Source organism: Saccoglossus kowalevskii, chromosome 21, assembly GCF_978046115.1.
Source record: "Saccoglossus kowalevskii chromosome 21, keSacKowa6.1, whole genome shotgun sequence".
In the NCBI taxonomy this organism is placed as follows: Eukaryota; Metazoa; Hemichordata; class Enteropneusta; family Harrimaniidae; genus Saccoglossus; species Saccoglossus kowalevskii.
This window is the reverse complement of record NC_140661.1, coordinates 25,480,715-25,610,119: the sequence shown is the minus strand read 5'-3', so window position 1 is coordinate 25,610,119 and position 129,405 is coordinate 25,480,715. Positions and strand designations below refer to the sequence as shown.

At 37.0% G+C, this 129,405-nt stretch overlaps 6 protein-coding genes and 1 long non-coding RNA gene across 7 annotated transcripts; all 7 read left to right on the top strand.

Annotated features, from left to right (window-relative positions):
• Positions 1-1,345: 1,345 nt before the first annotated feature.
• Positions 1,346-4,606, top strand: LOC146729823 (CD209 antigen-like protein C). The gene is made up of 6 exons (XM_085495104.1): positions 1,346-1,355; positions 1,538-1,692; positions 2,138-2,250; positions 3,626-3,765; positions 3,922-3,942; positions 4,284-4,606. Exons 1-6 carry the CDS (start codon positions 1,346-1,348, stop codon positions 4,427-4,429), a joined length of 585 nt encoding a protein of 194 aa, XP_085351230.1. The 3' UTR covers positions 4,430-4,606.
• A 3,135-nt stretch (positions 4,607-7,741) lies between these two features.
• On the top strand, positions 7,742-10,804 carry LOC144343730 (CD209 antigen-like protein C). The gene is made up of 5 exons (XM_078006145.2): positions 7,742-7,939; positions 8,033-8,145; positions 8,938-9,077; positions 9,312-9,329; positions 9,934-10,804. Exons 1-5 carry the CDS (start codon positions 7,742-7,744, stop codon positions 10,176-10,178), a joined length of 714 nt encoding a protein of 237 aa, XP_077862271.1. The 3' UTR covers positions 10,179-10,804.
• A 9,013-nt stretch (positions 10,805-19,817) lies between these two features.
• On the top strand, positions 19,818-22,771 carry LOC144343731 (low affinity immunoglobulin epsilon Fc receptor-like). Its single transcript, XM_078006146.1, has 6 exons — positions 19,818-19,895; positions 20,118-20,230; positions 20,315-20,451; positions 20,779-20,835; positions 21,861-21,893; positions 22,008-22,771. Exons 1-6 carry the CDS (start codon positions 19,818-19,820, stop codon positions 22,235-22,237), a joined length of 648 nt encoding a protein of 215 aa, XP_077862272.1. The 3' UTR covers positions 22,238-22,771.
• A 9,898-nt stretch (positions 22,772-32,669) lies between these two features.
• Positions 32,670-33,412, top strand: LOC144343719 (uncharacterized). Its single transcript, XR_013419038.1, has 2 exons — positions 32,670-32,758; positions 33,338-33,412. It is a non-coding gene; the product is annotated as an uncharacterized LOC144343719 (long non-coding RNA).
• A 97-nt stretch (positions 33,413-33,509) lies between these two features.
• LOC100372748 (macrophage mannose receptor 1-like) lies at positions 33,510-62,050 on the top strand. The gene is made up of 32 exons (XM_085495103.1): positions 33,510-33,696; positions 33,991-34,214; positions 34,466-34,545; positions 34,742-34,842; positions 35,876-35,995; positions 36,353-36,541; positions 37,402-37,467; positions 37,624-37,815; positions 37,971-38,059; positions 38,388-38,538; positions 39,152-39,190; positions 39,437-39,616; positions 40,226-40,342; positions 40,549-40,662; positions 40,766-41,014; positions 41,569-41,781; positions 43,841-44,269; positions 44,710-44,861; positions 44,982-45,098; positions 45,240-45,358; positions 45,485-45,636; positions 45,730-45,884; positions 45,999-46,111; positions 46,277-46,422; positions 46,658-46,806; positions 47,493-47,605; positions 48,185-48,333; positions 60,381-60,532; positions 60,667-60,779; positions 60,902-61,047; positions 61,542-61,750; positions 61,910-62,050. The coding sequence occupies exons 1-32, from the start codon at positions 33,510-33,512 to the stop codon at positions 62,048-62,050; spliced, it is 4,866 nt and encodes a 1,621-aa protein (XP_085351229.1).
• A 233-nt stretch (positions 62,051-62,283) lies between these two features.
• On the top strand, positions 62,284-72,405 carry LOC144343734 (macrophage mannose receptor 1-like). The gene is made up of 15 exons (XM_085495102.1): positions 62,284-62,392; positions 63,143-63,316; positions 63,990-64,034; positions 64,858-65,042; positions 65,138-65,193; positions 65,654-65,751; positions 66,011-66,274; positions 66,805-66,953; positions 67,301-67,403; positions 68,342-68,580; positions 69,151-69,322; positions 69,887-70,153; positions 70,776-70,946; positions 71,645-71,677; positions 72,164-72,405. The coding sequence occupies exons 1-15, from the start codon at positions 62,284-62,286 to the stop codon at positions 72,403-72,405; spliced, it is 2,307 nt and encodes a 768-aa protein (XP_085351228.1).
• Positions 72,406-79,753: 7,348 nt separating this feature from the next.
• Positions 79,754-87,873, top strand: LOC102806198 (uncharacterized). The gene is made up of 3 exons (XM_006825485.3): positions 79,754-80,162; positions 84,234-84,314; positions 85,308-87,873. Exons 1-3 carry the CDS (start codon positions 79,868-79,870, stop codon positions 85,796-85,798), a joined length of 867 nt encoding a protein of 288 aa, XP_006825548.1. The 5' UTR covers positions 79,754-79,867; the 3' UTR covers positions 85,799-87,873.
• Positions 87,874-129,405: the final 41,532 nt, after the last annotated feature.

The window sequence follows — 129,405 nt, the reverse complement described above, 5'->3', positions numbered from 1 at the left end:
TCACGGACGTTCTACGTTGCTAAGACGCGCACCACTGTACCACGTATTTCTATGGGCTTTGTGCGCGCTGCTGTGGAACGCCGGTGGAGCCGGAGAAAACAACACAAACTCAACTTTGAAGTAATCCTGAACAACCAAATTCATATATGTTACACACGTAGGGATAATCTTGTTACACTGTTCAGGGGACTCTCAACAACCATCGCAAAGTACCGTTTTCTGTGAGTTTTTGGTCTTTGTTTTCACCGCGAGGGTTGCCAGGCTGTGGTAAATGCCCGGATGTCCGCCCCCGAGGATAAAATCGCAGAGTCGGGTAGAGAGGGCGCACAATTACAAGACCGTTATAGTCAATGTGTTATATAGGTAATAGGTAATAATGCATTAGGTACCTCCCCTCTAAATCAATATGAATATATGTATCGCAGTAGTATTAATAGCTTACGCTCAGCCGATACTGTGCGCTCTCTATAACTATTTTGCTACCTTGCCTATTGAACACAGCGACGGTATCAAGGCCAGACATTGTACGTTAATTGGTTTGGTTGAAGCATGCATTAAAACATCAACGTAAACGCTGTCAGCCGTCCGACGTGCTTGGACACATGCGTCTACTGAGGTACGGAAAACCATTCTGACAAAAAAAGCTGCGAAGCGCACATTAATATTAAAGCAGGGAGTCGTCACCTACGTATGTGTCAGATGGCCATAGCGTGTCATTGTTTACAAACAAGCGTCTACCCATTGCGTTTTTAGCATGTGATGTTATCGTCGCTTGGGACTCAATTCCCGCGCGTGCGCAGGTGACGACCCTCCCGCTTTAATTTTCTGAAACTAATCTGCATGGTCATTGTTTATCTTTTCCTAACTAAGACTCCACGATGAGGGCGCAATACGTTTGACATCAGCAGACAATTTGAATGACGAACGAGGTCATATGTGAATTATTAGTAATATTAGGTGTACATGTCACGGTGGTCACGTGGTTTTAACACTCGACTTAATCAATGATCGATGTTTTCAATAAATAAATCAAGAGGTGGCCAATTTATCAGATTACATGTTAAATATGTCACCAACAAAGTTATCGTTGTTACGTAGAAATGAATTTGCCGCCCAGCTGAGATACGCCCCCTTAAGTCGGTAAATTACGACGACGCTTTGGTCCCGTTACTGGAGTGAGCAATATCATTTCAAGGTGTTACAAGGGATATCTACGAGAGATCACTTATTATGAAACAATATCAACTTAGCATTCTTTTGTGTGTGTCATCACATTTTCTTATAGGTGAGTAAAGGTATAGATGGGTAAGGCTACAGTGTTTTCACAGTAGTATATGACGTCACCATGGCGCCATGTAAGAGAATCCCCTTGTTGAGTGAATTGTGTTAGTATTTCTCAAATCACCTTAAGAATTTGTTTCTGCTAACACACGCCGTCTACGTGTAGTGGTCTTTCGTTGAATACATCATTCGTTTTGCCCGGTTTCTCTTAAATTTGTACATATCAGACTAACGGTGGTATATATATTATTTTTAGTTACATCTCAGCGATGTCCCGATGGATGGTTCGCGTTTCAAGAAAGATGCTTTTGGACTGACCAAACACCAGAATCAAACACGTGGTACGAAGCTAGTGATGAGTGTGTTGCTAAAGGCGGTACACTAGCCATTGTTGATAACATAGACGTTCAAGTAAGCAATTGTCTATATCTTGACTAGTTCCTCACACTTTACCAGAACACTGGTCTGCAATGGCTGTTCACCACTTTTCCGGAGAATTGTAACTACCGTATATTTTCAACAATATTACAGTGCCCTAAATACAAACTAGAACTTGAAGTTGTTCTATCGGAAAAAAGCTACTTCATTCACAAATGAAATAGACGAAGAAGTATAATGTTACAGTAAAGAAAATTCATTGAAACTGTGTTGCACCGCCAGTGTCCTCAATGGGTTAGAATAAATCTACATAACACATGGGAATGCTATAAATCCAGAATGTATTGTCAATATCTACAAACTACCAGAAGAAATACTAATGATGTATGTAAATGCAATGAATTGCGATAAATTATATAATTTTCCTCGCTATATCGAGATCGCTAGTTAATGCAAATTCACCGTGTTTATTTTATAGAACTTCCTTAATCAATTTACAAAAGAGAAGTGCTGGATTGGGTTGCACGATTTGGACGAGGAGGGAAAGTTTTATTGGATTGACGGTTCTCCGCTGTCAAAGGCCGGTTTTACGTAAGTCCAAATTCACTTCAATATATATTAGACATTTGTTGTTTGCCATAGCACGGACTATATCTGTTATGAAGATACATTTGGAAGTATGTTGTAGGACGGTATATCGACGTTTACAACTCGCTATGTAAAACTCAATACTTAGTATTTGTTTGCATGAAACAAGCATTACGCGACGACGACCGGTATTATTAAATCGGAGGGGTCGTCATCTGCACACGCGCAGGAATTGAGTTCCAAGCGACGATAACAACACATGCTAAAAACGCAAAGGCTCATGGGTAGACGTTTGTTTATAAACAATTACACGCTATGGCCATCTGACGCAGCGCAGGTGACGACTCCCCACTTAACAGCAAGCGAATTCTCGCTACCATTAGTACAACATAACGCACATGGATACTCTGTGTTTAACAGTTGAGCAGGCTATTGTGAATTTTATTGTCGTATGTGTTTCATCTTATATACTACCAATATAATACCACATTCCCTGTTTCATTCAATCATTTAATTGATAATAATATTGCATCTTGATAAAAGTATTATGGTATGACAAAACACATTGCATCTTGGGGGATTTGAAAATATATACAATATTGTCGCTGTTGAAGATGAATCACTGGACTCACAAGCAAGAAAAACAAGCATGATTTTGAATTTCTGGAATACCTGGTTCTTTTTTTTTTCTCACTGTTTACATTAGCTACGAAAATGTTAAATGATTGATTGAATTGAGCATAAGACAGTAACCTAACAGGATCTAAAACACCACTTTGCGATGGCTATGCAATAACAACTTCCGGGGTCATTCGAGTTCAGAAACCGACAATTTGCATATGCGTATATAGAATGTTACAGTTACTGTAGACTAATGTTTCATTGTACAAATACGTTTAAAGTGCTGGCTATGGTAATTATTAAATTTCATATTTAGTTGTACTATTTTGACCGCACTGTAGAAAACCTACAAAATAAAACGCAAAATATAGTACACATGTATAAGAAGCTGGAGGTCCTAATTATGTGAAAGAATCACTCAGAGCCGTCGCTATAATATGTCCTCTGCTATCTCCTGAAATATGTTCTCATAAACTAATCAATCATTATTTATTTACAGCTCGGTGCTTATTGACTATATACTAGTTTTATTTCTAAAATATATAATTTTGTTTATTTAACTTGAACATCGAAAGACCTTTTATTTGACGAGAATATCATTGTTCCGTTCACGCGGTGATTTCATATTTCCGCTACAACTCGGGTTTATCTGCGTTTTTGATTGTGAGAAAAAAAGAAATGCTTATACACTGGCGAATTCTACGCAATGCGATTTGTGTTTTCTCGTTACTGACCAATGCTGCGTACTCCCATGTAGATATTGGGGAGTTGATGAACCCAACGAACAAGAGGAAAATTATGCTGATTGCGCTGAAATGACGAAAGAAGGATTTTGGAATGATAAAAAGTGTGATGATTTAGAATGGACAAAGGGATATATGTGTCAGAAAGATATCGGTAAGTTTAATAAACAGTGATGTATACTTTTTAACCTTCAAATATTTGTCCAAACAATGTTTAATACTATCTGTAATCTCTTGGTATGTAAGATTTTTTTGTCGGTGTTTTTACAACTTTTTAATTATATATAATTCTCCTGTCTGTTTTCTATAGGTCCAGAACCAACGGATTCTAGTGAGTATAGTTTGTCTAATACCAATGTATAGTCCAATTGGTTACTAAATAGGCCGTATTCATTAGTATGTTGGACTCACTTCTTCGCTGCCTATTGTAAAATACCACCTTGTTTGTGTGTGTTCTGCGGACTATTCTGCATCTAGAAAGTTATAATAACCTCGTTCGGTGGGAGACGAAGTGCAATACACACACATACAATAAATTGGCAATTATTAGCGAATTGGAAGTATTTCCGATAACATCTCGCCGGTTAATTCCCTTCAATCATAATATTCACCTGTCCTTTCCTACAAATCTGTATACCCATACTAATATCGAAATTCTGTTTTATCTTGAAGGTCTTAGTGGAGGTACTGTTGCAGGAATCGTCCTCCTTGTCACAAGTTGTTTTTTACTATGCCTTGTAATAGTATTTGCCTGCCTACTACAACGCGAGGACCGTTTACATATTCCCTTCTTCAAAGGTGAAAAAGAAGTGGCATAGAAAATTACATTTCTTGCCTTATTTTTTATTTGATAGGGTTTATTTCAAGTAATACTCAATATGTGTTCCTTTCAACACAGTAATCACACTGTAGAAAAGGTTTTCACTTTGTACCATGAATCTCATTGTATCTTATTTGCTTTCAATACAATCATATACAATAAATCGGTAAAACAATTTCTCACTGTTTTGGTTGATTGTTTCACTGAATGAAATAAAAATATTTTCCCTAACAATACAATGTCTTTATAATAATATTAGGCCATTTATTTGAGGTTCGACTTTTGTTTGTTCTACGTGAAACTAATTCGTTTGCTGAATGTGCATCTGTACACGAAAACACAACCTACATTGTGCGAAAATTAAAAAATTAAATAAATATCACATTGACCAACTTAATAACGTAAACGAAGATAATTTAATCGTTATCGGGTACACGTACAAAATAAAGTAACAGTGATTGGGTTAGTGCATTTTATATCAAATAATTTATTCATCAGTAGCAAATCAGTACATTGTCCAACTGGGCATGTCTCGAACCATCTCAACAAGACATTCCCTAGCGAATTATTAACGGATTGTTTACACTGTTGAATACGTTCATAAAATCGCAATAAAACATGGAAATCCTGTTTTGATTCCATAAGGAGACTTATTTGTGGTGTTGGATCGCAGCAACAAACATCGATACATTTCTGGCATGTGTCTGTCGAGTCACGGTGGTTATATGTGGCTATTGAAAATAAAACTTCAAAATTATGAATATAGTCATACACTCTTTATATCTATTTGTTCGAAATTAGTTGAGACTGTTCGTGGATGTCATCAATGTCATCATGTCATCAATCACTGAAATTCACAGGTGATGGCTAACCTATTTACCAATTTATATTGTCTTGCCTTGGAATTTACATTCATTGTGGAAGTAAAGTCTGTTCTTTTTGGTATAGGCGTTAAGTTGCGTTGGCAATTTCACCGGGAACTCTTCGACTAGGCGCTAGACCAGCAGCACTGGAAATGAATTGATTCGCTAATTGCAACTGATTTGATGACTTATATTTTTAAACAGTAGAGCAAATCCAGTTCTCATTATCTAAATATATACAGTTCTGAATCCTGTATTCAATTCGCCATTGACAATGTCGTGTTATGGGTAGCGACCTCTAAGTGTTAATTTGCTGCAATTTGCGGGCGTCATCCAGTCGCTACAGTCTACAAGCGTTCTCGGTTGATCCAATAATGGAAAGGTTCCAGTAATATGTCTGCGGTAGTAATGCAACTTACGAATTCATACTAGGGCTGATATCTCAATAGCTGTGCAAACATATGCAACATAAGAAGCGCGTCGTGATATAACTTCAATAGTTGAAGATAAACAAGTGAATACCAGTGTTCGGCCCTCCATAGTGCGTTAACCCAATCAGGGACATTCGACAATACATCGGAATCATCGAACCTCGCCTTGAAATATTAAATGCATTAATATAGCAGTTTATATAAAAAAAATGTTTCCAGACATTCTCTACAGTCTCAATATCCCATTTTTAATTTCCAATGACCCTGGACAGTATTTATTTGAAAAAAAATAACATAAGTGTACAAAATGACGAAATATGTCTTTGTATTATGGTGAAAAACTGTTACAGTATGTAACCACGTGTTTTTTCACGTGTTTTCCGGGTATTGTGTAATTGCGTACCCATATTGTTAGCTGATTGCTGCTAAAACATTACGTTATGAATATCAGTGTTAAACAATATGAAAAAGCAATGCGTCCACAGCAATGACCTTGGTATCTCGACACCACGCAACATAAAATCCGAACTTACTTCCCAGGGTAGCAAACCGCATACTAAAAAGGGACACCTGTTAAGCCACATGAGAATATTAGTTTTAATTTTCGCGAGTATCAAAATAATAGCAAATATCAAAACAGTGGCTTGACAGACGCTAACACCATTGCCAAAAAAAGATTAATTGTGTTCGTCTGAGCCGTTCAGCCGACCTTCATTGCCGTCGGAATAGCGCAGTAATCTGATACAGTATCATAACAATGGGACGATGGTCACGCAGCCCTGTCGCATAGTCCAATCATCATGGCTTAGGTGTCAAAATACACTACTACCCCCCCCCCCGCTAACAGTTGTTGAGCATAGTGGAAATGCTTAATATTATCCATCTCGCCAGTCTCACATTCTGCTAACAACAAACTGATATAGTCTCCTCTCCCGGTGTCACCGTGATACATGGGTGTATTTGGAGTCACAAGAACTATTCATCATCGTCCTTCAAAATGTGAACTGAGTGATTTTGCTGAATGACAACGATCTAAATCAACAAGGTGTGTAAATATACATGACTGACTGATATATTAGTGTAGGGTCTACGCCTCCTAACGCCTGCGTACTTGAGTTAGAACGACAACAACACACGAAGAGCGTTGGAAACTATTATTTAAGCCTCTCCGGCGATATTCACTGATGAAGACATCATGAAATATTTCTACACGTGCTTTCTCTTCTTTTTAACATACTTAGGTTTAGGTACGTAGTTGAACTTTATTAATCATTACCATATAAAATTATATGCTTCGTGCATCTGAATTTTCGGTTACATACCAAAATAACACGTTGAATGTGTCATCGATCATTTGTAAATATGAACAGTGGTGCTCGTGTAGTAAATGAACGCTTTGTTTTACTACTGAAAGCTCAGATTTCGCCATTTCTGTTATTGTTTATAACGAAGAACATTGAGGTGAACAAAGTCCACTGCAGATGTACATCTTGCTAGACGATAGTATATTTCGGCATTTGCCATTTTCTTGAAGGTCATTCTCGTAATTAGTGTGTTTACATAATATAGTTAGTAGGCCTATTTCTGCATGTGATAAGTATACGGTCATGATTAAGTCTCAATAATCTAGCTGGCATTGTACCTGTAAAATCGATATAACCCTGACGTGTACTACATTCAGACAAAACAAACATGTGACGGTCCTTTATTTCAAATTGGGATCAGAGTTCCCCATTCGTCGTCAGAAAGTAACCAATCAAGCAACAGTCTGAAACGTGTTGAAGAGGATTTGTCTGAATTAATTAGATCAGTGATTTACATATATTTACTGTCAGTATGGTTAACAAGATGCAAAATTAGTTTTTGAATTATTAAATTTGAAAAACAAATAATAAGGTAAACAACACTCGGTATAACTGCAAGCTCACTCGCAAAACATTGACAGTAGACTCCGTGAGGGTCATCCTCTAATATGCCTTGATGCCGCAAACGTCCGTAAACAAATTGCCATGGACCATGTTATTCAACATCTTTGATATTCAACAACTTTTTCCTTTCAAAGTTTCAACCCAATGTTCAGAAGGGTGGTTGCCGTTTGCTGGCAGGTGTTTTTGGATAGAAAACAATGCTGCGCCGAGAACGTGGTATGATGGCAGAGATGCCTGTAATCGTGCGGGTGGCACATTGGCAATTATTGAGAGCCAAGAGGTTCAGGTAAGAAAGAGCGTTATCACGGTTTTTCGATAGTGTCTTGTCAACGTAAGCGTCATACACATCAACATTGCATGTTATATTATCCGTCCATAGGATTTTCTGTATCAATTCACAAAAGAAAGATGCTGGTTTGGTTTACATGATTTAGACAGTGAAGGTGAATTCTATTGGGTCGACGGGAATACTCTGACTTCAACAGGCTATACGTAAGTTTATACTTCTATGTCATCTAACAATGGATGCATGAATAGAGGAAAGAAGGGTGAATGAACATACCTGTGCATGGTATTTCTGTTCAGATACACATCTTCTAAAACGATTAAGCTGTCGATTGCTTTCGTTTTTAGTAGAACATCTAAAATAAGTGATGGGCGATTTTTTTACGAACCTTTTAACCGTCCTTTTGCCATGATTAAAATTAAATGAAATAAAAGCGCATGTATAGATAGATGAATGATTGCATGTATGACAGAGTGGACCGTGACGTATGGATGGATCGTTGGATGGTTACATGAGTGGAAATGAGTGAAATCATGTCATAATTATGAATGCATGTATTTATTGATTGTTTTATTGATTGATGGATGGATGGGTGGATGGATGTTGAGACGGATGGATCGATTGATTGATTGAAAGGATGAGGAAAATCATGCAAGAATTATGGATGGGTTGATGTATGGATTGATGAATGAATGGATGGGCGAATGAATGTATAGATGAATTGATTGATGGATGGGTGAATAGATGAACAGATATATTATTCTTAATATATTTCAGAATTGTGCTGTCAAAATCAGTTTTCAGCTCCCACCCCACCACACCCGAAAAAACAGAATGTCTTTATCCGTAACGTTATTCATGCATTTTTTTTCATTACAATAGTCAAACAACCCACATTAGAAACTATGTTTGCTTGTATGATTATATGGTATATGCGAATAGTGTATGATATCGCTACTTATGGCAACATTGTACATTAAATGCATACACTGTTATAGAAATTGGTTACCAGGCGAGCCTAACGAGCAGGAAACTAATAACAATGACTGCGTTGAGATGCAAAAAGATGGGGGATGGAATGACAAGAACTGTGAAGACCTCGACTTTACTGACGGGTTCATGTGCCAAAAAGCAATGGGTAGGTGAATACTAGATTGATAAATAAATTATGGTAGATAAATAATGCAACAGGGGAACAATGAAAAATATGAAAATGTTTCCTCTTCTGTCAATTTTACGAGTAACTGTTTAAAGTGAACGCGATTGTCTCGATGAAAATAAAATTAATTACGATTGAGGCTTGTCACTAGTATTTGAGACTAACGGCGGACATAAATAACTACTATTTAATCTTTTTTTTATTCTCATACAGAACCAATGACAGAGGACGGTAAGTAGGATGTTGCTTCTGAAATGGGCGTCGGGTTTTAATTTAACACTATTTTAAATTATATTTGACTAGATTTTTACAATACTATTCATTTATATAAAATAATTTTGACGTTAAGTAATTCTTAGACAATGATCTAATTGACAACCTCCGAGTAGCACGATACAATATTAATTTAAGTATGTTTCCAGTGGCATTGTACAACATATATATATACATAGGTGACAAGAAATATTGACATCAATTATTTCCCCAACGAAGTGCAGTTGCAAAACAGTTTATTCCAATGCTAGTTGTTTATCTTTAACACAACTTTGTATTTGTTCTGCTAATGTGGGTAGAATAATATATTTCCGGTAGCAGTATATTCAAATATGAATATCAACACTATGACAAAACCCGTCTTATAAATAATGTTTCATTCATTCATGCGATAAAGTTTGATCACTGTGTATTCTGCGTTCAAAATGAGCACCTAGGCCAGGCGATGGGGATACAGAATTTTCATAACCTTTAACAATAATGTAAGCCTTGATGAAACAAAGTTCAAACACTCTCTAATAATTACCTATGCACTTAAATCCCGTCACATTGTTCTTTTCAGGTTTGAGTACTGGTGACGTAATTGGTATTATCATCGGTACTCTCATCTGTCTACTTCTACTGGCTGTGTTGATTTACCTTGTCCTTATTTACATGCGAATCTTAGATGGGAGTTCGGCTTCCCCCACCCGAACTTGGTCATCAAGCGGAGGTGCTGCATCCAGATTCGAAAATGAGTCTTCCACGACGGAAAAAGTAACTGTCCCGGACAATGTTAATTTAGGAATTGGTAGCACAAGCACGTGATTCTAACGACATTACAGGGTCGCAGTATCTTAGTGTGTGTTATTTAAGTTTATCGGTACAAATAGTGAATACAATTGTGAAGAATTAGTCATTGTGTGTGGGTGGGTAGGGGACGTTAAAACCAGTATTAAAATATACGGATATCCCATGCCAACGTATAGACAATAATGGAATCACTGGAAATGTATTAATCTATCTCATTTTCGCTGCCCTTGAATGGTGATTTTATTTAACTTCATGGCAATAAGTGGTTCGTACATAACACATAGTTAAGGTATATCAAGTGTATTCGAACTAATTAATAGAAGCATAAATTATTGAAATATTTTATTAGAGAAAAACTGCAGAGAAAAATGCAAAAACATTTTTGAAATACTTCTTGTCGGGGGGATCTGATAATTTAACAACCTTATGTGTAAACCGTGAATATCGCCACGCAAGTCGATCGGCAAGTTTACGCCTTTTCTCTCTATGTAAACAAACTAAGATTCACTTTAAGAACATTTTCATAAACTACCTTTGATTTTGCTTACAAGCTTCATAATGATATGTAATTGTTCCCATAGTAAAAATATATTACTTATCGATGAGAAAATATGATATAAAAATGATATGATAATAACGAAAACAAAGAATCATGGTGTGAGTTCATTTTCATTCCCCTCGATGGAAGTGCCATAGCAGCCTCATTCTTGGGGAAGCTTTATAGGTCAATCTACTTGCTTCAACAAAACAACGGTAGTGATATGTTAAAGAGCGGTGTTGGTCGCGCTGCGCATGTGCGACATTTGTTCTGATAAACATTGATTTTCCAACAATTCAATGCTCTCTTCTAATGGAAATCACAAGTATATGGTTAGACCTTGGCGCGACTTGCACTAATTATCGCCGGTGACTTCTTCGATACCTCCAATCAATTTAAAAAATCATCTGCATCGTACCATAAACGAGTTGTCTTTCCTACCTGCGATGTGGTTGTATTAGCACTATGAATGGTCATAAGCAACACAAGTGTATTACTCAATATCATCAACAGTGACTGTGCCAGTAATAAAATGGTTATTTGAACTAGGCACATAATAAACATCACTAATAGCATAGGAATCTTGTTTATTTTCCGTCATCTCTATGTTTTATTATACAGGGGCTTCCAACAGCTTTGTATTTTAATCGGGATCTCAATGCTCAATTCGAAGAATTAATAATTAATCAATAATTACTGCGAACTCCAAAACATTCTGTAATAGGTGAGAGTGATGAATTCTAGTTTGTTTGTCGTCCTATTCGTCATATGCGTGTCGTCATATGTTTATTCTAGTGCAATCATAGATAAATCTGCGTATTCTATCGACAGTAAAACAATATAATCACATCACGTTTTTATCAAGATAAAATATTCAAATAATGTATACAACTTATTATTATCTCTTAAATCTTTCTGTATACAAAATATGTTTTGAAATGTATGTCTTCACGCATTTCCTTAATATTAAGGAATATTGTACTTCTGGCGTTTCTAAAAATGTTGAACCACTTAAGTAAAGTATGAAAGATATCACGAAATCCGATTGTTTTTTTACCTACACGTTAGAAACAATACTTCGATGGCAGAATAGTATAAATGTGGTGTCCCGTTTCCGAACGTTATTGACAGGGGCAATAATTACGTAATTGATTGGACCTGACATCAATTACATGCAAAGAATAATATATAATAAAAGTGGATGAAGAACACTATCATTTTATACCTTAGGAAACTGAAAAGGACATTAAACTACGTACCATACTTATCAGTGGAAACACAAACGTGTGTATGTTACAAGCACTTTTCAATATTGTTTTGCGTGAAGACAATTTTCAAAGTGTTGCGATAGTAAACACTTCATGTGTCCAGTTAGGACGTATCGTAATCATAAACACTGTACAAAATGTGTGTCTAGTGAAGACACTTTAGAAAGCATTCTTGTAAAAATATTATTATTTACAAACAAATAGTACAAAAGTAACGTACATTTTTTCAGTGATGTTTTAAACAATTATAAAAGTGTAATCTAAAATCTATATATTAGGTTCAAGAACACAGATAAACATACTTTTGGATTTTCTCATCGCTAATTTTATCTATTGTGTAAGTACACGAACGCAGATTTGTTTCCTTCGACCTTGAATAATTGCGCAAAAAAAAAGAAAATATCAGAATAAAACAAAAACATGATTTAGAATACAGTACCGTGCACCTTTTGTTACATTATTTATGTTCTGTCACCAGGTTTGATAAACAAAGTGGAATGCCCGAGCAAACGAACCATCGCAGTGACCTCTAGCGAAGAAACGCCCCGTTTTATATACCGTGCTACCTCGGAGGAAGCAGTGCACACGAAGTGTTATCCACAACTGCGTCTGAGTTAGCGTCTCTGGGAAACATGTTCGGGCTGAGGCTACTTGACTTTCGAATCACTCTGTTGTTTTCGTGCTTTGCTATAGGTGGGTAGGAGTTGATGGCAGGGTTCAAAACACGAAGACGTTTTACCACTGTGAACTCAGTATATATTAGAACTACTGATCTTTTACTAGGGGAGCTAACCATTCAAATACATTCGATGCAATGTTATATATATATATATATATATTATATATATATATATTATATTCTGCTCCTGTTATTACTACGTATGACTGGCTAACGTACATTCATACGTACATTGTCAACCACCTGTATTATATGATATGAGTTATCCTCCCTGTGCGCAATATAGATAAGGTATAATTTTAATAAACAGTGTAACAATTTGTTTTTCAATTGCATGTTTGTATACATACTGAAGTATGATTTATCGTAAATCAATAAATGTTTTTTCTATTTTGTTGATTTGAAGAAATGCGCAGTGACATTACACCAGTGTGTCAGTGTAATGCATTAATGTGATTGGGCAGTACCCTTGTTTTAAATTATGTAAGCTATGTTTAAAAAGAGCATAATGCACTCTGGGTTATTGTTTTCGAATATTCCAAAAAAATAATTGCAAATATTGATATTAATTCATTATCGTCCGTAAATCGCATAGCATAATCTGAGTATGTAAAGGTGATAGAAACTGACAGATTTTGCTTAATCTCTTTTTTTTAGTTTCAACCCAAAAATGTAGTTATGGATGGTTCGAATTTGATGACAGGTGTTTCTGGGTTGACCAGGCAGAAGCGAACAGAACATGGTACAGTTCTAGGGATGAGTGTGTAGCTATGGGTGGAATACTAGCGGTTATAGATAGCGAGGAAGTCCAGGTGAGATATCTTGTACCCCGTGCATCATGTTAATCAATCAACACTTTGGGTGGTAAACTCATGTACGCCAACGTGATAGTTATATTTCCATCTTTATATTGTTTCCGTATCTTAAACTAACACAGTAATACTTGATAAAGCTCTTTTCATATTAATCTTAAAACTGCTATGTAAAAATCTGAATAATTTTAATAAACCGAGCGACCATACATAACCGTATGGAATAAATACGTAGACATGCTTATGTTTATTAGACATTCTTAAAGCAATCGACCTTTTTTCTGCGATATTTATTTCCAATAAAACATTCTCTGCCTAATCACTGTCAATTTGTAACGGCCATTTCTTAAATGTAAACACAGAAAGCACAGCATATACGCTCTATACCGACCTTGCACATTAAATCACTTGCAAATAAAAAGAAAGATGGTCCCGGTCTAAAGAGGGCGCCATTTTTTTTAAAATCCAATTTTGTTCAGGAAACCTTGGGGGTTACGGTACAAGATAACAGCTTAGGCTGTGGTCTCGGCAAATGTCAAATACGCTGAGCACTTTCTCTGATGATTTTATGCATCATTTCCCTTCCATAAAAGTGTGCTTTGTGCGTCATAATTGTCTACGGTTCACACTATACGTACCAGATTTCAACACAATGCCGATTATTCGACCTTTAGTTTTCACATTGCATCACATCATATTTTATGTGATATTAGCATTGTGTGCTGTCAAATAATATTTCGTTAAGATTTGGTCAACTATACTTGAATATATAAAACAACACATCTTTAAAATCACAGCTATTACCGCTTTAAATTTAGTCTCAGTATTTTTTACAAAGGTTTTCCTTGAACATTTTACCACTGAAGATTGTTGGATTGGTTTACACGATTTAGACGACGAGGGACAATTCTATTGGGTCGATGGAAGGTCATTGATTTCAACCAAATACACGTATGTCACGTAAACTATGATATTTATATTTTCTTTAAAATGAACACAATATAATTTATATGATATTTTCAAGGTTTTCCCTAGGCTTGCTTCCAGTCTGTTGCGATTCCGATGGAAATTTTTTGAAAAATAAATATAAATTGCGTGAACGTGGGGTGAACGCGAAAGTCATGTGACCGCGAAATTCCAACAGACTTGTCATCAGTGTAAGCGCCCTCACATTACCGGCCAGATTCGGGCTTGTAAATTTGCATATACGTCTTATGATGGGTGGAGCAGCCGTGCCAATTTTCGCCTGTCGTCTGCCTTTACGATGTCAAGACCGCACATAATTTCTTACGTTCTCGGAGAAATGATGGTTGTTTTACTCAATTTTGCTGGCGCCAACAACATGGTAACATAGCGCGAGACAAGTAAACACAGGCACGTGCGAAGTCCGGTTTATTGTTATGAACCGTGGCTCGGCTACCGTATGACATATATGCAAATTTACAAGCCCGAATCTGGCCGGTAATGTGAGGGCGCTTACACTGATGGCAAGTCTGTTGGGATTTCGCGGTCACATGACTTTCGCGTTCACCCCCACGTTTACGCAATGTATATTTATTTTTCAAGAATTTTCCATCGGAATCGCAACAGACTGCAAGCAAGTTTAGGTTTTCCCTAATATTGTATTCTCCAAAAACATGGGGACCTGAAACAAACGATAACGATAATATTTGATATTAGTTTAAAATTCGATAAATATGTACATACAACTATTGCAAATATGCAAAAATAATTATACATCATCGTCATATTGAAATCGAATCATATCCTTCATCCTGTTGTTAACATTCACGTTACATTTTCTAATAATTTCGTGTAACAGGAACTGGAAGGAAGGTGACCCTAATATGGAGGACGATAATACTAATGACTGCGCTGAGATTCAAAAAGACGGCAAATGGAATGATAAGCGTTGTGACCAAATTGCGTGGACCGTCGGTGTCATGTGTCAGAAAAGTGAGAACAGAAAACACTTGTTGTAACTCTTGCCAATATTTTATCATTGTTATAATATTTGTTTGTGCCAGAAAACAGATTTTAACGTGAAACTAAGTGTAAATTTCGTGTTGTCGACAAGTAGAGTAGATTAATAAATATACAAGTCATATATGATATTACGTTTGTACCTAGTATTAATTAGTGTGTTGAAAGCTCGTTTTCATATTTAGTATTATTTTTTTGTAGATCAACTACCAGACAACAATCAAGATAGTAAGTGACATTTTTCATGTATTAAAATTATGATTGTTGTATTTTCACTTCTGGTCGGGGAAGTGTAGAAACACACGAGTGTGGCATTTTCAACCTATCTGTTCGACAAAGTTATTATTATAGCCCAAAACGCGTACGTTTATGTTCACGAAAATACCAATTGCGAGCTTGAGTATGATGTTTAAACTTGAATTGCAATAATCAGAACATTTTGTATATTCTTAACCTTAATTTTTATTTCAACTTTACATGGATATATTTTACTAAACGTATCTTCTATTACAGGTTTAAGTGGAGGAGACATCGTCGGCATCATTATTGGAGTTCTGATATGCTGGGCTCTGTTACTTTTACTTGTATACCTTGTCCTGACGTATCTACACATTATTGACAATAACTCAAAACCCAGTCATTGGGGATTGCATAAAACTGAAGATGATACAAGTAAACTCGATAACGATTATCCACCCGAATCAACAAGTCCGGCACCGGAAACAGGCAATGCTGCAATTTCGAGTTCGGTTGCGTAGTACACGTTTGCTAGAATTTAAAAAGTTTATGTTTTACTTTTAACATGTATGTTAAGTTTGTTAACAAAATAGATGATTATATACTATACTATGCAATATAATATTCAACCTAATACAAGATTGCCCTATTTGGTTCATACATATGTGAACATTACAATAATTATTGTAGTTGGTACAAATATATGTATATTCGAATTCGAACGTTCGATGATGTACTTGAATAAAAATATGCAGTCTTTGTGCAGAATGAAACTTTGAAAATGTGGTGTTCAAAGTGGTAAAGAACCTGTAAACATCGCAAAAAGTAGTAGTTTCCCATAGGAATTTACTTCTGACTTTCAACAGGTCAGTTATTGTAAGAACTATGGCCTCTGTATATATATTTGGGTTGATCTAGGCAATACATAAAAACATTTCAAAGTTTCTTGAATTCGGTGATTCGCAAATTTGTACTGTCCATACGACGGTGGTATAACCTTCTCAATAATATGGTCGTTTGAGATTTGAATCAGGATATTTAATTTTCCGTAGAAAAAAAACATATGTGCAATTCAATCAAATCTTCAGATATGTTGCCAAAACGAGTCAAGGGCAGTTATTGAGGTCAAGGTCTTTTCTGTTTTTTTACCACGATCTCTTCGGTGTAGAAAGTATAATAAATCCGTTCACTGTTTCAAATTGAATCACCGTACTATGTTTGGTATTATCGAACACTCACGCATCACGGCAGTAAAATAAGGATTATATATATTCATTAACTTGTAGAATGTCAGTAATTTCTTAGTGCCTATGTCAACAATACCATTAACTTGGCAGTTTGCAATAGCATGCATGAAGTATTGAGTTCATTGTATCTATTTTGCCTTTTATTCTGACAGTGTGTATATATTTAAAGATTGGAAGTTCTTGTTGAGGTATTGTGTTTTGTGACCCTCTGTGGAACATCGTTTCTTGACCGTAACTGATTTGTGGAAACATAGCCAGCCCATGTGTACTTTGCCTACAGATCTAGTGTTGTATTTCTAGTACCAGATTGTACATGGACAACCTGTATGTACCTTATTAATGCTTTCGTAATCCTACATTAGCAGGTTTGTGTAATTGTTGTGCATCTTTACCGTGTATTTCAAATTGTATTGTTAAATATTATCACCCGTGCTGCGTACCCATAGCAGTGCAAGCACAATGATTACAATACAGGTTTATCGGGGTACAATCATTGTGACATTGAGCTGGGGTAGTTGTTATACTGTACATTTATTTGTGAAGTGTAGATGACGTCACCAACATAGGTGTTATTGACTGCTGCATTGTAGTTAGATATGAGCTGATTTTTGTTGTGCATTCCTTTTATACAACGTTTGTGTACTATTGTGTATGAAACTTTGCATAATGTGTTCGATATATTGCCTGATTTATTAAATCTTTATCTGATTCGCAACGGAGATTATGTTGTCAGCCTATTGTTTCCTGCGCTGTTCTGTATCTGTTTTGTGTCGCCATTACAATCCGTCAAGGCATTCCAGAACACCGACTCGTGACACCACGAATAGCCCCTGAAGATAAAAATTCATTTGGGCCTCAGAGCTAGCTGGCCCTACACCGACAGCAGAGGGAAGAAACAAGAGGTGCGACACACAGAAATCCGGGATTTGCTATTTTGTGCAAATTATATTCAGAGAACTCATATCTTGCGAAATGACTGTAGTCATCACCAAGTTTAAGATTATGAATCGTTTTCTTTCAATTCATATGTACTCTACCCTTTGCTACGCATCGATTTCAGCACTTGTTGACCTCTGACAATGAAATAATGATAATCACACCACATCGATTCTAGTGGAAAAAATCATTCAATTAGGTAAAACATTTTTAGATCAATAGATAATTGGTGTCAACAGAAGTTGAAATATCAAAATGCATCTCTTTGTTAACATGATGAGAACCGCTCCAATCTTATCGAAAGTATAAACAAAAAATTGTTGATTAGTATAAGTTTTATTTGTTGCATTTACAAGACACGGCGTATCATTGGCTCACATATTGCAAATAATTTGAAACAATCATTAATCGAACAACAATTACCAGTAACATTGTGTATTTACGAAACTCATCATAAGACCAAGCTTAGATTAGCTTAGTCTTAGATTCATACTGTGAAATGTCGAGATTAAAATGTTTATTAGTGTACCCAGGTTTGCAGTGATTTGTCAAAGTTTAAGATATGAAATACATCACAACAAGTTACTGCTATCACTACTGACAATTACTTTTATTAAATATGCACAAACGATGATAATATATGATACTAAAACAAAAACAAAAATGTGAATCTGTAATATTTAACGTTAAAGTAGAGATTTTCCATAGAACACTGTTTCATGGCTATATTACACATAGTGCAATAAGTACATGGTGTGCATACGCCATAAGAAACTCGTTGCCTTAACGTTCACTTTTGGTAACCCTGGTGTCGTAAGGCATTGTTCCAAAAGTTGACATGTCTCTTCGAGGGGAATATGTGACACGCACGCTACTCCGTATACTGACGTATGATAAAAACATTCATCGGCGAGGATTGGTGGACACCCCGCGTGAAAATTTAAATATTCATAACTTTGACATGAGTGCATAAACTAGGTTGACATTGAAATGTATAACGCCTAAGTGTTGGATTGAGATAACGTTGAAAATGACTATAATTCTGAAACTTTATTTCAGCATTATGCTCCTCTCGTCTTATTTGTTGCTAGGTATGTAAATATCTTGTTTTTAATATTAACTTTTGAATGTATGTTTGTATGTTTTATCATGAGTCTATACAAGTATTTACTGTTTGTACTTTGACTGCGGCAACTACTCATAAATTACATTTTCAATGTAAGACAGCTCTACTGACTTCGTCGGTGTTGGAGCACTGCATCCGAATATACCAGTCTATGCCGCGAGTAGCGTTGACCTTGCAATTGAAATAAATTTGTCACATCATGATCTGTTACGAGCCCACATCGCATGAACAAAACAAATAAGTTGGACAAAAATATGTTTAAAATCTTTGCGAAATAATATCAAAAGTAAACAATATACTGGATTAAACTTGATACAATTATATTTACGTCAGTGAAAAAAGCAGTCTGCTACAGGGGGACACTTAGCTTTGTAATTGTGTCTTACGTGACAGACTCCGGTGAGTTTATATTTCATATATCATGAAACAAATTTACTATAGCAGTGGCGGTGAAAAATATGTTGGGGGCGTCGCCCCTTCAAAGTTAAGCTGAAGCCCTTTGTATCATCAAAATTTTCCCCTCACAATTGCAGGAAAAAGCGTTTCAGGGAGTCTATATTTCAAAATTGTTTAGGGGGAACACGCCCCGGACCCCTTACTAAGGTCGCGCTTTCGGTTGGTGAGCAGATCTTTTCGCCGCCTCAGTATAGTTTGAACAGCTACGTGCCTGACAGTAAAACATACAGACCTCAAACCTGCACATTAAATACTGTTTACTACGTCGAATGAATAAGTGAAATGTTATGTTCTGTTTTAGCGTATAGCTGTGACGACAATTGGCATAAATATAATGACAAGTGTTATTATATTGGTTCAGTAGAAGCAAATATGACATGGTATCTAGCTAAAGATGAGTGTGATGACAGAAATAGCATACTGGCAATTATTGAAAACGAGGAAGTTCAAGTAAGAATGACAAATATTAGAAAGCGGTGCAGGAGTTGGTCTGGTAGAATTGTTTATCTGTGACACATGCTTAAAGATTACTTTTGTGTCTGCAAGTCTAAGCCAGCACAGTAAATTGTGTAAAAAAGTTTCGTGTATAATACAATACGTACAACGAATATGTTTTACGTCATATGACTATTTTTGTTAGTTATCATCACATGATATTTGTTTTTCTCATAGAATTTCTTAACTCCACTGGTAAATATTAGACATTGGATTGGGTTGCACGATTTAGATGAAGAGGGGCAATTTTACTGGGTGGATGGAAGGTCTTTGGACAGTACCGGGTTTAGGTAAGTTACACTAAATAAACAATTTAGATCAGCTTTTTTTAATTTATTAAAACTAAACAAAACAGATCATTAAATATTCTCTAGTAATTGGCAAGACGGTGAGCCTAATGAGCAAGGTAATGGCCAAGACTGCGTTGAAATGCGGAATGATGGTACATGGAACGATAAAAATTGTGTTGACATCAAATGGACGGATGGTTATATATGCCAATACGATCTGGGTAAGTTTAATTTGCATAGATAATTGCGTGAAGTTATTGATTTTATTACTTTAATCTTTAACTTGCAATCGCCGTGTACGTGTTGTAAGAGTGTGAAAGATGCAATGCAATTGGTGAAGCCATTTGAATGGTTGCCGTACTGTTGTTTCAAAACTTCAAAATAAAGTTATTCTAATAAAAAGTTGTATTCCAATGTATTTAAATAAAAGTAAAAAAAATACTTGAGTGGAAATTTGTAAAATAAATATTCAGCAATTGAAGCAATGCTCGTTCTGGATGCTGTTTGTACCATTAAAATCAAAATAGCTTATATATGCATTTTTTCAGAACCTGACATGTCATCTTCACTGGAACCAACAACTATCTCCAGACTCCAAACAACTGGTATGTACAGTTTAGATTCTTATAAAACGTCCCGAACCAAATTAACAACAATCGACTAAATTACGTGTGCATTGGATGCCCAGTGCGATTCTACATAATTCTGAAATACTATTTGGAAGTTTCTTCTAAATTATTCACACATGTAAATGCCTTGAGTGATAACCTCATATTCTAACCTTGCTAACATGTTATGTGTTTTTTCAAGGGCAAATCATCTTATAATTTATCATGGTGATCACAGCAATCAGTCGGAATTGCTTGTAATTTTCGAACCTGAAACGGCATTCTCCTTGGAACCATTCATTCATCCAGTTCCAATGCATAAATAAATGGACATAGGCCATACTGGCTTATGTATTGCATGTAAGCATTGTAGCCCGTAGCTAATTGTACAATTTATGAGAAAATATTAATTTAACCTATTCATTTAACTCTTAATTGAACTGACATTATGATGAGCGAACACATGTGTGTCTTGATCACGTAGTCATTACCCGTGACAATAAGGAACTTGAATATTACGAAGATCATGTATGTAATCACATTGTATGAATTATACACAAATATCAACAATTTGTATGGTTTATTGTAAGTGAGTTATTTATAGATCTGGAAAGTTAGTTATTCATATATCTGGAGTGTGTTCAATAACCATGATAGACGTTTAATTAAACATTACAAATTACACTTATGGCGAAATGCCACCACAATAACTCAGTGGTGGCGTACAAGAAAGAACACGTGGAGTGTAACATACCGGTAAGGGAGTCTATTCAATGACATCCCTATATATATATATATAAGTTCACCATAAACTATTCAGTGCCTGTATGCATTACACGGCAGCTTTCGGTGTCTAGGTATACTACATTTTATGGCCGAATGAATGGCATACGAGCAGTGATGGCTAAATCAACGCGGCGATGGTCTTTGAGAAAGAATGGTGTTTTGGGTGCGCTGTTACACAAAGCGTATTTGTACAAGAGTGTCTAATAATGTTATATTGTATGTTTATCTCTTCATAGTACAACATATAGATGATACTGGTGATATTTGTAGTAAGTGCTTTCATACATATATTTTACTAATTTTGAAAACTAGAAATCACTTTTTAAAAATTACGTATTATTTGGTTTACTTCATTTTTAGATTTTCTGATATATTTCTTTCAGCTTGTGACTGGAATGATGGTGTGACAGTTGTTATTGTTATCTGTTGTATAAATTCTCTATTGTTGTTGGCAATATTGGTCTATGTTGCTCTGCTGCATCGTGGTCGCCGGCGTGATAGACACACCTACTCAACGAATGATTACTCAAAAGACAACCTTAATCAAGTTAAGCTTGACAACGTCCATGTAAATGCAGTTTATGATAACGTCTTAGACAACAAGCTACAGTAGTTGTATTTTTATATAATCCCAATGTATTTTCTCATAGCTTGATGTCAGTAGACACGAGCAATTATTTCCAAAAAGATGTTTAAATCAGTATTGTATTTGATGACGCGCACATTGCACACCAATGAGAAAAATAACTGATTCTATGCACAATATTGATCTTTATTCATTTTTATTGAACATTCAATGAATCTTAAAATGCAGGCGGCACTAGCACGTTTGCCAATTTGTCGACATGCCTAAAAGCATAATTTACAGGAATATCATTAGCATATAAACACGCAACAAGTTATTCGAACTCGTGACTTGCCCCCGTAAACAGACACGTAACTCGTTGCTCGATTACCGTGTAATGTATGTAGCCTTTCAGAGGCAAAATGGTCAATATACCAAATGTTTGTCATACAAGCCTGTTGCTGGAGCAATTTACATATATTTGCCAATCATATGCACAGACGTAATCAGAATATACAGACTTGTGGAATCATTTCCAATGGAATTGACAGAAATGATTAAAGGTGAAAATTATAATAAAAACCGCTCAAAGAGGATTTATTCACATCTGCCAGAGAGTTGACGGGCTAAACTGTAAAAAAAAAGTATACACTAAAATTGAAATGTTTTGAATATCGCCTTACGTGTAGGTGGAAACAATTCTGGCCGATAAAAGACTGTATCGTTTGACCCAGCCATTAGTGACTCTAAATTCTAATTTTAATTAATTTCTTGTTCCTCAATAATGATACATGAACTTTATTAATCCCCAGGTCTCGTATAGAATAATAAACATAAATTGTATGAATGTCCCAAAACAGTATTTTACATAACAAAACAAAATTTAGTTCACACACTTTGTAAGCGACCATGTTGGGCTACGTGTTAAAGTGATCAGTTTTTTTTAATTTAAATTCTTACAAATCAGATTCATATTCTGTTTTGCATTTGTACCAGCATATGTATCGCCTTGGAATTGCATATTTTTTAATAGAGTGCCATGAATAACACACGCCAATAATGAAATCAAATCTTTACTATAATGTTTGTTTTCATTGCACCCAACAATGAACATACATTGAGTTTGTCAGGACAACACCGTTCACTACACGTACAACTACTAGTAGTTGGACAGAGTAGACATTTCATAAAGACGGAGAACAGTATGAAGCTGTTTAAATGTCGTTCAATGACAAATTATAAATTCAAATCTAAACAAGGGAAATCTGCTATTCCTATTGTCATTATTAATGTTACTATGACGATTAATTCTTGCTTATGCATCGTATTTGCACATAGTTCTGTGACATATTCAATAAGTTTATTGATATAGTATGCAGGGATTACTTATAAAAACTCGTGTGACATTATTCGATGTGCCAGACAAAGGTGGACGTAAAAATCAATACCTATGAGGTATTGAATACATAAATATTACTATTATTATGTGGGCTAAGGGGCGTATCTGGGACAAACCTTTTGAACTGTGTTTGGTCCTATGGCGTCTGACAAAGTAAATAATATAAGCGAGATAAAAAATATTTTTTTTGGTTATTAATGACATTCTGTAGTGTTCTGTTTTCAACGTTCTGGCATTCTATTTCAATTCGCCTTTTAAAAAACGGCACCAAGGTCGAAACGTCTAATTATGTTGCGTAATTACCAAAGACTACAAATGCCTACGAATATGTTCTATGTTGTCGTGTGTAGAGGAGAAAAAAACAGAACACGCGTAACGACCAGTACAACAGGACGTTACTTTTATCATATGTTTATTTATTTGTTTAGATTCCATTACCTCAAGCTGCAAAACAACTTGCCCTACGCGTATATGTTGATCTTCGTTGCTTTGACAACACGCATCGGTGAAATGAATACATTTGAAACGTAATGACTTCGAATAAAGTTGGCTTTCTTGTCAAGTATATCACAGACGTTCAGCAGAGTGAAGCCACAGCCGACGTATCATAGTACCACTGTAATATTTTCCTGGTTTACTATGACCAACATTAGTGATTCCAAACACAAGTAGGATCCACAATAAATTACAATTACCATATTGTTTTCATCATGGTGAATTATCAAATAAGATTAAATATAACAGCGAGAGAGTGTGTGTGTTACCCTTGCAGATCCCTTCAACAATTTAACTCAGTCTGAATTATTCCATACCTTTGTAAAATACCCTTGATTTTTCGTATCCTCACTGCGAGTAAGAATTATATCATTTGATTGCAAAGTTCGTCGTTGAGGGCGTGTCCTGGTTCTTAAGATGATAATATTTCCACAATGTCTGTTGGTAGAATCAAAGTGAAGATAGCGTTGGTTGTCATATTAAAATAATGTAATTTTATAACTGTCCAACGACGAGGAAGAACAACATTTGACTAGGAAGAATATACACACTCGTTTTGTAAATATGTATTGACCAAAGTCCTGTTTTCAGTTGAAAACTGGTAGCAAATTTCTAAAATGCAGAATCTGGCAAATAATATGTGGTTCTCTTGAATAATAGTTGTCATTTTACCAAGTCAAGATTAGCAACGGAAACTTGGGGGGGGGGTGATTACTAAGCGAACATGACCAATCTTAATCTGAGTTATGTTCTTGTTTTTAGATATTGAATAATCTAGATTTAATGTTATATAGATTTTATACAAGAATAGTTTATCTAGTTGGTTGCTATGCTCAAATGGCACTAACAAAATCAACACTTATATAAATAAGTATTAGATAAATAAACGTTACTATTATCCGTTCATCGGGGTTAGAGGGAGTAACTGGGGCAATTCTGACAACGCCTGCACTAGACATCGTCCGCCCCCCGAATCCATCAACTGCCGATTTGACTTTATTAGAGATTCTGTGAAGATGCAGTCCTTCAGAGCATGTTACAGCAATGAATCACATATATTATAAATAATAGTAATTAGCATAAATATGAGAGGTCTTCTTCGTTTTTCGTGTACGTTAGTGCCAGTTACTCAGCTCACGATCAAGGAGGTGGAACATGTCGTAGATGTGATTGTATCGAATGCATTCCATTTCTCAGCTACATAATCCTGGAATACCCACCATGACGAGATATACTGCCGTTCTAACTGTGTTATTTACTTTGATTTCCATAGGTAATTATGATTTTTTTTAATATTAAGTTTTGTCCATAAAAATAACTCTGGGACAAATGCCATTCTCGAGATTTGTCGTATCTTATGTGCATTTTTTTTCCTAATAAAACACGAATTTTATGAACAAAGAACAATATGTATCCCAACTACTTTTTTATACCACGTTTTTGTAATACTCTCAAAGGATAATACTCTATGATCTAGGATGTATTTTAGAGTATAAAAACACTTGACTCGGAAAGTAGTGTACTAGTATTTGGTGTATTGATGTTCGGAAACAATACGTTTTTTTTTGTATTCGCCAGTTTTATATGTCTGACAATAATACAAAAAATACACATAATATTTGTGTGAACACTATAGGGATTTACAACTACGAACTATTTTCCTGCTTTTCAGTCAATTAATATTATCCGCAATTAGTTAATTAAGCGATATGATATAAACACTAAATACAACGCCCTCAACGTTAATCCAGTGAAAAAGATATTGGAGGGCACGCATGACAGATAAGGTCGGCAGTTGTTTATTGACCTAATGGCACACGCTATGTTGACATATTGATTTGAACAAAGTTGATATATAAACATTTATCAATTGTAGAAAGAATACAAACTACACTTGGCATAGTTGATATAAAAATAGCTTTGAAAATACGCACTGTGTAACTAGAAGTTCGGCAAATAATGTGGTATTCTGTAACAATTACGTCACGTACCAAACACTAACAAAAGTTTAAATTAGTGGTTTATTTCTAGTTTTTATTAAAGTTCACTAGTCAACAGTATTAGCGCAGTACGTATATCCAACAAATGAGGCTGAATTAACCAAATGTTTTTGCAACATTGGGTAAGATCGATCAGTAGGACAGTCAGTGTAGACGGGTTGGTCAAAACCGCTTAGTTTTTCGTCAAACCTAACTCATCTAAAACTTAGTTATTATAACATTTATGTAAACAACCCAGTTTGAAATACAAATATGGCATCACCTGCAATGCATTATTTGAAAAAGATGAGAATAACTTGTGTCCCTGGATGCATTATTGTATGGTCCCTGGGTGCATCAATATGGTCCCTGGGTGCATCAATATGTTCCCTGGGTGCATCAATATGGTCCCTGGGTGCATCAATATGGTTCCTGAGTGCATCAATATGGTCCCTGAGTGCATCAATATGGTCTCTGGGTGCATCAATATATGGTTCTTGGTACATTTTAGGTACATCATTTTATGGTTCATGTGTACATCATTGTATAATCACTGCATGCATCATTGTATGGTCTTTGGGTACGTCATTGTATAATCACAGCGTGCATCATTGTATGGTCTTTGGATATATCATTGTATAATCACTGTGCGCATCATTGTATGGTCTCTGGGTAAATCATTGTATAATCACTGCGTGCATCATTGTATAATCACTGCGTGCATCATTGTAAAAACCACTGCGTGCATCATTGTGTTGTCTCTGGGTACATCATTGTATAATCACTGCGTGCATCATTGTATAATCACTGCGTGATTTATTGTATAATCACTGCGTGCATCATTGTGTTGTCTCTAGGTACATCATTGTATAATCCGCACTGCGTGCATCATTGTATAATCACTGCGTGCATCATTGTATGGTCTATGGGTACATCATTGTATAATCACTGCGTGCATCATTGTATAATCACTGTGTGCATCATTGTGTGGTCTCTGGGTGCATCATTGTATAATCACTGTGTGCATCATTATATAGTCTGTGGGTACATCATAGTATAATCTCTGCGAGCATCATTGTTTGGTCCCTGGGTACATCATTGTATAATCTCTGCGTGCATCATTTTTTGGTCCCTGGGTACATCATTGTATAATCACTGCGTGCATCATTGTATGGTCTCTGGATACATCATTGTATAATCTCTGCGTGCATCATCGTTTGGTCCCTGGGTACATCATTGTATAATCACTGTGTGCATCATTGTATGGTCTCTGGATACATCATTGTATAATCACTGCATGCATCATTGTTTGGTCCCTGTGTGCATCATTGTATAATCACTGTGTGCATCATTGTATGGTCCCTAGGTACATCATTGTATAATCACTGTGTGCACCATTGCATGGTCTCTGGGTTCATCTTTGTATAATCACTGTGTGCATCATTGTATGGTCCCTTGGTACATCATTGTATAATCACTGTGTGCATCATTGTATGGTCTCTGGGTACACCATTGTATAATCACTGTGTGCACCATTGTATGGTCTCTGGATACATCATTGTATAATCACTACGTGCATCATTGTATGGTCTCTGGGTACATTATTGTATAATCACTGTGTGCATCATTGTATGGTCTCTGGGTACACCATTGTATAATAACTGCGTGCATCATTGTATGGTCGCTGGGTACATCATTGTATAATGACTTCCAGCATCATTGTATGGTCCCTGAGTGCATCATTGTATAATCAATGTGTGCATCATTATATGGTCCCTGGGTACATCTTTGTATAATCACTGCGAGCATCATTGTATGGTCTCTGGGTACATCATTGTATAATCACTGCATGCATCATTGTATGGTCTCTGGGTACATCATTGTATAATGACTTCCAGCATCATTGTATGGTCCCTGGGTGCATCATTGTATAATCAATGTGTGCATCATTGTATGGTCCCTGGGTACATCTTTGTATAATCACTGCGAGTATCATTGTATGGTCTCTGGGTACATCATTGTATAATCACTGCATGCATCATTGTATGGTCACTGGGTACATCATTGTATTATCACTGTGTGCATCATTGTATGGTTTCTGGGTACATCATTGTATAATCACTGCGTGCATCATTGTATGGTCTCTGGGTACATCATTGTATAATCGTTGCATTCATCATTTTATGGTCTATGGGTACATCATTGTATTATCGCTGTGTGCATCATTGTATGGTCTCTGGGTACATCATTGTATAATGACTTGCTGTATCATTGTATGGTTTCTGGGTACATCATTGAATAATCAATGTGTACATCATTGTATGGTCTCTGGGTACATCATTGTATAATCACTGCATGCATCATTGTATGGTCTCTGGTTACATCATTGTATTATCACTGTGTGCATCATTGTATGGTCTCTGGGTACATCATTGTATAATCACTGCGTGCATCATTGTATTATCACTGCGTGCTCATTGTATAATCACTGCGTGCATCATTGTATGGTCCCAGGGTACATCATTGTGTAATCACTGCGTGCATCATTGTATGGTTTCTGGGTACATCATTGAATAATCAATGTGTACATCATTGTATGGTCTCTGGGTACATCATTGTATAATCACTGCATGCATCATTGTATGGTCTCTGGTTACATCATTGTATTATCACTGTGTGCATCATTGTATGGTCTCTGGGTACATCATTGTATAATCACTGCGTGCATCATTGTATGGTCTCTGGGTACATCATTGTATAATCGTTGCATTCATCATTTTATGGTCTATGGGTACATCATTGTATTATCGCTGTGTGCATAATTGTATGGTCTCTGGGTACATCATTGTATAATGACTTCCTGCATCATTGTATGGTCCCTGGGCACATCAATGTATAATCACTGCGTGCATCATTGTATGGTCTCTGGGTACATCATTGTATAATCACTGTGTGCATCATTGTATGGTCTCTGGGTACATCATTGTATAATCACTGCGTACATCATTGTATGGTCTCTGGGTACATCATTGTATTATCACTGTGTGCATCATTGTATGGTCTCTGGGTACATCATTGTATAATCACTGTGTACATCATTGCATGGTCTCTGGGTACATCATTGTATAATCACTGCGTGCATCATTGTATGGTCTCTTGGTCCATCATTGTATAATCACTGCGTGCATCATTGTATGGTCTCTGGGTACATCATTGTATAATCACTGCGTACATCATTGTATGGTCTCTGGGTGCATCATTGTATAAACACTGCGTGCATCATTGTATTGTCCCTGAGTATATCATTGTATAATCACTGCGTGCATCATTGTATGGTCTCTGGGCACATCATAGAATAATCACTGCGTGCATCATTGTATGGTCTCTGGGTCCATCATTGTATAATCACTGAGTGCATCATTGTTTGGTCCCTGGGTACATCATTGTATAATCACTGCGTGCATCATTGTTTGGTCTCTGGGTGCATGATTGTATAGTCACTTCGTGCATCATTGTATGGTCTGTGGGTACATCATTGTATAATCACTGCGTGCATCATTGTATTATCACTGCGTGCTCATTGTATAATCACTGCGTGCATCATTGTATGGTCTCTGGGTACATCTTTGTGTAATCACTGCGTGCATCTCTGTATGGTTTTTGGGTACATCATTGAATAATCAATGTGTGCATCATTGTATGGTCCCTGGGTGCATCATTGTATAATCACTGTGTGCACCATTGTATGGTCTCTGGGTACACCATTGTATAATCTCTGCGTGCATCATTGTATGGTCTCTGGGTCCATCATTGTATAATCACAGCGTGCATCATTGTATGGTCTTTTAGTCCATCATTGTATGGTTCATGGTTATGTCAGTGTCTGGTCCATGGGCATTGTATGATTTCTGGGTAAATCAATGTACATTCCCTGATTACGTAAATGTATGAATCTGATCCCCGGACACATCATTGTACGGTCCCTGGAAACATCATTTTACGGTTCTTGTAAACATCATTGTATGATCCCAGATACATCAATGTATGATCCCGGGGTGCAACATTTCATGGTTCATGGTTACATCATTGTATGGTCTCTGGGTGCATCATTTTACGATCCCTGGGTACGTCATTGTTTGGGTCCTAGGTACATAAATATATGATCCCTGAGTGTATCAATGTATGGTTCATGATTAAATCAATATTATGGTCCCTGGATACATTATTGTTTGGTCCCTTGGTGCATACATAAATGTATTGTCCCTGGGTGGATCAGTGTATGGTTCCTGTGAACATCATTGTACGGTCCCTAGGTATATCATCATATTGTTTACATGTATATCGTTGTATGGTTTCTGGGTGCAACATTAAGTGTACTCTGGATTCATCTTTGCGAGGTCCTTTGGTAACCTTCTGTGGTATCCTTGAGTACACCATTCCATAGACTCTGTTTACACGGTTGTATTGTTCCTGTGTACTTCAATTCATGAATAATGGATTCAAGTTATGTTTCTTATCCAGTGTAATCCTTTATTTCAGCGGATAATTAATTTTAATTCGGTTAAAATGTATGATAACTAGGATTGTAGACGAAAGTGTGGGTTTTTTTTATACGGGTGTTTAAATTAATACCATAACTTGGAGTGCTTGAACGCGATGAAGGGGCGTATGTGGGACAAGTATGATCAATATTTGAACATTTGCCAATGCAGATAAACATGCCTGGACAAATTGTTATCATTCAGCAAATAAGAAGTCATGTATATTCCATGTATGATATATTGATATTAACACAAGCGATGACAGAGAGCGTAGTACCTGTATGAAAGCTTTTCATGCACGTATGCCAAGTATGGTGTTTTCATGTAGTGAATGATTTCTACGTGTGCTGACTGTAGAAAAGGATGGCTTACATTGTTCGTGCGACTGTATTAACTTGTGGCTTTCGGTATCCATAGTAATTTATATCTAACGCATGAAATTAGACAGAGGAGCCAAATGGAAATGGCGGCAAATAATAAAACACAAGTACTATATAAATAACTTCTTTATAGACTTGTCATGTGGATGATGGTTTATGTCCATTTTCCACCAACGAATTATGAGCCTCGCGTGATTTTATATGACGGTCCGAGAAGAAAATTCGGCATTTCAAAATAAGGGATGTGACACCAGCGTGCGCTAGATGAACACATCATTGGGTATTCTAAATTAAACATTTATTTTGAAATATACACAACGCAACACCCGTTTGCAACATGCCATAATATGAGGTTATTACGAGGATAGCTTAAAGTATGCATGAAGACAGTAAAGAGTATCGACCGACGCGCAGCGTCTCAGTGCATACTTTGAGGTATTCTCGTAATAACCTCATTATTATACATCTTTTCTTTCCAATGATATATCATGGGAATGCCGAAATCCAAAACAGTTTAGAACGGAATCAGCGAAGTGTTTTGTGTCGGGTCGGTCAAACCCTGGTGGCAGCCATGTTTGTTTTTATTTCCATATTTGGACGAAAATACTCCGTAAAATACCGCAAAATTATGGCACGCTGTAACTTATGGCGTTACGGTGACAAATGTATAATAATATTATTAATGTACATTTAATACAACTTTCCATCAAATTTTGAAATTTTTTTGAACATCGTCTATCATCGTTTTTTCAGCTTAGTAAAATATTATTTATTTTTCACTGTACCGTTACTATCAGTCTACTATTTTTTCTTTAATAACATTATAGTGAATACTTCATTTTCTGAGGCAAAACTATCGATATTTACAATTTATATGTCGACCATTTTTAAAAAGTCACGTTGTAGCCCGTACCGTACGGTTAAAGACGACTTGCTTGAATTGGTTCAATTGGTGTAATCGAAACGTGCCTGAAAAGGTGCATCTCATATGGAAATCTGTGTTTTGTGCTTCCAGCCTCAGCGCAAAGATGTGCTGCCGGATGGAAAACATTCCACCAAGGTTGTTATTATGTGAAGGAAGCAGATGCACCGAAGACATGGTACGAAGCAAGACAACTATGCGAAGACATTGGTGGACACTTAGCCAGCATACATAGCGCAGAACTCAACGTACGTATCCAGCAGATCGGTTAATACAGTCCGGACTAGATTGGCCTTGAGAGTGAGAGATCCAAAAGACTTATTTCCTCCCCGTCTCCGTTTTGGAGCAGGCTAAAACCAGCCGCGATTTTTTTTTTTTTTTTTTTTTTGTATTTGGCGAGGGCTCAGTGGCTATTTGCAAATAGTGTCTATTGTCAAGATTAGTTGCGAATTCCTTAGTTATTTGCGTGAGTGATTGTGACTGAAATATATGGTCAATCAATGCTCAGAGCCAGATAGTCTGGGTCCATTGCATATGAACACAGGAATAACAATACTAAATTTGAAGGGGGAAGCAAGGAAACACATTCTCGAAACATGCCATGGCTATCACATAACTTGAATTTCTTTTACAACTACGCAATGACACACAATAAAAATCTGTATTCGAAATAGAAATAAAACGCACGTCACAACTTGAAAATAGTTTTATAAAGAATATTCATACCTATATTTTTCTAGCAATTTCTAGCCGGGCTGCTCAACCGTAACGCCTGGATTGGTTTGCACGACATTGGTGTGGAGGATAAGTTTATGTGGGTAGATCAAACGCCACTGGAAAGCGGTGACTATGAGTGAGCAATAGTTTACTTTTCTTTATTTCTTATAGCATTAATTTTCTTATAGCATTGTTACGAATGTACCCACAGACTGTCACGTGAGAGTTACTGTTGACGTCTTCATTTCACATGACCGTGAAATATTCCCACCTGCGAAACGAAACGTTCGGTATTCGTAGTTCACTATGCAAGAGGAATAAAATAGGCATCCATAGGCAATCTGAATTTCTATACTTGTTTCTGTACGCTTGTTGCTTTGTGATATCTCTGATTTGAGAACCTTAATTTGGCGACTTGATGGCCATAAACGTTTTCAAACATAAACCTATCAAAATAAGCGCTACTTTTCGGTTTTAGCAAGAAAATTCTGACCTGGATATGTGGATGTGTTTATCGTATGACGTAGATTACTTGGTATGTCAATGGTTAAATACAAACTATAGTCGACAATACAGATTCAGTATGTTCTGATCAGTAACATATGGAATTTAATATTTATAGAAATGCTTTCCCGATCACTGCCACGTGTTGAAAGCGTCCCCCTTATTCATTTGTCACAATACTGATATATAACTAGTCTCTGGATTCTTACAGAAATTGGGATGATAATCAGCCCGATGATTGGCCGGAAATCGGAGGGGAAGACTGCGTTGAAATTAGAAAATCAAATGCCAAATGGAATGACAAATCCTGCATTAATGAGACAACAATACTAGATTCCTACATTTGTGAATCTGTGATGAGTACGTATTGACCTTAGACGCAAATGGACGCCCAAGTCTCGTTGAGAGCGAGAGAACTACGAGACTTATTATTTTTTCCCCTCAAATATTCTTCTACTCTCTCCTGGCATCATGCTTACTGTTCCCCTGGTCTATATAACCACGATATTTTGAAAATTGCCCGCAGTGACAAGCGGAAATGGAACATCATTTTATGGCAAAACAAGTCTTGTGAGTTTCTCGCCATCAACGAGATGTCGGCGGCCATTTGAGTCTACTTAAGATTTTTTGTAGATTCAACATGCAATATGGAGGAAAACATGTATCTTAAATATTGTTGATTGGTACTACATTTCGAGGAGCCAAGTGGATTATAATTATTCGTAAATTAAAATTGTTGCTTTTTCATCACACTGTATTCGCTCGATGACAAACACTATCGAATATGTAGTTAGTATACGTACCAAAAATTACAGTCTTATGCCAAAGTGAGTGTTCTCACTACTTTATATGTTTAATTTTAAGACGTACCAATTAAATGTGACGAGGACGATGATTGGATGTCCGTGAACGATAAGTGTTATAAGTATTACAGCGCCGCCGCGTCGATGGCAAGAACGTGGGATGAAGCGAAATCGTACTGTGAGGGCGTCAGTGCGAAACTCGTAAAAGTTCATAATCAGATAATTCAGGACTACGTCACTGAGTTGTCGAAAATATCGGCATTATGGATCGGGCTATCTGATAAGGTGATGTGTATTTATGTACTGGTCCTCATAAATAGTAAAAATATGTTGACTGCTTGATCGATATTATCAAAGGAATTGGTGGAAAAAGTAACGGCAATACTATTATACAATACTATATACTAACATATGTAACAAAATCTACGGCTTCAACAAACTACTAAATCTAAAAAAACTCGCAAATGATTGTATATTCCCCCCCCCCACTTTATGTTGCATACATATTTGAATTTTCACTTATGATGTTTCTCTAGGAAAATGGTGAAAGCTATACGTGGGTCGATGGTTCAATGTTGAATTATGAAAACTGGGCCGAAGGAGAACCAATAGGCGGGTAAGAGCGCTATATGGTAGAATACATAAAATATATCACATATTTTGCGTATTTGTTGTTTTGTCTTTCATCTCCTTCGAAAGTTTAATACAGGAAGAGGAGTCGGTGAATACACTGTGTTACGATAAAAATTGCCATGGTAACATTTCTCTATGATGTCATTGTTACTCTATTATGTTTGTGTATTTTATTTCAGACATTCTGAAAATTGCGTCGAAGTGAAAACTTTCAACGACGGAAGATGGAGTACCACACAATGTACAATAACAAATGCATTTTTATGCGAAAAAAACGAAGGTATTTTTATTATTGTTTTTAAACATTCACCTATAAATAGCATGAAGTAAATGTCATAACTCTGGTCAAAGTTTATTATTAAAAAATAGAGAAAGTTCTTGCCAAATTTAGACTGTTTATTGTGACGTATGTTTGCTTGTAAATTGTTTTCTACAGTCATACGAGTATTGTTAATTACAGGGAAGTGCGCTCCGGGATGGTACATATTCAAAGGACAGTGTTACCAATTTAATACATATTTTCCATCCACGTGGCCAGACGCAGACCACACATGTGATGCACAGGGAGGGCACTTAATAAAAATTGACAAGTAAGTGCAATACATGGATATAACTTTAAAACGTGCACATGTGGTAATGTTCTTCACGCTCATGAGAGATGCAGTAGTGAGTATTGAGTATTCGTATAAAACGTAGTGCGTTACACTATGTTTGGCCACACCACATTGGCCATAAGCACAACACATATAATATAATAATGTGAGTTCTTATTAGTATTCGTATTACGTATCTGAATGAAGAAACAAAACACCAATCAGCAGCAATCGCGGTATACCAAAGCGTAATTATTTTTATTTTATTTAAATAAAATTCACAAAGATTCGTGGGTCACTGTACTGTGTTTCTCATTGTCTTCTTTTCGTTCAAAGTCAAGCCGAGCAGGATTATCTTGTCAGCCAGTTCGAACTTCTTCGCTCTGCGCATGTCCACAATATATGGATCGGTATTTCAGGTATGCACGAGTCTTATTCTTACTCAGGGTCAAAAATTACACGTACATCTACTCACGGACACGTCTGTAATTCGCTAAAACAAGGATATTACATTCGATAAATGTACAATAACCCAAGTTATTCCTTTACCCATATCAATGGGGGAAATATTCACTAAACAAATGAAAAATACAGTATCACTGAATGAAAACAATAAACACTCGCATATTGAGAGGGCGCAGCTCCATCTAATACATGTTTAGCTGAATCCCAGAAGAAAATTAGGAAGTTACCGATGTAATTTTTCAATTGTGTTCACAGATGAAGAACGCGATAATTACTTTATTTGGTCCGATGGAACGCCTGTTGTTTTTACAAAGTGGAACGATAATCAACCCGCGAACACAGAAGGACAAAGCGACTGTGGGACAATTTACACAGGTAAATTACACAGGCCGTTTTTGACATCGGGAGTAAAATAAAATAATAACAATGTCAGACATGTTATTATCAGTCTGATTTTGGATATAATTTACAAGGTAGTGTTATCTCTATTGATGTTTTCGTGAACACATTGGACTATGATTGTTTTTTGTAGCTAGTATGTATGCGTTGATAGTTTTCAATTTGCGTTCATGGTTATAAGTTGTCATTTGCGTTCGAATACAAATAATAAACATTAAGATGAAGATTTAGCAGCATAACATTAATGTGTACCTAAGTACACCAGTAATGTATATATCTGTGTACTTTGTTACATGTTTTACGATTACAATGTTTGTTCTGTGTTTCCAACAGCTGGCTATTCGGGACCCACAACGTGGCGGGAAGATGGGCGATGCGGCTCGAATTACCATAATGCTGACGGTGACCCTGCGGAATGTGATCCTAACAACGGACATCCGTGTTGTTCTCCGTATGGGTGGTGTGGACAGACCGATGCCCATTGTACATGTCCATCATGTATAGACTATACAGAATTCTATGGTAGATATTTAGAATTGCCTATTTGATGTGATAGAAATACATTTATAACATGCGCCACGATTACGATTTTAGTTAAGTGAGACACGTCATGCAATCAGCAGCTCAATCTAGTGGGGATTATTTTCACTAGTATGTCATGCTTTAACTGTGTTGATATTGCCATAGTATATACAGCGTTTTTTTTTTTTTTTTTTTACACACGTTGTATATATATTTTGAGTATATATATACTCCTTATATGTTTCATATAATTTCACTTTGATTTGCAATGTAACCGACTTCAAACACCTGTTCTAACTTGTTCGGATGAATATGAAAATGTTCGTGTTTCGACCTGGTATAGAGATACATGGAAGTCTAAATTGTCGGGTGATTTTATTTCATATTTGCAAAGTAATAATGCTCAGATTTTAAAAGGAGAATTTGAAGTGATGTTAGCTAATTTAAACATCAATGGGGAATATTTTTGACAATAATATTTTTGCTGCGACGCATATGAATGAAGTCATTTTAATTTCTGAAGTAGCACACACAATAAATAACCTACTGTGAACAAATCGCCGAGCTCCAACATATATGTGTTATATACTTTGCTGTCTATTGCATTGTAAAAAGTTTGTGTACCATAGGCTTGGGCCTGTAATGAAAATAATAAACTTGTACACTTTACAATATACCCATATCGAATGTGATTTTTAATTCCTACAACGCTGGCACCTGAATATACTGTTGTCAGCACAGTCAGCTAGCGGGGCTTTATATGCGTGAAAAAAGATCACTTTTAAAGTGGACATAGCATCGACACCTGACTGGTGTTGCCAGAAACTAAACAAATATATGTATGTTTTTCTTTATTTCAGAACTTGGTGATTGGGACACGTACAACTGTTACGTTCTTCAAGCATTTGTATGTGAAATACAAGTAGGTGAGTGTATCTGCTTGGCACTGGTATATGTATTGTATATTAACATTTTCCGAAATTATACCAGCGATTTTTTATGAAAAGGATGGCGATGTACTGACGTTGTCATACTGTGATAACTCTGCAAACTATTTACGTGTAGCATGTTGTTTTATATAGGACGAGACCCAGTACCACTCGAGCCAGGTGTTGGAATTGGACACTGTGATCCGGGGTGGAATCTCCATGGCGATTATTGTTATCTGCTGGAGACGAATCAGCTCGCTTTCCATGACGCCGAGGACGCATGCGTCGAGTTGGATGCAATGCTGACAAGTATAGTGGATGGCCAGGAACAAAGTTTTCTCAGTGGTGAATTTGTGTTTTCTTAGTAACCAAATTAAACATAATAATTTTACGATTTTCGCAAACGGTTTGACTCTTGGTTTACGCGTAAAATGTATTCATTAATACCAACGATATAGTGCAGTTTTTCATTTCTCTGATTTTTATTTATTCATTCGTAGGTCGAATTGACAACTATCGCACAGCTATGTGGATTGGTTTACACGATAGAAATGGTGAACTGGATTGGGAATGGTTAGATGGGGAACCGGTAATTATTAAGCTGTGTACCAAATATTTGTAAACACCACACTTTACTTGCAGTTACACTATAGTATATGAACACTAACCAAGGATGAATGTTTGAGACGATAAGAGATTTTCGAAAACAAATAACACGTACAGAAAATGTGTAAAACAAAACTGCTCATACACAGTGCATTAATGTTACTCACCAATGTTTGCATAGTGTTTTATGCAAGGTTAAAACAACGTTATTTGTCAAGTCAACTCACTGGCGCAGTATCGAAACTATTTAAAAACAAACTAATCTAAATAATCTTTAATATAATTCTATATATTGTATTTGTCTTTTATAGTACAGTTTTACAAACTGGGACACCAATGAACCGAACGACGCTGGGACCGGGGAAGACTGTGTGCATATGGTGCACGATGAAACGAACGTTGGACAGTGGAACGATAGACCATGTGATCAAACACTGGGTTATGTCTGCAAGAAACAAAAATGTGAGTTGCCTAATTTACGTAATGCCAATATTCTTATCTCTATGATCCCATTGTCTAATAATAATTTATTTACTTCTATTGCTAATGACATCTTTCTCCAACAAATAAATTTCTAAAAGAATTATTACATGGTTTGACAGGACAGTCCAAGTTAGTGGTCCGCGTACAGCAAATGTCCTATCACCACGTGGTATTAAACGCGTAATTAAAAAATATATATATTAGAACATTCAGATGCTATCTTAACACAGTTTCCTTTGGAAATTGTTTCAAAAATGTATCATTCTAGACAGTTTCATTCCAATGTTTCGTGAGGAAAAAAGCGAAAACATGTGACATTCGTTCAAATCAATAATTATGTGAAACCTTTTGAAACAAAATTTATGATAATTTGTTCAACCGTTTTTTAAGTCAAATACCTTAACATTTTCAGATGGGATCTTTGATCCTTGATCGAAACACTCGTATCTACTCGTTAAATATGATCTGAACCAAGCAAAGACCCTCTCTCTGAAATACTCAAATATTGGACTGGCTGTCTCATTTCCAATTACTATAAAACTTAATGGTGTTTATTAAAAAGTAATTTATAGCATGATGTATTATTTTACAGACGGTGGTGGCATAGTAACAGTAGCCCCGAGACCAACGCGTAAGTTGAAGTTTCAATTGTTTTGATCTTACTTATTAAATAAAGTGTGGATCATAAACAGTAATATAGGCGACGCCATGATAATAAAACATCGACATCTAATAAGGGTTTATCGATACAGTACGATACGCAATGTTGTTGCTAAAATTCCATATTACATTTTAAACGCGTTTTCACTAGGTTGTTGCCACAATACAGATAAAATGACCGAAATTTCTTTCCAATGTTATCTTCATTACTTTGTAGCGATTTTTAATCCACGGTGTGGGAGTGGTTATGAATACAACCCTGACACGGCAACTTGCTACAAGTTCGTTCCTGATTGGGTGGAAGCGGTAACCCAACATGACGCTGAAGATATTTGCAACAAAGGTGGTGGTCATTTAATAAGCATTGAAAATAGCGAAGAGCAGACGTTTATAGATGGTAGGTAAAAACTAAAGAATCGAATATGCGTGTAAACAACACGAGTATGAGTGAGTTAAATCTACATTTTTAAAACAGCATAGCAACTTCAAAATTAAACCACTAAATTATTTCACAATATAATTTAGTGGCAAGCAACGGTAATGCTCAACAGTCGCTATTGACAACACATACATATTATTAAATAAATCATATCCAAAACCAAATATACAAGTGTATTTTACGTAAAATAAAAGCAAGTGACAGCAAAGCAGTGGTTAATTTGTGTGGGTGAAAAGTTGTTAGCTGAACTATATTGTTTGAGGCATTATGTATCATGGTTTGTCTTGGTGAGATTGATGTACAGATACAGTATAACGCATTATACATAGTTTGTATCTTACTTGCCTTTAATTAGAAAGACATTGACTATTTTCGGAGGGTATGTGAGGAATTGAATTAACATTTTACAAATACAAGTTTAAAACAAACCTAACAAACTAGATCAATATTTGCAACTAATTGCCTTTTTTTATTTTTTGTTTTGTTTTATAGAGTAAATCTGGCACAGCGCCCTAGCCAATGCATGTATGTAAAATCGTAATCCCATAGCCTTGTGTTTTATTACAGCTCGTCTTTACGGATTGAACGTACATGTTCTTTGGATTGGTGCCCACGATTTGGGTACTGAGGGTGGATGGGAATGGACTGACGGAAAGCCATTTTCATATCTTAACTGGGGAGAAAGTATGCCATTTTTACGTTTTATATCATTATACTTGATCTAAGTCATATTAAACTCTATCACTCGGAAAATATTGTTGTATCGTGCGTCGTGATTACAATCATGTTTCGACTGTCATCCCTGCGTGTACCTTCAACTGTACCGTAAACAAATGACAACGAAACAATGAAGAACTATTCTTTTTTATGTTTTTATTTTTCTTCGCCAGACGAACCAAATAATGCAGGGGAAGGTGAAGACTGCACTGAGTTAATCGTAGGCATGAAAAACTGGAATGACATGTCTTGTGATCAAGAGATCGGATATATATGCAAAAATAAAGGTAACAGAGAATAAAATACAATTTATTTGTGTTAAATAGATTGTATACTCAAGATCTAAATATCAACTCTTACCTGTCCATTTGGATAATCAATATATTACAGGTCCATTGGTAGACTATTTCAACGTCTATCATAACGCTGCGTTAGATGGCTACGATACAAAGATTATTGAGGGCCCAGTCTATCCACAGGATTGTGCAACTCTATGTCTGGAAGAATTGACCTTCACTTGTAATTCATTCGACTATGATAAAGTTAATCTACAGTGTGTTCTGAGTAATTCCAATCAACACTCAGGTGGTGGGTTACGGACTGATTATCCAGACAATGTTTATGATTATTATGAAGTCGGTAAGTTATCGATGGTTTGCCGAATATGATTCAATGCACAGTAGAATCACTTTGCATGTAGACAAGCCAGCAGAAGGTAGAAAATTGCTTAAAACTTTTTTTCGGCATTTTTTTTGTTACGAGTAGGCATCCATGCTATTTCAAGTCCTTATATAGAAAGTGTTCACGTCAGGGGCGATGCAAAATTAAAAATCATTTTTGGGCCAAAAACCCCCATTTTTGGGTTAAAATTTTAAAATAGTCCAATCCATTTGAGATGCGAATCAATTTACTGGTCTTGACGAGTAGAGATCAAAAATATATAATTTGACCTATTTTTGACCTTGCGTAACGTCACAATGACCGAAAATGTGAAAAGGTCAACATACTTTGCTACTCGTAGTTTACTGTTTTGTTTCCACGAAATATAAATTGATAATACAAGCTTCGATTTCATCACAGTGAATGAATATAAATCAATATTCATTTTCGCTTACTAGTGTTTTGGCATTATAATATCAATGAAATGTGATAAATAAATGAAGTCATTATTAATTTGAGAACTATTTTTGCAGTGGATCGTCCTAATCCTGTCGTCATAACACCGTTGCCAAGTGGTTCTCGCTGCAGATCTGGATGGTCTAGTTTTGGTAACAATTGCTACATGGTAATAACCACAGGTCAAAGTTGGAATGATGCAAAAGATACCTGTAGACGAGAAGGCGGTGATCTTGTTTCCATAGCGGACAAAAACGAAAATGACTACGTTCTCACACTTAGTCGTGCATGTAAGTAAACTCTCGGAATATTATCAGTTAGAATGTTATCACGTGTCATTCCGGATGCATAGTTCGTGATGGACGCCGCAAGGTAAAACATATACAATCTGATTGCTACCAAGTTGACTTAAATTTGCATATAATTAGAACGTTATTTTTAGTGACCACATTTCGGCTACCGTAAATACCCTTAGAAAGGTGTAACATTGCAATCATCAAATACTTTAACAACACAACTAGTGCCATTATCACCACTAGGAACGTCTTTATAATCGTTCCATTGGCCATAGAAATTGAGAAAATAATTATAGCAAAGTTAGTATTTTACTAGTTACTTTAGTAGTAACTAATCGCTGTAATACTTACCAAAATCAATACACATACTTGTCTTAGGGACGACGTCAAAAGATCGATGTCGGATAAAAAAACTTAATTCCTTTAGTTTTTTCCAAACCCCCTCACCCCCCATTAAAACTTAATATATAAATATTGGTCATGGCGTCAGACTACATTCACCATTAAATACAAATTGATAATCGGACAGTAGTATTGCATAGCAGTTGGTTGTCGGGTGGGTGTAAAAAGACTTTACAAATGCACCTCATTTGACGCACATATTTACACTCGAACCAAGCCATTTTCTCGTCTTGGATGTTTTTTTTTCCTTTTCGGTTATTTCTGTCCATGATTGAAATACTCCAAGATTTTTTTGACTTCATTAAAAATTAAAATCGTTTTTGTAGGATGGAAACTTTTTGAGGTCAAAACCCCCCACCCCCAAACTAAAGCAAATAAGTTTTTTATCCGACATCGATCTTTTGACGTCGTCCCTTACTAACTTATTTTATATGGTGAATAGTCACGTGACACTGAACGCAATGTAACGCATGAACACAAAATCGTGCAGGATATTAATGACTCCAAAACACGTTGTTGATTGTCACATGCCACCACCCATAATTCTTTGTCGGAAATATTTGGGTATCGCATGAGTTAATGTTAAAGTGGACAATGAAACTTATTTGTGTGCAACCAACCAGATGTGAAAATACGTCTGTATTGCTTCTCATTATCTTAATTAATTTTCATGAACCTGTGAGAAATGCTATGATGACAGCGTATTGCCAATTTGATATTTCATGAATAATATATCCCCCATTTTGAGGGACTTTTGTCATGGCATTGTTGGGACAATTGTGCGTACAAAAACATCAGTACAGTGATGGTTGTGTTATTCTAATCGCGTATTTTACCTGCATATCAGTGATAGATATATTGCGGTCAACCTTTACTATTCAGAAGCATCTTTTCTCGGCTAAAAAGCAAAAGTAAATATCATAACACATCTCATTATATGATCTCATTAGTCAATCTGCGTTCACCTAATGTTATACTTTTACTCCGAAACGAGGATAACAGTCAACAGTTTAAAACCTGTTCTCGAAATGAAGATATGAAAGAAAAAGTACGTAAAAACACTGTGATAAGCATTCTTGTGTGTTACCTAAGATACTTTTTTAAACATTACGTTCACTTTCAACTCGGCGTCCAACGACACAATGAAGCCATCCCATACGTTATGCGGCCTTTCTTACTTTTATAGTCAAACAAACTATTAAGCACATATGTTTTATAACACATCACACGCAGAATTGCCGAAGGAACGTGCATAGATCGTCTGCCGTCTTCTTCCCGACGTCTGCTAGCGGTGTCCCGATTTCTTCACAAAACGATGTAAAGACGCTTCTAGAAAACGTCCTTCGTCTTTGGTGCATCTTTATTTGCTACTAGTGTGTCAAGTTCTTCTTCTGAACTAAAGCTAAATCGTCCAGTCTTTCGAGGCGGGCCATAGATATTAGCGACCGAACTAGCAGACGACATATTGGAAATCACACGATCAGGTGACGAGTGACGTCATCCCCGGGCACTAGTTGACGTACTCTCCCTAGGGAACTAGAAATTTGCCTGGCGCTACTATGGTAATTTAGCAGATAACACGTGATCCTGTTTTGGCCAATTACAGTACAGTATTAACAAGTGATGTGTTATAAATGTTATTATTTCCCAGCTTGTGATGCCTGGTATAGCGATTCGACACCTGATTTTCTCGATTACCATTGGATAGCTGCACCTGGGGAGCATGTTGTTTTTGAAGTCATGGCAACTAACGATGCACATGTTGCTCTATCTGAAGACCAAAATGATGCTGGTGCTTTTTATGAGATAGTGATAGGCGGCTGGGACAACACACAGTCCGTTATCAGACGGTGCGCTCAGTGTGCCAATTTAGTAGAGGTCAGCACTCCTGGGATATTGGTTGCCAACAAGTGGAGAGGATTCTGGATAACTTGGCGTGATGGCATCATCAAAGTGGGAAAGGAAGACGAAAATGCGTTTATGGAATGGACCGACCCTTCTCCGTTGCCAGTAAACTATGCTGGTTATAGCACAGGACGGGGTAGCGAGGGGGAGTTCAAATTTTGCACCGTTAATACGCGTATGTATTCTATTTAATTGTATTGTATTTTTAGTCCACTTTCGGATTGACCTCTGTACGTGCATCTGTGCATCTGGGCATGCGTCCGGCTCTATATGTTAGACAGGCTTGGACTGATTACGTTAAAACTTCACACGTACATCATACATAGTAGTATACATATGCACATCAATGTGTTTCACGATCTGATTCAAGATGGGCAAATGGCGGCCATCAAAATCAAGCAACCCGGAACCGGATCTCGGCTGTTTTCATATGTTCAAACTTGGTACATTGTGTGACATTGACGCACGTGAATCTGTTTTTCAAATCAGATTCAAAATGGCTGACTGCCTGCTATAATGTTTTAATGAGTGCGGTTCTAGAGCCATATCGTTTCTGTTTGTTTTTTCCTCTCTTCTTCTCTCTATAATGATGTTATATTTATTCATTTAATGCAGTTGACAAACTTTGGATTGGTTTGCATGATCAATTGCAGCAGATGACATTTCAGTGGAGTGACATGTCCCCCGTTACATACACATTATGGTCTGCGAGCGAACCAAACAATTATCTTGGTCGATCAGAAGACTGCGTTCTTATGTATACTAATGTATGTTAAATATAACCTATTTATTATAAAAATTTTAGCATAATTTCCTCAAATATTTAAAATTTAATGCTTAAGATTTAATGAGTTTATTCTATATCATATATTGCTTCACATATTCAGGGTGACATGGTTGGTCGCTGGAACGATGAAGATTGTTTTGCATTAGTACCATCGGTTTGCAAAACTGCTAAAGAAGTGCTGCCACCAACTACACCTTCCACGGGTGATTGCTCGTCAGTAAGTTACCTCTAATCTCTAGTCTTTTTATTTTCGCAATTTTATTACACAGGATTTATTTTTCATTTCGCTCTGAGTTAATGATCGTGTTTCGCTAAATGGGTTAGTGTTCACTCGTTTGACGGTGCATTCTCTCGACAGGGGTGGGTAGGCTACCACACGTCATGCTATAAGTTCGAGTCCAATTCTAAAACAAATTGGAATTCTGCACAAGATATCTGTCAACAGTCCGGGTCAAGTCTGGTAACAGTTAATGATAAGTAAGTATATCTAAATTTAGCCATGGTCTGTGTTCATTATTTCGTAAGACTTCAACTTAAGTTGTTACGCTCTATTAAGAATGACAGTGGGTTAACCCGTTTGTTTTATATTGTCCTATTTTTTAGCTGGGAGCAAGCCTTCCTGTCATCTAGGTTGAGCTCAGATAGAAACAGTGGATTGTATTGGATTGGTTTATCAGATACTTACGAAGTCGGTACTTATACATGGGTTAGCAATGAGCCTGTTGAGTATACTAACTGGGCCCGTGGATATCCAGGTGGGTACTCAGTATGTATTGCGTCCGCGAGGTCAAAGATAATAATGAGGTTCTAAGAAAGTTGAAAATAATTTGTCTTTAATCGTATTTCAGAGGGTTCTCAGAATTGTGCCCCAGGATGGACGATGTTCCAAGACAGTTGTTTCTATTTGGGAGGTGCACAGGGGTCACAGTCGTGGTACGAGGCTAGCGATGAGTGCGCAGGTTTGGGTGGCCATCTTGCAGTCATTGACAGCAAGGCACTCAATGTAAGTATTAAAGAGTTTGGTTATCAATATTCAAGCTTATTTAAAAAAACACAGCCTATATAAGCATGCTGTAAGTGATGTGTACTAATGCTGCTTTGTTTTATCCCGATCCAGGATTTTTTACAGAATTTCGGTCTAACGTACTCGTGGATTGGCCTACACGATGTCAATAACGAAGGGAATTTCGAATGGGTCGATGGAACACAACTCAAAGGCGGAGCTTATAAGTGAGTCAAAAGCAAATAGCATGTTCACTTTTTAATACATTCATTTGTGTTAGTTCACTAGCACTTTATCCCATGCCATGCCAAATGGGTACTACAACAATATATGAATTTGTATTAAATACTTACCGATAATTATTATGATTGTGTGGAATCCTACTTTTGTAGAAACTGGGACAATGATCAACCTGACGACTGGCAAGAACCAATCTCTAATGAGGACTGTGTTGAAATGAGATCTTCTGGTAAATGGAATGATAAACATTGTTCTGAGGCGACTGTGTTGGATGGCTTCATTTGTCAGCTGGAAAATCGTAAGCCCAAATTTATCATTGCATTGCGCTTTTCAATGATTATTGTGACTGCATAAATATACGATTCGTACCAGTATGGTGAATATTGGAAGAATATAACACAGGATTGAATAGTAATCTAAATGCATATCAAATGTATTGGGTTCATATATGCATATTCAACTTAAATATGCTATTGTCGACTATGTACAGTAATTGACAATTGGTGTGGGTTTTTTTTTTGATTGACTATCAGAGGCTTCCTGTACATCTGGGTGGTGGCCGCATGGAGGAGACTGTTTTCGTCTAGAAACTACAAAGGGACCTAAGAGCTGGTATCAATCAAGTGACGAATGCACTGGTTTGGGTGGACATTTAGCAGTAATAGATAGTCAGGAACTCAATGTAAATATACTTTATAATTATATGTATATGTAAATACGCGGGGTTGCGCCCAGGACTTAAGAGGGCGCCACCAATTAAAATACAGTTTTGTCAATCGAACCTCAGAGATTACGGTACACGAGTACAACTTACCGATCAGCGGGCAAAACCCCGGGGGCAGTTGATACATAGCTGGCTAGGGAGGTGCACCGGAGTGCTCAAAAGAGTGTGACCATTTTTATAACTGGATAGTGGCAAAAGCCATACCAATATTTATACCGAAGTACCATTTCTGTCATCACTGTTTATTCCACAAAAAGGTACCGTATTTGCTCTATTAGAAGAACATCTCAAATAGAAGCACATGTTAGCCAACAGTTGCATTGTATATTGATTTATTAAAATATGTATTTTGACCATAGAAACGCTTCTGTCACTTATATAAGAGCATATTATTAACACAATATTCAGGTTATTTAGCGTTGTGTAGGACCACTTTGCTCATGCAATTGTGTCTAAAACAATAGTTGGGGTTAATAGTATGTATTAATAATTCACCGTGCATTTTTAGAGAACGAATAAGATTTCTCAACTTGAAGCATAGAACATATAGCCTTGTCAACGTATGCCATATTTTCGCACCAAACTTTTTTATAACAGGTCAATTACAATATGGTTACACTTTCTAGTTGCTTTTTCGTTTTTAGGATTTCCTCGCAGGATTGGCTAGCTCGAGTTTCTGGATCGGATTACATGACATCGATAACGAAGGGAATTTCCAGTGGGTAGATGGAACAGCACTTGATGGCGATGCGTATCAGTGAGTGAATATATCCATTAATTATTTGACAATGTAATTCATTTGATTAAATTAATTTCATTATATGTTCTAATTTTGTGTATACTAAAATGGATCTATCAGTACTACGAATAGTGTGTCATATAATTAATAGGAAGAACAATTAATTCACTAAATTATAGTTAAGGTACGTAATGGTTCCTCTTCGACAAATTCTGCTTGATGCCGGGATATTGCATTAAATTATTATTACACTGACTCCTACCAAGTAATCCTAAACGTAGAATATAGCCTATATGGCAGCACGCTATGCATTGGCGGATCCAGAAAATCGATAAGGTGGGCGCGCCTCCCCCTAAATCCGCGCGTGCAATGTGCATACATTCACGAATTAGAGTTGTATGTCAAACGTTTCGTATGTGCTTATTTTTTGTATTTATTGCGTGTTTACTTTCTAAAGATTATATGACAATGGGGGCATAATGTCAATGGTTAATATTTCGAGGGTAAACGATATTCATGTGTGTATGTGTTTACCCTTTGGTCATTAGCCTTGATTCAAACTCATTCAATCATACATATTTAATTTGTTTTTCAAAGAAACTGGGACGACAATCAACCTGACGATTGGGGAGGAAACCACGGTGGTGAGGACTGCACCGAGATGAGACCGAATGGAAAATGGAATGACAAATCATGCTCAGATATTGAGTACTTGGATGGTTTTATTTGCCAACGACCACAGTCACGTATGACATTTCTTTATTCTGCTAACAGGGTTCATCATAACAATGTTCTATGTATTGTTTTGAACACATTTCAGCCATGTGTTAGAGGAAAAACCCACAGCGATCATGCAAAGAGAAACGTTACAAGAGTTTCCTTGTTAGCATCATATATTTGAACTGTGGTGTTCAGGAATGCTAAAGCCAAATACTAACTTACAATGTTTGTATATAGTCTAAATGTGGCATACAACCACGGGATTCAAACAGACAAACAGCGTGGATTGTGTATTCCCGTGGATATCCATGTAGAGGTGTGTCTAAATACAAATCAAATTTCTGCGACTGTATGAACTTTTATTTATTGATACATTAGAAGATGGTTATGTGCCAGGCGCTTATTTCATACATTGAATACTTGAAATAAGTAATAAGTAATAATAAGTAATCAATATGTCTGTGTTACCAATATTTACGAGAGTTTAGATTCCAAATAAATTTATCTCAGGGTAGGGAACGAGGGGATACTGTTGACTTCCGATTTCATACAAGTGTGCACATAGTAACGACATAAAATAGAACACCAAGCGAGACACAGGTCAAATAGGTTTAAATCTATATATATTCGTGGTAACAAGTAAACATTAACAACAACAAAGTTGTACATAAATAAACAAAATAATGTTACTATATCACAAATAGTCAACAATAATAATGCCTTAATCTACACAGCAATACTGTCTGTTATGACCCTTAACCTAACGTATCTATGCCAATACTGTCGCTACGTCGGTAGTGCTAAACGATGGGTAGTCTGTCACGTCGCGTTTAGTCAGCGGTACTATCACACTCAACTACAACGCCTATGTTATATTGCAAGAGCCCTGCTCGGCAACTATAACCCCTAGACTAATCTATTCTCAAAGTATCTCCAAATACTCAAATAAAAACCCAACAACCAATACACTAACACTATGCTTCAGGTATTACTATTAACACCACATAGAACCAATCACTAGCCTAAGTATTAACAACCCGTAATTCTCATTGGTCAATCCCTGACTGAACCAAACACATTACAACCATAGGTATCACAATACAGTTTGCATCAATATTGTCAACACTCTGACAATCATCTGAATAATAATAATAAAATACAGTGCAATCAAACAACTACTTAACTATGCATGTACTTAACACAACAATAATATAACTTGCAACGCAGTTGCACAAGAGTCACGCATTAAACCAAACCAGTTCATATGTCTCAGACTGTCACAGTCAAGAACACAGTTCTCTGTTGGATACTGGACGGAATGTCTCTATCACTACACAGCGGTATCATACAACAAACTCTGTATACCCGTGGACGGTTTGCAGTTCAATGTTCTCTTCATATACAGCACACACTCTCAGGCGATAAAGGTTCTTCGACACAGCGTTGAAAATCTCAAAGTGTTTCTGCCAAATGGAAAATCGGCCATAGCTTCCGCTGTATCTTATGGTTTTGCAGTTTCACAAATCAATGCACAATATTCACAGACCTGTAACACGTCTGTGCAATAAATCAAGTTCATCACAATAATTCGAATGTCACGATAATCAGATGACATGGAATAACACAGCAACCATGTTTATATTCGAATCGATGAAAGGAATGAGTCGCCAGTTGACTCACATACATAAATACGGCAGTACAATGATGTATAGTCGATCGTCACACTCTACATGTGCGCAGCCATCTTTGTTATAATGTTGTTATCTCACAAATCGCGTGATCGAGGTTTGTATTCACGCGCGTATGCGTACGCGTAGTGTTAACTCACGATTTCTGAAAAGGAGCTGCAGAAATGTCAATTCTGGTCGGATTAACTCGACATTTGCATCGGCAGAGTCTCTGGTCTCTTTTCTCATCAGAATGTAGCTCTGAGATCAAATCCGGGCACAATACGTCCAACACCAGCCAAATCTTTCAGCAGCCCATCTCCGGCATGTCCCAGTACGCCGCCATCATGAAGTAAAAGGGACGACTCCCTAAGATAACGCAGAATATTTTCCCGCGCTCACAGTACCCATCAAATTACATTAGCATTTAGCAAAACAGAACAAATCAAGACCACGCTAGGCAGTCATAGAAAGGGAAAATCCCCAGATATATGCCAATGCATGTATCAATTGGGTATCGCCCTCTAGGCACAATTCCTAACACATGGTATTATGATTTCATAAGATCTATAAATATCCCACACAAAGTGTAATCTCTGGTACATGTTCTGACACGTCCGCTTTCAATCAAGGGCTGAACCAACAGCGTTCTAACGGAGGGTTCTCCAACTAGCTAAATCACCAAAATAAGATCACCAAATCCTACGGTAAATTCGACATGGTTACACACTCCCCCAAGTTAGTAAAGGGGTGGAAATCGCAAAGCACTCATGCGATGCGATAGACACACCAACCAACTTCTCTAACTACTAAAAACAACAACTATATACAATATCTACGGCATCATCGATCTTCAACAATTCCTAGGAGACTTTACTCCCGTGAGGTATATCATACTTACTAACACTACATTCAGGTAGAGGTGAACACACAAAAAAAAACATCACACTTCTACGGAGATTACTCCAATCCAAAAGATCGTCATTCCATCACAGTGACTGCGCCATCGGGTCTGTCCATAGCTGCATCGGTGTGTCAACGATCTGCTTCGGTCACGTGGCGAATAGGCCAATCCAAAACAAAAATCAACACCAATGACTATAGAATTTATCAGAGTTACCCCATCCCAGTGGTCAGAGCCCTGGCGAGATCGGGACTCCCCCATACCTCTTAAGATCGCTGTGCATTGCACACTAAGGGACAAGGCTAGCCTCCCCCAAATCTACCAGACTACTCTAGCTGCTCCCAGAGTGCCCCCACTATCCGCGCACCGCACCGCACACCCGAGTCTACAGACTTGAACGGCACAAGTCAGCGCTGGTAACCTCATCTCTTCATCAAACCATCAGTCACTGCCACCTCATGTGTGTCTCGGCTGAATAATCACGCACACACCACCTCACACCAATAACTATAGGAACGCTGATCACATCATTTCTGCACCAGTACCATCGAAGTAGGGTTGAAGCGTCAACGCAGTCGTGAGCCCGCTCCTATCGCGAAACACGACAATTAATCGCGCATACCCGGAACATATAAGTGGGCGATACTCGGTTACACACAGCAACACCTCCTCCAACAGCACTGAGCACTGCCCAATAATGGGCTCTGCCTCACTTACTTACCGTGCGGCAAACGTATTATCCATCAGCTTCCTCGATACTACTCTACGCTCACTCATTAACGCAGAACCACTTACCTTCCACAACAACGTGGGGCTGTTCCCTTCTCCAGAACTATAGGACTACACTCACCGACCCCATACCCTACGAGTGGCAACCCTCCCCTGCCGCGTGACCCTATTCCGCGGACGGGGATGGCTCAGCCCGGTGACTGGCGATTTAATGTGGGCAGGGGCGTCACTAGTCTCCCTGTGACATGGATGCTACCCATGTTCGCCTACCCACTGCCTCCGTCGCCCTTACATCTTTCTTTCGTACAACTTCGAAATAACCCCAAGCAGTGTCTTCACTAATGTATCATCATCCCCTGGATGGTGTTTCTGTTTGTGATCTGTTTGCTGGCTACACCCCTGGCTCCAACCATATCTCTGAGGTGCTCTCCTTACTCTCTTCGACTTCCGCACGAACAGTGGGCGTGGTTCTTCTCTAGTGTCAAAGAACTCGTCTGCCTCACTCTCTGCAGGTCCTTCAGAATCATCTGTTTCATCTTTCGCAGACTCTTCCGAACTCTCTGCCTCTCGCGGTGATGTCGGCATCACAGTTGCCTCTGCCTCAACATGGGGAACTTCATTCACTTCGGATGCGCTTGTTCTCTCTCTTGTAGACTCAATCTCTACTACTGATGACTCCGGTTGCTCAGATTGCGAAACCACTCTGACTTCGTCAGTATTGTCATCCATTACTTCTATCACCTCTGGCTCCGGTTGTCTCTCAACCTTCGGGGAGCATATACGCGGACTAAAGGGGTCGACCTTCGGGTCAAGGGCCCCCATCATATATTCTCCATCACTGTCTGAGCTCCATTCCTCTGGAGTTGCAGCACGTGGCACCTCCCTCTTCACCCTAAGCTTACGGCTGGGTCTCGGCTTTGGTTCTGCCACACTCACAGGAGTCGGTCGAGGGGAATCGTAGCAATGCTTGAGCAGATTCCTGTGCAACGTCCTCTCCTTGCCGCTATGTTCCTGTTTCACTACGTAAACAGGCAAGTCAGGGTTTGGTATACTCAGGACTCTATAGGGTTCTTGCTCCCATCTGTCCGCTATCTTGGTCTTGCCACGCAAGTTCACGTTCTTGACCAGTACTCGGTCACCGATGCTCAACACAGCATCTCGTACTCGCCGGTCATACCGTTGCTTGCTACTTGACGCAGTCTTCCCAATGGCCTTAGACGCCTGGTCATATGCGTAACGTAGACGCTCACGCATGTCTTCCACGTACTTTGTCATGGAGCTCGGGATTTCTTCAGTCGGTCTCAATCCCATGCACACGTCCATTGCCAACCGTGGTTCCTGCCCGAACATCAGATAGTGTGGGGAGAATCCCGTTGCGTCATTCCTCGTAGAATTGTACGCATGAACAAGGGGTGCCACGTACGTCTTCCAATCATGCTTCTTCTCGTTATCCAACGTGCCAAGCATGTTCAGCAGAGTGCGGTTGAACCGTTCGCAAGTCCCATTCCCCTGGGGGTGGTAGGGCGTGGTGTGTGACTTCTCGATACTCGCGAGCTGGCACAGCTCCCTAATGACCTTCGACTCAAAGTTGCGCCCTTGGTCGGAGTGCAACCTTTGAGGGAAACCAAACGTCATCAAAAGGCTGTCATGCAAATGTTTAGCCGTTGTCCTCGCTGTCTGATTTCTGGTCGGTATCGCGATCGCGAATCTCGTAAAGTGATCAGTAATCACAAGGACGTCCTTAATCCCGCCTTTGGATTCCTCCAGGGACAAGAAGTCCATACACACCAGTTCCATCGGTTGTTTCGTCACAATGTTCACCATCGCAGCTCTAGTCTTGGCACCAGCCGGGTCCTTCCTTCTGGTACATCGCTCACAAGTGCGTAGTCTCTCCCTCACATCCTGGATCATCAAGGGCCAGTAGAAACGCACGCGAAGCAAGTCAAGTGTTCGATCCAGGCCCAGATGACCGACATCATCATGTGCTCCCCTCATTGCCATCTCCCGGTAATTACGGGGCAACACCAACTGGCACTGTTTCTTTCCATTAGGTCCCACTCGCGTCCGGTGTAAGACTCCGTCTCTGAAACACAGACGTTCCCACTCGCGCAGTCCAAGCTGCACGCCAATGGGTTCACATCTTTTCTCCTGTTTAGTCAGGCGCTTCCCAGCATACTTGAGGCAACGTAGTCTTTCCACCACTGGGTCTTGTTTCTGTAGGCGCTCCCAGTCCTTAAAAGTCAACGTCGGAAGCGTCGACCCCTCAGGACACGCAGGAGGCTCAGTCAGTGTCTCTGGCACTGCTCTCACCGTCACAGCTATCGCTTCGACCCAGGGTATCTGTTCACCCAAGTGCGGTTGACCTACCGCTCTGATCTCTTCTAGTCCCATCTTGACGCTCCCGTTGAATCTGTCATCGGTTTCTTTAAGTGCTGAAGTCTGTGAGTGAGGCCTCCTGGATAGCCCGTCAGCATCACCATTCCTCTTGCCAGGCCGGTAACTAATAGTCATTTCATAGTTAGCCAAGGCAGCCCACCACCTGTGTCCAGCCGCATCTAGTTTCGCGGTCGTGGCCACATACGTGAGTGGGTTGTTATCAGTCAGCACATCTACGTGGTTACCATACAGATACTCGTGGAACTTCTCTGTTACTGCCCATTTCAAGGCCAAGAACTCTAACTTGTGTGCGGGGTAGTTCTTTTCGCTCTTTGATAGTCCTCTGCTCGCATAGGCAATCGGTCTCAGCACGCTCTTACCATCGACCTCCTGCATCTGATATAGTGCAGCACCAAGTCCAGACGTACTGGCATCAGTGTGCAACTCGAACGACTTACTGTAGTCTGCATATGCCAACACTGGCGGGCTGGTTAGTTTGGCAATTATCGTCTCGAATGCCTGCTGAGTCTTATGTGTCCACTCGAATGGCGGCGGCCTCTTCGAAGCACCATTCTTGTTACGCTTCGTAGGGAACCCTGCCGTCAACTCATTCAATGGCTTCGCTATCGACGAATACCCGGGCACGTACCTTCGGTAGTATCCAGCAAAACCCAGAAATGTCCTTAGCTCGTGAACATTCGATGGCACGGGCCAGGTCCTTAACGTACTCGTCTTGCCTGGATCGGTCTCCACTCCATCTTCTGACACCACGTGACCTAGGTAGCTAACCTTGTCACGGAAAAATTGACACTTGGTGTGCTTGATCTTCAGGTCGTACTCATTCAGTCTCTGGAACACTCTTTCCAACCGTTCTAGGTGTTCTTCGAACGTTTTGGAGAAAACGATAATATCGTCCAAGTACGCCAAACATATGTTCATGTTCAAGTCGCCCATGCATTTCTCTATCGTGCGTTGAAACGTAGCCCCGGCGTTTTTCAAACCAAACGGCATGGCTAAGCTCTCATAGAAGCCAAGCGGCGTAGTGAACGCAGTCTTCGGTATGTCTTCTTCAGCCATGGCAATCTGCCAATAGCCGCTCTTCAAGTCAATAGACGAAAACCATTTCGCCCCATGCAGTGCATCCAGAGTCTCTTCTATGCGTGGAATAGCATAGGCGTCTCCAATGGTGGCGCTGTTCAGCTTGCGATAATCGACGCACATCCGCACCGCACCATCTTTCTTCTTAACCAAGACGATAGGCGATGCCCAAGGGCTGTGGGATTCTCGAATAATACCACTGTCCATCATGCCTTGGAGCAGTCGGCGTACCTCATCGTACAACATTGGAGGTATGCGTCTATGTGGCTGACGTATCGGAGTCTCGTTGTCCAAGTTGATCTTGTGTCTCTCTACTGTGCACCTACCCAAGTCGTTATCGTCCTTGGAGAACGTTCGCTGATTGCGGTCGAACATCTCCTTCACCAATCGCATCTGACTTCCAGTGGTACGTGACAAAGCCATGTCAAACTCCAATCCTCCACTGACGAACGCTCGCTTCTCTGACTCTGGGGTAGTCTCCGAGTCTGCCACAGCATGGCCTGGGTCAACGTACTGTATCGCGCATGCCGTGCCAATAATATCACCAGACCTCACAGTAATTGGCCTTAGCGTCTCGTTCCAGATGACCACGGGCACTTTAGAACTCTTCCTGCCGCATTCTACGGTCACCACCATAGGTTCTACTTTCCATCCGCGCCGTGCACTCTGGCGTTCATCTGGCTCTATTTCCACAGTGATCCTATCACCAATAGGTCCAGCTCGCAACCTTCCAGTAACGGTAGTCACTTTACACGGTGGTACTACCACGGGTCGTTCAAGGTGCGCTCTCACCAGTCCCACATGCCCTGTCTTACCAAGAAACTTGGCACGCGCGTGCAACATATTCATAATAAAACGTCCTGTTTCGTTCCGAGGGGATTCACCCTGGTAGGATTCCAACCAGTTCATGCCGGCTACCACCGGTGTCTCGGATGTGAAAGAATTGTCCTGCATCACCAGTGCTTCCACCAGTTTCTTACCACAACCCCTGAAGGCCTCTGGCATTGACACTTCAACTTCAACCATTCCAAGGTATGGCAACACAGTGTCAGTCACTCCATATATCTGTAAGAAATCAAGATTCGTCAGAGGGATCTTACCCAACTTGTTCTCCCAGAAACTTTTACCTATCAAGGTAACCTGAGATCCAGTGTCTAACATACATACACAGGGTTCTCCATTCACTAACGTACGTGCCTTCACGAGGGTACCCAAGACTCTGTTGCCAACTGGTTGACAGCGTTCATTACCATAGCGAGTCTGGGTATGTCGCACGTATGTTTTCCTACGGGGGCGGGCTTTTATACCATTGGACTTACCTCTGTCTGCGCTGGGAGCGGGTGGTCGGGCACCTGGGCTACGTACCTTGGGATTAGGGCAACCCCTAGCAAAATGACCAACCTCTCCGCAGTTGTAACATTCAAGATCTCTGCGACCACGACCCGCTCTTTCATCTCGCGAGGGATTCAAGTACCTACCAGAATTCTGTCCTCTTCTTCCAGACTGTCCATTGGTCACCTCAAGCTCTCTGACCTTCCTCTCTAATATTCTGATCGCATCCACATGCGGTCCACTGGCCTGAGCACTTGACAGGGGTTGCGCTGTGGCAACAGGGGTCTGACCAAGTGTACTTACCTGATCCTGCAACCCTCTGATCAGCGTCCTATTCTCTTCATTGCTCTTGACCAGCTCCTCATTCTGTCTTGTCATCATATGTATGGCTTCAGTCATCATTGTGATCTGCTTATCAGCTTTCGAGAGGGCTTCGTGCCCACCACCATTACTCGTTTCTGCACCTATCGTAGAGGTAGGGTGTGCTCTGGCTTTCCTGGTAGGAGCTTGTGGGCTAGTTTCCATTTGGCCGAGGTCAATCTCTGCAGTCCTGGCTGCAACCAACAGCTCCGCAAATGATACAGTCTCGTTGTATGCGTGCCTCACCTCAGCACGTACACCACCACCTCGCAACCCATTGAAAAATCTGTGCGCCAGCAGGCCATCTATCTCTGACTCGCCGACCGACCCTGCACTACTGGCGGCACGCATCAGTCCCTGCAGCCTCACCCCATACCTAGCGGCACTCTCATCTTCATGCTGATGAGCACTGTAGAAATTTCTCATGGCCACATCCCTTGATTCTATCTTACCGTATACGACTTCTAATGCTGCTAAAATCGCGGTCAGCGTGTCAGCCCGAGCATCGTACACCAACTTGGCCGCATGGCTCTTCAGAGATTTCTTCACCTGTTGTACCAAAACCAAATCAGAATACATCTTGGTCTTGGCGAGCCCACTTACCTCTTGTTTCCAAAGTTCATAAGTGATGTCTTCTGTACCGCTGCCTTCACCGGCGAAGGGGGATATACGCGGCAACGCATACGAGTTCAACGGCAAGCGAGTCGGACTGCGGTCTCTAGGACGCACCAACGGGGTGCTTGCGCTCACGGGGTCACCGAATCGGGTTTCGCGCTCAGTCGCCGCTAGCTTTTCTTCGAGTAGTTCTACTTTACGCAGCAATTCCATCTGCTCAGCGTTTCTCACCTGCAAGCGATCTAACTCAGAGCGTAACCTGTGCTGCTCGCGTAGCGCCTCACGCACTTCCGCCTTATTGTCTTCATGTTTCGCCTCACCGCGGAAACTCATCTCGTCGCCGGCAACTTTGTCTTTCGGCCTAACAGCGTCGCCACCAATCCCACCATACACGGGTAAACCTCCCCCTAACCCAGCACTGGGGACACCGAAAGGGGTATGCATAGATCCATTAATGCCCGTCCGTCTCCCTCGGCCACGCCCCGGGGAAATACCTCTAGGGGTCTCAGCATTCACCCCAAGACCCCCCAACAGTCCCTTTGGGTCAGGCGTTACCTTTTCTATCGGGGTAACTGGAGTGTTTTCTCTTCCCTCTGCCATGTTCGTTCTGTATTGTCGCTGACACACCACAGCCAGTGAGGAACAATCTTGTAGCGATCACCAGTCACTGCGACTTCACAACGGTCGCCCTGAAAGACACAAAGTTTTCTAAAAAAATATTTAAAACAATGTCCAATTATAATTCGATACCTCTAAGCTGCCGAAAAAAAAACTTGAAGATCGATATCACCTATATCACTATGAATTGACATACAACGATGTCTCCAAAAAAAATATATCCAAACGTCTGTGGTCAAGCCTGTGTTCCACAGTCTGTTACGGCACTACTTGCATGAACGTCAACAAACGCGCAGTTTCGAATATTCCCTAGCCCCACGTTGGGCGCCAATTTGTTACCAATATTTACGAGAGTTTAGATTCCAAATAAATTTATCTCAGGGTAGGGAACGAGGGGATACTGTTGACTTCCGATTTCATACAAGTGTGCACATAGTAACGACATAAAATAGAACACCAAGCGAGACACAGGTCAAATAGGTTTAAATCTATATATATTCGTGGTAACAAGTAAACATTAACAACAACAAAGTTGTACATAAATAAACAAAATAATGTTACTATATCACAAATAGTCAACAATAATAATGCCTTAATCTACACAGCAATACTGTCTGTTATGACCCTTAACCTAACGTATCTATGCCAATACTGTCGCTACGTCGGTAGTGCTAAACGATGGGTAGTCTGTCACGTCGCGTTTAGTCAGCGGTACTATCACACTCAACTACAACGCCTATGTTATATTGCAAGAGCCCTGCTCGGCAACTATAACCCCTAGACTAATCTATTCTCAAAGTATCTCCAAATACTCAAATAAAAACCCAACAACCAATACACTAACACTATGCTTCAGGTATTACTATTAACACCACATAGAACCAATCACTAGCCTAAGTATTAACAACCCGTAATTCTCATTGGTCAATCCCTGACTGAACCAAACACATTACAACCATAGGTATCACAATACAGTTTGCATCAATATTGTCAACACTCTGACAATCATCTGAATAATAATAATAAAATACAGTGCAATCAAACAACTACTTAACTATGCATGTACTTAACACAACAATAATATAACTTGCAACGCAGTTGCACAAGAGTCACGCATTAAACCAAACCAGTTCATATGTCTCAGACTGTCACAGTCAAGAACACAGTTCTCTGTTGGATACTGGACGGAATGTCTCTATCACTACACAGCGGTATCATACAACAAACTCTGTATACCCGTGGACGGTTTGCAGTTCAATGTTCTCTTCATATACAGCACACACTCTCAGGCGATAAAGGTTCTTCGACACAGCGTTGAAAATCTCAAAGTGTTTCTGCCAAATGGAAAATCGGCCATAGCTTCCGCTGTATCTTATGGTTTTGCAGTTTCACAAATCAATGCACAATATTCACAGACCTGTAACACGTCTGTGCAATAAATCAAGTTCATCACAATAATTCGAATGTCACGATAATCAGATGACATGGAATAACACAGCAACCATGTTTATATTCGAATCGATGAAAGGAATGAGTCGCCAGTTGACTCACATACATAAATACGGCAGTACAATGATGTATAGTCGATCGTCACACTCTACATGTGCGCAGCCATCTTTGTTATAATGTTGTTATCTCACAAATCGCGTGATCGAGGTTTGTATTCACGCGCGTATGCGTACGCGTAGTGTTAACTCACGATTTCTGAAAAGGAGCTGCAGAAATGTCAATTCTGGTCGGATTAACTCGACATTTGCATCGGCAGAGTCTCTGGTCTCTTTTCTCATCAGAATGTAGCTCTGAGATCAAATCCGGGCACAATACGTCCAACACCAGCCAAATCTTTCAGCAGCCCATCTCCGGCATGTCCCAGTACGCCGCCATCATGAAGTAAAAGGGACGACTCCCTAAGATAACGCAGAATATTTTCCCGCGCTCACAGTACCCATCAAATTACATTAGCATTTAGCAAAACAGAACAAATCAAGACCACGCTAGGCAGTCATAGAAAGGGAAAATCCCCAGATATATGCCAATGCATGTATCAATTGGGTATCGCCCTCTAGGCACAATTCCTAACACATGGTATTATGATTTCATAAGATCTATAAATATCCCACACAAAGTGTAATCTCTGGTACATGTTCTGACACGTCCGCTTTCAATCAAGGGCTGAACCAACAGCGTTCTAACGGAGGGTTCTCCAACTAGCTAAATCACCAAAATAAGATCACCAAATCCTACGGTAAATTCGACATGGTTACATCTGCATGTTAAAAATTTCGTATACATATGTGATATGTCACGTGTGTATGTTTTAAGATCGAACTTTATGAAAAGATTTTAAATCGGTATAACTGTTTGGTATTTTCAGAGGGTTCATGTTCACACGGATGGAACAAATATCAAGACGGAAACTGTTACAAACTAGAAGCAGCACAGGGACCAAAGACCTGGTTCCAGGCCAGTGATGAATGCACTGGTTTGGGTGGACACCTCGTTGTTATTAGCAACAAAGCCATCAATGTAAGAGACTAATGTAGATTCATTCAAACTGACGTTTTTCAATATTATTTTGGTTTAATTTTCATTCCAATAAAATACTGCTTTCAAAGTAATGGAATGTAATATATCCATTCCTCCCGTTTAATCCGATTCAGGATTTCCTCCAAAGCTATGCCAGCACGTACTACTGGATTGGTCTACATGACGTCGATCACGAAGGGACTTTTCAGTGGGTTGATGGAACACCGCTCGATGATAATGCTTACAAGTGAGTAATAACATGTAATCGCATTTATGACAAACGCACAGAAAACCATTGGCTGGAACAGATGGTAACAAAAATATAATGTAGTAAGTGTTGATGAAATACGATGTTCTGTGTTTTCTTAGAAACTGGGATGATGGGCAACCTGACGACTGGCAACTTTTTAATGGCGAAGATTGTGTTGAAATAAGACATAATAATGGAAAATGGAATGATAAAAAGTGTACGGAAACTATAACTTTGGAAAACTATATTTGTCAACGGGAAATGTGTGAGTTCACTAGATTTGTTTTTTGATAACGTGTGTGCATATCTCGGTGCTTTACGTTGCATGACAGGCAAATTATGATCTTTTCTATTGACAACTCATCTGAATAATGGTCATTACGGTGGTTAAAGAGAAAGCATGCACAACTCGACGCTGAGGGATCTCACGCCATGCGTGGTACCGAACGTAAACATTGACAGTGAATTTCCGGGACTTGTTTAGTGACTCGTTGTAAACTACGTAAATAAAAATGTCACCGTCCTCCCACCAATCAACTATGTGCACAGAAATGAAACTGCCCTCTTCAAGTTCAATGCAGAAAACCTCCCCGCCCACTAACCTAAAAAATATTTCCCCGCCCGCCCGCAAAACCTCACTCGCACAGCTTTTTAAAGGAACAGCTTCATTGAATTCTTCCGACCTCTTATTGATTCTTGATAAAATGGCGAATAACTGCTCAACCTGACATACACATGTGAACACATTTACATTTATAGACGCAGTTGTCGGCGATTGTGTTGCCATGGCATCTGGTAGCGTCGCTACTGGTCTCTGGAGCGGAAATGGCTGCGGAGATCAGAATTCTTACATATGTGAGAAACTGAAAGACGGATACACACATCCACCGGGCCAAGGACACCATACTATTCCATCTAATAGAGATTGTGGTACCGGGTGGATAGGTTATGGATACAACTGCTTTATGGTAATCTAAAAATATCTTGTTCAATTTAATTTGAGCTAGTCAGTCAGTATATATTGTATTTTTGTCCACAGACTAGCGCATGCAAATCGCGCACTGACTTCGTTTATTACTTTGTAATGAAGCTAAGAATTCTGATTATAAGTTGTTATCTAATTTCAGCCGTATCGTAAACTTGGTGGTTATGACCAAAAGACTTGGAATGATGCCTTGCAGTATTGCCGTGATCAGGGTGGTGATCTGGCGAGTTTCCATAGTCAAGAGGAAATGGATTACCTCATACAGAACTCGTTGTTGGCGTGAGTAAAAGTGCGGTTGTCGTCGCGCAGTGCGTGTTCGAATTTCATGTAAATAAACAATGAATTTTACACGCGTTGTATACGTCGCTATGAGTCCCATATCGAACAGGATGCGGCACGACGACTGTCGCCATTTAAACAACGAGTCTATATTATGAATCATCTGCGACTAATCGGTATATTGTTATAGCTATATAATTGTGGTTGATTTTTACTTATTATTCGTACATTTCACAAATGTCATGTTGGCAGTCATTAGCTTTACTGACGCCATATTGTATCTCTTTTCCCAGCGACGTATTTGATTCGTACTGGATTGGGTTGAATGACCTTGACATGGAGACAGGTAACATTCTACTACATTCTTTTTTCGCTTTGTTTGTTTTCGATTACAAATTTGCGAGTAACCTGTCAACGAACGGTGCATATTTGCTGATGATAAAAATAAATTAATTTAGAATTTCTTTAAAAAAACATCTGTCGGTCAACTGCAGATTATAACATTATCAACGCTGTAAACGACATTACTTTCCCCCAGTTATGTCGCACAATTGCTGTGTTATTAGAGAGCGCTATATACTAGTAGTTTTGGGATTGATTTCATTTAAAAGTTGACAACACATTGATAAAATGATATCGGCGAATATTATGAGGTTATTACGAGGATACAGCAAAGTATGCACGAAGATAATACAGTGGGAGTATCGAACCACGCCCAGCGGTCGATTTACATATTTTTCTCCTAGAAATACATTATGGGAATGGCGAAATCCAAAACGTTTAGAACCGTGACCGATTTAACGAACTTCTTTGTGTGGGGTTCGGTCAAACCCTTGGGTCAGTCATATGTTTTATTATTAGAGGACACTTACGCGCGTAATCGTTCCATAATTGGAACTCGCGTTTCCTAATATGGTAGGATAAAAGGACTCAGTACAACACCACACAACTACGGCACGCTCTAACATATGGCGTTACGGTGACAGATGTATAATAATGTCATGTATGTATATCTATACTGTAAATTCTTTCTAATCAAATGCCAAAAAAAAATCCTGTAAAAATGAAGTATAGCTTATTACCAATAAACTTCTAGGCTTCAAATGGAGTGATGGTACGGCTGTTAGCTATACGAATTGGGGAAATTCAGAACCAAATGATCAGGGAAACGAAGACTGTGTTGAAATGTTTGCTGATGGATTATTAAACGATTGGTGGAATGATCTTGATTGCGACAGAGCCAGAAATTGGATATGCAAGAACCCGAAAAGTACGTTCTTAAAAGTTACCGAATTATTTGACAATGACACAGTTTGTCTAGTGTACAGTGAGTGGCATGTCCGTATAAGCACTTACACCATATATAAGCACTTTCCCATCAAAACATCGCATGACTTGGAAACCCACCAAGCATAAACGATTCGACTGTGATGCTCTCCGTCCGTCTCTACTAGGCTAGAAAGTATATACTTTCTGAAGTTTTTTTAAATGTACCCGCCAGCGCTCGATTGTCTATTACAAGGACTTATTATGTATAATATTTATATATGTGATATATCAACTAGCTATTCTAAAAAAATCAAGCAAAAATGGGCGCCAAAATCTCGTTGTAAGTGATCGAGCTACGAGAGTTTTAGTTACCATGTAACAATGATACTTTGACCCGATGATTGGGTAAAATGCATCAATATTTGAGGGGTAAAAGCAAATCTCGTAGCTCTATCGCTCACAACGAGATCCCAATTATGTCTAGGAATACTCGGTCAAGGATATAAATTAACTTTAAAATTAACAAATACTTTATGTTGTTAGCCTTAATTGGAAGTAAATTGCCAACTTCCGGTTTTCCTAATTTATTATGTTTCTTGGAGGTATATTTATACTGAGTATACGTAACAATGCTGGAAGCAATCTCATTTTTTGTTTGTTTGTTTTTTTCCCAGAGGTTATACCGCATACAACTCCACCCCCACCAACCCCAACAAAATGTAAGTTCATCACATTCTTTGTCGCTTAAAGTATAGCTCCTTACCGCGGTCTAAGAGGTCAAATGCCTGAGCCCGTGCTAGGAAATGTTAGGTACGGATTGAATCTGGCCTAACGAAGTATGCGTGAACGCTTAGCTTGGACCATGTGCTTGGACTAAGCACCCAAAATGCCATCATTGCATTGAATGTCCATTTGGACGATTTACTATATTTATAACGGCAAACCATTTCCGATATGATAATGAACGCGAGCACATCTACAGACATTTTTCCTGAGAAAAAAAAAACTATGAGGCACTGTGCTACTTTCTGTTATTCAGCAATCTGCACTGGAACTTGCTTTGGTATGTATAGTTTTATAACCGTATGTGCTACCGTCGTTTATTTCATTGGTTATAAACAATGGTAGTTACGTAAGGAAAACAAGACTGGAAATTGAATAATCCAGAATGACAGCAGAGTTAACCTTTAGTGGTTATCGTTAGTGTTATCATGCAACATGTTCTTTCAGTTTTCTCCTAATATCACACGTTTTACGAAACAATGTCAACATAGTTACATTGTCCATATTTTTTTATGAATACGACTATGTTTACTTTGCTTCAGTACCCGTATAAACAAGAATTCGGGAAAAAGATAGATCCTCAATAGAAGCTAATCAACAAGAACAGTTGGTGGATTAATTAAACAAGATCTATATCCCACATAATTCAATAACGTGTCGTAGATTCAAGTTTTCATTCAATGTGTTTATTTCCTCGCCTCGTATTTTTTTATTAATTTTTTTGAGTTGCCAATTAAATGACTATTGCTCTGTTTCAAGCTGCCAGGTGCCATGACTCATTGGATTGGTATTTATACATGGAATCGTGTTATTACTTCAGTGATATAAGTGATAGCATAAACGGGAGGAAGTCTTGGTCAGAAGCCAGACAGTACTGCTATCGTAACGGTGGTGACTTAGTCTCCATTCACAGTAACGAAGAGCAAAGATTCGTTCACAGTAATGTTAGTAACTAATTTGTAATAAGTTCTTACGTGACTTATCTCGTTTTACAAGTCTAATCGTTGTTTAATTGTTTAATCATTGAACATATCAACAGATGCCAAACTCATTTTGGATTGGGATTCGAGAATATGGTGCAGGAAATAAAGAAGTGTAGGTAGACATACATTTTTTTAAGCCAATGAAGCATATCGGGTTAAGGTTATATGTGAAACGCAAATCTCGCACACAGTATTTGCGTGAAGTTCGTGTGGTAGTATGTTTAAATAGTTACGTTAAATTTGAATAATGCACGAGAATAATTAGGGACGATTACGAAAATTAAAGTGGCCATGAGACTAAGTATACATTTTCATTTATTTATAACTATTTCGTGTACGCGGTAATGTATTTATTCGGTAAAATACCTGGCAACGAGCATGTGCTTTGCTTTTTTTCTTTCCATTACGTCCTATTAATTTCACGAGTAGCTCCGAAGAAATGATGTTGTGTGTAGTATGTAGAGAAAATGTAGTATCCCAAGAACCCCCATACTACAAGGAATGTATCTAAACTGAACAAAATGTTTTCCTTTTTAATTTATATGTAATTATATTTATTTTCGTTCTGCTAGGTGGTCTGATGGAACTCCCGTTGATTATGTTTTCTGGGGGCCGGGCGAACCGAACGATAGTAATGGAGAGGAAGAGTGTGCTGAGTTGCGTTACTACGGTGTGTTGTGTAGAATAATCATCCGCATGTTTCTTGAATCGGGAGGGTCGTCACCTGCGCACGCGTTGGAATTGAATCCCAAGCGACGATAACAACACACGCTAGAAACGCAAAGGCTCATGGGTAGATGACACGCTATGGCCATCCGACGCATGCGCAGGTGCCGACTCCTCGCTTTAAACATCCTTACATATCGTGTCTGTACTGTTGTAATAAGCATGCACAAATGATATTGAAACTGTTATTATTTTGCTAATAGACGGTACCTGGAACGACATGAATTGTGGTGATCGTATGACGTATGTCTGTAAGAAATTCATAGGAGTGGCACCACCAACCCATGACCCCACGGTGCCACCTGATGGCAACTGCCCTGCTAATTTCACGTTGTCTCACGGTGGGAAATGTTATGCGTTTCGTGGCGTGGATGGTGAAGTGAGCGCTGATTGGTTTGAAGCGAGAAAACAATGTCAATTCACACCAGGCGGTAATCTGGCTACTATACACAGCCAGGAGGTTCAAGGTAAATTCTTTATCATTTTGGTCACCGTGACTATTTATATTGTTTCGATATTCTAAATCGCTAAATGGTCACAATGTGTATCTTTCAAATTTGTTGAAACTTCCTTTTAAAAATGAACACCCCCATGTCGTTGAGATCGATAGAGTGACAAGACTTGAATCCTCCCTCAAATAATGCTTCATTCTCTCCCGTCATCACGTCACCTGTTTTAGATATCATGGTACACAGGTCCACGAATTAGTGAACGTGACATTCAAAGAATTCGAGGGCAAATACATATTCTTGGCTATCTAGCTTTCAGCGAAGTTTGCGTCTGCCTGTTCGCATCTATGTTTTTTTTTTCATTAACTCTTAGATATATTCTGATTATTTAATATCGCGATCATAAAACCGTTTATTTGATTTATATATATATATATGTTTGCATGTGTGTCACGTTTACCACTGAAACTTCAAATCAGAACTGTGGCCTGTACCAGTGTAAAATTACCCCTTCAATGCAATGAGAAAACGTTCTTTTCTTCTGTCAGCGTATCTAACAAGCAACCTGCGTGACGTCAAATCTGAATTGTGGATTGGACTGAGCGACACCGTCAATAATCACGTATATCGTTGGACTGACAATTCGCCTGTTGATTATTATAATTGGGCGCCAGGGGAACCGAATGGCGATTTCAATGTAAGTATCTGGTTTGTACATCGTAGTAAACCACAGTCTCGTCTCGCACGTGATGGTTACCACTAGAATGCTACGGGGAAAAAAACATGCGTTCTATGCGTCGCGTGGGACCCATGTTGACGCGATGCTTATGGTCACCCTTGATTTGTTATTTTGTCAGGAAATTTCACTTATAAATAAAAAAAATAAAAGGCTAGGTCTTTTATCTTTATTAATTTACGTTCACATTGATGAAACTATGCGGTCAAGAATGAGCTTGTTCACATCATGTCCTTATGCGATATACTACTGGGCACGCGTTGGTCACATTTCGCCCAAACATCGTATTGTATGTCTTTCAATTCCAGGAAAACTGCGTTGAAATGAATTTCCGACAATATGGAGGTATTTGGAACGACGTAGCCTGTACCATTCACGAACAAATGGGATATGTTTGCCAGGTTGACAAGAGTAAGTACTGGCCTTTTATCAAATGTCATGTAATAAGGCCACATGGCGCAACTGTAAACTATACGGCCACGAAGATTAACCACGCTTGCGCAGAAGTTGATATCTTATTGCGCCCTCGCCAGATGACGTTCAAAAATGATACGGATATTAACTTGAGTGTTCAACTATAATACAACTTGCGGTTAATGAACACTCTGTTCGAACTCTACGCACGTACGGTGTTCGGGGTTATTGAAATAAACAAAACAAAACAAAATAAGGGTATATTCTACCAAAATGATTAGATAAACGCAAAACAATTTCCATGTCCTAATTTCATTTGTGAATCTCCCCCGGCGAACCCTTCACCAGCGAAATTCCGGGGCGAATTTGCATGTCATGATGGAACATAGCGTTCAGAATCACTTTGCGAAAGTTTGTAGGCAGCTTCAAAAAAAGCATAATTCAGCATGGGTACCTTCGCCCAAATACGAGTAGCCCTCTCCCGGCGGCGAAGGCTGTTCAACGCGTCCGATAACGTTTTGATCTTCAGTCGACCATCAATAAAGATATTGGTGAGAGGTTTTACCATATTTTAGACAATCGTCTATACAACCAAGAACAGTAGCCGATTTGAAAGACATTGCCTTAACCCAAATTAATCGTCATTTCGATTTCACAGAATGGTGTTTTTACTCTTCTACACAATCATTGAATCAACCGTAATCTACGGCTGTGACGTATAGAGTGACGAAAGTTCAATTTTCTATACTAGTATATTGTAATTTCTACAAATGTTCTCAATGTTTTACCACACGTTATTAGTTTGTTTGAACAGGTTTCAAGTTTGCAAGTTTTACATCAAATAAACAGTGTTTGCATCTATGTTAAAAACATTTCCTGCATCTGTGACTGTAAATCTGTATCTTATAAAGTGCCTACGTGTGTTATAATTTCAGACCCAGCACTTCCGCCCTTAGAATCACCGCCGAATCCCTGCAAAGCTGGATACGAATTTTACTGGAAGGGTTGTTATAAGGTCCTCGCTGAACCGTACAGTTTCAGTGATGCCCTTTCGCAATGTCACAGTGATGGTGCAAATCTGGTCAGTGTTGAAGATATTTATGAACAGGCATACATTGAGATGTTAGCGCTACAGACGAAACAAGACGTTTGGATTGGTCTCTCAGATCAAAAGGTACGTTTTTTCTATTTTTCTAGGTTAAAAAATGATGTTTCTGGTCCTAAAGTTTGAAAAAAAATTATGCGATAGGCGCCTGATACGCGCACTGACTAGAAACAAGTCATGGCCTTATTGATGGGGTGTACATTAGATGTTATTTTGGAGCTAGTCCAATACATTAAACATGTCAAATACATATCTGAAACATTACATATTTTTATATAGGTGGCGCATTCTATCGTAGGTATAAGTTTTATTCCTAATGACGAATAACCCCCTAACTAAACGCAGTTCTCGATTTAAGTATATTGCTTACACACCTTGACGTCACGGGGTTCTTCGTCGCTAGAAGGCTCGTGAATTGGAAGGATATACAGTATTTTGGGTCGACATGTACAATGTCACAAATTATATCCCACATTCAAAAGGAAGGTGATATATAATATCCATGAACACGAGTTCGATGGCTCATTCTCTTTTCTGTTTTTCAAACAGATTTCATACATGAGTAGGAATTGTATCTGTATGCCATCGACTATATATGCAATACACATCCATGCGTTCATAATAATACATGTATTACAGGTTTCCGGAGAGTATGATTGGACTGACGGTAGCCCTGTACTTTACACCAACTGGGGCGATGCTGAACCTAGTAAAGCTGATGGTGAGGGATGTGTAATGCTGACCTTATCTGGTGGATGGGATGATACAAACTGCGACACTCAAACAGCAGCTGTATGTAAATATTGGATAGGTGAGTGGATACAGTATGGAAAACTGAAACTTAAAATTAGACATATCCGCCATTAAAATCTCCAATGAAGAACTAAGTTTGCTATGCTAGTACACCAATGCCGAGACGCACATTGTGTGAGACACATGGCAAAGATAAGGGATTTTTAAACCGATCGACTCCGGTACAAATCGGTGATAGAACTCGATTTCTTGTCACATCTTGTTGAAATAATTGTCGGTACACACTATAAATTATCTAACTTTTAAAATATATTGATTTGTTTCGCCCAGATTTGACACACATTTGTCGTGTAAATATCATATATCATGTGGTTACGTCATATCTGTTTATTTTCGATTTTACGGAACCCACGACTCCAAGTTTCCACATGTATGTTTCCGTGCAGTATCTCGTTATTCAGTTTAAATTAGATATCTGGCCTGTAATTTACAAATTTATAAATCATATAAATTGCTGATAGATGTAAACCACAGTTTATCATTTGTATACATATATATATTTTCTCGTGCCATTTTTGTTTCGGTTCAATATCTTAGATAATGTTATACTTGTTCGCTGCAGGTGATCGCCCGACAACCCCCAAACCTTCTGTTGGAACTTGCCCGACGGGAAACAGCAGTATTTGGGTTGAGCGCGGAGATTATTGTTATAGCTTCACGAGTCTCGAAGATGGCAAGAACTGGCCCGAGGCATCATTTGAGTGTCAGAAAATTGGAGGGTATATTGTCACCATTTCCGGACAAGACGAAAATGATTTTATTGAAAGAAGTATTGTGAGCAGCTGGACCGTGTCGTCAATTTGGATTGGTCTAGTCCGCAACTCATTTGGTAAGGGCGATATGTTAGAATATGACCAAGTCCCCGCCAGTGTGAGAGAAATGTAATATTATTCCACATAAGAGGCTTCCCAATTCCATTCAAAATGCAATCCGATCGATTTGTACAAATCGCCTAAATCTGAACTTCAATGAAAGTTGATGAAAAACAAAAATGATTCAGTGTATGCGTATATTTTCACTTTCGAACAAAATGAAATAGTGAGCGGACGTTGACCCCGGGGACGTTGACGTCAATTTGCGCATACATATTTAACCTACTCTAGCCAAACAGAGTAAATGGTTCATCCATTACATTTGTAGGTCGGAAATTCAAATTCAATGTTGTCTTGATGTTTGCGTGTTTGACATATAATATGATATGTTATTGCCATGTTCGGAGCAATTTCTATGTTTCATTCTGTTATTATTTTTTTCTTGCTGAAAAGTGGGCATTGTCGCAATTCGTCACGGTAAATTACAGCGATGACCTTCATTAACAATTGTATTAAAAATATCATCCATCATATTCAAAAGAGAAGAGGCATATTCATTTTGGCCAACTTCCACATTTGATTAAATGTACTAGGTTATTCAGTATTCGTAATAATGCTGTTTTTCATCCTCAACTAAAGGTGGCTTTGAATGGGAGGGCGGTGGAGCGCTGTCATTCACTAATTGGGTTCTTGGTGAACCGAACAACCACGAAAGCTCCGAAGACTGCGTTGAGATGTATGTGGCTTCTGGAGAATGGAACGACAACAATTGTTACGAAGAACGAGGAGTAGTGTGCAAGGCAGATAAAGGTAAACATTGCCATGTAATCGTCAACCGGAATAAATCAAGATTGATCTATTATTATTCGTGTTAGACGAGTCTTTCGGTTCCATCCTTCCGTGTATATGTGCGTCTGTGCGCCCGGAGTAATTACCCGGGCATTCTTCGGCGATTTTCTTTCCGGACTTTTTACCAGGATCATGCACTTCATATTTTGTACATGTGCTACTCATAGGTAAAACCATAGATTATGTTATTTTGTAGGACTTTGCCGAATTGACGCTAATTTTGTCTTAAGCTCTGAAATCGCACAGTCTGTAACTTGAAATGTTTTCCGAATCATTTCTCGCAGACGCACTTTCAGTCATAGTGCATTGGAATTGACATACATACAATGATGTATGGAGGAGACATTTGAACACAGAGATCGACTACCGGTGAAAATAACATGGGGACGACTATGCAATATCAATGCTTGATTTAGATATTAGTTTATTCGCAATATTTTCTGTCACATAATATTCTATTCACTAACCGTCACACTCACATGACGTGAGTCATGATGTTTTAGCATTTTTGTAATTTTGGCTCAAAATAGTAGTAATGTTGGTTTATTTATATAAGGTACCGTAATTTGCGCATGCGTTTCGAATTCTTGGTAAACACTAATAATTCAAATTCCATGCGCGTATATTTGATTTTAAAATTCTATATTTTTTTTTTGTAGTTGGTGGTCCAAGTTATTCCATACAATCTGAAGGTAAGCGGTACTATTGACCAATCAGTGACGGAAGACAATGTAAAGCAAAATACTGTTAAAGCAAACCTAACGCACAACGATTTTGGTTTGTCTAGCATTGTATTGTATTTTTAAAATTCAAAACGTTCAAAGGGAAGAAGTAAGAGACACATTGCCCGTTATTTATGAACAAAATAGATCGATGAATGTGATTGGATAATATGTTTACAGCAAAACCTCATAGTCGATATGAGCCTAACGGGCCAACTCATGTTGTCACGACAGGCCGAATTCCAAATCACAAAAAATACTAATTTATATGCATTATGAGTTTTGAGTTTTATTTTAGATGGATTAAAATTATTATATGAAACATATTATTGGGTTTTCCAGATTTCCAACGGATGTTGATGATTTGTTGTCAAGTTCATGTCGATGGCGGTCGTGATATTCAGTTCGCTGCATTAGCATAAACTTTACAACCATGCTGGACTATTTATTTTACAGGTATGAGTGGTGGCGCTGTTGCTGCTATCGTCATCTTTGTGGCTATTGGGGTCGTCGTAATCATCATTGCCGTGTACACCACCATGCTCCGACGGCAGGGGAACCTGAAAGTGCCCACACCGAGCGTGGCTTGGAGATGGTCCTCAAAAACCAAAGATACTAGTGGATTCGACAACAATCTGTACTCTTCAGACCCGACAGTGCAAGTCAATGATAAGATTTCATTCGGCTCCACTGCATAGTCTAGTGTACGTCGGATTATTACTCACAGATACTGTTGTGTATTAAACTGCTATCTAAAAAATCTTCGACATAATTATTATTCGTGAGCAGGGGGAATCACACCTAAACAAGTAACCTGATGTAAAAAGGCTTTTAATACTTTGGGCAACAGAATTTTTCCCGTGAAACAATTTTGGGTGATCATTTTGACTGTTTTATGTACATATTTGTTTATAATTTTTCAAACATTTTGGATCAAATGAACATAATTTTCTATTAGATGCGGGTCTTATCAAAACAATTTAGAAAAACATTATGTGGATTTTATGTTGTTAACAAAAGGTGATTCCTGTGTTTAATGGCATTCTCCACTCCATGTACATGTAGATTTATACCAACTATATGCAAATTAATTGTAAATGAAATACATTATTTTAGGAATAAATATGTAAATCACATTGTACGTGCGTTGATGTCATAACAATTTGTAATCATGGTTGTAGTTTCTTTTATGAATACGCCAAACACTGTAAACAAATGTCATATTATCCAGAAACAAATATGACTGTTGTGATGATACCCTAGCTCTTTCGTCGCACACGCACTAGACTGATTTGGCGGGTAGCTCGTGTGTTATTTGGAATAATTGATATGTGCATAAAGCGTCGTGTTACAACGACACTCGTCTTTACTGTATATATATGTCGTCAAATTTGAACCTTACTGCGCCACCGTTGCGTGGTTGAACGCAGTCAATGAACCTCACAGTACCAATGTTGCATATGTTTGAACACGTACAGTCCATAACCTTCGCTGTTCCACCGTTGCTTGGTGGAACACATACAGTCCATGGAATTCGCTATGCCACCGTTGCTTGGTGGAACACATACAGTCCATGAACTTCGCTGTGCCACCGTTGCTTGGTTGAACACATACAGTCCATGAACTTCGCTGTGCCACCGTTGCTTGGTTGAACACATACAGTCCATGAATTTCGCTGTGCCACCGTTGCATGGTTGAACACATACAGTCCATAACCTTCGCTGTTCCACCGTTGCTTGGTGGAACACATACAGTCCATGGAATTCGCTATGCCACCGTTGCTTGGTTGAACACATACAGTCCATGAACTTCGCTGTTCCACAGTTGCTTGGTGGAACACATACAGTCCATGAACTTCGCTGTGCCACCGTTGCTTGGTTGAACACATACAGTCCATGAACTTCGCTGTGCCACCGTTGCATGGTTGAACACATACAGACCATGAACTTCGCTTCCCACCGTTGCTTGGTTGAACACATACAGTCATGAACTACTGTGTCCCACCGTTGCGTGGTTGAACACGTACAGTCCATGAACTTCGCTGTACCACCGTTGCATGGTTGAACACATACAGTTCATGAACTTCGCTGTACCACCATTGCGTGGTTGAACACAGTCCATGAACTTTGCTGTGCCACCGTTGCTTGGTTGAACACGTACAGTCCATGAACTTTGCTGTACCACCGTTGCATGGTTGAACACATACAGTTCATGAACTTCGCTGTACCACCATTGCGTGGTTGAACACAGTCCATGAACTTTGCTGTGCCACCGTTGCTTGGTTGAACACGTACAGTCCATGAACTTTTCTGTACCACCGTTGCATGGTTGAACACATACAGTCCATGAACTTTGCTGTGCCACCGTTGCATGGTTGAACACATACAGACCATGAACTTCGCTTCCCACCGTTGCTTGGTTGAACACATACAGACCATGAACTTCGCTTCCCACCGTTGCTTGGTTGAACACATACAGACCATGAACTTCGCTGTGCCACTGTTGCTTGGTTGAACACATACAGTCATGAACTACTGTGTCCCACCGTTGCGTGGTTGAACACGTACAGTCCATGAACTTCGCTGTACCACTGTTGCATGGTTGAACACATACAGACCATGAACTTCGCTGTACCACCGTTGCTTGATTGAACACGTACAGTCCATAAACTTCGCTGTACCACCGTTGCATGGTTGAACACATACAGTTCATGAACTTCGCTGTACCACCATTGCGTGGTTGAACACAGTCCATGAACTTTGCTGTGCCACCGTTGCTTGGTTGAACACGTACAGTCCATGAACTTTGCTGTACCACCGTTGCATGGTTGAACACATACAGTCCATGAACTTTGCTGTGCCACCGTTGCTTGGTTGAACACGTACAGTCCATGAACTTCGCTGTACCACCTTGCATGGTTGAACTCATACAGACCATGAACTTCGCTGTACCACCTTGCATGGTTGAACTCATACAGACCATGAACTTCGCTGTACCACCGTTGCTTGATTGAACACGTACAGTCCATGAACTTCGCTGTACCACCGTTGCATGGTTGAACACATACAGTTCATGAACTTCGCTGTACCACCATTGCGTGGTTGAACACAGTCCATGAACTTTGCTGTGCCACTGTTGCTTGGTTGAACACATACAGACCATGAACTTCGCTGTGCCACCGTTGCACGGTTGAACACAGTCCATGAACTTCACTGTACCACCGATGCTTAGATGAACACAGTCCATAAACTTCGCTGTACCACCGTTGCTTGGTTGAACACGTACAGCCATGAACTTCGCTGTGCCACCGTTGCTTGGTTGAACACATACAGTCATGAACTTCGCTGTGCCACCGTTGCATGGTTGAACACATACAGACCATGAACTTCGCTGTGCCACCGTTGCATGGTTGAACACAGTCCATGAACTTCGCTGTACCACCATTGCTTGGTTGAACACAGTTCATGAACTTCGCTGTACCACCGTTGCTTGGTTGAACACATACAGTCCATGAACTTCGCTGTACCACCGTTGCGTGGTTGAACACATACAGACCATGAACTTCGCTGTACCACCGTTGCATGGTTGAACACAGTCCATGAACTTCACTGTACCACCATTGCTTGGTTGAACACAGTCCATGAACTTCGCTGTACCACCGTTGCTTGGTTGAACACAGTCCATGAACTTCGCTGTACCACCGTTGCTTGGTTGAACACAGTCCATGAACTTCGCTGTACCACCGTTGCTTGGTTGAACACAGTCCATGAACTTCGCTATACCACCGTTGCGTGGTTGAACACATACAGACCATGAACTTCGTAGTGCCACCGTTGCATGGTTGAACACATAAAGTCCATGAACTTCACTGTACCACCGTTGCATGGTTGAACACATACAGTCCATGAACTTCGCTGTACCACAGTTGCGTGGTTGAACACATACAGTCCATGAACTTCGCTGTACCACAGTTGCGTGGTTGAACACATACAGACCATGAACTTCGCTGTACCACCGTTGCATGGTTGAACACAGTCCATGAACTTCACTGTACCACCATTGCTTGGTTGAACACAGTCCATGAACTTCGCTGTACCACCGTTGCTTGGTTGAACACAGTCCATGAACTTCGCTGTACCACCGTTGCTTGGTTGAACACAGTCCATGAACTTCGCTGTACCACCGTTGCTTGGTTGAACACAGTCCATGAACTTCGCTATACCACCGTTGCGTGGTTGAACACATACAGACCATGAACTTCGTAGTGCCACCGTTGCATGGTTGAACACATAAAGTCCATGAACTTCACTGTACCACCGTTGCATGGTTGAACACATACAGTCCATGAACTTCGCTGTGCCACCGTTGCATGGTTGAACACATACAGTCCATGAACTTCACTGTACCACCGTTGCATTTTTGAACACATACAGTCCATGAACTTCGCTGTGCCATCGTTGCATGGTTGAACACATACAGTCCATGAACTTCACTGTACCACCGTTGCTTGGTTGAACACATACAGTCCATGAACTTCGCTGTATCACAGTTGCATGGTTGAACACATACAGTCCATGAACTTCGCTGTACCACCGTTGCTTGGTTGAACACAGTCCATGAACTTCGCTGTACCACCGTTGCTTGGTTGAACACATACAGACCATGAACTTCGCTGTACCACCGTTGCATGGTTGAACACATACAGTCCATGAACTTCACTGTACCACCGTTGCTTGGTTGAACACATACAGTCCATGAACTTCGCTGTACCACAGTTGCATGGTTGAACACATACAGTCCATGAACTTCGCTGTACCACTGTTGCTTGGTTGAACACAGTCCATGAACTTCGCTGTACCACCGTTGCTTGGTTGAACACATACAGTTCATGAACTTCGCTGTACCACCGTTGCTTGATTGAACACGTACAGTCCATGAACTTCGCTGTACCACCGTTGCATGGTTGAACACATACAGTTCATGAACTTCGCTGTACCACCATTGCGTGGTTGAACACAGTCCATGAACTTTGCTGTGCCACTGTTGCTTGGTTGAACACATACAGACCATGAACTTCGCTGTGCCACCGTTGCACGGTTGAACACAGTCCATGAACTTCACTGTACCACCGATGCTTAGATGAACACAGTCCATAAACTTCGCTGTACCACCGTTGCTTGGTTGAACACGTACAGCCATGAACTTCGCTGTGCCACCGTTGCTTGGTTGAACACATACAGTCATGAACTTCGCTGTGCCACCGTTGCATGGTTGAACACATACAGACCATGAACTTCGCTGTGCCACCGTTGCATGGTTGAACACAGTCCATGAACTTCGCTGTACCACCATTGCTTGGTTGAACACAGTTCATGAACTTCGCTGTACCACCGTTGCTTGGTTGAACACATACAGTCCATGAACTTCGCTGTACCACCGTTGCGTGGTTGAACACATACAGACCATGAACTTCGCTGTACCACCGTTGCTTGGTTGAACACATACAGTCCATGAACTTCGCTGTGCCACCGTTGTTTGGTTGAATACATACAGACCATGAACTTCGCAGTGCCATCGTTGCACAACGTTGCGTTGCACAATTAAATACTATTTCTTATGGTTGTCAGAAAAAATGTCCCTATCACCGTTAAACTACTATAACCATATCTGTCCGACATCTTGTATATTTGTACTTATGAAATATGGGTATATTATGTTATATTATGCCACTCGTCACTTTGGTATGTTCTGACGTGAGATTTGAGAAAATACGAAAATGGCCAATTTGAATTTCCCAATACGCACACAAATGACATGAAACAAATTCTTGGTTCATGAATGTTAGTGCACGGTTTTCTTTTTTTTTCAATCGTGCGTGGCAAGTCTGGTAAGCTGAATTTGATAAGTTTGTAGGTTTGTATATGACACAACTCCACATTTGATTTGGATATAATAGCTGGATTACATTTGCATTTTTGTATCTGTAATATGTTCTTGAGAGATAAGCCAGAGACAAGAAAACGAACATTTGTTTATTAAAAAGTGACGTGGCTCCAGCCCGCATAATGAGAGGCTGTCTTGATAGACGTTGAACTGTTGATTTGTCTGGTGTGATCTGGGACGTCAATCTAGCATGATGATCGTGACGGTGACACATGTTCGGAACTGTTGTTTGGTGGAATCATAGTTGATGAAACACTGGGGAAAAATAATTTACTCTCATCAATTAACGGGGGGGGGGGTAATCAAAAAATCTACTATTCCATTACTTATATTTTAGAACGGGTATACTTATCCAGCTCCATGTCAAAAGCCTTTGACATGAATACTACATAAGAGTACATTTGCTAACTGAATTATTTCAATAACCGTTCACCTTTTTTCAATCCATTTGATAAGGAACAGAAAACGTCACAAAAACTGGGCATATGAAAAAGCACAGTGAGTGTACATGTAATTCGAAGCCACGATGCAAAATCTTAGATTAACATGACTCCTTTTGTTTAACAAAAAAATAAAATAATAAAGAAAAACACAGTCATCTTGTCTAATAGGTCAGCGACCGTATAGGCTCGACCACTGCGTCACAGTTTAATTATTGGAGTAATCTTACGCAAAATTGTGCTTTATTAAATTTGCAGCTGAAATTAGTTGTCGAGAGACTTATTATGTTGTGAACTTTGACCTACCTAATGTGAACCCTATCTATAAATTGTATATGTACTTGTAGCCCATAATCTCTCCTTTCAAACAATGTCATTTTTACGAGAACCACGAGAACTAACAGAGAAAATGTACTTTTTATAAGTGTAAACAAAAACACCACTGCCAGTTTATTTGCGTTCATTGTTTACATTATTATGATCACTATTTGTTTATTAATAATTATCTTTATTGCGTTCGTACCCCTATTAGGATTGTGAATAAAATACAATTCAGATGTGAAGAACTGAAAGACAAACACATTAATAAAGTGAGAATAAAAATACACACAAGAAAATAAAAAAAACTGAGAAGCAAATAAAAGTCATCTTGAATTTTCAAGGTGAATGTTCCGGCGAAGTACTCCACTAGGAATGTCCGAACGGAACAACACTGTGCAGGCGGACGACGGCAAAAGTAAAAAAAGAATATATATAATAGTAAAATAAATTGGATTGTTTTCCTTATTTGTTTTGGTGAATATTTGGTTTACTAATTCATGTACACGACCTTATCAAAAAAAACGTATGTCAGGCAGGGTTGCCCACTGACTGATGTCCCTGAATCACCATAGGGCTAACACAAAACTTGTAAAAGTAATACGGTATATTGTTTAATGTCACACAAAACTTGTAAAAGTAATACGGTATATTGTTTAATGTCACACAAAACTTGTAAAAGTAATACGGTATATTGTTTAATGTCGGACTATTTTTCATATTATAGAGAAAACAATTTAAAGAAAAATATATTTTATGATGAATCACATGGTGCGTGTAAGTTTAGACCAACCGTCCCAAAATCAAATTGGTTTATCAGTTTTATTTCTGGGGGGGGGGGGACATATACATCTTTTGGTTGTATTTGATCTTTTTTATTTTAGGTGGAGATTTTGCGATTTTTATTTTTTTTTCTATCTTGTTTTATCTGCTTTCTGATTGTATATTTTTTTTAATTTATCGCGAACAGCAATAACGAACACGCAGTCGTAAGCACCAGACTGAGGATAAGCGTGATTATTACCACAGGTAACGTACGTAGCACTGTTATTAATTTGTTTAGTTTAATTTTCCCTGTAAGAGAGGGTGTAAGAAATGCAGATTGTGACACTCCGTAACAGACATACATCGGCACAGTTAGTGTCATTCGCTGTTTATTTAACGGTTGAACATTGTATGCCATGTATCTCCACTAGCCTGAGTATCAGTGTCTGAAAAAGGAGTGAGATGACCCCATCAGGTCGTACATCCGGGTATGCGTAGAACCCAAATAGTCGTCTGTTCCGCAAAAACAGTCACAAAGCACTGCGTTATCAACAAGATACAGCAAGTTAGGTAATTATTGTAGCGGAAGTGACGAGTACCCGTTTGTGACGTTATGAACTTTGTCCTTTGAGCACGAAACTCGAAGAGGCAGATATATTTTGACGAGGACGGCCATATTTATTTCGGTTTTAAAATGGCTGCCGCTGACGAATCGCCCTTACATGAACTATTTCGTGAGCTAAATGCGGAACTGACAAGCCATTCAGACATTAGAAAAGTCAGGAATCTTCTCCACCGGGGACCTAGGACTGAAGATGATCCGGTATTTAAATCGGCAGAAGAAGTGTTTTTAAATATTGAAAAACAGGGCAGAGTTAGTATGCGAAGTGTTGACTTGGTGTTGGATTTGTTCCGATGTATGAAACGCGAAGAACTGAAAGACAAAGTTTTGGCATTCGCGGAAAAATACAACATTCCGGTTCGGGAAAGTGAGTATTATTCCCAAGGGACAATAGGCGATTTTATATATATATATAGTGACAATGAGGGGATACCAAACATGGCGATTGACCCGGCCCACCCTATGGTAGGAATTAGCACAGACTGTGGAATTAGTGATGACATTTTCTGACATCACCCAGCCACAACTCTAAACCCTAACCCTGCCCCTCTAGTGCCCCTCCCCATTTAATTCAAGAAGTCGCCCTTCAGGAAACCAATAGTTATTTGACACATTATTATGTATTTGTTTACAACTAAGTTCCTAAGTGTTAGTCATTCACTATAATACTCAAATAGAGAAAGTAAATGAAATCGGTGATTACATTGGTGGAATGACCAGGGAAATAATTTTGGGTGTATTTTAATTTAAAATGAACTTTCTTCCAGGGTTGCTTGAAACCCATGTCTATTATATTTGGCCTTATACATGTAATTCATTCAAGCATGCCATGAAATTATGCTTAAATATGAAATGGGTGGAGTATAACATTTGGGAAATGACCATATGTAAATTATGTAGAAATAAAAATTAAAATGTATAAAATAAACAAAAAAAACATTTCTGTCCTTAGGTTTCAGCAATTTTATCCCAAAATTATCATTTTGCTGTCAGGTAGACGAAACACTATAGATAACTGGCTTCATAGATTAGGTCAGAACATTGAATGAGCCTCCAGAATACAATATTAGTATTTCATATACAATAAATTTAACCAAAAGAATTTTGATGCTTCATGTTGCATGATTAATTTATTTCTTTTAATTTTTTATAATTTTGAACCAATTAGTTATAATTTTCCTCTTGCTACATATCTTGATTAATATTTTTTTATAAATAATGTAGAAAAATCATACAGGTTTTTAAAGGTGACAAAAGTTGACCTTGACATTCAAGTATTATATTTTTCTCTTCAAGTGACTGGGTAGGGGTTCAATGGAAGTTAATTTTCTTTAATGCCTCAGTATTTGAAGCACTGTAAAGGGCATATACTAGTATATCCTTTCCTATACCTTGACTGTTCATAACCCATCATGTTTTCATCATGTACTGTAAAGGGGTTAAATATTCACTGCGTTTTAATTTTTGCTTATTTCACCGACTGAAAAATGCGCTAAATTAAAACCCAGTGAATATTTAAAATTTAGCTGAGAACACATTATCTAAATGATAAAACCGTGAATATAAAACCCACTGAATATGCCTGAAATTGTATATCAGCGAAATTTAAACCAAATGAAAATTAGTCATTTTACAGTATATCCAAGGGATATATTTCCAGTATTCTCCGCAACTACGTTTCTTATTGACAAATAAATAATAGTGTTCTATACATGTAACAATGTCTAACCTTAACATACCTCTGAAACGAAGCAACCTGTACAAATATAATTCCAACAATCCAGATCCTACTTGACTCTTGTACTGTGTGCTATTAAAACTGGCTGTAACTGGTCATATGTATGCAGGTTCACTCAGGGAGAAAACATAAATATAGACTATTTTAGTATTTATAATGAGATGACAGATATAGCATATGACATTGGAAAATATATTTTTATCTGTAAAGTAAAAAAAAAGTTACTTTAAACTTTAGCTGTAATTTTACTGAAAATGTTTCAAATGGTATGTTGTTGGTAATTGATTTAAAAAAAATACTATATTAAATTTGATTGAAACCATCAAAGAACAATTAGGTTACATCATAAAATTTTGTTTTCAAAAACTGAACATTGTTAACTGTAAGGTAGATGTATTTCTATTGTCAAATCATGAGGAGACTATTATCTACAGTGAAACTACTATTAATCAAAAAACATTTGCAGGCCTATTGCTATCAAGCTGTCTAGTTATCTACACAAAAAACCCTGACTTAAATTGGCCTGACCTTCTGCCCATGTTTACTTTTTAGTAAATTTATTGAATTTACTGTCAATAAGCAGTTTGGGCCAAATAAAAGAAATTTAATGTTTCTGGTGACAGGCTAAAGAAATATTTGAAGTGATGCCTAATCATTTGCGCATCAAATTCATCACCAGTCACATTGTTTTTTTTTTATATTTTCAAAATTTTGACCTGTAGCCATTAAAATGCATTTTGGGCATTTATGATCCTCTGGAAGCCTGTTTACCTTTCATCTTGCTTGTTATAAATGAAAACACAAAATCCTTTTTGAAAATTACTTTAAATAAATTATAGAGTAAAACTTGCGAACTGTTGTACATAATTTACCCTTACTTGTTTATAATGTACACTAATTTTAAAAATGAGATCTTTTTCGGGGATGTTTCGTTTTGTCATCAAAATTTGCGTTTTGATCTAATTTGTGATCTAATAGAATATTTTGTTCCTATTGGGGGATTAATTGTTTTATATTTCAAATCTGTACAAGAGATACAACTAAACATATCCTTGGTGTAACTTCAAAACAGCAAATACTGCACAGGCTGGTTAGAAATAAGCCGGCTTACATGAGACCTGAGGCCTCTGAAAAAAAAAAAAATTGCAGGTTTTGTCAAATTGTCAACAGAGGGCGCTATACAGTGGCAGAATAAGTGCAAAAAGGAACAGCTCACACTTTTAAACATACTTTTTTAGGCCTTATTTACATGATGCTAACAAATGGGTTACACACAAATCTTGTTACATTGTTCTAAAATTTGAATGTGGTATTGATGAGTCAACCTAATAGACTAGAGGTGAAAATGAGGGCTACATATATTACATCTCTGATTTTAGGCTCATGAATAATTGTTCATACATTCACATATATGGCGATGCTTCTCAAAGCTTGTCACAGTTCCATTTGAGATGTAGCAGCTTCTTTTACTGGGCCGAAAAAAGCTGGTCATCATTGTGGTCTTCTTTTTTTATTATCAGGATGAGAGAAAATGCATGTTATTTTAGTTCACGTTCACATTACTTGGCAATTTGAATATAAATTAGGACAAAGGACAAGGACAAAAAGAAAGTATTAAATAAAGGTGTCCTTAGAAGGGCCATATAGGGGTAGTGTAGGGTATGTTACGTTAGATTAGGTTTAGAGGTGGGGTACTCTTCCCAGTAGTAAAGTGAACTTGCATGCTGCTAATACTAAAACATTGGCACCTATCAAGTGGGCAATACGTGTTATCTAATTGTAGAACAAGAAATGAAATAACATATAATTTATATTTATATACAATGTAGGGCTAAGGAATACACATTTCTTATCTGAATCATCAACTCTCGTTCACATTTACTTTAGCTCTGTTTATTTTATTTCTCACAATGAGACGTACTCTGTTATTTCTAGAACATAGTTATAGTTTACTACAGTTAATCTTCATGATACTGTAAGACAATTTATTTTCATTTAATTATTGACATTTAATTTCACTATTTTAAGGATATTCACTATGTTTTAAATCAAGAGGGTCGTCACTTGTACACGCGCAGGAATTGAGTCTCAAGCGGTGATAACAACACATGCTAAAAATGCAAAGGCTCATGGGTAGATGCTTGTTTGTAAACAATGACACGTTATGATCATCAGACGCATGCGCAGGTGACTACTCCGCCGCTTTAATTTCACGAAGGAAACAATGAGATTTATTTTGATGTACATGTAGATTTAATTAAGCAGAAATTATTTATCAGTGAAAAGAGCGAAATTATAACCCAGTAAAAAATGTAATGCATTTACAGTACATTTTCTTCGTACAAGTACATGTGGAAGAAAATGAAATAAAGAATTAAAACATTTGTCACATATCGGTGGAATGATTGTTTCTTGTATGCTTAGAAATAATTAATTTTGGGCCCACTTGGATGAAATAAACTTTTGGATTTCCCAACAATCATGAGTACTAGGAAAGGTTTCTGAGAACACAATTTAGTTAGCCTTATCAAATATCTTTATTCTATCCATTTTAATTCACAATTTATAAATTTATAAATATAAGCTTTAGCATATCTGATTTCTGGAATTAGTGATATATTATCACTAATTACTGGTAATTTCCATACAAAACAGTCTGTACGTGCAAATTATTCATTCATTTATTAATTTAATTTGTAGAGCACAAGAGAAAAAGGGTTGAGAGTCCAGACGAGGATACATCAGATGATGAAAATGATGCTCCTAAAAGAGTTTATGTTGGTAAGTTTATGTTGGTCAGACTTACTGACACACTTTTCTTCCTTTAATAAATGGAAGAATGCTCTGCTCTGCTATTGTATGAATGTCGTAGTACTGTACGTAGCACTCTAGTGATGATCTGTGTACACGATAGTTTGTATGACATGCATTCAGGGAACTGAGGGTAAACTATAAAATATTTATTTGGATTTCCCCGAAGCATGCATGTTCAGAGTATCCAAAAATTATTTGTGTTTCCCAAAACAAAATAAAACAACACAAATAGACACATGCATTATTAGATCAAACAAAATTAAATTTTTTTGTAACTGTCATTCAGTTCAGAACTATTTTTTGTCTTAAACAGTGTTTTATATAGCCTTAAATTTCTATTACTACATGTAGAACAATACCCATTTTGGAGTACTCTAAAATAACTTTCAGTTTGGTTCAAAGCGAGAATATATTCCCAAGACTGAACCAGTTTCCACGCCATGTGTAATATTTTTCTATAAGATTTAGATGTGCAGGCATGTTATTGATTCCTGCACACTTAGGGGAATGTCATGTAACACATGTCCTGCTGGTGTCACTATATACCATTCATATTGATTACCCACTGAGGCTTTTCGGCAAGCCAGTCTGATACCATTGTATGGATATTTGTGAAGAAAACGCTACAGCCAATAATTAACTTTATTAATAATTTTGACCATTTTTTTTTTTCAATTTATCAATAAAAGACTTAGAAGAACGTAAAACCCAGTGAATATTTAAGCGTCTTCTTTTTCTTGCTTCAGTATGTAATATGAATAGCAAAATTAATTAATCAGCAATTATAGTGTTTGGTGCTGATTATCACACCAGCTGATATCAATATATGTGTATGTACCACACATTCATTGATGCTAAACTAGTAGTTCTCGCTAAAGTGTGCTTCTGGCAATTTCTGATAGTAGACACATCTTGTAATCTCTGATTTTCTGGCAAGTCAACTATTTTTTGTCATTTCAGGTGAGCCAGTTCATTTACGATTGGTCTGCGAATCAGAGATCTGGTCACCTGAGAAGAAGCGACAGTTCATTGAACTTGAACACAAGAAAATTGAGATGCTTATGAAAGCGGCCGAGCGGATCTATCTCATTGATTTGGATGAGATTACGAAAATAGAAAAAGGTGGTCATACCAAGCTGCAGCTGATGGGGGAAGCGTTTGAGTCCTTCCGCGAAACCCTGGAAGGAATCAATGTAGAGGATTCTCCAATGACTCGTCGTTGGTACTTATGTGGTGAAAATGATAGCAAAGTGCCCCTGGAGAGTAGCGATGTTGAGAGATTACTTACGAAATTGCGTGTCAACGACACAATAACAACTTCAACAAGTGACGATGGCATGGCACTGCGTATCTCTGCTATGGTGAATTCGTCCTATCTTGAACCACTTGAGAGGTCTTCCAAGGGACTCTTCAGGTTACCATGGAATCAGACAAAAGAACCAGATGAGTGAACGATGTTTGATGTTATGAATTGTTTCTACTGCTAAATATATATCAATGGTTTTGGTGCTTGGTCTGACTATATTAATTAAAAAAGCTTTCCCAACTTAATATCAACAAATCTAATCTGAATATTGATTTATGCAGGCAATTTTTTAAGGAACGCAAGGACAAGAAAAAGGCATTTGGTTAAGAGGGGTTGTCTACATCGCTTGTTATATCATTTTTTAATGTGTACTTTCGCTTGCGTGTATTTCATTTTGCAATCAGTTTACTGTTATCAGTGTATGCAGTATAGAGATGAAAGTTTGAAATTTACATGAAACCATGCTCTGGTAACTTGGTATCAATGACCAAGGGAGCTGTTGAGAGCTTTTGAAGTTGAGATTCTCAGATATTATACAACTGTTATTTGTACCACCATAAGTTACAATATGTCGTAATGGCCTGGTATTGTATGGGGTTTCTGCACCCTACCATATTAGGAAATGTGCATTTCAAATATTGAACGATTATAAATGCAAAAAAGTTAAAATAATTTTCGTCATTTTGCTCAGCTCTGGGCTTCTTATATCAAGTGGTTGGTTCGCAAAGATGTATAATAATAAGGTTAATTACAAGGACTCGCAAAGTATGCACAGAGACAGTATGTGGTCGCATCAACCTTCGTTATGCATTGGCCAGTCAATACTTCTGCTGTACTGTCTTCTTGCATACTCATATAACCTCATATTATTAATAGTTATTTGTGTGTCGTATATAACTGCTGAATGTACCACTGACTTTATATATAAGTGTTTGTTTGACTTAAAATTGACACCTGTGTGTCTGTTTTGTAGTGATGAACTACTGTATTGCGGATTTGACTACTGTTTTTTTTTTTTTTCGTCCATTTAAATGATTTGGGTCATGTATTATCAATTTTCTTTCATAGTAGTTACAATTTGCTTTTGTGGTCAATAGACCTTAGATGTAAATGGTTGACGAGATCTCGCTAAAAGTGAGAAAGCCACAAAACTTGTTTTTCCCTCTCAAATAGTGTTCCAGTCTCTCTTATCGCCTAGTCAACTATTACCATTGTTACATAAATCAGTAATGTGATGACAGGAGAGACAGAAACTTTCAGTAAGACAGCAGCGACCACATCTGGTCCCAATGTCTATTGAACACAAAAAGCAAAACAATTGAAAGAAAATTGATAGTTAAAGAAATGTGCAATTTAAAACATTTTTGCTTATAAAGTCATCGCTACAATGCCTGAAAGTGAAGAAGTTTTCCAACCAAGCTTTTGGTGTGATATTTGGCATCTTTTGCTGTAATTTTTTTGTAATTTTTGGGTCGAATGGACATAATTTGTCATGGACATGCTATTGCTATCTTGATCAGAAATTTTGAAGATATCTGCAGAGTAAAAGTGCCAAATGCTTTTTGTTTATATCAAATTATAAGACTGAATGTAAATCAGACATGAATTTAGTTTTCATAAAAAATAAAGCATTTTAGAGATCTCTGAAAACATACAATAATGTTCAATATGAACTTGTATTTTAAAAACTCTGGTCGTGTGGAGAAATAAATTTATGGGGCAAAAGAATTATAAGCAAAGAAAATTGTCACAGTGATGGTTATGAAATGTTTCGCCTTACTACGGCTTAAAATCATTTTGGAGATGACGAACTATTTACAGTAATTTGGTTTACAGTTCATTTATTAGTGTACACAGTTATTTTCATTATCAGTATTTATCCAAGAAATTAAAAGCAAGGATAAAGCTACACTTGTGTGTTTATAGTATGCCTTGTATGATTATGGTATGCAGACATTGTACATGTAGTTTATAATGAAAAACAGCAATTTACAAGGCAATATGTTTCAAGTACTTGTGAGCAGAGAAATTCAGTTTTAAACTGCATTTAATTTGTTATTGTTTGTGGTGATGTGAATGATCTCTGTACAATTGTTATTTACAGTAATTATCTATTATTATGATCCCTAAACTGGGAGATGAATTTCTTAACTACTTAAATTGGTAACTTTTTAAATAAGCATGTTGTAAACAAATAAAATTTACATTTCAGTTGTGCAATCTGTGCGTCTGACTCTGCCTACAGTTCAAAATAGTCATTTTGACTGACCGGAGTCTATGGTGGGTAATTGAACGTAGTGAATTTAGGCAGAGGGTATTCAACCTGCCTATTCACATAGTTCATACCCACCATAGACTCCGGGTCCCCCGACCATCCCACTTTTCCATAGCGTTGGCTTAGTATTTAATGCGGAGAAAAATAGAACCAGAGTGACGAGTAGGACAATATGGCTGTGCCTCATGACCTCGGTCATGCAGTTTGTGACGTGAGGGAAAATTTTGAGGTCATGGGGGTTCCCCTGACCTAGATTCTATCTTTCCGTCATTGGCAGAATCGCTGATTAATGCCTACAGTTCAAAATAGTCATTTTGAATGACCGGAGTCTATGGTGGGTATGAACTATGTGAATAGGAGGATTGAAGACCCTCTGCCTTTATTCTGTTTTTGTTTTGTTTTGTTTTCTTGCACAACAAGGTAAAACGAGAAAGTCGTTTATAGAGGGCAGTGTATTGAGAATTTACATTGACTTTTCCTCGTAATATTTTTTGTGTCAAAATATTATAGGATTCCAGCATAAATCTTTTCTATATTAATCCTAATGAATTTTTTTGTCAAAATATGGGAATTTTGTGTAAAAATAAGACGTTTTTTTATTTCTATAGGATCAAGCTTTTTTGGAAGGAGTCCATCTGTCATTTACACATCATAAACTAATTAGTTATACAAGAGTACATGTACCAGACATATTGAAATACAATGAAAAATATAAAAATGACATGAAACTATTACCATAATATAAGTTGATTGACAATTTGAAAAAAAGTACCCCCCCCCCCACTCTGACACTGTTTCTTAATACTTCAAAAGACTTGTTTTTTTTCATAAAAATTATTTTATATTAAAGCGAGAGGGTCATCACCTGCGCATGCTTGAGTTCCAAGCAACGATAAAACTAAAAACACAAAGCCTCATGGGTAGATGCTTGTTTGTAAACAATGAAACACTATGGCCAGCTGACGCATGTGCAGGTAACAACTCCCCACTTTAATTCAAATGAGCAAAACACTAAACAATCTCTACCAGTAATTACAAACTTTTCAGTTTATCAAGAAATATACACTGAAATAAAACAAACGTTTACTGCCTTGGAATAAAATGATGTACATGTACAGCATCCAAAAAATTGAAAGTAAATGTATGAACATCATTATAATCACAAACCAATTCAAGTTTCTGGGTCCTCGCTGTACAAGAGGGACTTCATTTTGGGTCAGAAGGATCAATTTGTGATAAAGAAATACAAAATAAGTTCTGTCAATGCAGCCTCCAATATAAAATTACAAATATACTTTCAATCTTATCTGAGAGATAAGTCGTTAAAGCTTTGGCACTTCACCTGTAATACAAAAAACAATTTGTTTTAAATATTTTTTTTTAAAAAGTAACATGTGCATTGATTGTTTTTGTGCACACGACTATTGATAATTTCTTTCTTTCATCGAAGAAATACTTGGATGTGTGGTAGAAGAACAGTGTTTCAGTTCATCATAAATCAGTCTAATGTATCTATTAATATAGAATATCAAACAAAAACATTAAAAAAAATGTCTTCCACAATATTGCATCTTTAAGGTTTTCAGTTAAAAAATAAAATATAAGATGTATGTAAAAAAAAATAACAAATACAACAAAAAAACGTGCTGTAAAATACAAATGATTATAATGAGATTGACTAAATTTGTTTAAAATAAAACTTATATAGAAAATTTTTGGGAGTGATATGTATCTAGGTATCCTATTCTACATATGTAGTTCTATAGGATTTGTATAGCATTAGTAATATGGTACTGCTAATGTAAAATCATATAGGACTTGTTGGTTTCTACAGGATTTTACATAAAATCCCATAGATGTACTATAGGATTCTAAAAATCATAGGAAATGTTTGTAAGGGATAAATGGCTTGGAATAATACACAGCCATATTAGTTTTTGTTGAAATTTGTGTGTATTTAAATCCTAATTTGTATATTATTTGACAACTTTTAACCTTTCCAAATATTTCATGAACTACTCATTGGATATATCTTGATACATTGGTACATAGATGCTCTGGGATAGACTGTGTACATGTTTAGATTAGTTTAAAATAGGTGCTCACTTATTACCTAATTTGCATGAAGTAACCAATTTTTAGGTGTTTTCAGATTTTTTCGATTACTGCTCATTAAATTTCAATGGAGCTTGGTACACAGGTGGTTTTGAATAATCAACAGATCTGATTACTTCAGGGTTGAAATCCATAACTGTAATATCTTCCAATGTACGCCATCAACGGTTAGAATATCTCAAACGAATGAATTGCACAAACATTTGCTGATGGCGTTGTAATCACAGTGGCGCATCTATACTTTTAAAACAGTAGTTTTATGGTCACAATAACATGTCACAATAGTACAGCGTTTTATTCGGACTGGAAAATCTAATAATTCCTTAATTGACGGCCCTGTAAATTAATGTATCCACCACAAGGAGCTATCATTAAACATTATGAGATATGGGAGGGTGAATCGTAAGTCCGAGAGCAATTGTAAGCAATATACATTTCAAACTTTTCTCAAACTTAAAAATGTTCACCTTTACCTCAATGTCCAAAAAAAATATTATTATCCCAATTTTTTCGTGTTTTCGCTCATATTTTAAGTGTATGCACATACACACAAACACAATGCAAAATTATATTTAGAGATGAGTTTATTTGTTTTCTTTGTATTTAAAAAAAAAAAAACTGTCCACGTTTTCATAATACACAAAACAGTGATCGTTTCAAGATTGTGAACTCGGAACCAAACAATAACTGTGAGACGTCAAATAAGGTAAATGATACTGGAAAAACAATGAAATAAATATCACACATGTCATTGAAAACAAAAATGAATATGCAGAAAATATAGAAACAGAAAAAAGTAATAATACTCAAGATTTAGAAACTGAAACTCGGGTTGAAAACACACGTAAGTCGAGCGGAAAGGGGTAAAAATGTGGAGCAAAAATAAGCGTGATGGAATTTCAAAAGTAGATAAATGCTTAATAAACGTAATCGGGAAAAACTAAATGAATTTGGAGAAAATCAAGTAGGGAAAAACATTAATATTAAAAACAACCTAGTGAGATCTTTAGAAAGCAAGTGCACTTCTTTTGCTTGCTTTCTGGTTTGTCTGGCTCTCGCAGGATCTATTTGCAATTGAGCGGGCACCACGAGATGGTCGTGGTGAAAAAATGACTCACAGTGGTGATCAAGGATCTGTGGTTTCAGCCTGAGACATTTTCAGCTGTTCTGGTACGAATAACATAATCCGTACTCAATAGAAGATTTCCTGGGTGTTGACTTGTACTCCAGGAAATTTATTTAATGATGATTTGAATTGTGCTCGGACCTGAAAGATCTTCTTTAACAATCACTCGACTGTATGATGTAAGCACAAACTGTACATACAGCAGACAATCCGAACGAAACAAAATGGTAAAATTAAAAAAGCATATCAAGTCATTGTCGATGTCGATGTTCACTGTGTATTCGATAATTACAGCAACATACGTATGTAATGGCTACTGTGTCACTATGTATTTTATTGTAACTATAGCAACTTCAATTGCTGTAATAACTTCAATTGTCAATGGCTGCCATGATTCTATAAGACAAGGTTTTTGAGTTTTTGAAGCGAGATCAACCCTGCAATTTTTATTTTTTTCAAGAAACTCATTCCCTGCTTCTTCTCTGGTCTATATGAAACTTTTGTGATGTTCCTGTCAGCTCCAATAATGATGAGGCATTCCGAATTCTCGCACGATAGCCGTTGTCACTCTTCTGTCAGTCTCTTATGCAGTGATTAAAAGATCCTCATTAAAACTCCTTCACAATGTCTTCTATCTGTCATTGGTTCCATCATTCATCCTCATGATAACATCAATGTATTACGTGTAATAGCAATAACTTGCCTCTGGGTATTGTAGTTCTTTATCATATAAGAGGTTTTGACAGAATCAATCACTCCTGCTTATTTGAAACACTCCAGGCATTTGGGTTTGAGCAATATTGTATTCAGTATATCAGTATATTGTACAAAAATGCCCAAACTACTGTCAGAGTAAACAACGTCCGCACATCACATTTTATGTTATCCCGAGGCATTCGTCCGGGATGCTTTCTAGTCACAATGTTGTATGTTATTGCCATTGAGCCGTTACTCAATAAAATAAGGCAGGATCAAAACATTAACAGTATTGAAAGTCCCCAAGGGTGTCAGTCTTTACATCAAACTGACAGCGTACTCTGATAGTGTATTTATTTTTATTACGCGTAAACAAGACTCCAAAAAAACTATCAGAATGGTTGAAAATGAGAGTTCCCAAAATTCTAAAATCAACTTTCAAAAGTCCGAAGTACTGTGGGTTAGCAGCCGGTGTAAAAATGGTAACTTCTCCTTGGGCATTGGATGGAACGGTATTGGGTTAAAACTGCTAAGAATGTATTTTGGTAGCACCAACAAATTTACGGACTGAAACTGCTGAAAACAAAGTGAAGATTTGGGCACACTTTGCTTCTGCAGTGTCTTACAGAGGGCGTACAACTTGTAGTCAACAATTTGCTTTCCTCACAGTAATTTTATCGCTTTTACAGTTTTCCCTTCCCCTTGATATTGTCTCCTCATTCTAAATGCCCCTTATAACGTTTTATGGCAATGAAGTTAGAAACAAGGCGGGCGGAAACTATTTATTTGCCCATAGAAAAGGAAGGACAAATGTGTCACCCACTTGCCGTGTAGCAATGACATCATGCGCCTTGAGAACGTTTCTGGTTATAACAATCCTAGTTTTAAATTTACTGATTATTTCGATCTGCTTGAAATGGATGTATACCCGTATATTTCAACTATCCGACACTAGAGACGCGATTTATAGACATTGCGTAATTCCTCATGGCTTCTTGAGACTGAACGCCGATCCCCAGAACATACGATTACCTATGAATCATTACATAATTACATGGTTAGGGCGGCTGGGCACTATAATTTACTGAGCGTAAATGTAATGATTGCATTTTAATGCGTTAATCAAGTGTAAATCAAGACAAGCGCCTTCATAACCACTAAACTATGTTCCCCGAAGAGCCAACCAGTACATTCCTAATACAACATTGGACTGGTCTGATAACGAGAACGAGTCACAATGATTCCGACAATCACTGAGTATAATAGAATTTGATGCCCCAGGGTATTTGTTACACTCCATGAAGACGGCAGTCTTAGAAATACACGCAAAGCAGCTGTCATTTTAATGTATTTTCGAATTATCTTCTTCCCTTGGGCCATTTCTTGTGAAATTTTAATTGCTCTAAAAATGTCATAATGATGTTGGTATTGCGTACTTATTGCGTGAACATACGTTGTCAGTTAAGCGATTTTAGATCTGCATTCTTCATAATATGAAAACATAATTCACATAAGAAGCTATAAAACCATAACAAATAAATATTAATGTAAATCTCCTTGCCTCACTTTTCTGCTGATTTCATTTCGAGGTCTTATCCCTTAGACAAACGTACACACTATTTAACTGACCTTCAATGCCAAACAAAGTCCCATAACTCAGTGAGTGCATATTGTTCACGAGTCTATATCAATTTAATTCATATTCCAGAGGTAATTACTAGTTAACTATCTACAATCTCCACATCTCACGGTGTATATCAGTCACAGATTTACATAGTGAAATGCATCTTCGACGTCGTTCTTGTTATTTGTGGATGTACGTTGCGATACATACATAGTTTGTATTTTTTTTTTTGAATCTTGATTTTATTTCTTCCCTTATGGCTACTGCATGTGGCATGTACACTGCGATATCTCGAAATTTAAATTTCATTTGATTTCGTATTCTATTTTGGTAATATATATATTAAATAATTTGTTTTTAATGTAGCTGCTTTTCCATTTGGATCGGTGTAGCAACTTAATGACTCTAATTATACGAATATGCATTCTCACGCATAGCACATACAAACATGTATACATGTCTACCTTAAACAACTACATACATTCCTTTATTTCTATGATCTGCCGTAATTAATTTACGAGAAATTCATTCAGATATCTAGCGAACAATTCAACCATGAACCACGAAGATCATAGAATACGTAGAATTTTCCATAATAATAATAAGCTGTTGTTTATTCAATATGATTATTGATTGAACAGAAAATTTATAAACGTATGGCACTTTCATTTTTTACAGTGGGTTCTGTGATTTCCATGGAGATATATACGACATATAAAGACAAGTGACATGACATCCATATATCATGTCAGTGTGTACATACAGCAGTGCCATACAGGTTTAATTAAGACAATCCATTGATGTAGATTACAGTTTAATCATTCATTCTATTTATTGTTTTTGAGGATGTGAGGTGGCCGGCCGTTCAGTGATCAATGACACTGTCCACTGTCTGCATGTGTGTAAGCTCAATTAAGTATCCCGTCCCTCGATATTACTTCCTCAGACATGCCTTGACCTATTTTGTTCAAGGCTATTGCAAAGATAAGAAAATGTATTTGTCTGTACTTGCCAGTTTCAAGGAGCGGCGGCATTACCTATCACTAAACCGAAGAGTGTGTCTTATACGTGCTTCTATTTCATTGGAACCGCTCATGATTCGCCCGAGACGACTGACTGTCATCAGCTTAATAACTTTTATGGCATCTATGTACAAGGCCGTATGCAAGAAGTAGAACCAATCTTCCTTGTTTGTTTGTTCGTTCTTGTTTGTTCCGATTCACACTCCATGCAAACATGTACATCATCTCGCGAAATAAACACACAATAAAGTATTTTGGGTGGAGATTTTTTATTTTTTCGAAATGTTTTAATGCAAAATGACATATCAGTAGATCAAGAATTACAAGTCGCATAGGGAAAAAAACAAGTTAATGAACATAATGCAAGTACAACCATATTACATTGACAAGATATGGTCCAATCAGGGAATAGATGATGCATAGACACCCAGGTACACAGCCACGAGGTGTTGCAAAATAATCGATCACATTCCTCGGTGTTTAAATGCAAGAACAAGAACAGCATGTTTACCAAGTCTGTTTACGTGGGTTTAATGTCAGTGGTGGTCGTAACCTATACAGTTCATACTACAAGTAGTAATAAGCAAGTATATCGAACGTGTTGTTTAATTAAATATTTTGTACGCTTGTTTCAATGATTGTTTTTAATGGTTAGTTCATGGCATGGCAAAATATATTACTTCTCACTCAAACATTTGGATTAACCACTAATTCGACAGGAATGTGATACTTTGAATTATCTCTCACAAATACATTCAGTTGGACTATGAGAAGTTATAATAATTCTAGTCTGTAATTTTGACTATTGTGGATCAAATCATTTTTAAAATTGGGGAGGTCACCTCCCCTGAAGTAATGCTTGCGATCAAATTACACGAAAGATGACGGACTGCAGCGTCAAGTCAACTCGTTTGTATTCTGGATTACTTCAAGAAAAGAGCCTATGAATTTAGTAAATACATGACTTTGTTTGTTGAGATGTCTTTAACTTTTCCAATATGTTTGTGGCTATTCCTTACATAGAATATTGGTTGTAACAGTGTGTGTGTTTCTGCTAGCTGTACAGGGCACTGCTGGTAGACTGAAAACCATTCACTAGATTGGTATACTTCGGTCAATCGTCACCTTGACTAGCTTCTCACCTTGGGGGTTGTGGGGCAGGTCGAACAAATTTGAAATTAAAGGATTTCATCATTAAAACCAGGACATTATTTCTGCCCATGTGTCAAAATATCTACACACAGCTCCCTTTGATATATGTGCGTTTCTGAAACATCGCCATCTAGAGATCGACCGTAAAGCGTAAACACGTTTATCGATGAGCAACCTAACTTGGATAGTCTTGTGACAATAATTAGCAAGATAGTTAAAATAACAGCATAGTTATTGGTCATTTTGCGGAATCCAAATTTATTGGGAAACCAGAATTGTAATTACATATTACAGAGTATGACATGTCAGGAGTGCCGTGTGTACAAATCTTTTGCTGAGCATGAAGTCGCTGGGCTGGCGTGGCTTGTTAGCTTGTGTATATATCTGGTAGCGTCGCTTATTTGTGGGCTCCGAATACAAACACAACGTTCAGCACCATCAATGACGTTTAATTCACAAACCTCATTGACGGTGCTGAACGTCACTTACAAAAAACGTAAATTGAAATTGATCACATTGTGATGATTTGTGCAATTATTATTAGAAAGCATTTATTATGAAACGCCGTAATCACGTATATTCGGTCTTGACCCCACTCTGTCTATTGTGGTAATTTGAAGACTGTACACGCTTTCTATCATACTAAACTGGTCACAAAATTTAACAACTGTTTCTACCCTTTACACTCAAGTCTGAATGAGCGATTGTATACAACGCCACCAATGGCTGTTCTCGGCTCCATGCGTCAAGAAAACTGATGAGCGTTTTTTTTTTCTTTAGTTGAACTGCTAGTTTTACTTAGATAATTTTTTAATACACCGAAGCTTTAACGAGCAGGGGTATTGTGTCGCCATGCAGTTGATTCAGCTGCCTGAACTATTGTAAAACAAAAATAAGTGATTATGGCTGTTTCAGTATGCATGCCTAAACCACTATAGGTTAATTATGTTGTATATGATATATTGTTACACGTTATTTGTGGAGATGTTGGTAATTACACAAACATATTGGCAATGTTAATACTTAAATAGAGTTGGGTTGCAAAGAAATTACCCCACGCCCCTCGAAGTAGGTCCACTCATAAATGACAGTATCTTAGACTAGCGTTAACGCAAAAATAAGTCTAACTTGAATACTGCCGAGGCAAGTCGCTAATGAGGTGCACTGGTGATGAGAGAATACATATGTCTTGTTGTAATACGATACTTCATTCAATTGTACTTTTGAACATAATACAAGCAATTTATATATAGTACACTCGTGGGGATACTCAACAACTCATCACCAACGTCTTGTCCGGAATTGTATATATCATGTTTTGTGTCATCGATTATTTGATTGACATTTGCACCCATCTTATTGAGAACACGGAGATTACACTGTATCACGTACGTGATGAAATTGCGATTTTCCAGTCGAGTGGAGACATTTCTAGCAATGGAATGGACATATAGATGCATATTTAGTAAATTATGGGATGATATGACACAGGTATTATTTGAGATGTGTATACTGTATCGTTTGTTTATCATTAGAGAACATTCAGTTGAAGCCAATAGTCACGAATGAAGCGGTCTAACAATGTGTGTAGCGTCACACCCCATGTAGCGTGCGACCTTATAAGTGCCCCCCCATTACACATCTAGTATGGTCACATGGCAAACGACGTATGTGAACAGTTCTCGGCATCTGTCCATGACATTTCTCGTGGTTCAATTGTGTTTAAAGTAGACGCCTACTCAATATCGGTCAAGTTGGTCATTAGTAACAAGACAATTTTCATTGAATTATGTTGTACAACCATATACATATAGTTTCACTGTAACATGAAACATTCGATAAAATGTACTAAATGTTATTTTAAAATTGCTATTTGTAAAATTGTTCATTAGAACACAATACCATTGTTTGTCACTTTATTTAAATGCAAATTTGTGAAATAATAGAGAGCATAAGTACCAGATCAGTCACGTTATATCTCATATCACCTGCCTAACATTTTAGATAACAATAATAAAAGCTTTTTAAAACGTCCAAAAAAATGTCATAAAATCTATAATTTATTGCAACATTGAGGAATTTTGAGAAATCTCATTTGCGAATGGGCCTAGTCAGAGAGACCTACGCCTGTAGCCATAGATTGCACGTGTAGTCATGTGAGGTTCACAGTTGTATATACTCGGTGACGAGTGCAAATGTATTGCGGCACTTCCTAATACATCCTACGTGTTGTTTATATTAAATAACCATCATCTGTCTCATGTCGTGAAATACGAATTGCCATTCATGGCTGCACTTTATATTAGTATTCCATGCACGTACACCCCTGTCCGTGTCTCGAGTGTGTGGGAACAGCCAAATGGAAGCAGAGCATCGACTAACTCTTTCATCATGTCGAGAAAAATTAAGTACACGTTAATATAAATGACAGATTTATGAATTGCTGTTTGCGCAGAACGTCAGTAGCCACGTAATTGATATAATATAATCCATTAAAAGATTAATTTTAATGAAAGTATCGGATAAACATTATATACAAAACTGTCGATCTATTGCGATCACTGTCTGAAATTTGAAATACCCCATTGTAATGCAACATATTCCTTTACATATAAGAAATGAAATAGAATGTAGTCCATTTCATGCGACCTCGACATTTTATCTAGAATAGCAGTTGTATGCCATTAGGGTCTACGTCCTGTTAAATTAAGCCAAGGGGAATAAATAAATATATTTATTTATAACTGCTTTAGCTATTATATAATAATAGTTTAGTAAACTGTCTCGTTGCTTACTGAAATTTTTTGAACAGTTTGATGTTATGTGCATCAGACTCAATACACGCAACAATGAATTTCACTATTCAATTTATATTAATAATATTTTTGAAGCGCCGTTAGACGCTAGAATATAAAGCTGTCTTTAATGAAATCAGCGAGTGTTCTAGAGAAACTCCAATATCAGAACATGTTTGTATGATATTCATTCATAGATCCAGCAGCCTTGTTATTGCGTAATATTGGGCAGTGCGGAGGCTTTTATTTCAATCACGATATCCCGAAATGTCAAAAGGTTGCAAATATGTGCATCGGTACGTTTGGCAAATTAGGAATTGACTTTCATGGTATGTTAAAACACACTCATTGGTAATTTTGCAGATGAAAATGACGTGACCGAATCATAATCTGTTTAATGTTCACTAAACATTCTTGTTTGTGCGTTCTTGTATTGTCCCCAAGCCCTGCCCATTTATCGCCTTCGAACACTTGTTCGAAGAAATGATCTGTAATGTCGGATAGGTAACATGAGAATCGCCGTTAATGTATCTCGTTGTCAGTAAATCGTCCGCTGTGAATAAGGTCGTTCTCGTGAAAGGAGGCTTGTATCATCTGATTCCGTGCTAAATTCTAGAATATATAATCATTATCCCAAAGTTTGTTAGCACAACCCTATGGGATTATATATATATGGCATTGGTGCATATGTAGTAGTTTAAACATACGATCCTGTACTTAATTGAGTGAGCATAAACAGTTATTAGCTTGTACATAATAACATTAAACACATATATGTATTGTTTTCGCATATTTGTTTAAAAATATTAAAGGACACTGGGTTTGATTTGACAAAACAATTTTCAGGTGACACAAACTACAGTTCTACGTGATTTCAGTAACATGACATGGTCAGTACTTCCTTGAAATATAAGTGGGCAGCAGTGAATATCGAGCTTAGCGTGTTGAAAAGTCAGTGTATATAAAGTTGTATATATAGAAAAGTTACACATGAGTAGCCCAGGCCTATTGTTAGATTAACGCAATATTCAACGTACTGCACAAGTATATTTTCATTTGTTCAAATTTTGGCGAGAAACAAAAGTTTAATAAATATTACATTTGAGTCACAAATATTTTATATTTTTCTTTTATCTCGACTTCTTTTTATTACAAATTTAAAACTCATCAATAAATAACACTGTGATCGTAAATCGTGTACGCGTATAAACGACGTTGTAGAAAATTGTGTATCATTTAAATAAAGAGTCGTCGTTCATAATCACATTTCACTATTTGCTATGTCCTCATGCAATTGTCGGGAAAAAAAACTACTCGCCATGGGGATACTAAACTTTATTAGTTAACACTGCTTTATTCCACGGACTGCTATGATAACTGGATAACTGTGATAGAAGTAAAAAGACGCCTAAAAGTGAGACGGCATAATTTTATTTCACCGACACTAAGCTGAACTAGAGTGCGGATGGCGTGTCGCATTTCAAGCTATTAACATATAAACAGTGTTATAGACAATGTTTTATTCATAGGATTCCACTTTTACTCGACCGTTCTCGAAAAAGCCTGCAGTGAAAAAGAAACAACAATACGGAAAAACTAATTTATATTCCATTGAATTCAATTTAATAGTGGACATTGATGTATAATTCAGTACCACCACCATTTAAGTGAAAAGTGCCGGTTGAATATTTTGCAAATGGGATGCCATAGAGGGATTATATTCTGCTTACACATTGAAAACAATTTATTTCTTTATTCACATGAAGCCGAATGTCTATATAAATTAGTTAAAATACAAAAATAACAAAGAGGCCAAACCGAATTTCACATTCATAGTGAAGATGTACTTCCAATCAACAAACCTAAATTCAGTAACTGTTATCCAATGATATATTCAGTTGAACTTAAGATTATGAAGACTACAAAATCCAGATTCACACTTAGATCTGTGCCTTGAATTTGATTATATAGGCCGGCTTTCCACCAGACTATATGACAAAAGAGGTGACTTTACTATCATCAATTTTACATCTGCACAACACTATCCCACTCTGTCCTACGCATGAGGTATATACTTCCCATCTCGTTAGCCACGTCAGGGCCTGTAGTACATAGACAGACTTTTCAATAAGACATTGTCTTCTTTCTTCTAAACTATTAAACCAAAGGCTTAAAACAGAGCGACATAACATTTAAAGGTCTTGGGCAGATACAATGAGCTTGTGGTTAAATACAATAACACTGTTACACAGGTTATCTCATCAACGTTCTATGTGAAACTCAGGTTTAAAAAAACAGAAAACATTCGATTATGACTCAGATATATGCCGAGTATCATACCTAACATCACTTCATGTAAACCATGCAGTCTTTTTAAATTTCTCTTACTGATTTGACTATGTGGTGTAGCGTACTTGTACTTTTGTGCAATGTAGTGTAGTGTAGTTGTTTTGTTTAGTTCTTGTGGATTGTTTTGTCAATCGCTGTTAATCATGTGTTCTTGGAATGAAATTTATCGTAACCATGTGAACTTTTATAATTATCGTGTGTGCTTACCGTATTACATGTTGGCTCCCGTGTTTAAATGACTACCTGTGCAGCAATGTCTGATTTGTCTATCGCCACAGGGTAACGCTAATACGGTGGAGATAATGACTATATGCATGCAGGCAATTCAAGCCTCCTTCCACGCGAACGACCTTATTCACAGCAGATGCCTTTCTAAGGACATTACTGATTAATGAGGCTATTCCATGTTACCTCTCTGACATGACAAACCTTTTTTTTATGAACAATGCAATGAAATAAATGATGCATGAAATTAATATAGCACAGATAAGACTTTATGTAAAACATTCAGACCTAACAAATGCTGGCCTATACGGCAAAACTAAAAAACGACAAAAACAAGTAGAAACATTACAACACATTTTGCCTAAGATGCCGATTAACATGTGTTCCCTTGGCTGTATAGGCCAACGATTTCTTGGTCTGAATATTTGACATTAGGTGTGTTTCCATTCATGTTTTAGTAATCTCATGCATTACTTTTTTCACTGCAGTGTCTGTGGAAATGATCTGCCATGTCGGGAAGGTAACATGAGAATAGCCTCGTTAATGAATCTCATTCTTAGTAAAGCATCCGCTGTGAATAAGGTCGTTCGCGTGCAAGGGGGCTCACTAAATTACATAATATATAAATCGTTATTTGCTGCAGGTTAGACTTAGGTTACCCCATGGCATTGCTGTACAGACATTAGATAAAACAAAGAATGCTGTGAGCATAGACGGTAATTACCAATTGTCTTTACATAATGAAGCACATGTATGTAACCAACATCAGAAATACATTTTATCTATACATTACTGATCACATTTGTGTTTCAATTCGTTGAGTAAGCAGAAATATTAGGTTGTTGAGAGAGAACCATTTTATATACCCCCACACTACCAAAATATGCAATCAGAAGTTTTCACCTAATTGTTTTATTTAGATATTTTAGGCTAATGGCCTTTAGGTAAAATACGAAAACAAATTTCAGGTTGCATAGGGTACACTGTGAATGATTGGTTACTTACAGTACTACGTGAATTCAGCAATTGGCATAGACGATAATAGGTTAGGGTATACTCCATTATTAATTTGTCATAGATTGGACACATACTACAACAAATGATATTCATCTACAAAATATTATCTTAGCGATTACTATAGAGTATTTGGTTAGTTTCGATTCATAAATTTCTGTGCTTTTATTCTTAGATGACAGAATGCTTGTCTACAACAATACTTTGCTGTTTATGCGGGGGAAATAGTTATCTTGGCACTGGGGAACAAATTAAAATTGATTTGCTGATATTAAATATCTAAGTTCTTTCAATGCTATTTAACGCGTTAGTGAATAGCTGAACATTGCACGTACATTATTGTACAAAGCATTTCCTAAACGTTATAAAAGTCGTAACATTTTCACGTCATACGCCAATAATATTAGTAAGTTTGAATTGCATTTTTTTTAGTTCTCCTCTGAATGCCTGGTTCGGTGCACTCAAACAATTTTAATATAACATGTCAAAATTTGTAATGTTACTTGCTGGTATGGTCACTTTTTGTAGAAAAATTATAGGGATACACTGTAAAACCCAGCGTAATTGTGTAATTGACAATTACAATGAAAACTATCGGCTATTTAAATTTATTTCATCGCCATCATCTTGAGATTCGTCGCGAAATAGTAGATTATTTGTTTTTATTTTTGTTAAGATTTTGTCTCGAGTTGAGAATATTTGCTTTTGAAACTATATTTCAGTTTTTCCCTATGCTTCGGTAAATTGTTTAGCATTTTTATTCGTCTGCCTCTCCAATTTATTGAGTCAATCTTCAAGAGTGTTACCTTAGAATCTAGGAAAGCTTTTAGCTAGCCAGTATGTCCACGTTGTCATTACTGACGGCTACCTATTGTGATGAATCACCTAAATTGTGGTGGTATTGTGTCATACGTAAAAGCCCATTTAGATTGAATTCAATTTATTATAATTAGTATCTCCTTATTATTAAAGCCTTTTTACTGTAGGCTTTCCAAGTAGAGTGTGATAAAAGTGCAATTGTATAATTAAGTCATTACATAAATAATAATAGCTTGGAATGCGACGCGTCATGCCGTACCTTAGTTCGGCTTAGTATCGTTAAAGTAGAATTATTTCATCTCACTTACAGTTTAGGCGTGTTTATATTGTTCATCTCATTTAGTGTGACAGTTCAGTGGAATAGGGCAGTGTGTGTAACAACGTTCGATATTCCCACGGTGTGTAATAACAATTCAATTATTATGATTTGTCAACGTGAGCAGATGGAACATTATTCCGATAATGGCATCATACTTATAAGTCTTATATTATATTATAAAATATATGTTTGTGATTTTAATCTATATTTTGAGAATCGTATAATCCAAATATTGTCCGGTACACTTGTTGTATACAACATTTGTATATATGTGAGGTACCGTTTCTAATTCATCGCACCTTAAGTCTTGTGACCATTGCTCACAGATTATGTCTTTTTTCTAATCAGTAATCAAATTATCAATGTATTCCCGGAACCAGGAATACTCGAATGGCTGAATAATAAACATACGTCTAAATTGCATGAGGAATAGCCAACGATGAGAGGTATTAATGAAGTGTTACCCGTTTGAACTAGATGCTCTACAACGTCGCGATTACGCGCTCACAATCTACGATCACTGTGTTAGTTTATGCGTTTTAAATCTTCGAAAAGAATGTCTGAATTAAATAGGTAATTGGCTTAAAAACAAACACAGGTAAATCAAATACCCTCTATATAGACTTAATAACCCTACATTCATGTAGGCATGATACAAAGTCTGTTTAGCTGTCACTAAACTTGACATATTGATTAATGCTTGTGTATGTATGTAATTACGTAAAAGACATTGGTGAAATCCCTTTCTTGTTAGATACATGAATATATATATATCATTAAAATACTATCTTCAGAAACATCACGTCAGTAACATATATAACGAGTATATAAAGTGTTTCATCACATCCAATAGTTCATACACCGTGGCCTTAAGAAAAGCTTCTGATTTTTTTCGAATCAGTTAGTACGTTGCCCGGTTGTAACCCCGCGCATATCATCTGATGTTGCAAAAAACACACTCCCAGACATGCTTAGCTATCATTGGACTTTACGACTGGCGGGTTTTCTCACAGTCACATGATCGGACAAATGCGACGGCAACTGAATGTTTTATTAAACTCTGTTTCTCTCATTTTAGCATCTGTAAAGTGCAATACGGCGTTTACCTGGGAACAATGTATATTGAATTTCATTAAAGGCATTTGCACTGATTCGACGTCGTGAATAACGACTTTTAAAGATAACTGTTGGGGCAAGCTTCTTTAACAATCTACGTGGAAATAAAATACAAATCAGAACATAGTTTTTCAGTCGTTTTGTATGATTCAGTCATAAAATACAAACGCATCTAGAAAAGATTTAGACCAACACTACGTTTGAAATTAACTTTTTGAATGACAAGTTACGTACCTAAACCAAGCCACATTTATTGGATGACAGTCCTCCAAACGTTTCATTGCATTCGTAACGTAGTAGTTGTAAATCTAGAAATACATGGTGCCTCTTGACAAGAATTGAATATAAGTATTTTGGTTTTATGTGTAGTGAGAAAATATCCCTAAGTTTAAGCGAGCATATTGAACATTCTACAAATGAATCGTAGGTGAAATACGAGAAACAAAAACGACGTGTCCCAATTTATACATATTACTGTAATTACATACCATAAAAGGTGCACGTCAATACCTCCGGCTCAAATACATGATGAAAACCTTAATCATATGGTTAAACTTTAAAGACGGACAATACGAACGGAATATTAAACCGAGGTACAATGTGTTTTAATCTACGCTTACGTCTGATTCTTGGGGCGATTATTTTATTGACAAATGCTTTTTTAGATCCATGTTTTTCTCAAAATTTTAAAATATCATATCTGCCTACACTAATGGTAATATGCGAATACGTATACTGAACTTTTACTGACAGCGTGTGGACAAATAAACCGTATATCTCAACGACAATGCAATCTTAAGAATATGTGACCGAATATATGACTGAGATTTCCACACCATTTAAATGTTGTAAAAATAATCCATAAAAATAGTCCTTGTGGAAACAAAATCATTAAATGGAATTGGCTTTTTATTGACTTTCACTACTACTAGTTTTTGACAACTTGTCAAGGTATTTCAATCTATGAGTATTTCTGTAATTTGGATATATTTTCTATTTGAAACTGAGTGATATCCAGACAAATAACATTCATATTTTGTATGGCAATCTACCTATATCATGTATACCATGTTATAACATAGGCAAAAACGAGCTAATCGCATATGTGTTTTGATGCGAATCACTTTTTAGTCTCGTTATTGTTACGTGACTGGAATGTTAGTAGTCCTGAGTGACATGTGAGTTGAACTTTAGTTGTTGAGTGTTACATTTTTTTTATCCGTGTTCTCCTAATTGAACCTGTTTTGTACCAACATTTTAACAATATATTGCTATATGTTCATAAAGAATATGGCGTATAATTCAGCTTTCGTCAAAGTTAGTAAGTAGCAGAAAATGGAAAAATCACCAGATGCCACAAGCGTTTGAAGGGATATTCAACAAGGCACATCATGTAGGCAATTTGTTTGTTTAATGAAAAAAATGGGCAAATGGATTTTTCGTGTAACATACTGATTTGTGCTCCGTTCTTCATTTGCCGAGACCATTTCCGATTACATGGGAGCAGCTGCAGTAATTTCGTAGCATTATCGATCATTATAATCATGACTATATTTGCGTCAATCGTCATTTTATGCGTGTTGGAACAGTACCCGTAGGAAAAACACATGAGGGTATCGTTTTTTCTACAGGAAACTACTACGATTGAAAGTTGATTTTAAAAAATAATGATAGAAAGGTATAATATCTGCTAATTCTTATTATCCATCTACGGCCGTGTACATGACTACATGCCTTATAGGCATCAATTAACATATGATTCGTAAGTATAGTTATGCGAAATTACGATTTCGCTTTGATTTTGTTGTTCGTGTGATAAAAACTTTATCATCTGATATATACCTCCTTCATATAGCTGGTTGTGACGTCATGGGCTTCGGTTAATGGATAATATAAGCCCATGTAATAAGCAACTAGTATCAACTAGCTCTTGAACTACTAATATCAGGTGATAACCTCATATTGTCATTAATGGATGGTCTTTGATGTGATGCTATAATTGTTATGCGCCCATTATCTCTTCATTATGATGTATTGTATACAGATTCACATTGTATTTTAAGAGCAAGGTCCAATAGAAAAGAGCCCCTCAAGTTGTGTTTTTCTGCATGACTGCATGAACCGAATACCTATATCGTGCCAGAGTGAAAAAATATTAGTGTAATAGCAATAACTTGATGTTTAAACATTTGCAAGTATTCATGTATCATGCAAGTGATAACCAAAATTGCATCACCCTTCACAAGTCTTCGCCTTTAATATCTCGTTAGAGATTTCGTTTTTTAATTTTTAAAGCTTGGCTAGGTTCACAAGTGATATAGTTGCAAGTAGTATCATGTGACAGCATTATGTATATATGGGCTGTTTAATCATTTAAATTTAATCTTCACATAGCTAATACTCTCTAATACAAAAATTATCAGCAAGGTAGACGTACTTTAAAAGGTTAAACGTGAAATAAAACTGTAAATCCGAAAATAATCTCTGAATCGATCGGCCTTGATTTCAGTGAACCGTGTTTTAATCCAACCATGACTGATAATATACAATATTATTGGTTTTTCTTAATCTCCTTTTAAGCTGACGCACTTGCATACGTGATCGAATCTTTGGTTTAATGACATAACCACAATCTCTACATTGTATCAAGTCTCAACCAAGATAGTTCTAACAACACATCTGTGATGAATTAAACGCACATGAGTTAAAAATAGGTTTTATTTCAACCGTATTCAGCTTTTTATAGAGAAATGTAGATACATACGTATAATATATACCCAGATATCACAGTGTCGTATGGCGATGCTGCATGTAAAAAAATATTTTCTGAAATACGATTGTTTAAACTAACTTTTTTTGCAGTAGCATTTACGTTCGGTTAATAAATATACACAGTAAACTGATATCACTACATGTAGTTTTCTTCAAGGCTTAATCCTAATTCTACAAGCCATGTGTACTTTTAGATTATCCGCGACCAGAGAGACTTCCACACGTGCCGAAAATTTGTTAATCCTTATTAAGATGGTACAAATGTTATCATTGAGAGCGTAACTGGACCCCTCGTTTCAAGCCGAAGTCACACTCTCAGTTGCGTATTTTGAATAATAAATAATATAGTCTTTGGAATCAACGTAAACGTTTTGCATAATGATCTGTTCGGAGTTCAGAGGACTTATATTCTGAAAAGAATCTCACGGAAGAATTCGAGCTAATGATATAAAATGGAATGTATATACACGTTCAACAAGTCATTGCGTTAAATTAATATTGAAAAATACCAAATAACAAATACTAGCAAATCGCAAAATATAGCATGCTCCCGAGTTATTTTGTTATAAAAAGTTTTTTGCAAGTTAAAACTACAATATGTAATCAAAAAGACGTGTCTATATATTCTGTAGATGATGGACAGTCACTCAAAACTCTTTATTTCCAAAATCAAGCAAAGCGCTGTGTTTCACGATAATAATCGGTTGGACGTTGTGGATACATCTAGGATTTTCAATGTTATCAATGTTTGTTTATATGCAATCTCATATTATTTTTGTAAATTATTCTTTCCAACAACAACAACCCACCCGAGTCGAGCCGAGCATATTGACGAACATAATTCGGCACGTACCGAGGATGCTCCGGCTCCAAATTGCTGACGCATTTTCTGCTCCTGCTAGAGCATTCAGATGAGGATTTGGCACGTTGCTAGTGGGCGTACATTCGGAACGCAGTATTCGATTATGTAGTCACACTACATGTCTACATAGAAAGGCACAGATTCTAGAATCTGGTTCTCATATTCACTAAACTACAGCATATTATTAAAATTAAGCTGTAGCTTCATAAATGCGTTAGATATCAACGCATTTTCAAGTAAAAATTATTATGACACACGATTATAAAACCTCACTACTTGTTGACTGTGTTGTCGATATATCCAGCATGGTTTACTCAATTTATGCCCAGGCATAACAACTTCTTCCGCTTGCCTTAACAAAAAACATCAATACAGCGGCAAGAGAGTGCTATCTAGAGCTTCAGGTAAAACGTACATACTATTGTTTACTTTCATCATATTTCTCTTGCAGCATGCATATATCATAAGATACTGTCTCGGCATATCCCACTGAGACAAACACGTATCTGTAATCCCTACAAGATTAGGTTGCTTATGCTACCTATATGTCGACCCAAAAGTACATTCGCTTTTGTTCACAATTCTCTGAGTGTCGGAAAATATGTATATAGACAGCGGCTGGAGTCAATATTTGTAATAATATAATAAATAAAATCATTTTGTAAAAGACTGCTCTGCAAATTCTCTCCTTCCTCGGTTTCCAATTACATTCATTGGTAACTAGGCCGAAAGGTCGTTTCACTCCGTTCAGGTGTTATCGTTAGTATAAGTAGTTCTTTTACACACTTCTTTTACATAATCATTTCCACAATCCTTTCCAAAATCATTGTAGACATAATTTGCATGAACTAACTACGGGCAATCCTCTGACATCTCAAGAGCCGTAATGATCACAAATGATGCGTGTTCACAAAAAACAGTCTCATGTTCGGAAGGTCCGGTGTTCAGAAGTTTGTATATATTTCGAGTACTTAGTTTTGTAATTGTATGTGTGTTAACATCGACATTGATTAGTGGAGAAACATAACATGTATACAAAATATATATACATTGGGTGTCTAATCTGCAGACGTATTGAGTGTCGCACCTAGAAGCTAGCTAGGCGGACACCTGGCGCGAAAATGTAATTCAAGTTTGTGGCGAGAAATTTGCCAGTACTATTAAAACATTTCATTAACATTACAGATTGAAAATTCAGTTTCATTATTTTATTACTTGCGAATGGTTTTACTATATTATATATCCAGGGACATTTTTTATTGATTTATATTCACATAAATTACGTGTGAGAGCATTTTTACTATGTATGGCGCGAGCACTCAATGAGTTGTCATCTCCTAGGACACGAGTGTAGCGTGGCGTCTCGTGTCAACTTCTATAGCACGCTCGACAATGTAAACCCTATGAAGAATACATCACACACATTATCTATCAAGCTCCAATATACAACACTGGTAGGGTGACATATTAAAATAACGATGTTCAATTAATAAACCTTTTTACGAAACTAGTGCAAATTCATGTATTTGCCAGGAAACAAAGAAGTTCTTATTTCATTTGATCAGTAAACACAAAAGAACTTACGTAACCCTTTTAAACAGGAAATTTCCATCTGGCTTACAATAGTACGACGTTCACTTGAGGACTGAAATTAGTCATACAAAAAAGTGGAGTATATATAGGGTATATATTGTTTCTTGATTATACTTCACGATAATCAACCGATACATTGAATAAGAATGAGTAAAACAGTCACCCCATTGATATGTACATCACCCATTGTCAACTTGAACGTGATAGTTTTTCCCACATGTTATTCGTAAGGTTATAAGCTCGACGCTGATTGTTCAGTTTTTAGTTTTTAATTCTAGATTTCATTAAAAAAAGTGGGCACAGAAAGCTTCTTTATTAGTCAGTGCTGTTTTTTTTTGTAAAGAACATGAAATACGTAGTTCATATCTGTATTAGACAATGCAGAATTTATTATATTGGCAAAGGCACATGATTTTAAATAGCATAGCGCCATCATTATTCAAGGGCAATGATAAGAGTGAGCTCTCTGGCTGGCAGAACTGTTAGTAGAAATAGTTTCCTAGAAAATAACGACTTATTCCCACACTTGGAAAACAATCTTGCTATCATATTCTCCCCTTAAAAGAAATAATATTATGATCCGGTGCATCATATTGTTATGAAATAAGCATGTCCTACGTGCGTGACTACAACCGACGTGATGAAGTCAAAACCGTCACCTGCTGTATCTCCACGGTTCAACAGAGGCGTAGGAGTCTGTGCCCCCCTTAGATATGCCACAAAATCATTACCCGTTTGCGGTTTATTGCTAGCTGACGCGTCCTTTATGACTTCAATTAACAAGCACCACGGAATTTATAAGACGTGTCGCAGAAATTAGTTTATTCTGTGTCATCTGTTGAGTATCACAAATATGTTGCATATTAAAGTATTATTAAATAATGTTAGTGTATTGTATTTATTATGGTCATTAGCCTATTTTGATTACATTTCACCCCTCCCCCTCCAGTGTTCCATGCTGTTTTGGTGACTTGGCGTGGCATTTGTAAAAACGCGAACACGAATATAGTCACAGTGTCACCCGTTTGTAAAAAAATAGGTAATTTATTTGGAAGGAAACAGCTAGACAAGTGTCTGTTGCAGTGGTATCACAATACAACATTGCGTTATTACCTTGAGACTTTATTATTACTGATATATTACTTCTGTGAACTTCTTGAAGCTGAGTTCCCACATATAACACATCTCCGAAATACAATTGTATCTATAAACCTCTGCGACTAAAAACTGATATAGAGTAACGAGTATAAAATTAATGATTTAGTTAAATTGTTCTGGGTTAATGTATCTAATTATCATTACTGAACTAATTATGTAATCTGTGAGAAGTAGACAACTGCTATTTCTTGGTATTTCGCATCAATAACTTTCTAATTATAATTGTTCTCCCAAATAACTATACCAAGGTCCAACTCGTTGAGTAGTGCATTTGACTGTGTGCAAACCGTAATTGTTGACGATTGATTTATTGATTTATTTATTGATTGATTGATTGATTGACTGACTGACTGACTGACTGATTTACTGACACGTAGTGATAATTTCAATATAGGGAAAATATGCAAAGTTGTTTTTCTGGGTATCCAGATTTTTATGGACACTATTCAAAATGGGACCCTTTCTGTGAATGACTACATCATGTTACGGAGTAATAGCATTGCACTATTGCGTTCTGATTGATTGATTGATTAGTAGGATTTGATAGCGTTGATTGATATATTTACTCTACTATATTAACAGAAACTAAATTTGATCTTTATTGTTTAAACAGTTGGTACCAACAAATTCTTCAAATATTAACTTTTTATACCACGTATTGGCAATTTTTTAATCTACCTTAAAACGTATTTCCGTTAATCATTTACGTGAATCTTTTAGATAATTGAACCTGCGGTTCGCGGACTTTAACTGCGAGAAGATTTGAAATCATATACACACTACACTACATGTCAACGAACATATTTACTATTTACACAAGTCACTGACGTGTGTATGTACTCTCACTGTACCCGAAGTACGTTCCTGATATGATTGAATATCAGTTAAAGAACAAATTACTAATTTATTACACTCGGGATATATAATAGTTAGATCACACCCAACGGTACGATTATAGAAACACTGTAGACACCTAGCTGTAGATATATAATGAATTACTTGTTGTTACAAAACAAACTAATGAGTATATCAATATGCCCGTTGGTAGTCATAAATGTCGAACCCAATACATCTTCCCTATAAATCGCGGCCTTAGTGACGAAACTCTGTATATGACGTAAATTGATGGAACTAGAACCTTTCAAAAGGTTGATATCATGTTATTCAGTAGTCGGTCATCAATGAGGATATATGTTTGAGCGATTGTACTATACTTCAGATCACAAACGACTACATATATTTATTTCAATTATTTAAAAATGTTGTACTGATTTGCGAATCGTTGAGTTATTTTAATTTATCTGAAAATTATCATATCAAAAAGCTATAATAATTGACATAATTTTATCTTTTATCTATTTAAATATGCAAGTACATGTTTTTTAATAGTGTAAAGCCATATGAAGAATTCGAAATTATGGAGAATTTCAAGGTTGACAACACATTTTCGTTTTAACAAAACAAGAATTATATAATGGTACACGAGTAGAATACATGTCATTAGTTTGCCATCCATGGCATGAATTGCTCAGGTACTGATGAACAAAATTACAAAATAAATAACATATGTACATGTATTATCAAAGTGCAATTGAGAATACGACTATTGTTAGAAGTAGCATTATGAAAGATGACGGTACATATTTTAATGCGGTCTTATATGTCTGTTCTGTCACCACTGAATAAGAGAGTTTCATCTCGTTGATGTAGCATAATTTTACATAATAATAGTATGTACAGATAAACTAAACTAATGTGAGGTTAGATTGTGAATGACTATTCTTTAGTAAGTCTGTTACGATCGTGCTGATTCTATACGAATGCTAATACCGATATTCCAGGCAAAGGAAACAATGAAAGAATGAAAGTGTCTGAGTGAATGTAACGACTGACATTTAAACACTCGACACGCATTCTCGTGTTCATATATTGATTGTAAACCAGAGACTTACAATCATATTCAGACTTTCAAAAGAAGGCATGTAAATCCACATTGTATCTATTCAACTAACCACACTCTATAACTAACAGACAGCTAAAGTACAAGATGACTTTCGTCTGCTATTTAAAAGACTGGACAAATTGTTATTACTCAATTATTTTGGGCAGTGATTTCATGTCTGTTGTTGATAGTTGTGTCGACTATACTCTATATAGAAGTCCGTCAGCCAAATGGGTTGTCTAAGATGAACCTATTTATAGTTTATACAAAATATTTTGATGGATTTCGGACCCTGGAACCACACATTTGATGAATCTGCATGATGACCTTTGAGCATTTTTTCTAATCCACATAAATTAAAAATGGCCGCTATAATACATTAAACGGCGTATCTTAACCTCTGACATTTGTTTAATGAATTCAAAAGCAACATATACTTGTTTAACGATATTTAATGTATACAGATAGAATTTTTGTAATCATTTTAATATTCTATATTTGCATAAATGTACTTTATATGCATATATTCCAGATGACCGCCATGTTATACTATTGATTTGTCTACTCGACATTTGTTTAGTTTGAAAGTTAGAATAGTATTTTTTCAGATCCTGGAAAGTTATGGTATGTTCAATTCCTGCATGTTTTTGTATTTGAATAAACCAAAAACAGCGGCAATAATTGCATATTTAGAACTTTACTATACCTCTCTTCTGAATATAGTGAACTGAGCAATGTTTTCTGTAAGTGTATTGTTCTGGACACATATATACCAATTTATATTTTAATTTATTTTAATTTTAAAATTATAATTTAACCAGAGTATTCATGTACCAAGATTAATTGAAATAAAATGATAAGTACTTAACATGTTAGGGAAAAGATGAAAACTGAACTAGAACTTGATATCAATATCAATAGAAATTTAAGAATTATTATGCAAATTAGGTATTTATTATGATCAGCAAATTTCACCCTAATCAGATATGTGCATAGTCTTATAGCATATATGTACCAAGTTTCATTGAAATGTAATGATTAGTACTTCAGTTGAAAAAAAACGAAAATTGGCTAATTGTGCAAATTGGCTAATTAATATCCATGGGTGTTTACTCAAAACTGATCAGTTTTCAGTAAACACATTGTCCCAGAGCTTTGTAACAAGTTTCATTAAAATCCTTTCTTTAGATATTTCTAAACACACGCACTAACTGCAAAGATTCTCATTGTGTGATACGCAAATGAAAGTACAAAAGTAATATTAAAGCATTTCGCGACAAGCAATGATAAACTAAAAAGCGAAATAGTATATAAGATAATAGTAGACGATACTACTTATCCATCACTATTTGGAACCTCATCATAGAAATCACATATTCGTGTAATAACTGTAATTGACATCGGAAAGACAGGAAAGGCCTCAAACGAAGCACAATACCTAATGTGTATTCTTATGCTCTCCGACGTATTTGCGTATTATTATTGTATTGGAAAGGTCGAAGTCATAAAATCCCCTTGAGAAGACTATTCGCTGTCATTGCACAGTAGTTTCAATGTATTCCAACCTATCATAACACATTCTACACAAACGTATATGGACATACTACCTGCAAAAGTAAACGTGGTATATTAGCTTGATTTGGTGAGAATGTGCACATTTGCGAGCTCGTGTATAAAATCATATATAACTACAAAGAATACACTTTAAATTTTGATGTGTGAATAAATTACTAAGATGAAAAAACAATCATACCAATCCAATACCCAAATCATATGTCTAACGGGAGAAAATACAAGTCCAAGGGCAAAAAGACCTGTACAAGAGACACAAACAACACAAACACAGACAAGTCAGTGAAAAAATGACATATGGACTCCAAAGCATGCAGCCTATGTTGCAAATTCTAATATATAGTGCTAGGGCGCTTGCTCTAACATATCTATGCTATCTGATTCGCTGTTTGTGCGAGAGTATCCTATTTCAATGAAGTGTTGATATGCAAATACAAAACTGTCATATACTGTATTCTGTGGATGTCAGACCATCTGTTACAATAATATGGCAGCCAATACGATATTTGATCGATAGATTAACATAGTGATTATCAACAATACAAAAACATCTGCTAAAGTAGTTTTATTAATAAAACAACAACAAAAGTGGTATTCTTATTTATTTGACCCACATGAAATTACTACCTATTTGTATGTATTCTCACAAGCTCCTGATACCTGCCAAACAATGTTTTGAATGTCCTAGCAAGATGGCCTCTAGAGAAGCTTTGATCTAATAGTTTGAAATGAAGAGATCTGCCGCGCTTCATAATTTCAGCAAATGCGCTACACGCTATAGCATATCTAACAAGTTGTGAAATGTATACACCATAGCCTGGAACACGTGGAATGTGTGAACAATTAATGATCGCGCAATTGAAATCATCTCTTTTGTCATAGTTAGTTAGTTAGTTAGTTAGTTAATTGCACGAGCATATGATAGAGACCATAGCTGTGGCTTACTGCTAAAATATTCTAACAAAATGAGTTTTACCTCTATATATTATCTGCATTTGTCATGCATAGTAAAATCATTTTAATATAACTGAAAGTGCATTCCGGAATTAATTTGAGCTTATACGGTGACAGGTAATGATCGGAGGTCATTTGCTTGCAACAGTTCACGACTTTGATAATACATTATTGAAATATCATAATGAAATACGCCTGGCAGGATAACGCAATATTAATGACATTTCTATGAAAAGTGCATACCATAATTCCAATTACAGTTCGATCTCACCATCGCATCGTTACACGAGGTACTTACTCATACATATGATATATAGGGTATTTTTAATCATTGAAGTTACAGTATCTGTATTAATTTAATCAAAATATTACCGTTTCAATTGCATGTGGTTCCATTGAAGATCTTACTCAACTAGAACCGTTTCACAACACATGATCATTTTAATAAACTCCATTTTATTACTTTGGTTAATTGAAACCTTTCTATTTTCCATATATAGTTCACATTGGTAGGTATAACTATTAACAACACATGTTCAAATATGTATATGTTACACGTTGTTGCTTGCATGCTGAATTATTCACATAGGCCCGTGAGATCGACGACTCTGAAGTGGACACAAATGACTAAGTTGAATGTTCTTGTTGTCTGTTGTTTGCGATGATGAATTGTTCCACTGTGTAATGCTGTGTAATAATTGTTCACATTGTTGGAATAAGCGTTTCGCATTTCTTACCCCAGACTCTGAAAGCACGCACTCACAACTGCTCAAACAAAGTTCACTTGTTGCCATAGTGTAGTTTAAGATGTGAATGTTTGATGGCGAATTGAGTCAATCCACCTCGTAGTGTTCAGTTAGGCTAAACCAAAGTTTTTTACATGTCTGTTTTTATGTTGACAGATCTTATTCAGATCCGGGTCACAAATCGCCTATATCACAGTTCAGAGGAATGTGGAATGATCTACACTGCACAATAACATTTAATTAATACAATTTTGAGTTACGGAAAAAAGTAGATTGTAGTTGTTTATTTTGTTGTTGCTTAAACATTCATATACCATGTTTCATTTTCTTATGTGGATAGTTTTTTGTTTCAAACTTTGACTGTAGTCCTGGGTTAGCTTCTGGAGTTCAACCAACAGCAACAATTATGTTAGATCATGGTCATTTAACTGGTAATTAGAGTTCGAGACACTGTTCGTTAAATAAATATATTTGCCCGTATCTTATAAAGTGAATGTACATAAAAACAAAACCATGCAGCAACCGGAACAGGTTTCGGTAACGTGAACGTAGTCATTTTTGTAACGCGGTGTTCGAGCTATCCAGCAGCATCTCACTTAGATTGCTAAATTGCACATTTGCTAGCCTAAAGTTAGAGCTCGGCCAGGTGTCAAAGTTTAGACTTTTAGAGATGAACAAGAGTTTTTCTAAACTATCGAAAAACAGCTTGCTAAGCTGGGTTAAAACTATGACTTCTATATTTATGGTTTGAACGCATAACCCCTGCTCTAAGGGAGATTTAGTTGAAATGGTTATACAGATGAAAACAATTAAAGAATACATTCGGCGTCACGATATATTGATGACAATGCACTGAATAGAATATGTTATACTTTTACAGATTTACGTTTTCATTGACATTAATGGGCGAACTTGTGTATTTGCAATTACTTTATTTTAGTATATCACTTCGGCTTCATGACATGTAAAATATGTTGTTTACAAGTTTTACTTTTATACTTAGAAAAGCAAGGCTAGTCGTGCGATTAACTATAGAAATTCTATATATTTTGACTGTTAGTTACCCCCTTATTAAAGAACAATAATCATCATCCGGTCGACAATGAGTGATTGCGAAATAAAACATATTCAAAGACATTAGCTTTTTGACTAGTCACGAAATGAAACATGCAGACTAAATACTATGTTCATTTCCAAATCATGTCACCCATGGTTACGTAATTTTAACTATCTTTAATGAGGTTGAAAAGGGTTACGAACAACTCAAGTAGCAAATTAGTTTCCTTTTCATATGCCGAGTTTATAATGGGCTTATAATATGCAATATTGGCATGGCATTTTTTCAATTACGAGGGGTTACAAATAATATTCATGACATATACTATCAAGGGGTTTTCAATTGTCACGCGTGACAATCCTTTATTTAATCGGATTTAAAAGTGAGGCTATTACATTGCACTCTACCTGACTGTGTTCCAAGTCATTTTTATGTTTTAGGAATCACGTGAATCTGAATGATTACAATTAATGTATGTGATTCGCATGAGCTTGACATTCTTGTTGAGGCTTCAGTTAAATCTGAAAAAAAATTGCGTATGTTGCAGTCTCGCATATGTGTTATATTTTGGTTTTATCTCTGAATGAGTCGCTGCTGATTAATCATCATGAATATGTGTACGTTGCCTCTAAGCGTCGGTGATTGATGATAACGGAGTTAATATGTTCAAACTGTAACCTTGGTAACAAGCACATAAATTTGTAGTACGAAATTATTTGTTTTTCGGATGATGCGATATTACATCTGTCAATAATGTTAAGTAATAACAGAATGCGCAAAATAACTTACACTTAATGAAGAACTACGGCTATGTCGATCATTGAAAAAAGGAAAACTAATAAAACTTACTAAAATCTTCATAACAGGATAGTTAAGGTGATATTGCGCGGTTCCAGTCATATAAGTTCACGTTAATGGTGTGTTACAATACATATTCTCACAAATCATTCAATATGAACTTAATATTACTTACATAGTTACATTATATTGTATATTAATATAATATATTTTACAGGTTAGTCATCAACGAATTGTAATGAGTATGCTACGTGAGATCTACAGCTTTCCGATGAAATGGTTTTCTTCTTCAAATTTAATTATATAGTCACTAATCTACTTCACTGTTCAGGTGACAAGATTAGGTCATAAATCGCACGTGAGAATGCAACTTACGAGAATAACATAATTTAAAACTGACATTTTAACTTAAAGTTTATCGCCCGAAAACGTGTCAATCATAACAATCTCACTTATTTGCGAGCTATGTACATTCTGTTAGAATCGTACTAGTATAATTTTCCAGTGGTATTTCAATTGCCGTAATCATATTTCAATTGTCGAATAAACAATAAACAACAAAGACAATAATAATAATAATAATAATAATAATAATAATAATAATAATAATAATAATAATAATAATAATAATAATAATAATAATAATAATAATAGGAAAAGGAATTTATTACTGTCGAATACAAAAAAATTACACGTGTCCTGGTCGACAACTTTTTCATTCGGGTTTTTTTTACCTGTAGTTTATTATTAGCACATTCTTAGCTTTTATCGTAGTTATATAATGACTTTTATGAGACACTGCAAACCGTCAAGCAACGTGTGGTTGATATTATTACTTTCTGTATCAAGAAAGCACTTAGATCTCAATTTTTAACTTGCAATATATATCGAATCCATTCAACATAGTTAAGTTTATGTGACACTAGCACCTTCCTGGAATACATCGTCTTTTGTACTTTAATAGTATTCACATGAACTATATAGAATTAAATACATAAGTGTACATGGCTACACTGTAAATCTTGGAAGCACATTTATGTTTTTCATTAAAACACATCGTTTTATTTGAAAACACACTGTTGTAATTAAGGACATGTGTATAATTATTGTATTTTCTATCAAAACAGTAGTGTTTTGTTTTTTTAGAAAAGTGTTTTAGGGAGTTATTAAAACACTTTGTGATGGAAATTGAGCACATTGTAAACACACATAAATACACTTTTTCAAAATAAAACACTGAGTGTTTTACGGTGACATAAATGTGTCATTAAAATGTTTATTGATAGAACAATTATGGGCTAATGGTTCCTAACTTTATGCAAGCAGTATTAACAAAATTGAGTGAAAAGTCATGGGACTCGTGCGTAAGCATTATAGTACATATGCCAACTAGACAATCACCGAAAGTGATGTAATTCAACGCATAATGAGATGGGTCATTACCTCCAGAAAATGATTTTCTGTCAAACACCAAACTATATGGTCTTACCAACCTAATTACAACTAGAAATCAGGGAACGTGGTGAATTAAGTATTTCGTGGCCTAACGGATTTTAATAATCCGCATTTGGTGAACGATGGTTGTAGTTCAAATCACATCTGAGCATTCTCACATGTGATTTAAACATGTGAATGTTCTCGAAAAATATTCAATTTGAAACACTTCAGAGAGAAAGATCTTCAACGACCTTTCAAACCAAAACACCAGACTATAAATGTTTAGTAAAGTGGTAATGTATAAGACACATGTGTGTTCATGAAAGTAAAACACTTTTCTCCCAAATTGTTTTATCATGAAGCACTTCCTAAAAGAAACAAACATGTAATGTTCAATGTACAACACTCTACTATGCATGTTTTAAAAGTGTTTATGTATTATAATACGACATGTGTGCGTTCCAGTTAGCATTAGAACACAGAACTGCACACTATAAACAAACAAAGCGGTGCAGTCTCACGGCAAGCGCAACTGAAAATCACGCTAAATCGCTACACAATCCTAGTCAAATAGTGAATACAAGGTTACAGGTTATTGGCACAAATCAGGTAAATTCGAGAGGAAGATACCCGGATGGAAGTAGACATACAGCAGGTCTGATTGGTTGTCATGATTCTTAACCACGTGTTAGAACAATAAACTATTATGTCAACATTAATCATACTTTTTCTGTATGCACCATGATGTAATCTTTCATCCAAAAATTAGTGGCCCTTAACATTATTACTAAATAATAATGCAGCTACAATACTATGGCGTATTATATTAGAGCGTTCACCCGTTTGTAATAAAGCAAGAGTGCATAGGTGCTGGGAAAATGGCGTCCGCATAAAAGCATGTAACACTGTCGGCCTCCTATGATGTTCCTATCATTGCTGAACACAAACGATCGATGTATATCCTGGTATAACACACTCACATTACTTTATGGCATATGTATAAAATAAGAAGTTTAACCACGTGCATTCTAGCTTCAACTATACATGAAACTAATATTTTATACATTTATACGTTAAATTGTAATACTTAAATACATTTATGCCTATCAAATCTATTAACATGTCACGAACGCTTCAAGAAAAAACATATGAGAATGTATGTTTTGTATCCAGTATGGTAAAAAGATATTGATTTAACTGATAACTAACATATATCCAAAATAAATGTCTATAATCACTGTGCTTTGAACAAAATGATATCTACACGGTACTGTACCCATGCTGATGTGCTGTCAATAACATAGCAACTCAACTAAGCTTTGATGCACTTGTGATACGTGCGATGACTCACCACAGTGAACTAAATGCGATGTTTTACAGTCCAATTGAAGTAGATGCGATAAACATGTATTTTGATTGCACTGAGCGAACATGCAATATTGCATAATTAGTCAAGTAATTTACGTGCTATTGTGAATCAAAATATAAAATCAAAATTGAGTAAAACCCAACAATAAGCACTATGAATATGGCATTTGACTAGGTTTAAATGTTATTAATTATTATTCATCACCCCCTCGTGTCTATCATTTTCCCACCATATGTAGGATTAATTACACAATACTGCAAACACCATAATTGTAAGACAATTGTCTTTTGTGTTCCGTGTTTTACCTTGCGTCCTACTTGAATTGATAGCTACAGCTATAGATATACATCCGAATAGTGCTAACTTTAGAATTTATGAACAAAAAAATGATATCTGCTATTCCTATAAGACATTTTCTCTTTTTGAATAGCTCCGTAAATGGCTAAATGTGGGGTTGACATGGTTGACATGATTGTATTTTAAATGTAAATTCAAACAAATTACCGAAGTGAGGCATATACTTGAAGCACCATTGGTATGGTATGGTATGGTATGGTGATTTTTGATTTACGGGTATGTAAAACGAAATTACATTAACGGATGTGACTGATGTGACCGTATGCCCTTACTGACGTCAACCAAACTTGTTATGTCGGAAGTTGGCACCCAAGGCTCACAGGTGCTACACCTTGCCCAACGGTGACCTAGAGGTAGTTGTGGCAAAGGGTAACCTCATTCTCCCACGTCCATAGACTCCACAACCAGATGTAGTTTAAAATTTTGCCCAGGACAAATATATACATATTTAAATAAACGTAAACGTTGCCTTTAATAGCTAATACCTCACACTGTGGCTGAGTTGGTGCAAGGCTTTTATGACCGTATGCCCTTACTGACAAAACGTATTATGTGGGAAGTTGGCACCCAAGGCTGACAGGTATTACAGCTTGCCCAAGGGTGACCTGGAGGTAGTTGTGACAAAGGGTAACCTCATTCTCCCAAGAACTGGTATTGTATTTCTTGTATGTGCATTACTCACTGTTATATAAAAAAAAAATAAACATTTGGAAATACCATAGGAATCGACGGTATTAATTTTCAGAGTGTGTAATTTTCAAAGGAGATATGTTTACTTATCTGCGAATAACAATTTCAATTAATATTGTTACCCTCACTTAAATTTTACACATATATACATACATATAGATTGAATTGATTGAATAGGATATACTTTGAACGATATTGTGACCTCGTGGTCACATTGTTGTCGATGTTTGTGTTTGATGGTAGGCAAATTGATAAGCGTACCATTGGAATTGGTCAACATTACCAATACAATAATAGTTTTCCAATATTTACAATGACGCCTGTCTCCCATAATGCATTGCATATATGCTCTCAACATATCGAATAATGACAGCTTTCAATTCAGCTTAAACACTTCTAATGGGATGATATGTTAGGAAAGACTAAACGCTAATTTTGCTGGAAATATACATATCTGTACAAGAGTATAGTTTAATCACAAGCAAAGGCACCGATATATACAGTTGTATGACTTAGTCATTTGCCATGTTTATGCTTTGCCAATGTGTAGCTCATTCTACTATGAACGAAATGAAATATTTGAATATTGCTTGAAGAACATAATACAATAACCGTGAATGGTTGGTATCCATCAATTTGTATAAAGATGTAATCGCTTTTCCTGTATTGAAACGCTACCTACTACTTGCAGTTTCATTCTTATAACGACTCCTACTGTTATTTTTGTAATACTCATGCTTCATATCTTCAGGTGGGCACACAAATGAATGCCTATATGATATCAGACAGAACTGTATATTACTTACTTCGAAATGCGAATACAACTAGGTTATTGATAATAGGTTAGTCATTATATAATCGTATTCTCAGTAGATCCAATTCATTCGTCAAAGCTCAATTCAATACAAAATGCGGCACCTTTGAAATTATGCATAATTCCATGGTCTGCACATTGGTGTAGTGAACCTCGAAATATTGTACATTGGATTTTGCTAAATTAATTGCAACCACTGACGTGTACTGTGTGAAATCGTATCCGTCTATTTCGATAAATAATTATATATGATTGATAAAATGTAGAGCCATGCGACGAATATTTTTGGAATTTTTTTACACGCAGATGTTCAGTAATGTTTGATTTATAGTACGATTAAGCTTTGGGGACATGGATATATTATAGTAAGGATATATGAGTTTTTAAAAGTCGTGCGATTGTTTTTGCTGGTAAATTACTCGTGTTTTAAAAGTTTGATTTATTAAAATATTTCGCTTTTAATTGAAATGTTTATTAGGGCATGTTCCTTTCTCGGGATCGAACATATATGTATATTTTTCAATATTAATATTTCACATGAGTTACCTATAACTTATCAATATATGCGACAGACACAATCAATTCCATGAAAAACACAACATATTAGAACGTAAAAGAATAATTCAATTGAATTTATAATAATATTTACTAACATTTAACAAATTACAGATAACAAACTCGCGATGCATCTGATATGTCAAACTGTTTGACAATTGACAATTCGGCTGTAAATGTCGTATCATCTTCGTCAAGGATTCTCAGAGTACTGATTCAAGTAGAAATATGATGCACAATGGTTGTACAATATGTATTTTATTATATAGAATCTCAATTATATACTTTTACCGTGTTTCGTTCAATCCCAGATATAATGACATATTCATATCTAATAATTGTCATTGCGAGAGAAAAGACATGGTATTATAGCACATTGTATGTCCATGTTAGTATGACGTCCTCTCTTTTTTTTTACAGAATATCATGTAGCAACTTCCTATTGACCGCCAAGCTTTATACAGGTGGCGAAGAAATATGAGCAAATGTGATTGATGAAGGTAGTTTCAAATGTGTTTGCTAGAAGCATCTCTAATAATTATGAATATGGTGCTTACGTATTTTGTGGCAAATGATTCTGGCGTTTGGCCTAGTTTAGAAGCCTACAGTATCGACTTCTCACATAATTATATAGGCATTATTTACAAAAACGCAAGTATAAGGTATAGGCATTGATTTAAAATTGCAAGTAATACTATGTGTTTCTGAGTCGCCAAGACTCCCCAGGCACATTTAAATAGACGAAAAACGATGTTCGATGCTGTGACGATAATTACTGACCTTTGAATGTTACCTGAAGAGTGTTGTGAAAACACGATACATCCTTGTCGCCAGTTGGGTAACTCAATCAGTTCTGCATCCCTGTAGCGAAGGCACATTTTAACCACAGGCTTCCTTAGGTGTTCTTCAATAACAAAATTGCGTATAACTGCCTTGAGGGGGATTTCAGTTGTCATGAATAATGCTGACGTTTATGACATCAAGCATGGGATTGTATGTATGTGCGTTTACGCTTAATTATAAAATCAGCATCAATTGTACTATTATTTATTGATGGCGAGTAAAACATGTGCCTTAAATATTCTTATCGAGTGATGTCCGTGTTTTGAAATGAAATACAATTTATGTGAATAGTTTTGACAACTAACATATAGATGTATTGAATTATTACTTTCTGAGTATGACTAAGAATGATATGTTGCAAAAATTCTTACATTGCTTTTGGTAGTATGAATTGATACACATATATCGTTTTCTATCTGATTTAATATATCAATTATTTTTAGTTATGTAACCTATGGCGCTGAGCACTACAATAATATGAGGTTAGTACGAGGATACCTCAAAGTATACACGAAAACAGTACAGCGGGAGTATCGACCGACGCGCAGCTATATCCACCTATTTATACAAACTTTGAGTGTACAGAAAACTTATTTAACTACGCGTGTACCTCATATCGATAAGCTTGAGTAGTATCCACAAATGTAGTGGAAGATAGATTATTATAGTAAACGTATCAGTGTTATTATGTTAGCTGATTAAAAGTCTACAGGCTTCCGGGTCGATTGCTACCTGGTGAGTACAACATCAACATGGCAACTATGATGCGAAACGTGATTGTTGAAGATTGCTGGCAACTTGCAAATATAAGACTGTCATACCTCACCTCCCCGTGCCACGTTTTACAACGAAGGTTTAAAGCATATTAGATTTTCTGTATCTAATGAGTTACATCATTTGAATGTAAGTTGTGAATCTAAGATGATTAGTTTAATCTCCGTCGTACGCCAACAAACATAATAGTTTGCATTGTCATATTACACCGCGGTGCTAATTTTCTCTATTAATCGCGTACTTACATGATAATTTTTTCAAATTAGGTATATATTCGAAGAGTTAAACAAATCGAAACCTCAGCTCGTGGTAACAATATCATTGAGAGTCTTTTCGAAGTGCTACCAACTAAAGTGTGGCACGATATATTAGTAAAATATATTTCTCACACGCGAAAATGTTTTAGTTGGTTTCATTGAATAAAAATCAAATTGTGCAGTAGAAACCAAACTGACACAGTAAGGACATTTCGTGAATTACATAGTTGTATTATAACTGTTTCTTGGTAACCACGTCCCTTCAATATAGAATGCAATGCTGCTCAACACATTCAATTCATGCAACAAAAAACGTGCAGTTTATGATCGTCGCTAACATTCGGTGTATGTACATACGTATTTTTTATATTGCAACAAACTTGATTGTATTTTATTTCCTAACATACCTTAATTAATTAATAGCAATTAGCGTGAACGCGCAAGTCAGTAAAATGCAAAAAATTACGTGATACGGAATACTGGCCACAAATTATTACGTTATGTTGCATTGCATTTATACTACCTATTGGTACACACAAATCACATACAGTATTGACAAAGGAAACCGAATCGTAATTAAACACGTTAAGCCACCTTATCAAACCAGACTTAACTTTATAATTTGCGGGAAAAACGCTGTCCGTTCGGTTAGTTTAAATAAATATGATGGAATATATCTGTTATATTCAGTGATATATAAGGGTACATTGTCAGTTTTCATATGCATGGAACGTATGAAAATATGTGCATTTCACAAACCAAAAAAAATTAAATTAAAATGCCGAAATTGTAAAAACCCACAAGGCCCGATTTGCATTACAATTGCAGATCATTTGTGATTAATATATGATTTAAAAACGATCACATACAATCATAGGTGTGGCATGTGTGCGTAATTATTTAATAAAATATATTAAACCATTTTTGGAAAACGGTACACGGTCTTACAAAATACAAATTCATGAGATTTCGAAATACGTTGGTTAATTTTTAGATGCTCCAATTTAAGTGTCGTTGTTTACTGTGGTATACAAACATTTCCTTTGATGTAACATAATACACAGTGTTAATATATTTCTATGTGAATTTTAGGAATACTTATTGTTGTGTAATCATTTAAATATCACTTTTGTGGTCATTATTTCGCTATTACGAAATAAAAATAAATAAATACGTAAAAATAAAAACAAAAATATAAAATGAATTGCAATGGTAACTACATGTCTGAAATTGTTTGCGTTATTACGGTCGCGATTTGTCGTTTCTGAAAGTATACGAAATAGATTTAGTAACGTTGATGTACTATGATGTCATTATTATAATCAAGATCGTAATTGTTTAAATTTATTGGCGACAACTATCTTTTCTTGTATTGCATTGTATGTGTTACAAGAAAGCAGAAACTGGACACCACGACTATCAGAAATGATGAATATGCCCCAAGAACCAGACATAGTGATGTAGTAATATATCATGTTCTTAATCTTCTACGTATTTGGCGTTTGACGTCTTTACATTTTGCTTTATCTTGTATCTTATGGTATAGCCGGGGGCATTGTGTCCTGTGATGTGATGTTATTGAGTGCATGAATGTATGCATACTATGGCTAGTTATAGCATCTCTCCTAATCTTTACGACAGCCACTGTTATCTAGTTTTCGTCCTTTCAATCTCTGGGGGAAAATCACTCCACTATTCCCATACAATCACCTAGTAAGACAAAGTAAATCAAACCACATCCACAAAGTACAAACACACACTCACTCACTCACTTAACATATAATATGCATAGTTTACTTGGGTGACAAAACACACATTGTGTTTGTCAGTGGCTCCCACGTTATACTGGAATTACAAACTTGAGAAAAAAATCATATAGATTGACAACATTTTTCTGAAATGAAGTGTTACAAATAATATACCAAACCATATATTCTTCTCTCAAAACACAATCAGTACTTTATTGCAAAAACATTATCTAACGTATAATATATGAGATTGATTACAAGCTATGTTACAAGATCCAACGGAAAACCGAATTATTGAAATGAATGATGTTTCCCCACGATGTACCAAACGTTATCTATATTGTATATATTAGTAAGAAAATGGAATGTTTTGACCCACACCTAATAACTCTTTGACGAATTACTATCGTGTGTTAAATTATCGAAATAGTACATGTTAGTGCATTTTAGGAAAGCTATTTTTATTCAAAAAATATAATTCTTAAGTTACATACACAATTAAGTTAAGTAGCATTTGATATTTTACATGGAGTTACATGGGCTTCTCGAATAACATATTACGACAAACAAAATATACGAAATAACTTTGACCGAAGCTACCATGGAGTATAAAATTAACCTGTGATGCTAAAAAGCTTTGTGATTCGTCCCTGTGATTTGGGACGAAATAATTGTAATTACGATGTGACTGTAATTTGTTGGTACATATATACATATTGGTACTGGTATATTTGGAACTGGCTGAATATAGTAAACGGAAATGATATACAAAATTCCAATACCAATAGTTCACAAGAAACATACATTTTGCGGACGATGGGTTAGTCCATATTTATCACACCATTTCCGCAATCATGATTTTGGATGGCTACGACTATGTTGAAAGGTATAATTGAGAGCACGATGTACACCGGCGTTACCATGTTGCTCCTAGCTGCCGATATTTGATATCCTGGAAGCCAAACGCTTGTAATGAAAGTTGACGGTTATTATACTCATATTCAACTCAGCATAATTGCCAATTTTCCTTTTGAATATTGTTACTATACGAGCATGACGATAGTTTTAATAATTATATTTGCCGATCCCATAATTGAATTTGTATATTATTATACACAAAGTAGTTTAGCAATACTTACATGTCCCTATACGGGGCAAGATATTAATCGATCCGAGTATCGCTAAATCATATGCCCCTATAGTTGTACATGTGATAGCAGTAAAGTTTGTTGATTAAATACAAACAAATTTTACAATATGAAACCGAGGATTTAAATCGAATCGTCACTACGTGCTACCAATCATGTCACACTCACAGTGCTGTTGTGTAATGCGGCAGTTTGAAGGCTGACATGTTGAAAAGGCCACAAAGTTTTGATAATTTTGAATCACTGTTTTATTATGTTTTACTTGTGGTAGAGCTTTATTTTATGTTGCTGCTTATACAATCACTGCTCATGTGAAACATATTCCCGCAAAGGGGATTGGTATAAAGGGTACGTTTATCAGCATCAAGCCTCTTGTGTGTACTTCTACAAAAGGCAGGTTATCTCATGTGACACATTTCCTTCCTACTGAATATCGTGAAAAGGCTCTAAGTCGTATTGTGAGTGAGTTTAGAAAAAAGGCCATCACTGAATCATGATGAATCATTTAAACAACATATGTGTATGATATAAACTAACGAGCTTATCACTGTCAAACAAGTCCGCAAAAAAGGCCAATAAATGGACTCACTCAAGGATCGAAACCACACAAGTCAAGCCGGACGCTACTATGGTTTATGTCCACTTTAATCGCGCAAGTACCCAACAACTAAAACCAAAATAATAACAATATAAATATCACAACTATTGTAAATATACCTGTTTTTTAAATTATTGATCACAATGGAAAACAAGTAATTGTTAAAGAAGTAATTGTTGAGGAGAGGGTAAGAACCCCTCCTTGAAGTGAAACCCACATCTTTTTTGTGGTTCCTCAAAACAATGCCACAGGAGGGTCCGTGCCTCTTGCATCACAGAAAGAATATGAAATTTCACTTACCTGTCATTCCAGGGCTAGTTCTTAGAGATGGGTTTAAATATTCTAAAACGGCTGTCCAAGAGTGTATTGAGCATTGCCCTAATCTAAAACGATTTTGCAAAGCACGCCCAGACCTATACAACTATCGGGAACCTTTCCTAAAGTTTGTGTAAGAAAGCTTGTAGAAAAGTTGAATAATTAAATAAAAGCAACTGTAAAACATAGCGGCAATGCCTTAATAATTTTGTTTTTCTCTTTAAAATTAACTATGATTTATCTTGATTTTGCTTCTGTTAATGCGTTAAAGCGTTTTCAAATCCCTTAAAACATTACACAAGTCTGATATCTACCCCTTGCAGGAAACACACTCTAAACTTCTCACGAGGCGGTGTGGCGTCCTCTTTGACATTGCGTTGTGATATACTGTTTTCTGTAGTGTTGTCCTATTCTTCCCTTAGGGGAGAACTTGTACCATATTATCGAAAATGTAGTCGCAGGTAGACTTTTGTATGCAATGCAAAAGTAAAGATAACTGAAACGTAGTACAATATAATCAATGTATATGCCCCTATTGATGGAAAGAAACGTCGTGACGTTTCCCTAACACTGAAGCGTCTGGTAAACCTAATAACTGATGGTCGCATTTTAGTGATTAGGGATTACAGTTGCACGCTCGATCGGAGTGGCGATTTGAATAATGAACCTAATAATCAATCAGCCACAATCCTGAATAGTATTACCCGGTGCTTTAAATTATTGGGTGTATGAAGGCGTTTTCATGG

Excerpts from the sequence above, each read along its gene's own strand:
- LOC146729823 (XM_085495104.1), top strand. Across the intron at positions 2,251-3,625 it reads CTGTCAAAGGCCGGTTTTAC|ATATTGGGGAGTTGATGAAC; the intron begins GTAAGTCCAAAT and ends ACTCCCATGTAG. Across the intron at positions 3,766-3,921 it reads TATGTGTCAGAAAGATATCG|GTCCAGAACCAACGGATTCT; the intron begins GTAAGTTTAATA and ends TGTTTTCTATAG.
- LOC144343730 (XM_078006145.2), top strand. The coding sequence starts at position 7,742 with ATGTTATTCAACATCTTTGATATTCAACAACTTTTTCCTTTCAAAGTT. Across the intron at positions 7,940-8,032 it reads TTGAGAGCCAAGAGGTTCAG|GATTTTCTGTATCAATTCAC; the intron begins GTAAGAAAGAGC and ends ATCCGTCCATAG. Across the intron at positions 8,146-8,937 it reads CTGACTTCAACAGGCTATAC|AAATTGGTTACCAGGCGAGC; the intron begins GTAAGTTTATAC and ends ACACTGTTATAG.
- LOC144343731 (XM_078006146.1), top strand. The coding sequence starts at position 19,818 with ATGACATGGTATCTAGCTAAAGATGAGTGTGATGACAGAAATAGCATA. Across the intron at positions 20,452-20,778 it reads TATATGCCAATACGATCTGG|AACCTGACATGTCATCTTCA; the intron begins GTAAGTTTAATT and ends GCATTTTTTCAG. Across the intron at positions 21,894-22,007 it reads TGATACTGGTGATATTTGTA|CTTGTGACTGGAATGATGGT; the intron begins GTAAGTGCTTTC and ends TATTTCTTTCAG.
- LOC100372748 (XM_085495103.1), top strand. The coding sequence starts at position 33,510 with ATGGACGCCCAAGTCTCGTTGAGAGCGAGAGAACTACGAGACTTATTA. Across the intron at positions 33,697-33,990 it reads TTTATGGCAAAACAAGTCTT|ACGTACCAATTAAATGTGAC; the intron begins GTGAGTTTCTCG and ends TTTAATTTTAAG. Across the intron at positions 38,539-39,151 it reads TGTCTGCAAGAAACAAAAAT|ACGGTGGTGGCATAGTAACA; the intron begins GTGAGTTGCCTA and ends ATTATTTTACAG.
- LOC144343734 (XM_085495102.1), top strand. The coding sequence starts at position 62,284 with ATGTCATGTTGGCAGTCATTAGCTTTACTGACGCCATATTGTATCTCT. Across the intron at positions 68,581-69,150 it reads TTGGTCTCTCAGATCAAAAG|GTTTCCGGAGAGTATGATTG; the intron begins GTACGTTTTTTC and ends CATGTATTACAG. Across the intron at positions 70,154-70,775 it reads TCTAGTCCGCAACTCATTTG|GTGGCTTTGAATGGGAGGGC; the intron begins GTAAGGGCGATA and ends CCTCAACTAAAG.
- LOC102806198 (XM_006825485.3), top strand. The coding sequence starts at position 79,868 with ATGGCTGCCGCTGACGAATCGCCCTTACATGAACTATTTCGTGAGCTA. Across the intron at positions 80,163-84,233 it reads CAACATTCCGGTTCGGGAAA|AGCACAAGAGAAAAAGGGTT; the intron begins GTGAGTATTATT and ends TTTAATTTGTAG. Across the intron at positions 84,315-85,307 it reads TCCTAAAAGAGTTTATGTTG|GTGAGCCAGTTCATTTACGA; the intron begins GTAAGTTTATGT and ends TTGTCATTTCAG.